At 43.3% G+C, this 132,036-nt stretch overlaps 1 protein-coding gene across 3 annotated transcripts; it reads right to left on the bottom strand.

Annotated features, from left to right (window-relative positions):
• Positions 1-21,074: 21,074 nt before the first annotated feature.
• EFCAB6 (EF-hand calcium binding domain 6) lies at positions 21,075-128,800 on the bottom strand. 3 transcript variants are annotated; one of them, XM_083738715.1, is made up of 31 exons: positions 128,474-128,800; positions 127,196-127,366; positions 125,750-125,970; positions 124,016-124,098; positions 114,331-114,397; positions 107,864-108,000; positions 100,531-100,649; positions 94,326-94,450; positions 91,951-92,099; positions 88,754-88,864; positions 86,229-86,340; positions 79,613-79,783; positions 77,873-77,944; positions 77,592-77,752; positions 73,507-73,674; positions 70,749-70,920; positions 67,956-68,070; positions 66,663-66,778; positions 63,559-63,794; positions 57,868-57,964; positions 56,200-56,318; positions 50,170-50,358; positions 48,150-48,305; positions 43,197-43,395; positions 40,770-40,958; positions 31,801-32,004; positions 29,503-29,715; positions 27,619-27,796; positions 25,532-25,716; positions 24,586-24,735; positions 21,075-21,317 (listed from the first exon to the last, which is right to left on the bottom strand). In XM_083738715.1, the coding sequence occupies exons 1-31, from the start codon at positions 128,757-128,759 to the stop codon at positions 21,195-21,197; spliced, it is 4,794 nt and encodes a 1,597-aa protein (XP_083594841.1). In that variant the 5' UTR covers positions 128,760-128,800; the 3' UTR covers positions 21,075-21,194. The 3 variants fall into 3 exon arrangements, 2 of the variants coding, with proteins under 2 accessions (XP_083594841.1, XP_083594842.1); XR_014564189.1 differs by lacking the exon at positions 27,619-27,796; XM_083738716.1 differs by lacking the exons at positions 25,532-25,716; positions 27,619-27,796.
• Between the last annotated feature and the right edge of the window lie 3,236 nt (positions 128,801-132,036).

Raw genomic sequence — 132,036 nt, 5'->3', positions numbered from 1 at the left:
GGAGCTTTCAGACATTTTTGCTTCACGCCCCGCAGGCAGAGAAAACAAACACTCTTTATATACTGAGCAACTTAACAACTTAACAAGCTTGACTACTTAAAGTCACATGACATTGCTAACTTGCCAGCGTCTTAGGTTTCACACCCTAACACCCCCTCTCGCTGGCAATACAAAAACAAAATTACTTCAGACCCATTTCTTCACAAAAGTTTTCATGCCGCTGAAACCCAAGCGGTTTTGTAAAACCATCAGCTTGATTTTCATGACTGGGACAGTAATTTAATTTAACAATTCCTGCTTTTACCGTTTGACAAACATTTTGAAAGCGGATATCCAAATGTTTTGTACGACCTTTAAACTGCCCATTTTGTGCTAACTTAAGACACGGTTGATTATCACCCCATACAGTGATTGGAGTGATGGCCTTTTCATACATCTCTTGTGCCAAGCATTTGTAAAATTCTAGATCTCTACATAACTCAGATAAGGCACAGAACTCAGCTTCTGTTGACGACAAAGCAATCAGGTTCTGTTTCTTGGATCTCCACCCAATCAGAGAGTTACCAAATTTTATTACACAGCCAGACACTGATTTTCTATCCTTTAAATTTGCCCAATCACTATCTGTTCAACAAGTAATCTGTGCTTGTCCTTCAGAAGATAATTCAAGGCAAAAATCTTTGGTGTATTGTAAATATCTTAACACTCTTTGAATTCCTTTCCATGCATTTACACTAGGTTTTGAAGCTTCTCTGCTGAGTAAGTTAACAGCGTAAGCAATATCTGGTCTACTCCATTGCGAAAGATGAAGTAAGCTTCCCAGAGCTGACTGAAAGATTTCAGCACGCTTGAATTCAGCACTATTCTTGAACTCATTGTCTTTTACAAAACCCATTTCCATTGGTGTTCTAACACCTGCACACTCTGTCATGCCAAACTTTTTCAACATTTGCAATATCTTGCCTTTTTGATTCAGTAGAAAACTGCCATTTTTGGTCCTATCTATCTGAACACCAAGATAGACCTTTACATCACCAAGATTCTTAACTTTGAAGTGTTTATTTAACTCTTTGGCTAGTTTTTTTACTTGTTCTTGTGTCTTTGAAGTATAAATCAGGTCATCTACATAAACAAGCAAAGATTCTTGAGCATCTCCTGAACCTCTGAAATATAAGCAATTGTCAGCCTTGCTCCTGCTAAAACCAATGCCTACCAAAACATCATTCAAACACTCATTCCAATTATGAGCAGATTGCTTGAGTCCATAAATAGATTTATGTAGTTTCCATACCTGATTTGATTTACCAACTTTCAACCCTGGCGGTAGCTCCATATAGAGCTCTTCAGCCAAGTCTGAATGAAGATAAGCTGTAGAGACATCAAATTGATTCACTTTGAACCCTTTCTGAGCAGCAACTGCTAATAGTGCCCGTAGGGTTTCACCCCTTGAAGTGGGCGCATAGACTTCAGAATAATGTAACCCCTTTCTTTGCGTAAAACCTCGAGCTACAAGCCTTGCTTTGTACTCTGGTTTCCCCATCACTGTTGTCTTTATCCTGTACACCCACCTACAACTTACTGCCTTGGTACCTTCTGGCAGTTTGGTGATGGAAAACACACCCAGTTCTTTCATAGAATTCAACTCTTTTTGCATGGCCTCACGCCACCTACTGGCCTCCTCCTGGGGTAATTGCTCAACCTCCTCAAAACTTTCAGGTTCGCAATTTGCCAAACCAGCCCAAACACTAATAGCTTGGTACCTTTCAGGAGGTATACCTTTGTTGGCACGCTTGGAACGCCTTAACAGTTCCTGTGATGTTCCTTCAGTTTCCCCCTCTGACCCAGAATCACTAGTCGTCACCTGTTTGTCACTAGTAGTTGAAAAACTTTCTGATTCTGACTTTACACTCTCTTGCTGTACAGGTGAACTTTTAGAGCTAGAAGATTCTGACTTTACAGGTCTCTCTTGCTGTACAGGTGAACTTTTAGAGCTAGAAGATTCTGACTTTACAGACTTGGGTGAACTAAACGATTTCTCACCCTTGTCCTCAGACTCAAATTCCTCAGCCTGTTCTGGAACTAATACCTGCCCTGGGGCCTGAGTTTCATTGTTACTGTTCACCACGTCAAATAGTATGTCAGGATTTCCATGAATTTTATTCCAACCATCCTGTTCACAAAATTCTGCACTTCTGCTGATTGTGATTTTCGTTTGATTGCCTTCTACATTCACAAATCTCCAACCTTTTGTGTTTGCTTGATAACCACAGAAAAGCATTTCTTTAGATCTAGGATCGCCTTTCCTACGTTGTGCCCTAGGCACCAGCACATAAGCACGACATCCAAAAACTCTTAGATGATCAATTTTTGGTTTTTTCCAAATAGCATGAAGTAAGGAGTGTTGCCTACTGTGCTATTGTACACTCTGTTAAAAGTATAATTCGCATACAGTGCAGCCTCAGCCCAAAACTGCTGTGGAAGTCCAGAATCAAACAGCAAAGCGGCAATGGCTTCCTGTAATGTTCGAAATTTTCTTTCAGCAACTGCATTCTCCTGTGGTGAATAGGGATTGGTAAGTCTATGAACTATACCTTTCCTTTTTAACCACGTCTCCAGCGTGTGGTTCACATATTCCCCACCACGATCTGATTGTATTTTACGCACCCTGGTGTCAAATTTACATTCGACTTCTTCAATCCAATCCATCAGGATGGAAGCTGCTTGCGATTTTTCTTTCAGAAAGAAAACCCAACTAGCCCTTGAAAAATCATCCACCAAAATTTGCATAAATCTCGCACCTCCAAGCGATTTGACTGGCATAGGGCCACACACGTCTGTGTGCACAAGTTCAAAGGGTTTCTTGCTTACTCTATCAGATCTAGGATAGTTACATGTCTTAACCTTAGCATGTTTACAAGCACAATAATCCAGAAAATTTGGACAGGGTTTAATGTTACACTCCTCAGCTAAATCTGGCATCTTGCTTACATACTTAAAGCATATATGAGCTAACCTTCTGTGTAGTAGATGTGCACAACCTGTATGAGGAGCCTTATTTACACACTTAGCTTGCGCTTCACCTGTTGAACATCTACCTGCTGCTAACTGCTCTTCATCCAAAACAAAAAGCCCATCTTCACAGAGAATTTTAACTAGCTCCTTCCCCTGTTTCGAAATGGTGCACACATCATTTTCAAACTCAACCTTAAAACCACTTTTTACCAGGCATGACACACTCAAAAGTCCATTCTTCATTCCTGGAAGAACAAAAACAGGAAGGTTAGTTTGCAAACAATTAACATAAATTGTGCCTTTAAGGCTCATTTCTCGTTTACTATTGTCTGCTATAGTCACAGTTTTTGCAACTGGCAATGTCTTGCAGTTCTTCAAGCTGCCACTAGATGTCGCTGGAACTAAACTGTGACTGGCTCCACTGTCAATTATCCACTTCAAGGTTTGTTGGCTCCTTTTAGGATTCTGTTGTGCTGCCATTGCAGATAGTCCCTTATCAGCACCTGCTCCCCCTCTGGATCGTTGATTCTTGTAGCTCTCACTTCGTCTTCCCCTGTAGCTCCGGAAACTGACCTTGGACTGTTGAAATTCCTGTTGCTTTTCAGGACACTTTGCTATCAAATGAAACCTGCTGCCACATCGAAAACATGACTTGCTGGCCATAGCAGACACTTGTGAGGCTTCCTTACAGCTCTGCCTGCTAGTTCCCCCACGCTCTATGGTGGCTCTATGGTGAATTCGCCTAAGAGCTTCCCAAATTTCAAATGCAGACCTTAAATTTTCCACATGAGGTAATTGGGAATCGTCTATCGATACCATCAACATGCATCTAGCTTTAGTGTCCATTTTATCATGTTCCCTGTTCTGAGCATGTGCAGCAGCCTCTTGCTCTGCTGTGGCATCTGCTGCAACAGCCACAAACGGCTTTCGCCTCTGGACATAGTCAGCCCACACTTCTTTGGCTTCCAACCAGACTTGAGCCCTCTTAGACCACTGCACGTAATTAGCAGAGTTCAACTTTGTAAAGGGAACCTGGAAATTTTCCACTGCCATTCTTGGGGTCTGCTGCTACTCCCTCTGTGTGCCCTTGCTTCTCTTTCCCCTTGGGATTTGTTTTACTCACTTTTCAGACGCCACCAGCCTCCTCTGAAGCCTTTTAAACTTTTTTCCCTCCGTCTCTTCACTAGCAACCTACCACCGTCCTCTGTTTTTATTAACAAAACAAAAACAGAATGGGAGATCAAGCTAGCCTTTTGCAGCTAATGAAGCTGTAAATCTTCACTTACGCAGCTCTCTCAACTTTCTGCAGCCTCTCAGTTCCTTTAAGAGCTGGATTTACGACCAAGCCGGTCTTCTCTCATCCGAAAGCTGCTTTCACTTTCTCTGCACACAATACAGCTGTAGAAACGTAGAAGGAGCCATAACCTAAGAGAGTCTGTGTACTGGTCCAGTAAATGCTTCCGCTGCGCAACCAGCAACAGTTCTCTTTGCAGAGTATTAATTAAGTCCAGTGCAGAGATTCTTGTTGCAGTACAAGCTTCAGAGTCTCAGCAGCAAAGAAATAACAACACAGGGAAGCCTGTCTTTCCAAAGACAGGTTTATTGCAGACAGATAACAGAAACACCTCCGGAGCTTTCAGACATTTTTGCTTCACGCCCCGCAGGCAGAGAAAACAAACACTCTTTATATACTGAGCAACTTAACAACTTAACGAGCTTGACTACTTAAAGTCACATGACATTGCTAACTTGCCAGCGTCTTAGGTTTCACACCCTAACAAGGCATGGGCAACCATGGGGTGCTTTTTGGTTGTTGGCTAGCCTAGGGTTCTAGGCACATGCTGCTGCTACTGCATAGAAGCCAGGCTTTGCTGGGAGAGGGTCTGGGCATGGCAGTGGCAGTAGTAGGAGCCGGTGACTTGTGAGCAAGAAAAACGGTCATGGGTGGCTGGAGTAATGCCAGATGTGTCAGGGAGCACTGATTCACCCTTCGTGCACATACAATCTTCCACCTGTGGCAAAGGTCTCATCTTGCCCAATGGGGCAGCCAGTGGCCTTAGGCTGGGTTGGCTACCACTGGAAAAAAATGCTTCTGTTCAGCTGGTATTAAAGGCTGCAACTATAACATATGCAAGGGCCTAAGCAACTGGGGACCTAAGGAATACCTGCATTGCAGGGATTAGACTAGATGACCCCTGGGGTCCCTTTCAACTCCATGATTCTGTCAATTGCCTTCTCCATACCAACCTGTCCATTCGCTGAAATCTACACGTGCTGCTCGTGCTTTCACCTGCCCATCTTATACATCTCGTAGCAGCCAGTCAGAGGGCCTTCTCTGTTGCAATGCCAAACTGTTGGAATTGTCTGTCCTGTGAAATGTGACAGACATGAGCCTTGAAAGGGGCTTGTGCAGGTGAACTTTCTGCTCGGTTGTGTTATCTTTTCTACAGAGAGCTCAAGGTGGCGTACGTAGTTCTTTCCCTCCCATCCCCATTTTATCCTCAGAACAACCTGCGAGGGCGGTCAGTCTGAGAGGCAGCGACTGGCCCCCAAGGTCACACCCAGTGAGCTTCATAGATGAGGGGAGGATCTGAAGTCCTTAAGTTGCCTCTGCCACTTGGGTGGTTTGATCATCATTTCTTTACTTCAGTTTTTCTAACTCTTCAAAATAAGGCAACCAGAGCTCTTTGCTTGATTGCAAAGCCACAAATTTCTGTAAGACATTTAATTTACTCCAGAACCTATACTGGGTAATATTCATGGCAATGCAAAAGCTGCAAAAGTTGGTCCTCTCCAAGGTCATCTCAGGCCATAAATAAAAGTATCTCTCCCCCCCCCCCCGAATAAAGCATTTATTTACGGCCATTATTTGCATGCTGTTCCACAAAATGATCTTGCAAATAAAACAATTTTGAGCAAAAATAAGGCATAATATTGTAAAATCAAGGCAGGTGTCAACCCTGATGTCATTCTGTGTTTGCCAGTAATTGTGGCCGACTGATGTCTGTTTTGGCTAATCTTTGCCTGCTATTTTTTCCCTTCTGCTTCCAGAATGTCTTGCACCCGGGTCTCACGCTTAAATTTAAAATGCAGCAAGATTGAAGGCGTATTTAGATTGGCAAGCACTAGTAAAAAGTGAAACGGGAATCCCCACTTGTGCACAATCGGCGCACACGCTCCCACTTACATGCGTGCCAAAAATGGGGGGATGGAATTGGGCAGGGGTGGAATGGGGAATGCCCCTTGATGTGCACCCCTGTGACACACGTGATGTCCTGGAATGGAGCCCCCGTGTAAGTGGGGATTCTCCGTGTCCCACAGGGGAGCCACTGAAAGAATGTGGTTGGTCAAGAGAGACATGGACGCAAAAAGGTTGAAAACCACTATCCTAAACCATTTCCATCTTCGCACAAATATATTAACCGCTTGTCACCCCCTCCACAAAAAATGTATTTCATTCACGATAAGAAATCACTGAATCCCAAAGTTATCACAGAAACTTTCTTCTGCTCCCAGAATTTAATTTAAACTAACCTCGTGTCCATTATCACATGAAACAGCTGTTCTTTAATAAAATATTTTTAATAAAACGTTTGCAAACATATTTGAGGTCAAAGGCAATATTAACATATGGTATCTAATTAATTTCAAGTTGTTTTTGTTTAAAAGTCTTAGGTTTGTTTTCCTCCCCCCCCCCAAAAAAAAACACCAACAATGCAAAAGAACAAACTTCCTCAGACATTCCTGGTAATTGTCACTACACTTTCCAAATTACTTCCATATTTTACATGAACTTGAGGACCACTGAGTTGACAATTTATAACAATTAACTCTTAACAGTCAAACATAAGGAGCTCTGTTTAACCCCAGAGCAGTTCTATATATCCATTTGTGAGCTCATTCTTAATAGTATTCTCCTCTTCTAATTTACAGGGGACGCGGGTGGCACTGTGGGTTAAAGCCTCAGCGCCTAGGACTTGCCGATCGAAAGGTCGGCGGTTCGAATCCCCGTGGCAGGGTGCGCTCCTGACGCTCGGTCCCAGCGCCTGCCAACCTAGCAGTTCGAAAGCACCCCCAGGTGCAAGTAGATAAATAGGGACCGCTTACCAGCAGGAAGGTAAACGGCGTACCGTGTGCTGCGCTGGCTCGCCAGATGCAGCTTGTCACGCTGGCCACGTGACCCGGAAGTGTCTGCGGACAGCGCTGGCTCCCGGCCTATAGAGTGAGGTGAGCGCACAACCCTAGAGCGCACAACCCTTTGTTTCCTCTTGCCATTCAGCTGCAGTAATGTTCCATATAATACATCTGTGGCAAAGATCACTCCTAGGGATACAGTGTTCCTCATGCCTTGATTTGCATTTTTAAAAATTAGGAATTTATATGCCACCTTTCAAAAGTTTTCTTAAAGTGGCTTAGAGTTAATATCTTTAAAGCATGCAACCAGTATCTAAAAATGTTTAACATATATTGACTGCTTAAGTGGTTAAACTAATAATAACCACATTACACTATAAAACACACAGCAATTACTATTTTAAAAACCCAGCTCATAATTTAAACAAAGAGTGAATTGAAATTGATCTTTTAAACCTGCATGATGGCAAACAGAAAAAAGAGAGTCAAGCATAACAGATGAGCTGTACCAAAGTCCAGCATCCTATTCTTATAGTCTCACTCGCTGGACCATCACCTTGTCGTGGGGAGTGGGGCTTGCATGTTCCTATGACCTTTGTGAGCGAAGCCGTCGGGAGTCTCATACTCCCAGCAGGGTCACCCAAGGCGGTAAGGAAGGTCAAAGGGAAGGCGCTAGACAAAGAATGATCCAAGAAGTCCTCAGTGGCAGAACACGTGGAAGACAGTGGTTACTGGGTTGTTCTTACTACATAACTATACCCAACAACTTACATTTAAAAGCATGCAGCCTCCAGTGTCTAGCAACCATCAACAGGACTTTTTGCCCAAGTGCATTGCTTTACACACACTTACATTGGATCATAGTTGCCATTTTAGTGCCCGCTTATTATGCAGCTGGAGAGATCCTTCTGGAGAACTTTTTTTGTTTGTTTGTTTGTTATCACCCTGAATAGTTTGGTGTCATCAGCAAGCTTTGCTACCCCGCTACTCACCCCCAGCTCCAGGTAATTTATGAACATGCTAAAGAGCACAGGGCCAATACAGATTACTGGAGGACCCAACTTCTTACATATTTCCAGGGTGGGAATTGTTCATTTATTCATTGTCTCTGCTTCCTGATCTTTAAACAAATTGTGTTCCGTAAGAGGGAACTGTCTTCTTATCCCATGACTGCTAAGCTTGCTCATGTGTCTTTGGTGAGGGATTTTATACAAAATGCCCACTGGATATGTTCATATATTCATATGTTTATTGACCATCCCCCAAAACTCTAAAGTTTTAGACAGGACTTTACCTTTGCTGAAGCAATGGTGGTTCTTCCTGAGCAAGACTTGTTCTTCTATATGTTTGGCAATTTTATCTTTAATAATGCTTTCTGCCAGTTTTCTCAGAAGAGATGTTAAATGAACCAATTTGTAATTTATGGATCTCCCGTGGACCTTTATTTTTAAAATATGTATATTAAAAATGGTGTTGTATTTGCCACTTTCCAGTCCTCAAGTATAGAAGCTAATATTAGGCCAAAGTTACACATTTTTGTTACATCACAATTTTCGTATTTGCTTTAGGAACTCTTGGTTGGATGTCATCTGGATACTGCAATTGATTGATTTAATTTGTCTGTATCTTTTAGCTCTTCATCTTTGATGATATTACAGTGGTACCTCGGGTTACATATGCTTCAGGTTACAGACGCTTCAGGTACAGACTCCACTAACCCAGAAATAGCGCTTCAGGTTAAGAACTTTGCTTCAGGATGAGAACAGAAATCGTGCTCTGGTGGCACGGCAGCAGCAGGAGGCCCCATTAGCTAAAGTGGTCTTCAGGTTAAGAACAGTTTCAGGTTAAGGACGTACCTCCGGAACGAATTAAGTACTTAACCTGAGGTACCACTGTATTGGTTTCAGTTCCTCAGATTCCCTTCCTAAGAAAATTCAGGGATCTTCTACCATCGACACAGACAGAAATAATTCAGCTACTCTGTGATCTCCTTTTCATTATTTAGCTCACCTTTGACTCCTTTGCTGCCCAGGGATCCAGCCACCTCTCGATCTGCTTTCCTGTTTCTAAGGTATTTTTGTTTATTTGTTATTGTTGATCTTTATGTTTTTAGTGATATGCTCCTCAATACCCTTCCATCTTAATTATCTACTTGCATTTCTTTTGCCAAAATGTATCTTCTTTTTCGTTCTTGTTTGGGCAAGACTTCCATTTTCTGAAAGAGCCGCCTTCCCTCCAAAAACTTTCTTGACTCTGCTCTTTAACCACGCTGGCATCCTCTCGGACTTTGGTAGTACCTTTCCTGATCTGTTGGCATGCATTCTAACGGAGTGTCTGTCACTTTGGTTTTGAATACCCAAAGCATTTTGAAGAGATTTGACCCACCTGACTTTCCATTTCAACATCCTTTTTTAATGGTCCCCTCATTTTTTAGAAGTTTCCCTTTTTGAAGTCAAATGTGATTATGCTGGACATGCTTGGCAATTGTCCCCTTACAATTGGCAATTGTCCACCAATGTTAAATTTGATGGCACTATGATCACTGTTCTCAATTTGTTCAGCAACACATTTCTTATTCCAGCTCTTGGGCACCACTTGAAATTAATTCCAGAGCCATTTCCCCTCCGGTCAGATTCATGCCCAACTGTTCTAGGGCACAGCCTTTATAGATCAAACACCTATAAAAATATTAAAGAGAAACTGAGAAGACATCTATATAGAAAAATGCTGTTCATAGAATTGTAGAGTTGGAAGTGAGCACAAGGATCATCTAGCAATGCAGGAATATTTTGCCCAATGTGGGGCTTGAACCTGAGATTAATAGTCTTATGCTCTACTCACTGAACTACTTTCTATACAGCTGTCTTCTAATTTAGGGAGGGGGCAAACTTGGAACTTAAGCACCTTGTGGCTAAAATTACAGACCTAAAGAAGAGATTCGCCCATCAAATTTGTATTACAGTAACAAGATTAAGCTACATTAGGATTCTGTTTTAAAGTAACATTTTGCTTTGGCAGACTTCAGGGTTCATGTCTTCATGCCTTCCCTGAATTCACAGGGGTTTTTTGCTTCTGCCTGTTAATGGCATCTCTCACCTAATATATTTTCCTTTGAAAACTGTGCTGCACAACAGCACAAGAGCTGCTAACGGCTGTTCAATACACTTTGTTGTATAATTCACAATGCATTGAGACCGATAAGCCATGATTAATAGATATCCCCCTTCCTGACCAGAAAGGGAATTCCAATACAACTTTGAAACTGGATGTTTATGCACTTTGGCCTTGATCCAAGTACTTATGCACAACTGCTTATGACCTCCGGTGAAGGTAAATACCCCTGTCTTCAAAAGACACACCCAACAAATTCAGTAGGGTAGACAGAGTGTGAAGAAAGCGCCTCTCTTGCTGAATAGATATGATATAGCTGCATAGAATAAACGACACAGCAACAAAATAGGCCCTCTCTTCTCTGCTGTCCATCTCTCTCAAAGGGTGTGGCACATCACGCAGGAAGATTCAAGGACAATCAAAGAAACATTTAAACATTATAGTATACTATGGTATATAGTATCTATATGCAGAATATGGATAGATATCTTTTCAAAATGAGAGCAAAAGCATCCATTTTAGCCAATACCCGCTTAGGAATGAGACATGCGAATGTCCCATTTTTAAAGCTTTCTAGCAACTGGGGTATGTTATGGACTGCGCCAAACTCCAGCTTTCTGCATAGTGTGGATCTGCTAACTATTTTGTGGTACACTTTGTGTCCTCTTTCGAGAGAGAAAGAGATGCATCATACAGTGGACACGGGTTGCAAACGTGATCCATGCGGGAGGCACGTTCGCAACCCACAGCTTCCGCAACCTGCAGCATGCGTGGGTTGCAATTTGGTGCTTCTGCTGATGCGTGAGCGCCAAAAGCCAGAAGTAACCTGTTCCGGTACTTCCAGGTTTCGGCACGTCTGTAACCGGAAAACGCGCAGTCTGAAGCATCTGTAACCCAAGGTATGACTGTATATCGCTTTCTCTAGTAAAAAGACGAAGGATGTCTTCAGCTATATTGTCAGAGCCGCCCCTAGGTCCCAGCTCACAAAGGACCAACGCCCGGCTGTAGTTATTTACAAAAGTCTTTATTGAAGTTCAGTTTCCATTTCAAAGCCGGAGCGTGCTGCTCTACGTCTTAAAGTCTAGACCAGCGAAGTTCCGTCTGAGTCTCCTCCCCCCTGACACCAGTTTAAGACCCTAGCCTTGCTCCACCTCTTCCTTAGCTCCTTCCTCCTCTGGGCCCTCCTACCCGCTGGGGTTTAATCCTTTCTGGACTCTTCTGACGCTGACCCCCCTGATTCTTGCCCCTCCTTCCGGCGGGCTTTAGGACCTGGTTCCCTATCCGGGCTACCTGCTGTGCCGCTCGCCTGTACATTTGAACTTGGCACGCGCGCGTAGCCGGTAACCTTCCTCTTGACCGTTCCCTCGCTCTCCGATGGAGGCGTGGTCAACCCTGACTCATCTTCTCTCGCTGGTGGTGAATACGCTGGTCCTGATACCTGGGACTCTTCCCCCCCACTACGCTCTGGAGGGGAAGCTGGTCCTGATTTCCAACTGCTGCTCTGGGAGTCCCCACTGGCCCCTTGCTTCTGGGGTGTCACCCTTGGGGCCCCCCTTGCCCTGGCCATCGGCGCCCCCTTCTGTGAATCTTCCGATTCGCTGGAGAGGCTCATGGAATCTCTCGGGCTACTGTCCTCTTCTACGCTCCCCTCGGATTGCTCCCCCTCGCTCTCCATCTCCTCCCCTCCCTGCGCTCCCGCTGCGTCCCTGACATCCATGAATATCCAAATTCAGGTTCCAATGTGGAAATATGGTAACATTTTAGTAATCCCGTGAAAGTGTGAGCTAGCCAGTCACTCAGGGTCTAACTAGGCATAGCCTGGGAGGGCCAATGGCCAGATCTTCCAATACTGTTGATGTAGTTGCCAGGGGTGGGGGTACAGGATGGGACCCTGAAGGAGAGGGTGTTTAACCCTTTCCACTTGTACCATTTTCCTGCTCTAAATCACCCCATTGTCCCAGTGATGTGGAGGAAGGCTGTATGGCCCTATATGCTGCTTGTCTTAGTCTTCTCCTGGGGAATAACAGCATTGCAGGGAATTCCACCCCCCCACACACAATTTTCCCAATTCTTAATGGGCAAAACCACATGTGGGGAGCAGTTACAGCCCCCAGCCCCAAGCTGCTTTTATATTTCAGACAAGACATCTGGAGATGTGATCATGAGTTTTGTGCATCATGTGTAGTTTGACGCTCAGTGGTGCCCATGAATGTGACAGCGTATTATAAGGAGCACATGATAGATACTCTCAGATAATTAAGCCTAACAAGGGCCTGATTGGGCTGGATATTACACTGCATTGATCCTGGTATTTAACCCAGCCGTATATTCTAAACTCACAGCCTGTGAGATAATCAACAAATGCATCTGGATCCTCACACTCCCTGTTAGAAACTGAACAAAACATTGTTTTCAGCCAAATTTCATGCATACAAATCAGTAGTGCAAAATTTGGGGCCGCCATTGTAACAGCGCCCTATTGAAAGGCAGTTAAATATGCATCACACTCGCTAAAAAGAATATTCTGAAACCTTTTTTTTATTTCTATTTAACAAAATGTATCTACTGCTTGGTTGTAGTAAAACCTCTTAGAGGTTTTACCATGATGATATTCATTGTCCAGCCACCTTCATTTAAAATTCATACAAGAAGAATAAACTCTGCTAGGATGCTGTTAAAAATCAGAGATGCTCCAGAAACAGTGATGTGGCTGTTTTTACAGTAATTTTAACAGCGTGTTGTATCTGCTTATTTGAAGATGGTGATATTTTGTATTGTTACAGAGAATTCATGTCAAGCTTATTTTGTGGGGATATACAGTGAAGACATCAAATTAGCATATTTTAAGTATTAACATAATACAAAATTCCTTTTGTGTCTACTTGAGATAATAATAAGCTATCCATGGGATGACAGCCTTTGTGCAGGAAGGGGGAATCACAAATGATGAGAGCTGCACTTTGTGTCTATAGATACATGAATGGCTCCTTCCTCACCGTGCTTTTCAAGTTGTGACCACCTGGTCATCGCTCAGAGAAAAAACACCCAGTACCTGTGTGTACCCCAAATAAACATCTGAAACTGAAATATTGCAGGCAGGCAGGCATGTACAGAGACTGGAGTACAGTGGTGCCTCTGGTTGCAAACAGGATCCGTTCCGGAGCCCTGTTCGCAACATGAACAGAACGCAACCCGCGTCTGCGCATCTGTGCGGGTCGTGATTCACCACTTCTGTTCATGAGTGTGACATCATTTTGAGCGTCTGCGCATGTGCTAGCGGCAAAACCTGGACCTAACCCTTGCTGGTACTTCCGGGTCGCCGCAGGAAGCAACCTGAAAATGCTCAACCTGAAGCAAACATAACATGAGGTATGACTGTACAAATCCCCACTCTGTGTATGTAGCACCCCGCTTGTGGTTAACGCTTAGCTGGAATGAAATATTCAACGCAGCAACAGAGAAATTCAAATAATAATTTATTTGTCAGACAAATAAATGATAGGCACAGTGGTATATGGTTACCAAAGCTCTGCCTATGCTCCAGCCCTGATGGCCAGCACTTATATTTCCTCAGCCCAGCCCCCTTGCGGGTGGGATACAAAGAGTAACTCAGGCAGTCCAAATTGCCTTGTTTCTTCCCAACCTATAGCATTCAAATTAAAGAAACAAAACCACCACCAATCCTTCTGTGTTCAAGTAGCAGGAGATTTCAGAGAGAACTCCGAAAAGGGGCCTGTTCCCTTAATGATGAGAGAGTGTTGGAAAGTCGCTGGAGCTTTTAATGTTTGATTGCTTGTGGGGGTGATTTTTTCTTCTTCCTTTTTTCAAATATTCAGAGAATGCTAATCTGGAAAGCCATTTTACACATTGTATAGAACGAAGTAGTCAAATTCTTAACTGTACTATGGACACTAGGGAGGACATGTTTTGGAATGCTTCCCTATGTAGTAAACTGACATATTAGGAATGAAAATAAAAAATTGTCCAGTAGCACCTTAGAGACCAACTAAGTTTGTTCTGGGTATAAGCTTTCATGTGCATGCGCACTTCTTCAGATACAACACTTCTTCAGATATGACACGTGTATTAATTTACTCCATTGCTGTAGTTTTTATTTATTTATTTATTTTAAGGTAGGGGAGCATTCCAAATGGTTACTATTAAGAATCTTCTGCCGTCTGAATGGGTGAAGTCAAGCATCCCTGCATCTCATTCTCTGAATAGCTCTCTCTTACTTGGAAACTCCATTTTATTTTATTACATCTTCGACTACCATGGTGTTCAAAAGCACACTATGGAGGTCCCAAGCCCTTATCAACTCAACGTTTTTGCTGCAGTTTGGTTGTCCTCCACTTCTGATCCACCGCATATTGTCCCGAACACCATCCCTGACCTGTTACTTCCCACTTAATCCATTATATTCTGAGGTGACTCTGCCTAAACAAATAACAACAAATAACCTACTTCTGTCTAGAGAACCAGTATTTCTTAAATCAGAAGTTGGCAATCCTACAGCCTTCTGAGGGGGCAGAGTATGGGCACAGAACTTGCAATATGGGCAAACTTTGTCAAGGAACCATTTGGAAGATTGGAGTCTTGTCATGTAAGAGACCTGCCGGGCTTCATCTTTTTGCATTTACAGAATTACATTTTGGCAATAGATTGCCTTTCTTTCGTTGTGTTCAATATTCTTACTCTGAACACACCAACAGGGGAAGGAAAACTCCATCTTCTCCTTGCAATGCACAATCCTTATCGATTTATGAAAGTTGAGCCTGTAAACAGTGGGTGTTTTCTGTGTTATCCAGGATATTTCAAAATGCTGTCACTTGAAATAGTGATATTCTTTCTCCCCTCTCTTGCCCCAAGGCTGGATAAAACAGTTTGGCAATTGTTATCCATGACGTGTGTGTGTGTGTGTGTGTGTGTGTGTGAGAGAGAGAGAGAGAGAGAGAGAGAGAGAGAGAGAGAGAGAATGAGAATGAAAGCTGCATGATTTCATTCGTTTTTACAGCAAAAATATTGTTCTTTAATCCCTTTGGAGTTGTTGAGTCAAGTCCTCCTGCCAGTAGCACTAATGAAAAATATGCTGCCATGATGTGCCAAGAAATTGTGCGATACCCGCCTCTCCTCCCCCACAGCGTTGCTTCTTCTTACACCACCCAATATCCTAAAGACAATTGGAAGAATGAAGCGAACATTGCTATTTTGACGACTGTGCATGAATTACAGGAGCTGCAAGACATGGAATAATGAAGCAGGAGCTGGAGGAAGCTTCTGTGGGGGAGGGGTGCTTATCTTCCATCTGATCTAATTCTTGCATTTGAGAGAAAAAATATAACTGCTGTATTTTTCCCTACTAGTTAATGTGAAATTAGAGTTTTCATTCTTTGCACAACAGCTCCAGATACAGGGTAGTAGTGGTTAAAAATGGATCAGCTCTTGATTGCAAAGATTGGTATATTAATTATTTTATCATCATTGTGTAATCCCAAAACACAGAAGAAGCACATTGCACTTAAAGGGCAGAATTTTACTGAGACCAAAGAATATTAGAAATGCTATAAAAAGGAATAACTTGAGAGCTGTTTTCAAATGTGGATTAAACATAAAAGGTTACAAGGATTTTAAAAGCTTTTATTAATATTCAGAATTCTAATTACTCCCTCAATATTACTTACTCAGATCTGTGGATTCTTGCATGCTTCCTTTCCATATTTTTTTTTTAAAAAGAATTAAGCATTTTCCCAGAGCATTAATTCAGACCTGAACTGAATGCTTATAGCAAATTTTTACATTTGGCAGATCTGAACATTCACAGTTCAGATAAAAAGACCCTCCTGATTTTGAGAGACTTGCAAATAAGTTGTCTAAATAATGATAATAATTACTAGTACTGCTATTATTAATTTATTTATGCTCAAGGTGGCTTACAGATAAAAATAACAACAACTAAAACATAGAAGGAAAAATGCAGATCTTAATGTGGTGCTTTTCAATCAGCTCTACTAATTTCTCTGCACATACATGGGCAAATAATTTGGAGCGCCGCAGTATTTTCTTTCCATGCAACTCAGGTTTTGAGCCAATAAACAGAAGCTCAACACAGATAGGACTGAGGCACTATTAGTGGGGGGTTCCCTAGACCAGAGGGGTGGGAGGTGGCCTGTTCTTGATGGGGATAGGTTTCCTCTGAAGGAGCAGGTTTGTAGCTTGGGGGTCCTCCTGGATCCTCTACTGTCGCTCAAGGCTCAGGTGGCCTCAGTGGCTTGGAGTGCCTTCCATCAGCTTTGGCTGGTGGCCCAGCTACGCCCCTATCTGGACAGGGATAGCCTAACTACTGTTGTCTGTGCTCTGGTAACTTCAAGGTTAGATTACTGCAATGCGTTATTACTTGAGCTGCCTCTGAAGACGGTTTGGAAACATCAGCAGGTGCAGAATTAAGCGGCCAGGTTGCTCACCGGTGCAAGACAGTCTTTGAGCATATTACACTGATCCTGGTCCAACTGCACTGGCTACCAATTCGTTTCCGGGCCCAATTAAAATGGTTGGTTTTGACCTACAAAGCTTTAAATGGCTCAGGAATACCTTAACGGCCGCCGAGACCATATAACACCGGTCTTGAAAGACCTACATTGGCTCCCAGTACGTTTCCGAGCACAATTCAAAGTGTTGGTGCTGACCTTTAAAGCCCTAAATGGCCTCGGTCCAGTATATCTGAAGGAGCGTCTCCTCCCCCATCGTTCTGCCCGGACACTGAGGTCCAGCTCCGAGGGCCTTCTGGCGGTTCCCTCACTGCGAGAGGCCAAGTTACAGGGAACCAGGCAGAGGGTCTTCTCGGTGGTGATGCCCGCCCTGTGGAATGCCCTCCCATCAGATGTCAAAGCGATAAACAACTACCTGACATTCAGAAGACATCTGAAGGCAGCCCTGTTCAAGGAAGTTTTTAATATGTGACATTTTAGTATATTTTTATCTTTGTTGGAAGCCGCCCAGAGTGGCTGGGGAAACCTAGCCAGATGGGCGGGGTACAAATAATAAATTATTATTATTATTATTATTATTATTATTATTATTATTAAGGACCACCTCTCGCCATATGAACCACCTCCGCTCCTGCAGTCATCATCTGAGGCCTTTCCTCATGTGTCTCCCCTGTGAGAGGCTAGGAGAGTGGCAACCTGAGCAGGGCCCTTTTCTGCAGTGGCTCCGTTTATGGAATGCCCTCCCTAGTGAGGCTCGCCAGGCGCCTGCATTATATATCTTTAGACACCAGATGAAAACATTTCCCTTAAAATGTGTTTGTGGGAAGAGTTGCTATATATATTTAATAATAATATATTAAAAACAAACCAATAATAATTTATTATTTCTACCCCGCCCATCTGGCTGGGTTTCCCCAGCCAGTCTGGGCAGCTTTCAACAGAGCATTAAAAGCAGAATAAAACTTCAAACATAAAAAACTTCCCTAAATTTTTTGGTTTTTATTATGTAGTTTGTGTTCTCATTTTGTATTTCTATGTTGTGAACCATCCTGTGATTTTTGGATGAAGGGTGATATACAAATATAATTAAATAATAATGAGAATAATGAGAATAATAATATAAGAGGAAAATGCCTGCAGAATCATAGACAAAAGCAAGCACTTCTTGCTCATTTTTAGCATGATACAAACTTAAAACTGGATTATACAGAATGGATCAAGAGGCACAAAATATAAACACAGAAAAATAAACAAATTCTGTACAGTAAATAAAATGTACAGTCTGATATTTATGGTACTATTAGATTCTGATGTATTGCTGAATGCTGCTTTGTTTGATATAAGTTGTTATTTTAAAGTTATTGTGACTTTTATACTGGATCAGATTGTTACTATTAATGTTTGATGTTATATTATGTTTTTATGTGTTGGAAGCCGCCCAGAGTGGCTGGGGGAACCCAGCCAGATGGGCGGGGTATAAATTTATTAATTATTATTATTATTATTATTATTATTATTTTAAAAAACTGCAAATAATCTTTCAATGAACTTATTTTTCTGTTCTCCTTTAATCAACTTTCTACTGGGTTAATTTTTGTTGTGTTCCATATTCTATCATATTCAGCTATCAATGAAGTGATTATTTTCTTCCATTTTGCTGTTATGCACATTTTTACAGCTGTAAGTAAATTTACCAACTTGATTGATGCCACCAGCCAAGTCCTTAAGATAACGTAATAACACTATTCTGGGATTCTGTATTATTGGAACAGCTGGCCACTTCCTTAATCGGATCCAACATATTGGTCCAAAAAGAATGCATTACTGGACAGATGCAACATATCTGCATCTCCAGCAAGAATCATTTGCTTAATTCTAAAACTGATAACTTAGAGGGGGGTAAAGATGTTGTTTTTGTTTCAAACATTGCAAATTGTGGACAAGACGGAGTGTTTCCGGAAGTGGCAGAGAGATATTTCTAAATTTGTCTGGCAGGGCAAAAAGCCCAGAATTAAGTTTAAGATATTAACTGACGCGAAATAAAGAGGGGGCTTTGCCCTGCCAGACTTAAAGCTGTACTATGAAGCCGCAGCTTTCTGCTGGCTAAAAGACTGGCTACTTCTTGAAGACACTGATGTGTTGGATTTGGAAGGTTTTAACAATGCTTTTGGCTGGCATGCATACTTATGGTATGACAAAGTTAAGATCAATAAGGCCTTTAAGAACCATATTGTCAGGAAAGCAGTATTCAATGTCTGGACAAAATACAAAGACTTATTGGAAAACAAAACTCCGAGGTGGCTGTCCCCTCTGGAAGCCAAGGCCCGAAAAAGACCCAATATGGAGGCCAAATGGCCAAAATATTGGGAAATATTAGAAAAAGACGGTGACAATTGGAAATTGCAGAGTTTGGGGAAAATGGAGGGTAAAGTGCGAGACTGGTTACATTACGCCCAGATTAAAGAAGTTTTTAAAAATGACAAAAAACTAGGGTTCCAGGTGGAGAAATCGAAGTTGGAGACAGAATTGTTAGAACCAAAGACTAAGGTACTATCAAGAATGTATAACTTGCTGTTAAAATGGAACACACAAGACGAAATGGTTAAATCTGCTATGATAAAGTGGGCACAGGATATTGGGCATAACATTATGTTTGAGGACTGGGAAAGGTTGTGGCCCACTGGGCTGAACTTCACTGCATGTAATGCTTTGAAGGAAAATGTAATGAAAATGATATACAGATGGTACATGACCCCAGTTAAACTTGCCAAAATATACCATTCGTCTGATAATAAATGCTGGAAATGTAAAGGAAACGAAGGAACATTCTTTCACCTCTGGTGGACTTGCCCTAAAGTGAAGGCCTTCTGGGAAATGATATATAACGAGTTGAAAAAGGTATTTAAGTATACCTTTACTAAGAAACCAGAGGCCTTCCTCCTGGGTATTGTCGGCCAGAAGGTGTTAAAGAAGGACCAAACATTCTTTATGTATGCAACAACGGCAGCAAGGATACTCATTGCCAAGAATTGGAAAACTCAAGATCTACCCACACTGGAAGAGTGGCAGATGCAACTGATAGACTATATGCAACTGGCGGAGATGACTGGCAGAATCCGAGACCTGGGAGAAGAAAGGATTGAAGAGGATTGGAAGAAATTTAAGATTTATTTACAAAAATATTGTAATTTGGTTGAATGTTAAGAAGGATGCTTGATCATAAATATTTGGCCACCACTAAATTAGACTGGAATTTGATGATAAGTGAGATCAAGGAAAATACAAACCCTTTTTGGAGAATTATTAGACTATATTTAAATGAGTGGATATAAGATTGTAAACAAGATGATAATTTGCTTGAAAAAACTTTTCAACAATGTAAGTGGGAGCAGGAGACGTGAGGAAGTCTAAACAAGTTATGAAATTTTGTTATGATATAAGCAATGTTGTTTATTATTTATGTATTTTTCTCACAAAAAACTTAATAAATATTTATATAAAAAAAAGAAAATGAAAAAGTCAAAAAAAAAAAAAAAAAAGAATGCATTACTGGACAGATGCAACATATCTGCATCTCCAGCAAGAATCATTTGCTTAATTCTAAAACTGATAACTTAGAGGGGGGTAAATTCCAACAATATTGTACAAAAAAACCTTCCAAACCAGCTGATTTTACATTAGCTAGCATGGATTCCTTCATGTTGAATCTCATCTGGATCTCGTGTCCCAAGTCTCTTCTTCATAAAATGCCCACCACTTAACTTGCTTCAAATCACCCCTGGCCATTTGGGTGAAAGTCTCAGCTTCAAGGATCTGGGCTGCTGATAAACATGCAGGTTGAGCTTTAATAAGGGCATTTGGGTGTTGCTTCCTATCCATACAGGTCCCAAGTTCTTTAAGGACTTTACAAATTAGGACTGGCACTTGGAATTGTGCCTAAAAATTTTCAGTGAGCGCACCTAACTCTGCTGAGTTTTTGCCACTGAATTCTGAGGCTTCCAATTTCAGAATAATTCAGAAGAAAATTGCATTAGGTATAATCCATTTAGAAAATGGCAGCAAATAAAATTGAGAAGTGTGCCTTTTAAAATATAAATTAAAAGTTCCTTTTCTTAATAATGCCCTTTAATTGAAAAAATAAAGTTATTGCTTTCTGAGATGCCAATTAAGAACCTCAAAACCGTCACTTTAATTGTTTTCAGTTTTCCCTGCTAAATGGATTATGAGAAAATTAATAGCCCCAACTACTGAAGATTTACTTCACCAGACACCATCACCAGTTTGCATTGCGAAGGAATTATAAGATTGCTGATACACTGTTAACCAAGGGGGTGAATTTATATAGTTTTATTAGATTAAAATGAGGACATATATTTCAGTAATCACATCTCTCCTGCCTAATGATTCTTCAAGAATGGAGAGAAGGCTTTCTTTTTCTTTTTCCTTTTCTTTTCAATGCAGGAATGCTTTGAGGAATTCATTGTAGGAGATTTTGGAAGTTAATCCTTTGTCATAATATTCCAGTATGTGAAAGAACTCCTCTTCAGACAAGTCAATGCCATACTTGCGGAGCACCTGCAGAAGACACAGAAAACTGACATTGCTTATCGTTAATTAGCAACAATCCAGGAAAGTTAGCGACAGGCAACCAACACAGAACTGAAACATCCACACAATTCAGTTAAGCAAAACTGCCTCGCATAGAATACCTGGAGTTATTTTCTACCTAATGTTCCCATGGCAACCCCCATCAAGGGTGTGGGGTAATTTGTGAATTAGGCCAAGCGCAATATGATACGTTCGGGTTACACTGCAGACTGGTTCTGGTTTTGCTCCTCCTGGAAGTCACAGTTCTGTGTGATCAGTAAGAGAATTTGCAGCACCTCTCGCCCAGCCACAGTTCCCAACATTCTTTGGGGAAAGCCACGAAAGTTAAACTAATACAAAACTGATGCACATTTTTAGTGCATAGAGCCTGCAAGAGCACACACAGTCCACCCTACTGTTGACCCAACTACGTATTCACAATTGCTATGGGAATCATCAGTGTTACACTGTGTTTGTGGCAAAATTGTAGCATGTGGCTGTGGTGTGTGTTTGTGTCTTCAGACATTGATAGACAAACGTCTGGGAAACCTTGCACAATCAGTTTTCAAATGTGCACATACATGACATGTCTGATTTTACTTCCATGCTTTCCTGTGGGGAACACTGGTGTAACACTACTGAAATCAGAGAAAATACATTCTAGAAGCTAGTATTTTACGAGCTCAGTCTGGAAAGTTGTATACTGCAAAGGTCACTGGTACTCGAGCCCAGAAATCTAGAAAAATCCAGATTTTGCTGGGTTCTTCTTCCATAACTTTCCAGATCATGCCCTGATTAGGACAGTATACTACTTTTCAGAGGACACCCTCTATTTGAAGGGCTGTGACATCTAAGTCTGGTTTAAAGGCCTGGAATTGTCCCATCAACAATTAGGATGTCAACCACAAACTGAGCGGGCACACAGATGACTTGGCTGCAGTCTTCCCCACAGTGGTAAGATGTGTTGTATTTCTGTTTAAAGTATAGTAATTATTTATAATTTTGCTTCCATCCATATTGTCAGGGAACTGCCATCGGAAAGACAGGAGGTGGAGAGGCTCTCAGAAGGCAGGAGAGAGTCAGCAGCGGAGGAAGGCACCAGTAGGGGGGGAACGGGAAATCATAAAGAGAGAGAGACGGAGGCATGGCTCAGGGACTCTTCCAGCAGTAACAGTGGAGGAGTTTCAGATCCTCCCATAGGCACTCCCACTCCTCGCCGGAAACTGTCGCGCCGAGAATCCAGACGACGCGTTTCCGTCAAGGAGCTTTTATGTTGGAGTAAATTCCGTAGACGCCCACTGTCGGATTCTACCAGCAACTGACGGAGCCATGCTTAAGGGGCTCCGTTAGAGACAGAGGTTGGCTGACCAGCCAAACCCTGAGGGACTAAGCTTTATGCACAAGCAGCTCATTATCCCATCACACATATGTTTACACATACCCATTTTATGCAAATCTTTGTTAATGCTTTTGGCAACAAACAAGCAGCCACCAAAGCCTTGATTCCACCTCCAACCTGTCAGATCTCTCCAGATTTTGCCATAGATTGCCAAAGTTTTCTGTTGTTCTACCTGCCTGGGCTCTACACTAAGCCTAACCAAGAAGCCAGCATTTGTGAAATCAGAAGTTGAGGTTAGTAAAACTACTAGGTGGTTAATGACAACATGTCTCACTGGTAGTTGAGCAACTTCAATGTAACACCATTTAAAAGCAAATTTCAAGCGCAGAAGCCTGATCCAGATGGGGACTCAGTTGTGGCGGCAAAGGGTTAAAACCTTCCTACCGCACACATGGAATTTACTTTTAAAACACCATTCATGCAATTGCTAGCTGCATGAATGGCGTCATTTGCATATCTGCAATTTGCATATGTATATGCATATATGTGTGTATGTATATATATATATATGTGTGTGTGTGTGTGTGTGTGTGTATAGCCATCACCAAGTGAAGAACTTTAGATTTGCCCAGGGTTTTAAATATCTGATATGACTGATTTAAGCTACTATTTTATCTGCTTGCCATGTTGCTGCTTTCATTGTCTCTATTGCCTGTTGTAAACCTTCTTGGATTCATACTGGAAGGCAGTATGTAAATCTATAAAATCAAATTAAAAAATATTTTCTTTTAACTACTAATCTTTTATTTTGATGCTGGTTTTTTGAGCTCCCCTAAGGTCCTGTTTGGATTACGAGGTGAAGCAGGCGCTGAAAAATAAAGAGGCAAAGAAACCCCACATATTTAACTCTACTACCTCGTCCTGTCGATATGCAAACGCAAATTGTGCTCAGAGAGCCTGTGAAGGTGTTCTGCAGTGCACTGGCTCCTCAGGGAAACCCACCTCCACAATTATTAAAAATATACAACACAAGATATATAGGGCTCCTCATGGCTTACCCCTTTCCATTTTCCTTGAGGAATCTTTGTTCCACTCTCACGGGGTGAGAAAGTATAATGAAATTCAATATAATTCTTACACCCACCTGCCTTAGCAAAAAACACAAATAATGTCCAAAATAAAGAAAAAACTGAACAGGGCCACAGGGGGCCCTACACGGGGGCCACAGGTGACATCATATGGATAGTTGTGTAGAAAAGGGAATTTAGCAGGTATAGTTTGTCATGCAATGCTGAGAAAAGCACCATTTGCTTCAATTCTCTCTGAGGCACAAGTTGAATGCTTGCAAATTACATGAGCTGATGCCTTCCTTTGCCTTCTGGCTAAAGGGACTCTTCATATGTGTTCCAGGCTAGCAGAGGATGGTTTTAATCCATCAACCTCTGGGTTATGGGCTTCTGCTGTGTGTATGTGTAACCGAAATACAGTAACATTTGAAATGAAGACCATGCATCAAACTAGTAAGCTGATCAGCAAGAATCTAAATGTGAAGCCAGCAATTAGGAATTAGCTACCTCATTTATGGAGTAAAGGTATTTTCATTTGCCTCCTTAAAAAAAGGAGAAGTGGCCATAACTGAAAAGGCCCTGCTTTTTCTAGCCGGCTTCTGGACTTCAGCAGCCCAAAGCAAGGTTCCATCTGATCACCAAAGTGTGTGGATTTGAATCCTCACTCTGGGTGACCTTGGGCCAGACTCTTGCTTGCAGCCTAACCTGCCTCACAGGGTGGATGTGAAGGAGGAACCTCTATGGCCACCACCTTGAGCTTCTTCATGAAAGGTGGGATATCAGCTCCCTTGCCACAAGTTGCTTAAGGCTAGCCAGTGAATGCATTTAACATTGTTCTGTCAACAGTCACCTGTCTGAAATCCTGAACGCTGAGCTGTCCAGTCCCACTTTCGTCATAATACTTGAAGGTTCGCCTCATCGGCCTCCAGCAGTGAAGGATCTGGGGCTGAATCCTCATCATTGCATTGAAAAAGGTCGGTGTTTGTGGCCCACGGGGATTCTGAGAAAGAGGTGGAGAAGATCATTGCTCTTGAAGACCTATTCAGGCATTGTGTGTGTGAAGAAAAGGTCAGTGAGACCAGTGCAGGCCCCACACCTGAGTACTCTGCTCTGTGAACATCTTCTTCTTCTTCTTCTTCTACTACTACTACTACTAATTTTATTATTTATACCCTGCCCATCTGGCTGGGTTTCCCCAGCCGCTCTGTGCAACGCTTCACAAACAGACTTTCCTAGTGTAGACATCTGCACTGACACACGCATGTCGCTGGGCTGAACCCCTGAACAAGAGCCTTAGCGGTTGTCATCTGCATGTACTCTTTGGGAAGCCTTCAACAGAAATCCAGGTATACTCAGGTCAAGCAAATGGGAATATTTCTTTTGACCACCAGCAAGGAGAAGCGGGAAGAGCAGATCAAGAGGCAGCGGCAGAGATAGCTGCTTGGGCAGCCGGAACGGCACACATGCCATCCCCTGGGGGGATTCCCGGTTTTGTTTCAATATGTGTATTTTATTTAATTGTGGGGAAACTTGCATTTTAAACCTCCCCAGCAAAAATACCACATTTCCTCATGTTTATTATGGCCTGAGTACTTTTTTAAAAAACCCCAAAAAACTATTATTTTTCCCTAAACAGTTACAACCATGAAGGTAGGGATAGGAATTAAGTGCAGCAAATGAGAGACAAATGTCCTGTTATTGCGCAACATGAAGGGTTAGAATTGCCCTGGACTTGTCTCCCTCAGTGCCATCTCCTTGGGCATCAGAATCTCCTCAGGTAGCCAGAGAACATTTACCTGTACTCGTGGATTTTGGATTACAATCCTTTGCAGAGGAGTCACATCTTGGAATTTAAACAGCAGCACACAACTTTGAAGGAAGTCACAGTAGGCAAATTTGCCAACACTATTGAAATCATATTTTGTTATGAGTTGTTTACTTTCTTCTTTGGTTAAATTCAAATTAAATTTTTCCAGTATAGCTGAAATAAACATAGGGGTACAGAGTAAACAACATGATAAACAACCATGCTTTACACGTGCACATCAAAGTGACAATTAATTTTGGGTAATGCAGCAAGCCAAATCTGATGAATAACATAGGCTCACATTGTTGAGGTTCAGTACTTCATTAGAGGGACACGGGTGGTGCTGTGGCCTAAACCACAGAGCCTAGGGCTTGCCGATCAGAAGGTCAGCGGTTCGAATCCCTGTGACGGGGTGAGCTCCCGTTGCTCAGTCCCTGCTCCTGTCAACCTAGCAGTTCGAAAGCATGTCAAAGTGCAAGTAGATAAATAGGTACCGCTCTGGTGGGAAGGTAAACGGCGTTTCCATACGCTGCTCTGGTTCACCAGAAGCGGCTTAGTCATGCTGGCCACATGACCTGGAAGCTGTACGCCAGCTCTCTTGGCCAGTAAAGCGAGAGGAGCGCCGCAACCCCAGAGTCGTCCGTGACTGGACTTAATGGTCAGGGGTCCCTTTACCTTTTTTACTTCTAAAATATTTTTTACATTCTAAATATTAGAGCATTCATAAACCTCAGGGCTGTACATGCTTCCTCTGCACTGGAGAAAGGACAGCTGAACATTTCAACAGACTCCACTGAGGCCCCCCCCCCCCAGTCTCCTGCAGCAGTCACGTGATAGAGATACGTGAACCAGGGCTTGAGCTACTGTTTTCGCACCCTGTGATACACAGTAATAGATTTGGCCTCAGAGATGTGCTGCAGAAGGTCAAACCAGAAGGGATGGTGGAAGCCACATTTGTTGAATCGTATGTCTGCCCTGTTCACAAAGCAACCTGGAAACGGCTGCATGGGCAAAGAGACCTCAGCTCCTCTGACTCACCTCCCCATCCTCAATCCCTTCCACTCTTTTCTCCCAACTTTTACAATCCGGGGGCTGCGTTGGGTGGCGAAAGTGGAGAACTTTGGGTTACCAACCATACAATATTGTCGGAATGGCTCCTTCAACTGAACACACTTTTCTAAAGTCAGTCCCCCTGCTTGCTTCTTACGTGAAAGGGATAGGACCGTGATAAAAGAAACATGTTGGCTGCCATCATATCCTTGTCACATCCATCAAAGTGGTATATAACAAAGAAGCTTTATGACCTTTTTATTCCACTAAGTGTTTGCTGACTAAAGTAGGTTGGGAGGGGTGGTGATTTATTTTTCTTTTGCTGCTGTTATCTAAAATATAAATGAATGGTGTATGTATGTAACAACAGCAGCTAGGATTCTCCAAACACAAAAAATGGTAGGGAGAAGTTTCCACCAAAGATGAATGGATAAGTAAGGTGAAGGACTATGCAGAATTGGCAAAGTTAGCAGCCAAAACAAGTGAATCTAACAATGATTCTCTTTGTGGAAGAATGGAAGCCCTTTTAGAACTATATTATATTATAGTTTGAAGAACTCGCAAGCAGGATTTGAAATATGAGAAACATAAGGAATTAGAGAATACAGTATTGATGTGCTGGTATAGGAAACAGAAGGCATTGTGCAGAGGGGGTGGGAAATTAAAACACCATGGAAAATGGGGCGAGAAGTTGGGAAAAGACAAATTTATTATGTAAAATATAAATGAAGCAAATAAACACACATATCAATTTAGATTAGTATGCCCCAGTAAAGCTCCATGTGAGAGTGCTTCTTCTCTTTTACAGACTGTCTTGCCAAATTGCCATTTCTAGAAATCACTGTGCTAAAGGGCTGACATCTAAGAGCAGTGAAGTGAATGGGCCAGCTTCACAATGTGAAATTTCATTCACACAACTTGTATTTGAAGGACATGCCAGAATCTCCTTCTGGTCTGACAGCTGTTTCTGCTTCCACTTCTTTACCTAGGCAAGATCACTAATGAAGATTTAAGAAAACAACCAACCTAAAAAATCTTCTACTGCAACTTCTCCCACGTGGTCCACATCCTTCTCTCTACATTCCTTCAGGATTTGTCTCCAGCAGTGCTGAACACCTTTTCGGATTTTACCTTCAATCGGTTTGCAGTTCAGAATAGGTGGAGTATGAACTGCTGCAGTAGAAGGCCTGCTGCCTGCTGGGGCCTAAAATTAAGAGGAAGATTTTGACCAACTTGCAATTGAAGACAAAAAAGGAGTGCCAATTGAATAGATTTCTAAATCTGTAGACATTTGATGATGGTTTCTTATTTGAATCTTCATTTTGAAAATTGAAATACTGAACACCTTTTAACCAAGGTTCAGAATTCAAAAAGGCCTGATCCACCAGGGAAGCTCTTCTGAGCAACGCTGTCTCCTCATCCTCTTCTCCCTGGCTCCTGGCATTCTGCATGGCTTTTTTTCAGTTCTGGCCCCTCTCAGGTGGGTGCCATTGCTATTCTGAGAGTGTTCGTGGTGAGTTCTGGCACCTCTTTTTCTATAAAATTAGCACTGGCTGCAGGACTTGGGAAATGCAGTTTCTCCAGCACTGCAGTAGAGAGAGATCCCTCCCTTCTTCCCCTCCCACCACTACTGAAGCAGCAAGCAAGTGGAGAAGAAAGGATTGGGGCAAAGGCGTGCGAAAAGGGAGGCAGGATTCCTTTTCTCTGGCTTAGATTGAAGCCCAACCTCCAGCCTCATAGTACTCACTCTCCATGTTATGGCAGATTATGAGCCAATGAGACCTGTATTTCCAAGCCATGAAATATGAAATCAACAGTACCACTTGTTATAAGTGGAAGCTGGAATTTATGAGTTCAGCCCCACACCCCCTACCAGGCCTGAAAATTACCCATTCCTAAGAGATTGTGGAGTGCTACTGCTAGTCAGCACAGTCTTCTTGATGGAGCCAATTGACATATTCACCTGCCAATCATCATAGGCAGAGAAACCTAGTGTAGAAAAATGTCTGTGTGCGCGACAACCCTTGGACAAATTTAATAATGGCTGTTTTTCCTTTGTTTTTAAAGAGGTGGGGAGTCAATGTGGTATCCTTCAGATGTAACTCCCATCAACCCTGACCACTGGCTAGGGATGAGTGTTGGGAGTTCAATTGCACCTAGACAGAATCCTTTGTGTTTCCTTTCCGTGGGTGCTTACTCTTATGATCTCTTACTTACCAAGGCTACTGATCAAAACAAAGAATGCAGTTAAAAAAATTAAGTGAAGCAGGTATTCCATGATTAACTACCATCAGCTAACTTAAGGTGTTTTCCAAGTAATCTACCGTTAGTTGTTTCAACAGTTTTCTGGTTCATACATTTCCATAAATACCTTGACCCTTTTACACCAATGCATCTTGATAGCCATTTTTGGCCCATAAATGCTGTTCTGAGTTGGGAAAATCAGAGGGAGGATAGACGATCTCTCCACCCTGCGGTTGAGTAGGGCAGAGGATGGAGCAGGCCTGCACAACTTGCAACACAGACAGATGTCGTGGTTTGGCAGCCACCACCACACCCCCCACTCTCCCTCTCCCCCCCCCCCCAGTCCTAGACAGACAACAAAAACAGGTTCATCAAACTGCTGCTGGGCTTTATGAGTCACAAGTTGTGCAAACCCAATAAAATGTGTTGGACATGGAATGTGAAGACCTGGGCTTCAATTCCTCTTTAGCCACAAAATTCCCTGGATGGCCTTGGGCTGTCTCTCACTTTAACCTAGCTTGCATGTTGCTGTGAAAACCTAATGGACCTGGTGTGCGCCCCCTGTCCCAACCTTGAAGGATGAGTCAGATAGAAATGGGATAAGTTTTTAAATAAAGAGCCAGGGTTCTACTTCCTGTGTTCTGGCTTTGGCCATGAAGCACTTACTTTCTTTGGAGATGAGGGAGAATATGCTGTTTGAGGCCGTGACGGTAGCTGTGGTCCGGGCTCAGCTGCTGGGGCAGGCTTGCTGGGGTTCTCTGGGTGGTTGGCGGTGGGTGTATCTGGCATTTCCATTTCCAGAATGAACTTTCTCAAGAATCCAGGGTATTTCAATCTTCCATTCACGTCGAGCGGCACTGTGTTCCAGAGGTTTTCAAACTATTGAAGCAGAGAACCATGTTTCAGCAAAATGCAAGGCCAAGCAAGGTATCAGGCAGTGCAGAATGTCAACCCAGGGCTCATGAATCCCTGGAAACGTCACTTTATTCTGCATGCCTGTGTCAGGGCCAGACCAGGACTAAGAGGCACCCAGCACCGCCTGACCACCACCACCTGGTGCCCACAAGCAGGGGGTGCCCTTGCCACACATTTGCCTGGCACCTGTGGGACATGCAGCAATTAGTGTCATTAAGTAAAACCTTTTGAACTTCTTAAAGGTCCTGGTGCTGAAAGAAGCTGTGCTAGGTGTTGGTGCTGGGCCCAGGTTGTACCATTGATCTTGTGTGTAATCTGTGCTGCAAATGGCCATTTCCCTGAGTGCAGGATCGTGTGCAGGTGGAGACCCTTCAACGGCCCTTCAGACCAAGTGTTTGGGTCATCCATAGGTCCCCCATGTTGAGCTGTCTCTGTCCTAATTTAAGGGCCACTGCTTCAAATAAAGGAAGGCTGTGTGCAAGTGAGCGTGCTGCTGTACCGGCAATAGAGACAGGGTTGGTTCCAACAACTGGTGCAAGAGGGCAGGTTACCCCCTTTTTATGTCTCTGGGATTCTGCCACCTGAACATGTTTGATACTGAGTCAATGCAAGTTGCTTGTCATAACAGGAATGCATGCATGGAAATAAAGTGCCAGTATCAATGTGTCTTATTCCTAAGAAATGTAGAATCAGTAGAATGGTAGACCGTTTGTTCTAGATTTCAGATGTACAAACTGTAAAGTTTTGTTTTTCCTTTTTTTTTAAGAAACCCTCTCTGACAAACAGTGATATCAGACCTTGAAGAAAGCTCATCACCTCTAAGCCTTTGATATGCATGTGGCAAGTTGCAGTTAAACTTCAAAGGCCAGACCTACATTTTGAATTTCTTTTCAACTTTCCCCCACTGGCCAAGTTTCTGCCATATTATAAATTATAGAAAACAAAACACACTTCGCACTACATCAGAGGATAGCAACATGTTTTACAAGCATCAATTAAATATTATAAGTGCTTTGTGCACTAAGTTAGCAGAGACTGTTTTAACAGCCGGTTGAAGGCCGTCCGCTTGGGATATGTGTGTAATATCAACAGCTTAGTAGGGAAGGAAACTATCTACGATCCAGCTGAAATGAAGCTACAAGCTGAGCCACACGGAAACTTAACTGCAATTAACATTTCATTGCTTCCTTGATGTCAAATGAGGCCCATATAAAGATTGCTTTTCCAAGGCGGGTCCTAGAGAGGCAGCTATTCAGAAGAGCATAGGAGCTGTTCCCATGCGCTCAGAGACCATGCTGCTCTGGAGACAACTGCATACAGTCGGAGTTTCTGAACTCTGCTCACCATCTGAGAACTACTCATGTGCCATAAGGAGCAAATGATTAAATAAGACCCCTTTCCTGCTCCCCACAGAAGAGGATGCCCATTGCAGCTCTGTATGACCTAGTGCTCTGGCTTTTCCTCCTTCCAATCAGCCCCTGTGCTACATCTCTGCGTCAGGCATTGTGATTTCACTTTCTCCCCATTCCTGAGGCAGAGACACGACATCATGAGCTTTACACAGAGGAGGCACCATCTTGTGCCTCAGCAATAATTCCAATCTGAAGGCAAGGCTGCAGCACTCACTAGCATGGAGACATATCCAGGATACAAGGGCGAAGTTTGCTTCCCATTCAAATTAAAGCTGGGTAGGGGGACATGCTTCTGCTACATCAAAAGTTTGAGGAACAGTCCTTGAATATGTGAGAGGATAACGACACATAGACACATTATCTCCCACTTGTTCCAGCTGTTTAAGCTGCTTTCTGGGGGACAATGTTAAGTCCTATTTATTACTGCAGGTCCAGAAAGAGGGTGAACAGAACGACCAGGGAAAGACCCACAGAAGACACAGCAAATGCACTCTCCTGCTGTCCTGCTTACCTTTATCCTCAAGTCGTAAACTTGCAGCTCTCCTGACACCCCCTCCCCTCTCAAAGATTCCTCCTGTATACAAAAGTGTGCTTTTGCCTTATGAGAAATACTGTCCCTGCCCACCAGTTTTCTTACCTGCTCGTCGGTCAAAAGGAAAAACCACCGGTTGCAGATATCTCTGAAGTCCTCTTTGGAGACGGTGCCTTCTCCTGTGCGATCTGCGTTTTTAAACTCCCCTTCAAGGGTCTGATAGCGAGTGCCTATTACTTCTTGAATACGGGCAAAGACCTCTTGATTGGACAGATCTCGGCAAGCAAATTTCTTATGCTGTCTCTCAGTCTAAGTGGAACATACATGGGGGAGGGGGAATCACAAACAGATCTACTGATAATATACAAAAGACAACATTTAGGAAGTCATGCCAAGAGGTCTGTAGAAAAGGTCACCTTCAGTTTTTTGCACCAATGAAATTGACTTAACAGTATTTAAAAAGTGCTGCAGGAAATGACAAGCAGTTGGGTGAAGAAAAATGTAAAACCCTCTATTAAATAGCTGCAACCTAAAGCCAAGGACCCAGGCCTTTGAAGAAAAATATCACTTGGTTAATACAAGGAGCAAGGTAAACAGCAGAGTGATTAGCTGATAAACCCAAACCTGACTCATCCTGCCCATCTCACACCTGGCATTCACACAGATGGCACAGTATTGTGAGTTTCTGGATCCACTGCTAGAGGTATGTGTGTGTGAATGGGACATAGATTAACTATTCATCCATATGTCATTGTTTTATCACTATAGCACTATGTGTCTAACATTGTGTTTCATAAGCAACATACAGTTTCTTGCCTAGAAGAACATGCAAGCTTGATCTTTAGGCTAGGAGTGGATATAGACAGCAGGAGGAAGGAAGTGAGCGCCAAGGGCAAGGAGGACTTCCTTGGTTGGGGTTCCATGATAAGTGGAGTCTGGGCTTCCAGATCAGTGTTGCCTTTTGCACCATCTTTTAAAAACAGGTCTCTTCCAGAAGGTTCTACACAAATTTCCTTCCAGGAGTTCAGTCTCCTCTGCAACGATGGCCACAAAACCTCTGGTGTGACCTCTCTTAAGCGAACACTGGAGGCCTGCGGTGGGGGGCGCCTAGAGCAGGGGTCGGCAACCTAAGGCCCATGGGCCACAAGCAGCCCACGGGGGTCATTTAACCTGCCCCCGAGCTGCCCCAAACCAAGCCGCCCGCTTGGCAAGTCCCTGAATACTATGCTAAACCGGTGCTTGCTTCCGTGGTGCCGGAAATCACGTCTGCGCAGACGTAGATGCCGGAGATCGTGGGTGCACAGGCGATCCAGCCCACGGAGGGATCTCCACTGGAGTGAACTGGCCCAGGCGAGGTAAACCTTGCTGACCCTGGCCTAGAGAAACTAAGGGCCCAAACTCTGAGAAGGCTAACATCACAGTCCTTCCTTAATTGGGTAGGAGGCAGCAGGCTGTGCCAAACTCCCCATGCAGCACAGCCCACAATCACTTAGGATCGTGTCGCAAGGAGAGCTGGCCTGTTCTTTTAGCTTACACAACCCCTCTTGCCTCTGCCTCTCAGGCCCTCACAGGCAGTTACGGGACCCTTTTAGGCAAAGGTGCCCCGGAGTTCTTCCTTCCAAAATGCTGCAGCTGATTCTGCCGCTTCAAACCCTTTTCCTCCGAACCGGACTGTACCTCTCTAGTGGCACTGAGTTATAGCAACCCAGCAATTGTCCGGTTCAACTGTCCTGGAACCTTGAAGAGTCAACGTTCTGCCAGCTGGTTTTAAACAGCCCACCCCCCAGCAGAGTTCCCTGGAAACCATTCAGTGCAGGTCCTGTTGGCATACAGGGCAAAGCAAGGAAAGAGCCTTTGTGTATGAAAAGCCCTGGAGAGTTGTTGTTTGTTGTTGTTGTTTAAAGGCCTCTTTTCCTGTCTTCTTCCTTTGGACCGAGAAATCCACTGACTTTGGACAGGCAGGCAAAGCTTAGCTACTGAAAACTTTCCCTAAACCTCTTATGCTAGAATCAGGGCACTGTGTATTAGCCCTGTGCAGAAAAATCCTTCTGTATTTCCACACTCCATCAATTAATAAGAAACTGCATTAAAAAATTATCAAAGGGGAGAAAAAATTTCAGTGAAATGATCCTGGGTGGGTTGTGGGTGGGTTTTGCCGTTGCACTCACCTGACTTTCACAGCGGCTGAGGAGTTTTGTGTGAGTTCTTTCAATAGACAAATCATCTCTTCAGTGACCTGCATTTTGCAGCCTTCCTGAGAGCCTGTGCTTTCTGGAAAAAAACCAAAGATCTCCTTGGCTGGACTTTCCTGTTAGGAAAGTGAGGAGGCAAAGAGGCTGCCTAGCAAGTGTCCGGTGCTGTTCTCTGTGGCGGTTTCACAAGTGAAGCCCTTCAGCTTACAAATAAGTGTAGAATTATTGTTTAGTTAAAGGAAGGACTTTCCCTTAAAGAGAATATGCACAGATCTTAAGCACTTGCTAGTCAGCCTCTCTGGCGTGCCACACAACCATTAAAGCCCAGAAAGATGTTATGGGGTAACACCTCCCATGGATCTTTTTCAGATCATGGCAGTCAGAAAGGCTGCAGAAAGCTGAGAAACATAGACAGATACCCTTGGTTATCTCACAGGGATAAGGTATACTTAAACCTACACCTACCAAATTCTAAAGCAATTCACAAGTGAATGAGGCGAAAGATCTGAAGCTGCTTTCACAGTGGAAGAAATCTTTCAAGAAATTGGAGGACAGTTTTTGACACAGGGATACAGAATAGTCTTTTGTAGGCTTTCTCACATTTGCCCCTCACACGTGTGTGCATATTTTTTTCCTGTTGACAGACTCCTTCAGAGGTAATCTGGGCAGGGGACCATAAATGAATGATAGGTAGGCTTCAAGCCAAAAGTAGTCGACCAGTCCACTGTTCTCCTGTGTCCCTCTACTTACAACATTCATGAAATTAGGCCAAGGGCTGCATGAAATTAGGCTGGGCCTTAGGTAGCAGGCTACCCTTCCCTGACTTAATAAGTTGTATCTAGTGTTAGTCCTACTTGAAGTAAACCCACTGGAAACAATGGCACAGACCAACTTGGGTCCATTAATTTTAATGGGTCTACTCTGGTTGGATGCAACCCACTGTGTCCAGGATTTGGAAGAAAATTTGTCACGTTTTTGAGGGAGCCATTCAGACCACGCCAGAAATGCTTGAGACAGTTACAGAAGTAAAACTGACAGTAAAAAGACTCTCTCAAGTCAACTCTACTTGATACTCTCTGCCTTCTGGAAGGCTTTGCAGAGGTAGCATTAGGAAAGGAAGAAAACACACAACATTAATTTGGCTTCCCACTAACTTAACCCGCATTTGAAAACCCTCATTCAAATAGAAATAACTGTCAAGGGAAAAGAAAAAGGAGGAAAAAACCCTAGCTTTATTAAAAATCAACTGTATACACTAGTGCAGTTATGGACCTTGATAAACAGAAACAAAAACTGTGATTCAGCTGACAATTTGCTCATCTCATTTAAATCAGAACTATATAGAATTATTCAGAATGTAAGTCTCATTAGCATACATCAGCATCGTCAAAAGACCCTAGTGATGAATTAAGTGTAAGGGGAGGGGAGTGGGACCTTCTGAAGCGTCCTTAGTTTCAATGCATTTAACTATTTCTAAGCATAAAATGGATTTTGGTTCTGGGGTATGCTAATTATTCACTTTTGCAGTTGAGAATTGCATTTTTATTTATGAGGTGCCATTTATTTCCCATCTCTTCACAGGCTTCAACTTTACTAGTTCAGTAAATTTTCCATACTTTAATGATCAGAGCTGGAGACTTTTGCTACGTGTTTCCACCTATACCTCAGCGATCAGGTTTTGTGTAATGTATAATAATCAGGTTTTTGTAATATGCTCGAATAAGCAGCATACTACATTAATTTATATGTTAAACTTAAAATAGTCAAGTATCTACAAAAGACGAGTCCTGTAACAGTCAGCATTCTGTTGCCAACTCCAAGGATAAATCCTAAGGCCCTAACAGGGGTGAAACAGGCAATGACGAGATGGACATACATGAAATACATTTACCAGGGGCATACAGCATATTTATTCAAATAGAAAGACAAAATTGAAAACGATAGATAAAACAGATTAAAAACAACACCAACCACCATCAAAGTGGGGAATCAAAAAGCCATATATCAGACTAATGGGATCCATCATAAAATACTGTTTCTGCATGTGCCTGGGGGAAGAGGGGTTTGCCCAGCATGAATGGGCAGGCAAATGATCAGGTGCAAGGGAGAGTGGGAAGGACGGAGGACATTGGGAGGGCAAGAGCGAACAAGTAGACTGACAGGTGAGCAGGTGAGGCAGGTCAGTGTATGGCTGGCTTTTCCCATCTGGCAAAGGCAGGGGAGCTGTCGGAATGGGGCCAAGGCTCCCCGCACCAGACCAAGCAGGGGATGTTCCTGCTCACCTTGCAAGATGCTCAGACCTTCGGCAGCAAGGAGAAGGGGGCTGTCTCTGCCTTCCGTCTGAATAGGGAGAGAGGCGGGAATGGGTGAGGATGAAGAGAACTGCTGGGCAGTTGCACAAAGCCTGGCTAAGCTATAAGGAGCAGGGCTCTGGGTGCGGCTAAACCCTCTTTCATCCTTTTCTGAGCGCTAGAACAGAAACAATGTTCTAGAAATGGAACAGCAAGCCAACTGGCCAATACTTTCTTCCACACCCCCATACAAGCCTAGGACAACCATTTCAGAGCAAAGTCAGGCATGCACCAACAGTCCATTTCTTCCAGGTTTTTTTTAAGCTTTATAAAATCCTCCTTTGTTTCTCTCTAGAGTTTTTCATGTTTTTGCGTATGTTGGGGATTCTCAGAGTCTGCTGATTCCCCCTTGTGTGGGGCTGTTGCCATTTTTACTAGGTAAGCATTAGAATTCCCCACCCCCCACCCCAGATTGAAAGTAGAGTGTTTTATAACCCTGTACCTTTAAAAACCTGCTGAAATATCTTGGTGCAGGCTGAAACACGAGCTAGGATGAGGCCAGTCACTCCTGGGGAAGGGTGTCCCACAAAAAGTCCATGCGCCTCATGCGCGGCTGCTGCACCTCAGGCAGTGGAGGGGGACACCAAGCAGGACTTCAGTAGATTATCTCAGGGGTGAGGCAGATTCATGGGAGTGGAGGCAATTCTTAAGAAGCTCTGGTTCTGGGCTGGTTAGGGCTTAAAACTAATGTTTGGAGACTCATTTCCAGCACTTTGGTAACCAGTGCAGATGACACAAAAACAGAGTTCTATGCTCCAGTCTGCTAGATCCACTCAGCATTTTGGGTCAATTTTGTAAACTCTCTTCAAAGGCAAGCCCATGTAGAACATATTTCAGTATGAAAATAAACAGGGCATAAATGAATGTGGCCAGTTTTTGTTTCTCAAGGGAAAGGTACAGTTGCTAAAAAACTAAGAGAACGGTGACTAACCTTTTTTAATCTGAGGAGTTGACCACACCATCAGGGCACTCTTGGTCTCAAAATGAGGCCAGAAGCCAGACTGGAATGGATCTAAATAATGCAAGAATATATTGGAGTTGGCTTATCATGACAACTTTGACAGAGAATGATAGTTACGAAATAAGTTGGGTCAGGCTATGAAGTTTCCTTAAGAGCTGCTAGTACCACACTTTCTTAAGGAGCATTCACTGCCTCTACTGGATAGCTCAGTTGGTTAGAGCATGGTGCTGAAAACACCAAGGTTGCAGGTTCAATCCCCGTAAGGGACAACTACATATTCCTGATTGCAGGGGGTTGGACTAGATGATCCTCAGGGTCCCTTCCAACTCTAGGATTCTATGATTCTACTCAGCAAATCGGCTCTGGTCTACTCAGCAATGGTGGGGATTGGGTCCACAGCACATGCAATAATAGGTCTACCCTCTTTGAGAAGCTTGAATATGTCCTCAGGCTGTGGCACAAACTGAGATCTGGAACTCACAAGAAGGAGCACCAGAAGTTACCATAACAAATTCTGTTGTGCCCTAGACAGAGCAGATAAAAGTGAATCCAGATCTTTGGAAAACCATAAATAGAAGAGGGCATCTTGGTGCTAGTCACGATTGACAAGGGCATCACTAGGCGTATCAGTAGGAAAATACCCACGAGGTATCTATTGCCACAAGGGACTGACCCCTATCCCTGCAGAGGTTTGCTATAGCTTTCCCCCTAGGTTTGGGATCAGGTGCGAGCTTGAGCCTTGAAAACCCCCCACATCTCTGCACATAGAAAACAAGCATGTAAGGAAGAAGTGTTCCAGCTTCACCTTTTCCCTGGATATTGCCCTGAAATTCCTGTATTCTGTTTTACACAATGTCCTATTACCACTTCAGATATTATATTTCACAGATAAAACAACAGTTGATTTCTAAAGGTATGATAGAGGTTTTTATTAGTTTTTCTTTCACCAGTACAGAAAGTGCTCTTGAGACTCCTGATCAAATGTGGTATCCAAGGTGGGAAAACTTAAGACTCCCCTTAGGTGAAGAATTCTGAAGGGATGCCTGAATTTTAGCCTGCATATGGTTAATTGTTCATGTAACTAGGGATGAAATTGTGCTCAAACCTGCAATCAAAAAGCACCGTGTTAAAGGAGATATTTCCCTCCCACAATATGAACTTTGCCTATTGCAGCACTTAACGTGTCTTATTAATTTAGAAGGTGAAAGATGATTTGGCAAACACTCCTCTTCATATACACCTGGAAAGGGGATGGGCAGGTTCACATACAGACATTTTTCACTTGATGACTGCAATATCAAGTGATGGGTTGCATGTATGAATGGGGCATCACAGAAGAGGGGGCTTGCAGGGTTGCTTGGGCTAAACCAAGCCTCCCACCCTCCTCCCACCATTTGGCAGGTGTGTGAAGGGCCTCCGTGCACAGACTCATGCTTATGTGTAGAATACTTCTGTGTAAGGGCATTCCCGGGTCCAATCAGTAAAACAGATCTTCGTGAGTCTATTGGTAGATAACTAGTGCTTCTCCAGAAACTGCCTGGATGCACTTTGTGCATTGGCAGAGGAGGTTTGGCCAGCCTTCACTGCCCCACAACCTCCCTCATTTACCATCAGAACCCCGCTAGTTCCACAGAGAACTTTAATACGGCTTCCTATAATCTCAAATGCAGTGCTTTTCAATGAAGGCAGTACACACAGTCAGCCTCCATCCGTCAAGTGATAAGAAGAGATACAAAACCTCCAGAGGCTACGACCTGAACCAGTGGCTTCAAGTCACAAGAAAGGAGATTCCAATTAAGCATGAGGAAGAAACTTCTGATGGGAAGAGCTGTTTGACGGTGAAAGGGGCTCTCTCTTCTTAGATGGCCATCCAACCTCTGCTTAAAAACCTCCATCTTGGATGCTTTAGTGGAAATTCCTGCATCGCAGGGGGTTGCATCAGATGACTCTTGGGGTCCCTTCCAAAATTGTAATTTTAGGATTCTTTTGAATGGGAGCCCAGATTGGAAACACTTTGGTCCTGACCCAGTAAGGAACATTCGTGGTAAGGACTGTGTTGCCAAATCCAGACTGGAATGCACAGAGAGAACGAAGTTCAGGCATTTAACAAAACACTCATTTATACTATATGCTACAGATGATGTGCTCATTTCGGCACCCGCTATCCATTTGTGTGCGTGCTCTCTCTCTCTCTCTCTCTCTCTCTCTCTCACACACACACACACACACACACACACACACACACATTGTTGCAAGCAACGATTTCTGCATCGGAGACAAAGCAAATGACACTTCTTATACTGTCCTTCTCCTTTGGTAGGATGCCATTAGTCTTTATCAATATGCCTATCATAAAAGCCCATGCTGACGTATTTACATTTTCCTACAGCAACTTTTTGTGAGTCACTTGAAGTTATTCTATGGTACTACGTTTTTTGTCCCTAGTCTAGAAAAAAATTGAACTGATGCTCCAAAGAATAAAACGCTACAAGAATGTGGCTTTCTTTTTTATCTAATTGTTTCTATCTTCCAGCCTGTTTCTACAATCTGAAATCCCAAAAGACAAACTCCTAGCACATTGTAGCTTAAGGATATGATTCCATGAACACTTACTTGTTAACAAGTCCCACTGAACTCATACTTAGGACTCCAGAGAAGGCCAGCTCATTTCCCACCAGGAAATGGCTTTTACGTCAGGAATACCTAATTTATGAAATTATCCACACTGAAGGTGCAATGTCTTGGATTCATGTTCCCATGTTCACTGAGGCACATGCCTGCCTGTGAATGTGCTTCAAGTAGGTTGTTCTGAACCATAGGCTTGATGGCTTATACCAGGTTGAGGTACAAGTTAAGATGAGGGCTGGGGTACTGCAGAGAAAGAATGCTAATTTTGGCTTGCAAACTACACTTTAACTATTTGCTTGTGTCACAAAGGCATTCTGACCTGTGAAATAATAACGACTTGTAATAGCAAAGGGACAGGGAGAGGCAGGGGCTGGCAGTGGGTGGCATGAAGGGCCTAACCTGACTGAGCGGGGGGGGGGGGGCGCTTCTCATCTGGCCCCACATAACCCTGAGCCCAAACTCCAACCCCTCCATTAGGAACATTATCTACTTTCTTCCACCTGCTGCGCAACACAAGGAGAGGACTATTAAGCTCACTCTTCCCCCGTGCAGAGAGGAATTGAGGCTCTTTCTCCTCTTCTACAAGTAAGCAGTCCCCTCTCATTTGCCTGAAAGTCTGCAGCTGAGCTGTGTTGGAAGAAAGAGCCGTTTTCCTATCCTGGAGAGTAAATGAGGTTAAGTGCTGGTCTTGGGACTGGAAAGACCTGTGATCATCTTCCTATTGACCATGAGCCAGCAGCTCATTTCTCAGACTAACCTATTTCAGGGAGGGTGGGGTTGTCAGCACAAAAGGGGACAAGCCCTCTATAATGTGCCCTGAGCACACGGAAGAAAAGGCCACGTATTATTGTTTTCTGGACCAGCTTCTGACCACCCCGGTTTCTGCCCAATCTTTCCCAACCAGCTCATTCTGATGCACAAGGGTCTTGTGCCCATTCTTACCCCAGAGAAATTGTTGAATTTTTGCAGAAAATATTTCCAGTCTATGGAGTGCTCTCCACGAAGCCGCTGCAGTTTGATGAGGTGGTTGAACTGTTTGTCGGAAAGCGTGAAGCAGAAGTGGTGGAGCACCTGCCGGAAATCCAAGGCGGAAATTGCTCCCGTGCGGTCCTTGTCAAAAGCAGAAAAGGCCTGCAAATAGCAGAGAAGCAAAGTAACTCCAAATAGCCGGCATTTGGAAAGAAGTCATTTCTCTCTAGTAGAGCTATTACTGAGCTGTGGAAATAAATGCATAGGCAATGCACATCCCACTCGCCGCCTCAAGTATTCTGCATACAAAACGCCGCTAAGAGCTTCCCAAGGAATCCTTGCTCAACCATTTTTTAAGCTGAGCTGTTTCAATAGCTTATTCTCTTCTGGCAGGACTCATTATCTAGAGTGTCAGATGGGAAGGCTGTTTACAACAGGCCTCCATAGCAACCAGAGGCAACCAGAGAACCTGGGGTGTTTAAAGATAGCAGGAGAGCTTAGCTGGGATGAGAAAAGATATGAGGAGTGTTGGCCTGTCAAGCAGTGGGACCTATCCCTTCCAAATGTAATTGGGTGGTGAAAGCAGGTGAGCAGCTTCATGTCCCACGGAAGAGGAGCTGCAGTCAAGCCTGGCTGCCAGGCCAGGATTTGCAAACACGTGCAAGTCTCTTACACGTCTGAAAAGTACACTGATAAGTGTAACAGCTGAATCAGCTGCAAGTTCAGCCCACTTGAGATGCCCTACTATTTATTTATAGAAGTCAGACCCTATTTAAACAGTAACACAGTGGCTTATAATGTCAAGCAATTCAGACATATTACAATCAAGTAAAAGGAAGATGATAAAGGGCCCCTCAATGCATCATTTTTATTGTTTACCAATAACCAAGTACAAGTCTAGTACATCCATGGCATGATCATGTCTACCAGATAATTGAAGCACGACAGTAGCCCCCACCCACCGACTCAGGGCTCCCCCCAGAGAGTTGTGGAAGGAAGCACCAGCTACCACACTTTGTGAAGTCAGCCCCAGTTAAAACCATGGATTTGGTATCTCCAGTGCTGTGCTATCTCCTCATGCAAGACCTTGTGTAGGCAAACTAAGGCCTGGGGGCCGGATCCGGCCCAATCGCATTCCAAGTCCAGGAATCAGCATGTTTTTACATGAGTAAAATGTGCCCTTTTACTTAAAATGCATCTCTGGGTTATTTGTGGGGCATAGGAATTTGTTCATTCCCCCCAAATATAGTCTGGCCCCCCACAAGGTCTGTGGGACAGTGGACCGGCCCCCTGCTGAAAAAGTTTGCTGACCCTTGTGCAAGGCCAATTAGGAGAAATACGAAATCCTTGCAAGGCAAGATGTTTTGGTCATTGGGGAAGATAAGACAGCAATGCAAGCGATGGATTGCAGATTACGTGACCGAGAAACAATCTTCAGTATTTCCCTAAAATCCTAAAAATGGAAGCATTCACACCACATATGAAAAAAGTGTCAGTCGTTTTGTACCCGCTCTAGCATAGTGGTGACATGTTGATGTAGCACAACTGACAAGCAGGACCATCAAAACACCACAGTGGTACCTCGGGTTACAGACGCTTCAGGTTACAGACTCCGCTAACCCAGAAATAGTACCTTGGGTTAAGAACTTTGCTTCAGGATGAGAACAAAAATCATGCTCTGGTGGCACGGCAGCAGCAGGAGGCCCCATTAGCTAAAGTGGTGCTTCAGGTTAAGAACAGTTTCAGGTTAAGAATGGACCTCCAGAACGAATTAAGTTCTTAACCCGAGGTACCACTGTATTTGAAGCACTGTCTCTTGGGCCATGACTGATAAGGTTGTGTACCTACTATGGCTTGCAGGCCAGTCTTAGTCTGCCAGAGGGTCCAAGCTGGCCCATAACATCATCTGATAACACCTGTGAGGGCTGCAGCCACTTGTTCCCAGCAGAGAACAGGGGTGCACAGCCAAAGCAGCAATGTTTAATTCTCTCTCTCTCCCCCCCCCCACCCCAATCTGCTGGTTAATTCCTGCTCAGCTGAGCAAGATTCCATGAAAACCACGTCCTGGTTTGGGAAGTGGCTTGCATGAAACCCCTGCTAAAATGAAGTACATATTTTGCTTCTCCATTTTTGAAAGACTTTCTACACTGCAAAGGGTTTCCACAGGGAGCCATTTTCAGAGCCCAAAAAGCAGGGGCAGAGCGATTTCCACAGGCAAAGCAGGTGCTGGCAGCACTGTGGGAATTTTTGGGACCCCCTGTCTGCATGACTCCTGCTCCCAGTCTTCCACATCCTCTTTGTCCTCGAGTTCAAAGACGGGGACCACAACATTCCCTTCCCTCTCCTTGTCATAGCGATGGGCGTTTTGCTACTAAATAATGACGACTGCATGGCACCTACCTTGTACAACAAATCAGAGGAAGAGGTAACTATCTGTTTTATTTTTGCCATGGCTTCATCTATGCTGAGCTGCACAAAACTGATGGGCGGCACAGGTGGAACTGTAGGCCTTTTCCGTCGTTTGAAAGCTGCGCGGTCATCAATTACTCTTATAAAATCAAAATACGAGAGCTTGTTGTCCTGTATGCTAATCCCTAAACTAAGGGAAAAAAGAAACAGAAGATTGAATATTTGTTTCACATTTCTCAAGCATTGCTACTAGAGCTGCTGCAACTAATCACTCCATTATAGGGCTTTATAACATTCTAGAATTGCTACGTGGTTAGTATTAAATTGGCCAGTGAGGGTTTGGATTTTCACTATTTTGAAGCTCAGCTACACAATGCAATAACAATTCTCAATCCACATATATTTAAACTGATTACCGTATTTTTTGCTCTATAAGACTCACTTTTTTCCTCCTAAAAAGTAAGGGGAAATGTTTGTGCATCATATGGAGCGAATGCAGGCTGCGCAGCTATCCCAGAAGCCAGAACAGCAAGAGGGATTGCTGCTTTCACTCAGCAGTGATCCCTCTTGCTATTCTGGCTTCTGAGATTCAGAATATTTTTTTTCTTGTTTTCCTCCTCCAAAAACTAGGTGCGTCTTGTGGTCTGGTGCGTCTTATAGAGCGAAAAATACGGTATTCAGTTATTTGGATTTTTGTCTTGTGTATCCTGAAATACTCTGTTGCAGGGGGGTATGTGTGTGTTAAAATGTGAGTCGCAAAATTCCAGCAAATTCCTGGCTGCTTAACTTAGGAACATAGGAATCTAATTTACACTATTGGTGCATCTCACTCGGAACTGTCCACAGCGGCCTTTCTCAACCTTGAGTCCCCAGCTAGCAGGACCCGTGGTCAGAGATGATGGCGGAAATTATTCAGGATTTCACACAGGGGTCTCTCCCACTACGCCCCACCTGGGGACTGAACCAGGATCTCCACTGGGCCACTCCCCTACATGAGTCTTTGAAAGCCTGACCAAAGAAGAAAGTCTTTCAGCACTACAATCAGTATCAGTATGAGAGTATCAGCTCTCATCCTTCACAGTAAAAAAAAAGAAGCGAAAAATGATAAAGCATTATCAAGAAGAGATGAGATAAATAAAGTCTGGCAAATGGCACAAAGGACTCAATTAAAAGAGATGGAAGACAACCCAAACAAGATTTGAGATACAGGGGTGTCCTTTCACTCTCAACTGGAAGGTCAGATAGAACATCTCCCTCCAACCCAGCCCCCAAGTGTGAATTTATATCAAAGCTATTTTTTACCTTCTTCAAGTCTGGGATTTGTTTAGCACTGTAATGGAAATATGAATGCTTGGCTGTAATATTTTTTAACCCATTGATGAAACGTTTTGTCATTTTATCATATTAATCTCATAGATTTAAACTGCATTTTTTATATTTAGGATGTAGATGATAACCCTACAAACTTTAAATTAATATTAATGAAAAATTAATTTTAAAATTGCTATTTGTTTATTCATTTAAAACATCGTATAATTAAATTAGCATCTGTTTTTGTCCTGTAGCTCTAAGGATCAATAAACCCATTTGTAGACATTGATCATAAACATACCAAATGATACATCATCAAGCCCTGCATAGCAACTGTTTTTCTCCAAGGGCCGTTTTGAGAAGTGAAGAACAAAGAATCTAGTCTGCAATCCCCAAAGTGACCTAACAGCAAGATCTGTTGCCACAGGCCCAACCCCAAAGAGTACTCACTAATGGTTCATTGTCATCCTGTGGGTACAGTGCAGTATAAAAATTTAATTGATACTAATACTAATAATCCTGGAAAAATGTGACAGGTAGGGTGCTGTAGGCTTCTGTCCGAGGCCCGTTGTTGTTCCATGTCTTTATAAATGACTTGGTTGAAGGAACTGAGGGGACGCTCATCAAATTTGCAGCTGACACCAAACTAGGCCAATGCCACAGAAAACAGAATCAGAATTTCAAAACGACCTTAACAGATTGGAGAGCTGGGCCCAAGCCAACAAAATGAATTTCAACAGGGACAAATGTATGGTTCTGCACTTAAGCAGGAAGAACCAGATGCACAAATTTAAGACAGGAGACACATGGCTTACCAGTAGGACATATGAAAAGGATCTAGGGGTAGACCACAAGGTTAACATGCAGTGTGATGCAGCAGCAAAAAAAAAGACTAATGCCTTTCTAGGCTGCATCAGCAGATGTATAATGTCCTAATCAAGGGAAGTAATAGTCCGCTTTATTCTACCTTCATCAGATCCCACCTGGAGTCCTGTGTCCAGTTCTGGGCACCACAATTTTAGAAGGATACTGGCAAGCTGGAATGTGAGCAGAGGAGGGCAACCAAAATGATCAAGGGTCTGGAAACCAAGCCTGATGAGAAACAGTTGAAGGAGCTGGGTATGTTTAGCCTGGTAGACAGGAGACTGAGAGGAGATATGAGAACCATCCTTAAATGTCTAAAGGACTGACACATGGAAGATGAAGCAAGCTCGTTTTCTGCTGCTCCAGAGAGCAGGACCCAAACTTCAAGTTACGAAAAAGGAGATTCTGAATAAACACCAGGAAGAACATTCTGACAGCAAGAGCTATTTGACAGTGCAGCCGACTCCCTCAGGTGGTGGAGGCCTCTCCTTCCTTGGAGGTTTTTAAGCAGAGGTTGGATGACCATCTGTCATGGATCCTTTAGCTGAGATTCCTGGAGTGAACTGGGGTGGTCTAGGGGTCCCTTCCAACTCTGCAATTCTACAATTCTAAGCATCTCTTTCTCCACAGGCTGGCAGCCAAATTCCACAGTTGTTATGCCTCAAGCTGGGTTGGCTCAGAGGCCTCGGGTTCCAGACCCTCAAGCAGGAACAGCTCCAGGTTTGGGGGAGTCTTTCGGAAAAATCCTCACCATCACCACTTGCCGGACAGAGAAGGCAGCTGAGTGTTAACAGCAGCTGAAAACAGAGAGCAGACTGCTGCTGTTGCACCTAGTCACCACCACTACTTGCTTGCTTGCTTGGGTGGGTGGATACGTACTCAGAGGTGGCCCCCGCTGCTTGTCTTCTGCCTCCGTGGAATGGACCACCGTGGAAGCGCCACCAAGGAGGTCATGCTGCCGTAAAACAGAGGGCAGGCAACCGTGGCTACTGATGCTTCTCAGCAGTGGTGGGGCAGCCACAGGCCCCTCAGCAGTGGCCGGAGGATGTCAAGAAAGACATTTCCCATGTTGACATCTGGCTAATGATGCATTTACCTCAATGCCAGAGGTGGGAAATTCTAATGGGAGTGGGGAAAGGAAATAAACTGACATTTTACGTGCTTTAACAGTGTCCAGAATTGGCTACCTGGAAGCTTTACTTTTGGTATAATAATAATAATAATAATAATAATAATAATAATAATAATAATAGGGTTAGCCCTCATTTCTTCCTCACAAAGAATGAAATTCTTCGGCCAAGGTTGCTAGCAGAGATCTAAAGCAGCAAATCCCATTTCTGGCATCAAACACTGAAGTACCTCTTATGGCCTTCTTGCTCTGTAAATCACTCAGTGACGACTCTTTCCAAAATCAGAATATTCATTGGTAACAATGACTAATTAAATGGCATGAGGGTGAAGCCGCTTTAACAAAGAGGATGCCAGAAAAAGAAATAAAATTTACAGACCCAAATATCTGCTGCTAAAAACTCCCCCCTCCCCTAAAGAGCACATTCAAGAACACTGCTTTTGCATCTTGCAGCTGCGGAGTGCGCCAATCCATGCATTAGCCTGTGTCAAGCTGGCTCCGATGTTGGGGAAAAGGAAATAATCAAGGCACTTCAGCAGAGGAATAAATTGCCAAGTTGGTATTAAAATTTTAGTAATAAAACCAAATGCATATGCTAATCTACTCTATTATTTAAGGCGGGGGTGAAAAGACTCTTTTCGATCTGGAAAGGACCAGTCTGCAGAAAATTACAATGAATGGAAGTGTTTATCATCAAAAAGTCTTTGAGGAAAAGAGCACACTGCAAAAATTCTTATTAGAGGCTTAATTCAAGGGAGCTTAATCACTCGATTTATAGGTGGAGTGAAAAGATTTTGTTTAGGTTTCTCTCCTCCTCCTACCCTCTCTTCTAAAAGAAAGAGAAAATCTTTTTTTGAAAATGTAATTCTACTGAATCCTACATTCGCATATGATCAAGTCCATCTAAAGTTTTCTGGTGCTCAAAAAGATAAAATATATTCTACATTTAACAGGTCCCAAGTGTTCTTTGCTCTGATTAGTTATTGCCTGTTCCTTAGCTTACATGAAAAGCTTGATGTTATTTCGCTACAAAAAAAGTACATATATTTGCACAATAGTTTAAGTACGGTAAGTACAGATTATAATTGCTGCGCAATCGCAGAAAATGAGTAAGAAAAGGAATATTTTTTCATATTGCACCAGCCACAGTTACCAAGAGCATTACCTTTTAAACTGTTGTAAAACAATGGCATTATTCACCTGTTTTTCTCTTTAGCTTTCACATACTTAAAACAAAAACAAAGCAACTTATTTTCTAAAATTGGTCATGGTACTAGGTGGGGAGCTTTCCAATTCCTTGGACTGCTTAATTTGTTTCAGGTGCACCAGATGAACACCAGTTAGGATGTGCAAAAATTGGAGGTATGCTATTTGTAGAACAAAAGGTCACTGGGACTAAAGCTATCTTAAATTAAAATATGTTTGTGAAATCTACTTCCTATCACATATTTTTGCAGAAAGAGAAGTTCAAACCCTACTCAACCAAGGATTGACGCTTACCTGTATCAAAATAAATCAGACATATATTATCATCATTACGATCAAAGTAAGAGTCCACTGATTGAGCAGAAATAGTTAGATAAGCTCAGGAATGTATTGAACTAGGATAGCTCCATTATAGCTGGGGCAATTATAACAACCTGTATAGAAGTTCACTGTACTGTTCGTAGCCGAGGCAGCAGTTAAAGTCTTCCAGCAACTTGCGGAGGTTGCCCACCGATATGCAGCCTTCTCTGTTTTTATCCTGCTGCAAGAAGGCCTTGTGGAAATCGTGGGAGCATTCGTGGTACTTGTCCCTGAAAGAGAACCAATGCTCAGTTTAGCTTTCCCGATAAAGAAAAATCCTAATGGACCAGCTTGTATAATTCAGACGCATGACTCACCAAGCCAAAGGCAGCCTAACTTCCAGCCCTGTAACGTGGCTTCCCAGAGCCTCAATAAGCCACCGGCAGAGTAAGGGACATGTCAATCACTTAAGCCAGGGGTCAGCAAACTTTTTCAGCAGGGGGCCGGTCCACTGTCCCACAGACCTTGTGGGGGGCCGGACTATATTTTGAAAAATATATATGAACAAATTCCTATGCCCCTCAAATAACCCAGAGATGCATTTTAAATAAAAGCACACATTCTACTCATTTAAAAACACCAAGCAGGTCCCACAAATAATCCGGAGATGCATTTTAAATAAAAGGACACATTCTACTCATGTAAAAGCACACTGATTCCCAGACCATCCGTGAGCCGGATTTAGGTGATTGGGCCAGATCCGGCCCCTGGGCCTTAGTTTGCCTACCCTTGACTTAAGCCAAAATACACGGCTGAGTGAGCTGCATGCTGTGTTGCAGGTAACAATTTATGAAGCCCCGATTCAGAAGGCAAGTGGGGCAACGTTCAGTATGAGGAGAAGAACTTTGTCTTCGTGGTATTGAGTTTAATAAAGCCAGGTGACAAAACGGAGCCTGGTGATGCCGGCCAGCTATTGATGTTGCCACGTGGGAAGAATGTCAGCTTCAAGTCCTTTCACACATTTGCTCCCAGGACGCTGGACTTCCCTTCCCCTTCAAGAGCCATAAAGCAGTTGAAAAGAGAGAAGAGGGAGGCATTTGCATACAGAAATAGTAATACCGGCCTGCCCGACATAATGTCAGTGAAGTGCCATGAACACTTGAGATGCAGCATATAAGTTTTAAGTATTATTATCACCAACATTAGTAATTAGGTCCTGATCCCTGACAGCATATTTAGCCTCTTAGTATCATGTAAATGTGGAATACGATTGTGTCAACTGCAACAATCTAGAATCCCTGTCAGATTCGTGTGACGTGCCTAAACAGCTGAAATGATAGCTTTTCATCATTGCTGCTATCTTCCACTTATACCTCACAGATCAAAACAAAAAAGGGCAATCAAAACCTTTCTTTCTATCCTTATTTTTAGAAAATCGAGACATTCAGCCGTTTCTTGGACTGTGAGTAAACGGTTGCCAAGCAGTAATTATTCCAATTGTGGCAGTAAAATTGAGCACCAAGTATATGTTTTAAACTATGGATCCAGCTAGGCTGCCAAAAAATAAAATAAAATAAAATAAAACCAACCACCCAATCTTCTCTTGCAAATGTTTTGTATTTCTCTTGAAGTGCTGAAGAATCACTGTTCAAATGTTTCTAATTTGGGGTATTTGTTCCTCTTGAGTTAAAACAAAAGGAAAAATTATACACCCAGATTCCCCCCCCCCTTCTTGAATATTAAGTTTTTTAGACCCCTTTGTCAGCTGAACTGTCTCTTAACTGTAAGATAATGAACATGCTCTACAAAACATTTAGGATGAAACTGAAAGAGCAGCACATAAAGAGCTTTTAGGCTCTGCTCCATGAGAAACTGGTGTTATTTCAGAAGGGAACAAAGAAGAGGCTATCAGGAATGATAAAGAGATCCCCTCTTCCATTACTGCCACCCCCAATACATTTTGATGAAGGAGCTGGGACATGTAAGCTTTCCACTTTTCCCTGGACACACACACGTTTTCAGCGGGTGGAGGGTGGGGAGATTAATCGCTGCATGGACCTTGTTGAAACTGGGAAAAATGCAGCGTCAAGATAGCTAAGTTAGTGACAGTTTCCCCATTGTGAAGAACAGACCCTTTGAAAGTAATGTACTCACCTGATCTTATTTATAATCTCATTGATGTCAATGTGCTTCTTTTCTTCCCTTTTGTAATGATCCATAAAGCGTACATAGTTGTCTGCCACAAACTGCCTGTTCAGGCCGGTGTCAACAGTTGCATTCTCTATGCCCAATTTTTGCAAGAATTCTTGATGTGTAAGGTAACCCTTTGCATTCGGATCATACCTTTTAAAGTCCAGGGAAAGACATATTTATTTTCATAAGAAATAGGCTTTGCAGGCTCAACGCAGAACATCCCTAGCTCTTGAGCACTGCATGTCTGATTCCTCCTTGGAGGAATATGCAGGGGGCGCACATTAGGAAATAAATGTTGCATTGAAATATTCCAGAACCCATCTAGATTTTGCAGGGATGATCTATCAACAGCGTCAAGTAGAAGCCTAACTCATGCCTGACAAGATTTTTTTCAAATTCTGTGTGGATACGTAGAACCTAAAACCCGCCTGATTTAATCAAGACTCAGCCCCATTAAGACCAGCAGTCATAACTCGTTGTTTAGCCCAGTTCCTGCCCTTCAGGTGCCTGCCAACCTCATGTCACTTCTCTCGGCCACCTTTCTCTTCACCAGCACCCCCAACCACCTGGCACTCATCTGTTTATTTAAAATGTTTGGGGGCTGCATTTTAGCAAAAGCGGATTCAGAGGAGCACAACATGTTCGGTGGCACTGGGTGCAGAGCCTTGGTGGCACCGCAACCATTATGTAAAAGGTAAGAGGGCGGGGGGGGGGAGGGTAATTTTGGCATTGCACCAGGTGCCGCTGAAATTTGAGGCCCCAGGTCTGTCAGTGCTTTTAGAGCTGAGAACTGACAGGGCAGCTTTCAAAATAAAAGAAACGATAGCAACAAGAATCAAGAGCAATAAAATAGTATCTCCTGTCCACAGTAGCGTAGAACCATTCTCGGAATTAGCTCCAGATATTGGAGGGTTGTGACCCTTTAAAAGAAGCAGATTATGATTTTGTTGTAAATAAATATTTAAGCTTGACAGCTGTACTTTATACTATGCAACACTATGCAACCCATCATCCCTCTGCAAAATGCAAGGGTTGTTTGGCAAACAAATCAGTATGGAAAGAGTTCCCTGAGGAAATGTACTTTCCGAGTGGTATATGACACAGTGATTTCCACTGCAATTCTGAATACTTAAAATTCAGACTTGAGACTGCTTAAACATTTGGCCAAAGACTGTATATATAATGCATGCCTTCTGAGATAACAATTTTCTGCGGGCTCCATTCCAATTTTCAAAAATACTGATGCAATTTTGCACTTTAATATTCTATTACTCTATTCTATATATTCTATACAATAGTTTCTATTCTAATTTTCCATACGTATCTAATTTCCATTCATTTTCTACTTCAAACATTTTCCATGTTGATTGCAATAGCTTTATTTAATAACATGGGAAGTTGAATTTTTGTTTTCAAGTTATCTAAAGTAGAGCATATGTAGCAGATGGCTCAATGCTAAAGACACGCGGTCGCAAGACATCCTTAAGGAATAAGAAAAGAAACTGAAAAGCAATGGAGTAGAAAATAATTCAGTGATGAATCATGGCTAGGAAATAAACCATACAGTCAACACACTTTGAATTCAAGGCAATATACATCTGCGTCTTAAACCACATTTAAAAATGTAGTAAGTGGAAAGCAGGGGTGTACAGTGGGAAGTGTGTGTGTGTGTGTGTGTGTGTGTGTGTGAAATCAACCTTACTTGTTGGTTGAACTGGGAATCAAAGGCCATCCTGGGGAAAGTGGCCCACTCCAAATCATGCTGGGTGGGTACATAGCCCCAGAGACCCCAGCCCCCGCCATTTCCTCCCTAGGGGTGGGAGGAGACCAGCACCTCCTATCCACTAAGACGCTGCTGTAGAGGCGGCGGGGGGGGGGGGGCGGTTTACTGAGAAGGCAGCAGGTTAGGCCTCCAAGGAATATGTCAGAGGAGCAGCAGGCAATGCGTTTCTTGGAGACTGGATCTGCTGCCCCCGTGGTTCCTGCTGCCTGAGGCAGTTGCCTCCCCTTGCCTCATGAGTGGGCCGGTCCTGCTTTGCTTACGTGGGCAGCCTGAAAGTACCTTAAGCTCTTTGGAGTACAAATCAGTCTATTCAGATATCCCCTCACCTCCCATGCAGTTACCTTTCTGTGAGGGACTCCTTGGGTTCCGCCCCACCTGTGACGCCCCCACTGCCAGATTCATTGCCCTCCATTTCTCAGGAGGGCAAGCCAGCTGCAGGTAGAGAGGCTACGCTACTCATGAACAAACATGGGAGGGCATGTTCAAGTATATATTCCAAACATGGAAACGTTGAGTGGAAAAGCAGGATTCTAAGTTCCATGAGGAGCCTCCTGGAGGCTCCCTGCTGCAGGCCTTTGCCTCCCCAGCCTGTGGAAAATGAGGAGGCTGGTGCAACAGTGCAGACGGGGTCAGTGCCAATGAGCTCATGCCCGCCCTTCCCCCCATACTGTGCTAATCGGGGGCAGGGAGAGGGAGTAACGGGGCTACCATGCCACCTGTTTCTGGGGAGAAAAATGCAAATGTCTTTTTGATTATTATTGTGTCTCAGGCTATGCAAGGCAAATGTCAGATTCCTAGCAACCGTGGGAGTAGTTTCATCATTTTTGGCATATACATCAAATTCTTTTTCTTTTCTTTTTTCTTTTGCAGGGGATGGGGAAGTGATGCAGAAATGTCCCACTTCCAGATTGTTCAAGTAGTTGAGGCATCTTGGTTTGTGTGTGTATTATGCTGTAGTCCACTAGGAACTCTCTCTTAACAATTCTGATGCATCCATCAGTGACTCTGTGAGGCCTCAGTATCTATCTATCTATCTATCTATCTATCTATCTATCTATCCATCCATCCATCTATCCATCTATCTATCATAACTCTTATGCTCCAGTTTGTGACAGAATGAGTCTTAACAGAGACTAGCAACCCCCCCCCCCAATCCCCCTGTATCTGTTCCCACCTTTCAAAATAAAAAGTGCCTATCTGTTAAAAGCTTGTCAGGTTCTTTCTCATGATGCTCATAAAGTGAGGAACAATCTCACGGTATCTTGTCAGATTCGATACCTACATTATGCATCACTTCTTGGTTGAACACTTTTCAAGTTAATTTTTAATTTAATGTAAATAACCAGAGAGCAGCAGTGTGTTCAGGCTGCCCTACAGCTCCAGAGAAAAGCTCCCTGAAATAGTTTTAAAAAACTTTATTAGGTGGGTTCCTTTTTCCAATAATTGTTCTTCTTATTGGTGTTTTTATGTTTTGTTGCTATTCTTGGCTTGCAGGTCTTCAATAAATAAATAAAATCTCTCTTCAAACAGCAATCAACCCTAACTCCAGTGCTTTGATCTGGAGACATGCTGCCCTCTTTCTTTCTTTCTTTTGAAAAAGGGTGCTGGTACTCACCATGAAATTGTTACAGTAAATGCCATACCTTTAACAGTTCAGGGTGGGGATGGGGGGTGCTGGTACTGCGTACCCTTTGAGAACCCCCAAGAAAAAAGCACTGGGTGTTTCTGTATGTGGGATGTTCTCTGAAAACCTGTGCGCTACTGGTAGGCAGGCGCGTAAGGGAGGTTTGGATAATTCTTACTCTCGCTGCAGCAGACTTGCAAATTACTTACCGTATTTTTCGCCCCATAGGACGCACCGGCCCATAGGACGCACCTAGTTTATTGGGGGGGAAATAAAAATCGCTTCTCAGCCTTTTGGCTAAGATCAAGTGTAGGAAATAAAGGGGAAAAAATATTTTTCCCCCAGGTGCAGGGCTGGGGCGGGGGAAGCCTGAGCTTCCCCCGGACCCCAGCCCCCAGAACAGGCTGCTATCCGCTAGCCGTGGGAGAGCCGCGCGACTTCGCGGGGCTCTCCCACGGCTAGAGGAGCGCTGCGCGAAGCCCGAAGCTTGGGGTGTGCTGAGCTCAGCGCGCCCCAAGCTTCTGGGTGCAGGCAAGCGCTCCGCTAGCCATAGGAGAGCTGCATCTCCCCCGGCTAGCGGATAGCTTCCTGAAGCCTGGAGAGCGAGAGGGGCCGGTGCGCACCGACACCCCTCGCTCTCCAGGCTTCAGCGAAAGCCTGCATTCGCCCCATAGGACACACACACATTTCCCCTTCATTTTTGGAGGGGAAAAAGTGCGTCCTATAGGGCGAAAAATATGGTAAGTTAGCACCCCCTGTATACATGCCAGCATGCCTGCCAGTCGTATGTGGCTTGCAGAAAGGGGGGGGGCATGTGGAAGAGAATCAAAGCTCCATTGCCTAGTCTCCTGCAGCTCTCAGTCACCAAAAACGACCAGCTGACTGGCTCTTTACAGCTGTCTTATATGTATGAGCGCATATGAAACGGAATGTATATGTATATGTTACCTCACAAATATTACAGAGTGTAGACCTTCTGTAGGGTTTGTGCATGCATCTGGGCAACTACATTTACTAATGGAATCAGCATGTTTCTGGAGACATTTGGAGCAAACAACTGCTTGAAACAGAACTGTTTTCTTTTCTTTTTTATTATTATAAAAAACCCTCCAGATCTTTTTATAGGTGCTGTTTTACAGGTCACTATCTGGTGACAATAAAATATTTTCAAAGTGATATTTTATTCATTTATTTCAAACATTTTGGGCTGCCTTGTAAAAAGCTCAGTGTGGCTGCAACTAGAAAACCGAACAGCCACTCAGTTGTTGTTGGGTGGTTTTCTTTTTCTTTTTACTCTTTTCTGTAAATACGAGGACTAGAGACATTGGTTGTTTTTTTTAAAAAAAGAATAACATCTGAGAATTAGAAGATACTATATACTTTGCTGAAGGGAAGATATGGAGGAGTCCCATATGACCAGAGATTATGCCATTGTGTGTTGGGTGAGGTAGAATCCACAGAGCACATTTTACTGAGCTGTCCCTTCTACAACGATTTAAGACAGTATCTTATAACCCCATACTTACCCCAGCTTAGTCCCCGACAAAGAGGAAAGCAGACAGCATATCTGCTAAATAAGTCTTCTAGGAAAACAACCTTGTCAGTGGCTAAATTCCTTTTCCTGGCACTCAAGCGTCAGAAACGTACAATTGAATGCCTTGATGTGGGTTATCTGTGAGAGGTTTAGTGCTGTGGCCCTACCTTATTCATGTACCCCTATGATGTTTTAGTTCATAATTCTGTATTGTGTTTTATTTCTGTGTTTTATTTCTGACTATCGGTCGAATAAAGGAAATTGATTGATTGATTGATTGATATATACTTTGCCACAGTCTACTTCTCCTGCTGTCATCTGCTTACAGATGCCCCATATGCCACTTGCCGTATAATGCTGTTTAATTTTACGTAACAGAATTGATCCTGCACATCTTGTGACCCACCAGGTTGAATGCAGCCCACCCTCCAGGTATTGTGGCTGCTGGGAGCTAAATTAGCTTCCTCTTTATTACTCGCTCCTTGGGACTGGAAAAGCAGGATTGTTGCCAAGTACCTGGAAATTCTGAACCCGGATGGTAGGCTGGATTCTGCTTGATGGGTCATGAGTGGAACAGGGCTGGGTCAGGCTAGTAGTGGCTGAAGACAGTCAAGGCGGAGGGAGTAGCTGGGTAGCCATAGCCATTTCTGACCCAATTCCCTTGTAGAGCCAATAATAATAATAATGTAAAAACCCACCACAAAACACTACGGGAAAATCTCTGGGAAGTAATGAAAACCCAGAATAAGAAATATGGAGACGTGGCCATTTTCATTAGGTTCTTCTATCTGAAATCAGCACTTAGACTTCATCGCAAACAACTCTCTTTTCAGCACCAGTCATCAAAACAGGGCTGGCTAACCTGTGGCTCTCCAGATGTTGATGGACTACAGTGCCCATCATCCCTGACCACTGGCCATGCTGGCTGGGCTGATGAGAGTTGGGATCAAGGAATAACTGGAGGGCCAGATGTTTGCCACTTCTGCACTCAGAGTCCACAGATGAAGCCGGCAAGGGGTAGCGGGGAGGATACGACTAGAACATTCTTACCTTGCCCAAAGTTTGTCAAGTTCTTTTGGGTTTGTGGGGATGTTGTATCTATACAAGATGTCCTTCAGGTCTCTTTTCAGAACTATGCCATTGCCATCGCTATCATATTCATGTAAATGCTAAAACAGGAGATGTCTTTAATAGTAAAGGCTACCGTATTGGAACATACATACGTCCTCTATGAACCCAAGGCATTACAGGAACTGGAAAAACAAAATGGCAGCTCGTCTGCAGAGGCTGTATAGCCTCTGTATACACCAGTTGGTTGCAATCCTGAGCATCAACATAGGAAAGCAAGCCAAGAGGAAGACACTACTGGAAGGCACCAGTGTAGGAAGGAGGCCTGAACCCAACACCATATGTTTATGCATATTAAATTGCTTTGAAAGACCCCAAAAGCAGCAACCTCCAAACTGAGCACTGGCAAACGCGCCACAGGAAAGCCAATAGGATGCCATATGAAACAAACTGATTAAGTAATTAAAGACACCTGAGAACCCACCCATAGGACCCACCCATAATGCCTCACTTGTCTGCCTCTCCTCCTACTGGGGGCAAGTAATCCTATTTTGTCTTCCTATTATGAGGTATAGGGACGCGGGTGGCGCTGTGGGTAAAAGCCTCAGTGCCTAGGACTTGCCGATCAAAAGGTCGGCGGTTCGAATCCCTGCGCGGGGTGCGCTCCCGTTGCTCGGTCCCAGCGCCTACCAACCTAGCAGTTCGAAAGCACCCCCGGGTGCAAGTAGATAAATAGGGACCGCTTGCTGGCGGGAAGGTAAATGGCGTTTCCGTGTGCTGGGCTGGCTCGCCAGATGCAGCTTTGTCACGCTGGCCACGTGACCCGGAAGTGTCTCCGGACAGCGCTGGCCCCCGGCCTCTAGAGTGAGATGGGCGCATAACCCTAGAGTCTGTCAAGACTGGCCCGTACGGGCAGGGGTAAAAAGGTAAAGGTACCCCTGCCCGTACGGGCCAGTCTTGCCAGACTCTGGGGTTGTGCGCCCATCTCACTCAAGAGGCCAGGGGCCAGCGCTGTCCGAAGACGCTTCCGGGTCACGTGGCCAGCGTGACATCGCTGCTCTGGCGAGCGGGCAGGGGTACCTTTACCTTTACTATTATGAGGTAGGACTGAGCTATTCAATCCTAAACACATGCTCAGTCCAGGCAAACGAAGGCTAACTGACACCCAGGGCAGGGCAAACCACTGGCTGCGCACACGTGGCATCACTATGTACAGTGCATGCATGCAAGCATGCTTTGTATGTAGTGGTTTGCCACTGGCGCCGCCTGATCTATGGCAAGCCATCCTGATCTAATGGCGCTGCTGTTTGGAGCCGCTGCCTTGGAGGCTCCAAGCAGGAATTGCAGCCACGTGGCTGCAGGCATCTCACCACCAACATATCTGCATACATATCCAAAGTTATTGGGGTGGGTGGGGGGAAGAGGGGGGGTCTCTTCTATTACAATCTTTCATGGCTGGAAGCCTCAGGAGCTTCAAATGAGTTACTGCAATACATTACTTCAAAACGTATCACATGTTTCTATTGTTAATGAGCTATTTGTTTATTGCAGCTAATTTCTTTAAAAAAGACAATCAAAGATAAACATTGAGTGAAGCTCTAAAATCTCTATTAGACATGCAGATTTGTTTAAAGACTACATAGAGCTTACCATGGCGAGGTCGTTCCATCTGGTTTGTGCTTTGATAGCGAGATAGTAATGAGCTTGTTCACAAGCGAGGTCTGCATCCGCCACTGTCTGTTTGGGTCTCAGAAAGAAAGAATTATTTTGATAACTAACTGTGGTCTTCTTTTAATGCAATCATTAATATCCCACAAGGTTTGTTTGTTTGTTTGCTTCCTTATTATAGTTTGTACAGATAGCTTTAAAGTCTCAGCTCAGACATCTGCATACAAATGAATTCCTTATAAATATTGCCACCCTTCTCCAGCTGCAAGCTAGGAATGATGTCTTTAAAACTTCTGTTAATCCCTGTTATCATTTGCAGATGCAGATTGGTCAAATTGCTTAATTGCAGCTGAGATTTGAGGGAGAAATATTTAAAAATCAAAGCAATAACATAAAAGATCCAAAATAACTCAAGGAAGTTGCTACTTATTTTCACTGGCACATCAGATTGCCTTTTTTTTAAAATAGGGAAACAAAACTGTTCCACTGTGAGTTAAAGGTACCAGGCACAATCTAGTAAAAGTTAGGATGAGCACACAAAGGAACAGGATCCATTTTTCAGAGTTCTCAACTGTGCAGACTGAACTTCTGTAGGCACTAACTGCACACACGTATATCTTTTCTCAAGTTACGGTGCACACACTGGTGTGTGGGGGGGTTAGAATCAGAGCCAGTTACACCCCTTCTCACACATTCATCATAATATAATGAAGGCTTTATTTGAGTCTCTGCATAAAAGGTCAGTTGGGCTAAGGACCAAATGAGGCACAATTCATGAAGAGAGAAGCTCATTTGGAGTGGAAAAATAGCTAGAGAAGAGGCTAAGTAGCTCTTCTCTATCCCTCCCCACTCAGTTCTTTCACTTCTGATTCCAGACTGCTTCACACTTGCATCTCCCGGGGGGGGGGGGGGCAAGACATATGACTTGTCACATCTAGTTTGGGACTTGTTCCCAAGTAACCTACTACAAGATTGCATTAAATGCAATAGTATATAGCACATTTAAGTACCATTGAAATCAACGGAACAAACAGCTGTTCTACACCAGGCACAGACTGAGATGGTAGTTGGCTGAAATGCATTGGTCAAAATCTGGGTTTTACTGCTTTCCAGATGTGGGAGAGTCATATTTTGGTTGTTGTTCCTTTGTGGTTAAAAGAAAAAAGAAAAGCAAACAAGCCTAACTCCATATAATAAATTTGCAACAAAAAATCAGAAGTGATTCCAACTAGGTTGAATGGGATTTCCTTTTCAGTTACCAGGGCTGGTGCAGCCATTATTCTTTCTTCAGCCGGCAAGTAAACACACCCTTGTTGAGACTGAGCCTTAACAATTTTGCTTTTTGAGGGACGACCCTGTCATTAGGTAGAGGGACATGGCTGCCACAGGCACCTGGTGCTTAGAGCAGACAAAGCTGTGTTCAGGTGCCGGGGAAGATGCTGTGCCACTGCCAGTGTTGGAAAAAAAATCAAATAGAAGTCTAGATCATGAGTAGGCAAACTAAGGTCCGGGGGCCAGATCTGGCCCAATCGCCTTCTAAACCCGGCCTGCGTACGGTCCAGGAATCAGCGTGTTTTTACATGAGTAGAATGTGTCCTTTTATTTAAAATGCATATCTGGCTTATTTGTGGGGCATAGGAATTCGTTCTTCTCCCCCCCCCCCACACAAATATATATATATAGTCCGGCCCCCCACAAGGTCTGAGGGACAGTGGACTGGCCCCCTGCTGAAAAAGTTTGCTGATCTAGATGGTAGGTTTCTATATGTAGCACCATTTTGTCCTTTGCCTCGGGCAGAAAAATGTGTAAATGTGACTGAGTTTGCAGTCCTAGTTTAGCCCTCTCTTTGATGTTTCAGATTTACTATAGGGAAGCAAAGTTTATGTGGGATAAAAAAAAAAAAAACAATAACCCTGGCATCTACAGTATAAAGAGGTACAGTGGTACCTCATCCTATGTATTGTGTCAAATGGCTCTTAACATGTTTATTGTATTTATTTAAGATTAACAGTGAATTGACTCACATGACATTGCAATAGTTTTTCCAGACACGTATTTCCACATATTCAGACTCGCTGAACTTTTGCTAGTTTGTGGCCAATAAGTCAATCTCTCACAAACTTCAAAACTCATAATTACAGTTAAAGACCTTAAAAACAGGATGAAGAGCTAACTAGACTATTTCAAGTCAATTTCCAACCTCTCCTCCTACACATGAAACCATGCCAAGTGTATGCATGTTTACTGTAAAATAATTATTTTTAATTAAATAACTCACGTTGCTTTTAATCTAGGAAAGATATTGCAACACTTTTTCAAAACTAAACCTAGCACATTTCAGTGTTGAAATAAAATAGTTATTACTAATGTAAGATACAGTTTAACCTTGATTTTAACCTTGATTTTAAACTTGATCTTTAATTAAAGAAATTAATTTATTTTTACTTTTATTTTATTTATTTATTTATTTTTATTTTTATTTATCCTGTTAATGGTTTTTTAAAAAACACATGCACCCATCAAGCAATTGTGTACAGTCTGGTACTAAATCTATAACTAAATCCACATCTTTATTGCTTGTTCAAAAGCTATCAGTCATAGCAATAGTACAGTAACAGTTTGTCCCCACTTAACTTTTGCCTCACTCTTTCCAAGGCAGAGGTTTATGCTTTGATATCTGGGTCTGAGATATCCCCCCCCCCCCCCGCCCCAAGCTTTCCCTGTGAAAACCTGCTCTTTAAAGCTGAATCGGAGCAAACGGAAATTCAGGGTTGTTGTTTTCTGCGGACTAATGATTGGACTTTAAAGAGTCTGTTTTTGCGGAAAAAGCTCTGGATCCCAAAAAAGAGAAAAAGGATGTTGAGCTTTAAATCATGGACTCTGCCTGGAAACAGGGGAGGAAAGACAAGTGTGGATAACCCTAAGAAGTGGAACTCAGATCCAAGTACGATGGGTAATCTGATTGCATTGATACAATACAACAATGTGGGCTTATATGACAATTTCTTATGCAGCTTTTCAGCCAGGAAAAAGCAGCTGACAAACAAAACAAATAAAAACTACAACATAAAAATTAAAAACTGTAGCCATAAAAACAACTGTAAAAGCTCACCAAGACAAGCCAGCTTTTACTCACATTCTGAAAGCCAAGGGAGATGGGTCCAGGCAGATCTCTTGGGGGGTTCCTGAGCCTGGGTGCTACCATTAAGAAGGTCCTGCCCTACATATTTCCCAGGGGGACACAGAGCAGAGGCCACCCCAATGAACTAGGCAGTCCAAATCATGTGAGAGCAAGTGCTCCTTTAGCTATCCTAGGCTAGGGTTGCCATGGCCCCGATCTGGTGGAACGCTCTGTCACCAGAGACTAGGGCCCTGCGGGACTTGACATCTTTCCGCAGGGCCTGCAAGACGGAGCTGTTATGCCAGGCCTTTGGCCAGGGCACAGTCTGACCCCCTCTCTCCTTCTGTAATCTTCATAGAACTCTAACCTGATAGTTGCCATTAATTTGAGTCTGAATTGATTCTAGAATGTATTTTAATTGACTGCGATTTTATGTACGCGGTGCTATTTTTAACTGTTGTTAGCCACTCTGAGCCTGGCTTTGGCCGGGGAGGGCGGGATACAAATAAAAAATTGTTGTTGTTGTTGTTGTTATCATACATCCGGGCTTTCCTGAACATGTCCGGGATTTGGGCAGCAAAATGGTGTCCGGGCGGACTTTTGCTTAATCAGCAAAATGTCCAGGAAAACAATGTTGTTGTTTTTTTATAAGATATTTATTGAGATTTTACAAATAAAGAAAATTTCAGTATAAGAAAAGAAAAATAAAAATGAAAAGAAAAAAGATACAAAAATACAAAGAAAAGTACAAAATATGTGAAAAATAAAATAACAATTAAAAACAGATCAATCTTTTCGTGTCTTATATTTCAATTACTTGTGTCCTGACCTCCTCACACCTCCCTTTTTTGTATTCCAGTTCACATAGTTAATTCAGCAAATCCTTTCCAGGAAAACAATGTTTTAATAATCCTTTTTTTGGGGGGGTGGAGATGTCCACACACACACCCCGCCAAAAAAAAGCAAAAAAAAGCTCAGCACCCCTGTGTTTCACTTTTGGGAACATGGCAAGCGTATTAGGCCCAAACTACATAGGGCTTTAAATGTGGCAACCAACAATACAAATATACATCTGCTCAAACTGCTCTGCATTTATATCTGCCAATTTGCACAGAATATACAAGAATACAACCATGCCCTATTCGATCTTATTTCTCAGGTATCCAGAGCACTGGGTGGGGGAAGCTGTCTGGAACAGCCCTTTACATTTATTTATACCAAAAGTTCTCCTGCCTACTTTTATTAACCTTTAAATGAGAATAGGGATCAAAGTTGTTCGAGTGCATCCCAAGTTAAGCATTTTTAAACTCAACTGAATTAAATCAGATTAATTTTTGGTGGATTATGCCCTCTGTACAAGTCCACACATATAAATAATATAGTAAAGTTCACGAGCTGTAGGTACTATTTGTTTTCATTAGTATTTCTCACAAATGACAGAGTTGGGGGAAGGGCAAAACTAGCGGGTCCTGACTCTTCATGGGAGATATTTAGAAAGCCTGAATTCAGAATGCTTGGGAAGCACAGAGAACAGTTAAGACAAGTCAATTGCATTTCCCATTACCTTGACTATTGTCATTTCTGAAACAGACTTAAGTCGACCAGCTGTCACACTAAAGACGTCTTACTCTAAAGAAAGTCAGACTCTTTGTTCTGTGCTTGGAATGGTATCTGAAGTAGGTTCATTTCTAGAAATCAATTGCTCTAATATATTGGTGTTGAGTACAAACTTTTTTAAACAGCTTTTAACAGAAAGGGCAGAATAGGATCATAGAGTTGAAGGGACCCTGAGGGTCATCTAGTCCAACCCCCTGCAATGCAGGGATAGCGAAGGGCCAAGGCAGTTTGGGAAGTTGGCACAGTGCAGCTGCTGCCATCTCCCCACCACCTCGCCCTTCTCCCTTCTTGGAAAGCAACTGTGGCCCACCTGCCTAGAAGATTACTGCAGCCAGCTCCATCCCCCGCCCCACCGTGAGCTGATTCTTGTTTTGAATATGTAGGAACATATGGCATTGCATCTTAGCTATTTTGGAATTTGAAGAGCCATATGCACAACTCCCAAGTAGCATTTCCAAGGGAATTGTGTGCCCAAAGAATCTAGGAGCAACAAAGATAATAGAAAGCTTTTAAACTCAGTGCTATTTAGATGGTGAAGACCAACTTGGTCCAAGGCTACCAACGGAGTGGGATCAATAGGCTTGATTTATATGCTGACTTTCCAACAAATGAGTTGCAACATGGCTTACAAAGGTAATTATGGAGAGGGTGGATTTAAAATATAATGAAAGGTATGGGGAAATATAATACGTATAAACAAATAGCAATCCTAAGAAATCAAAACACGTTGCTTCACTGCCAGGTATGCTTAGGATCTTACAAGTACCAAATTGGCTAAGGGCTTAAAAAATTTATTCCAATACTATCAAACAGTAGCTGGCATCTAATCTTAGATCCTTGAATCCTGAAATATGCCACACAACATAGCTTGCATCCTATGTTAGGTAATAATAACATAAATTTAAGTAACTCCATAAGACTCCTGCCCTCCTTACTTGTTAGACGAAGGCAACCAAGGGCGCATGTCTCTAGTTGTATTTGCTTGGAACAACTGAAGAAATTCCGGGTAGTTTAATGTAGAAGTAATGTTCAGTCCCAGGATGCCAAGGAGACGATTGTACTCATCATCTGTCATGCTGATCGTAAAGCTATCCAGGAGGTGTCGAAAATCAAGCATGCTGACTATGCCATCATTGTTCTTATCTATTTTACGGAAGGCAATGTATGGATCCTAATAGGGAATATTCAATTTAGTATCAACACTTGGCCTATTTTTTCCCCTTTTTATACAAATCACTAATATACTACTAGACTAACTTTACATCTTAAAATGTTTTGCAAATGGATCCAGATCTTCACATGAAGAGGTCCCTTTAGGTTTCTTTATGGAACAGGCCATGTAGGGATGATCTAGCGTTTCCTTCTTACAGCCTCCAAACCAAAGCTGAGATGCTTTAGGAACTGGGTGCCCTGCGCCATATTGCATTCAATTGTTCATTTGATTACTTCTAACTTATTTCCACCCACCACAAATGGCATCTCTTTATAAAAACTAGTCAGATTAGTTGAAGCACATATATGTAGCCAACATGACTTTAAAGAGAAACATTTTTGGAGTCTTATATCCTCCAACAAAGCTACTCAGAACACACCCAGTGGATAATTTTCAAGCCTCACCTTTGGGTGGCTACATGTTATGCTATTGCTCATACCTATAGCAATTTCACTCCACTTGTATAGAATACTTTCATAGAATCATAGAATCATAGAGTTGGAAGAGACCACAAGGGCCATCGAGTCCAACTCCCTGCCAAGCAGGAAACACCATCAGAGCACTCCTGATATATGGTTGTCAAGCCTCTGCTTAAAGACCTCCAAAGAAGGAGACTCCACCACACTCCTTGGCAGCAAATTGCACTGTCGAACAGCTCTTACTGTCAGGACGTTCTTCCTAATGTTTATGTGGAATCTTCTTTCTTGTAGTTTGGAACCATTGCTCCGTGTCCGCTTCTCTGGAGCAGCAGGAAACAACCTTTCTCCCTCCTCTATGTGACATCCTTTTATATATTTGAACATGGCTATCATATCACCCCTTATCCTCCTCTTCTCCAGGCTAAACATGCCCAGCTCCCTTAGCCGTTCCTCATAAGGCATCGTTTCCAGGCCTTTGACCATTTTGGTTGCCCTCCTCTGGACACGTTCCAGTTTGTCAGTGTCCTCCTTGAACTGTGGTGCCCAGAACTGGACACAGTACTCCAGGTGAGGTCTGACCAGAGCAGAATACAGTGGCACTATTACTTCCCTTGATCTAGATGCTATACTCCTATTGATGCAGCCCAGAATTGCATTGGCTTTTTTAGCTGCCGCGTCACACTGTTGGCTCATGTCAAGTTTGTGGTCAACCAAGACTCCTAGATCCTTTTCACATGTACTGCTCTCAAGCCAGGTGTCACCCATCTTGTATTTGTGCCTCTCATTTTTTTTGCCCAAGTGCAATACTTTACATTTCTCCCTGTTAAATTTAATCTTGTTTGTTTTGGCCCAGTTCTCTAATCTGTCAAGGTCGTTTTGAAGTGTGATCCTGTCCTCTGGGGTGTTAGCCACCCCTCCCAGTTTGGTGTCATCTGCAAATTGGATCAGGATGCCCTTTGACCCCCTCTTACAAACCACCCCTACAGTTGGGGAAGACTGGAGAAGTTTGAAGTGCTGGCTTGCCCATCAACTTTCCCTGCATGCCCAGCAAGGAAGACGCCTCAGCATATCAATTCCACAGCAGTGATCCTTGCCAGATGGGAAGACTCAGCTCATTACTGCAAGCTAAGCTTTTCCTTCTTGTAAGGTTGCTAATCTTCTTTTGCTCCTCTTCCCTGATGAACACCTGAACGTTTAAGAACCCCCGGCTGCAGCTACAGGACAACCTCTTTCCTCTGCTGTGAATGCGATAAACTCAGGCTCCCTCCTTCCTGGAAGGGCAAGGAAAAGGGACTTTCATCCTACATGGATAGTTTGTGGAAGGAAACTGCCTTTTATACTAGCAGACATAAGCAGCTTACAACACAAGCAGCCTAACAGGCAGACCTGCTCGAAGATTGATCTGAACAGGAATGAAACATGGATTTTTTGAATCTACAGTGGAGGGAAATTGCTTAGAAGGAGCCATTCTCAAGTTCCTCGGTTGATTCACTGACCATTGGAAGAAGCAACAAGGGTATCATCTATCTTGGACCTGCTCCTCACCAACAGGGATGAAATGAGAGTACTGGGAACCTTGGGAGGAGGTTATCATGTCCTCTTGGATTTCATGATATAGAGGCAAGGGAAAACTTGAGTGTAGTTGGGCATGTACTTGGACCTTAAGAAGCCTAATTTCAAAAAGCTTAAGGAACTACCGGGTGAGATCCATGGTCAGAAATACTCAAAGAGAAGGGAGTCCAAGATGATTGGGAGTTTCTTAAAGGTGAAACTTTGAGCAATTGGAGTACTGTGTTCAGTTCTGGGTGCCACCATTTAGGCAGGATATTGAGAAGCTGGAATATGTGTGGAAAAGGGTGACAAGATGATCAAAGGTTTGGAAAACAAGCCTTGGGAGGAATGGTTGAGGGAGCTGGGTATGTTTAGCCTGCAAAAGAGAAAACTGAGAGGAGATAGGATAGCCATCTTCAAATATCTCAAGGGCTGTCACATGGAAGATGGAGCAACCTTGTCTTCTCCTGCTCCAGAGGAGAAATCCAATGGATTCAAGTTACAAGAAGATTCCAACCCAACATCAGGAAGAACTCTCTAATGTTCTGGAACGGGCTCCTTCAGAAGGTGGTAGACTCTCCTTCCATGGAGGTTTTTAAGCAGAGGTTGGATGGCCATCTGTCATGGATGCTTTAGTTGAGATTTCTGCATTGCAGGGGATTGGACTACATGACTTTTGGGGTCTTTTCCAACTCTAGAATTCTACGATTCTATGATTCAAAGGCCCTGAGGGTTCCATCGATACCATTCTTTCCCTTACAATAGCAACACATGAAGAAAATGTGCAAAGAAATGCAAATACAGAACAATAAAACATGACATCAATAAATAACAGGAAAGAGCTGGCTGCACTTACCCCGTATTCCTCCACAAGCTTATCACAATACTGGCCGAGGCATTCCTCAGCGGACACAAAGTGACACTTGCTGGCATTGGCCCGTCGATTTGGAGAGTGTCCACTCATTCTGGAATCTGAAATAGTTACATCAGGCCAAAGTGACCAATGGTCCACAAAATCATGAAATGGATTCAAATCACTGACACTAGAAACCAGTGTGATATACCAGTCAGAATGTTGGACTAGCACCTGGGAGACCCCATCTGAGATCCCCGGTGATGTTGGAGCCATCATTCCCTCTCAAACAAACGTAAATCACAGGGCTGTTGTCAGGATAAAGTGAGGGAAGAACCACAATAATCTCCTTGGAGAATTGGGGGGGGGGGCGGGGACAGACTATAAATATAACCTACTGTATAAAGTTATAAATTAGGTGGTCAACTATTTGCCAAGAAAATACAGCTTTCAAAAAACATTTCGTAACCCCTAGGCCCCAGATATCACAAACCTCTTCAGGTTTGTAAAATTTGGACAATAAAAACATTTACTGCCTGAACTGCTCACCGCAAATATACCTAGCAGGTTGGCAAGCTTTTCTCAGTCTAGGGCCACAATCTCACATATTGCCAGTGTCCCCCCTGCCATTTTTTCTTTTTTCTGGCCCTGTTTCTCTCTCTCCCCCCCCCCCCCATTCTTCCCTACCCAACAGGCTGCCAGGGGAAGCCAAATCACTCTTACCTGAGACCTGAACAGATTTCTTGCAGGGGGCTTTTAAAAACAGGCCAGGGCCTACATAAAATTGGGCCGAGAGACAGGTGCTATTTGGCTTCAGTGCGAGGGAAGAGGGGCAAATCAGTTCTCATGGGCTGGCTAGGCTATTTCAGTTCCTTACAGTTATTTGGCTCTCTGCTGTCTTTGACAGGGCTGCTTGTGTCAGCAAGCCAAGACAGAGAGGCATTGGCTAAGAGACACATGTTGCTGCCAAAAGAACGCTGCATGAATCGCAGAATTATGCCACAATTTATTACTCTTTGGATTTGGTTCTCACTTTTGCCAATAGAATTAAGAAACCAACAAACCTTGAGTCTAGCCGTTTTCCCCCACATGGAGGAGAAGAAAAATCAGCCACCATTGCGCAAGAGGACCCCTTCCTTAACCTGAACAGCTTTGGGGGAAATGGCTGAGCCTTGAAGAGCATTTATTCCCAGAATAAGCAAAGCTCAGAAGGTCCTCCCAGCCAATAAGAAAAAAAAAAAAGGTTTACATTCTTTCAGAATATTTATAGTAAGGTATCAATAAGTATCCAGTTACCTTCAAATATTGCGACAAAATCAAGATAACTCAGCCCTGCAGCAGGGAATCCTAATTTTTCAATGAGTAGATTAAACTGCTCATCATCCATTGGCATCCCAATATCATCCAACAGCTGGCGGAGAAAGAAAAAAAGCAGGAGTGGGGTTGTTTTTTTGTAAAAGACTAGGCACAATCCTGCCCCTTTTAAGGCCCACTGATTTCAACAGGAAATGCTCTGTTCCCTTCCACTGAAATCAAATAGGACTTGTAAGTGCTTAACTCAGGTTGGATCAAGCCCATTTTTTCTGCTTCAAATAAGGGCTCTCCTACTTGAGAACTTGCTGGTTCAGATGGGGCTGCAACATTTCACTAAATTCACTAAATCAATCAATTCACTAAATTCACTAAATCAATCAATAAGCTAGAAAAAGGTTAATGGGGCAGCAGATTTGACATTTTTTGAACTATTTTAGTGCAAATACTTCTAAAAGTTGCATGTGGCAGGAACCATTTTTGAAGAAACATTGCCTTCTCTCACACACAGAAGATAATGCATTTTCTAAGACAGCACCTGTTGTTCCCACCTGTCTGCAGCATGACAAAGAAAGCATTTCCTTGTCAAATCTCTTGGTTACATTGTTACAACTGTAATCCTGTACCAGTTTACCTTGTAGTAAGCCCCTCTATGAGCAGGTATGGAATTCCATTGCCACAGTTTTTAAGTGACCAATGTCCTCATCTTAGGTAGCTCATTAAGCTTTCAACCATCAAGTCATAAGCTGAAGCTCAACAGTCCTTGCCCCCCCCCCCCCGCCCCACAGCATAGTTTTCACCTACAATGTGGAAATGATAGCTGCATTCAGACATTAACCACGCTGTGCATAAACTGCGTGCTGGTGCATGCAGTTCAAACTATTGTTTTTTGCCCCCTTCCTCCCTTGAGCAGGAAAACAAACAGAATGGCTCACTTAGTGTTACGTCCACACCAACGCTCATTGAAGATAAATGAACAAACAGCCATGACCTAAAGCTGACGTCACAGTTTGGGAGAAGCAAATCACAAACACTGGCCTGAATGGAAAACTAAGCCAGCCACTCTTTGGTTTGTTCACCTGCCTGATTGGTTTACTCCTGGTAAAGCTGTGAGAACTAGCAGGCAGTTCATGCTCAGTACAGTTAAACAAGCCACATCTTGTGGCCTAGAACTAAGTCTGACTGTGGAGAGTACCATTAAACTCAGTAGAAAGACCTATAAGCGAGTGGTTCCAAGATTGTGGCCTTGTTTAGTAATACTTCCTGCAGTTTAATCATTGCAAATTATTCCTGTACTTCTAATTTGAGCATATTCTTTCTACTGCATATTTTTGTCCTTTTGTAATTGCTTCAATTGTGATTATTCTTGCTATTCTATTCTACTTTCTTAGCTCTGGAGATTAAAAGAAAAAGGAAGCAGCATCATATGGCTGAATGGCATAAAAATGTAAAAAAAAAGAAGTGAGAATACTCTAATTAGCAAATTATCACTCTTTTCAGTAGATTTTCAAAGCTTTTGAAAAGAGATTAGCTGCTTTGTGCTTTAGTACAGGCTTTTGCTATCAGATCGAATGCTTAATTCTAGAGCCATAGGAGTGTGGCATACAAAAGGTAGCTGCGATTGCATAAATACAATAAGATCTGCCTGGCCCCAGAATTAGAGTTAATGGTTCTGGTGCAAAGCTCCAGGTGCAGAGTGGTGGAACTCCTGTACAGGTGAGCTCCCTCAGTGCCTCTAGAATTGCATGCAGGAGGCTGCTCCTGATGCTGAAATCTAGGAGTTTCATGCATCTAGAAAGCTTCTCAATCAGGCCATCAGTGTGCAATGACAATCCATTGTAAGCAGGGCTGCCCTGCCCATGAGGCAAACGGAAGCAGCCGCCTTGGGTGGTGGAATCCTGCAGGGCAGCACCTCCATGCAGGCCTCACCCATGCCTGCTGCAAAAGCTTGCCCGAAGCCACGCCATCATGTGACCCTGGTGAGTGAGTCTTGGGGGGCAGCAGGGAGGGCCACCCCTAGTTGCAAGTAAGGGTGTGGTCTCCAGATCCAGCAGAACTTAAGTGGGATTTTTATTGAACCAATGCAAAGGCCCAATTTGTGCATCCAAACTGTGACACAGCTTCATTGTCCAACTCAAAATGCAAAGGTAGCTTTAACAATGCAGAGATGCAACTTATGGCTAAGATGCAACTGGTTATACTTTGACTCTTTGTGCAGAAATGTGCCAAGAGACTACAGAGCTATGGGAAGTGAGCATTCAGTGTACAGAGTGTTCATCACCTGATCTGAACAAAATATCAAAATAAAAGATGTTGTACGTAGCAGGTGTTGATAACCAGGCTGTGTCAAGCTGCACTTTAAATTAAAAAACAAAAATATCCGAACCTGGTCTTTTTAATAAGGGTGCAGAACCCCATCGCACTCTTCAGCTTATTTTTTTGCTTTTGAAAGAGCACAGTGGACCAATTTTCAAAGGAGAGGGGGAACCAATTAAAAAAAATTCACTGGTCAGGGATGAGAACCATAAAAAGCAACACGGTCCACCCACCACACATAGTGGACTATCTGAAATGTGATCACCCCTGTGGGTTGTTACAGCCTGCCTTGGGACTGCAGCAACAGTTTGTGTGTCAAACATTTATTTATGAAGAGTTTCACAAGAGTTAATGCCAGCTTTTTTACAGAGAGAGACAGAAACTTAAGTTGAAGAGATAACAGGAAATCTCAATGCAAAACAATCCACATCAGCTTAAATGACCGAATAAATTTACATTTACCTTGCGAAAATCAGTTTTATTCAATTTCCCACTAGCTTGTTTGCTAAGGGCAAGAAAGCCATCTCTAACAGTAGCTTCCTGTTGCAGGATACTTTCCCTCAGCCTTTCAATTACTTCATCAACAGATCTATTCTTAGCGAATTTGTAGGCATAGTCTTCAATCTGTTTCATTCTAAAATTGGAAGATTGGCAACAAAGAGAAGCATCTTAAATATGGTACCATAAAATATTTGATTAAACATTAATGATCTGTATTTCTGCAATAATAGAGAGCAGACGCCCACCAGAAGCTGTGCATAAAGCACCAGTTGTTTATAAAACTATAATTATCAGCTCCTCAGATGTCAATGGCTACTGGGTTCATTTGAAAAGAGAACCAGTGAAGAGTCCATTTTGGCAGTGAATCCCAGAGTTGTGAGAGTCTCTAACTGGTGTGATGTTAGAGAGTGGTTGATGTTTTCCTGAGAACAGCACTTTTATCACTTGACCTAGACCTCCCAGCGTACACTGATGTGCACCCAGAGCTTTGTGCATGTAGACAGCTCCATTCATTGAAGCAAAGGTATCAGTATTACAAAGAAATGCACACCTGGACTTATGACTCTCTAAAAATAAACAAAGTAGACCTTGAAGGTTAGCAGAGTTTTGTTTGCACATCTTGAACATGGACATGTTAGCCAGTTTAGTGGGTTAAGAAGTTGGCATATGCCTTGGAAGGCTTAGAGGGCACGCCTGTCAGGTTTCCTGAATCAACTCAGAGAAAACCCAGTCTAGGGTCACCTACTGACAAAACTAAAAAGGGACGCGGGTGGCGCTGTGGTCTAGACCACTGAGCATAGGGCTTGCCGATCAGAAGGTTGGTGGTTTGAATCCCCGTGACAGGGTGAGCTCCAATTGCTTTGTCCCAGCTCCTGCCAACCTAGCAGATTGAAAGCACGTCCAAGTGCAAGTAGATAAATAGGTACTGCTCCAGCGGGAAGGTAAATGGCGTTTCCGTGTGCTGCTCTGGTTTCACCAGAAGCCGCTTAGTCATGACCCTGAAAAACTGCCTGCGGCCAAACGCTGGCTCCCTTGGCCAGTAAAGTGAGATGAGTGCCGCAACCCCAGAGTTGTTTGTGACTGGACTTAACTGCCAGGGGTCCTTTACCTTTACTGACAAAACTATAGAATGAAATGATCCACACAATATGTGTGTGCATCACACTGAATTATTTTGCCTGCAACAGCTATACCAACATGGAAGAGCTGCGTTTTGGTGGGAGGCTGAAGCTCTCCCATACAGTAGATCTGATGTTCTCCACAATATCTGCTAAGACACTGTACAGAACAGAAATAAGCATAACCATAATACACTCAGCCTAAACCTATCAGCTACCAGCTCAGCGTTCAGGTCTTTATAATATTCATGCTGCACATGGAAGTGAGGGGCAGATGGGGCTCGTCAACCTGGGAAGGTTGCCTATCTAGGAGGAGAACTCTGATCCTAAACCTCTGCTGCCTTGCAGGATAGCGTCAGGAGAAGAAAGGGATAAGGAGTAAACCCTACATGAATTTGGAGTGCAGTCCTTAAGATGGTTGGGTGATGCTTTGTACACCTTATTCCTGCAACACTTGCAGCCAAGCTGGTGCCCAACATCTTGCTCTGCTTTCCTTTGGACCCCATCAGTCATCTGGGCAGCAGGACTTCCAAACACACTGCCCAAGCTTGAGCCCTGGGGAGGTCACTTTGGTGCTTCACTTCGGTGAAGTTTGACTTCACCCCCGTGGGCACACGCCATTCTCTCTTGAGACAGACAGATGCTAACAATAATATTCATCTCTTTTGGTTTTCCTAAAGGATTCTCTTACGCTATTCCATCAGGAAGAAGCATAGATCCACAGCAAGGACATCATGCATGGATTTAATCACTGTGTAGTGCCAAGTGGTTTTGAGGCTTTTTGTACATGAACAACATACGTACATACAAACGTACAACATTCTGGCACACCAAGAAATAGAAGCCTGGATGAGTGCTATGCAGATAGCAGCAGGCTTAATTCTCAGTTACTGAGCAGCCCTCATTATGTCCCTAAGTTCAGCTCTTTACTTTGTCCCACATAGGTGAGCAGGTGTGTCTCACTTCTATGGAGAAAAGGAAAGCACTGAACTGTGTTGCACTGCGAACAGAACCTAACCCTTGTCCCTGATATTTCTATCACATGACCATGCCAAGAGCATCTATGAGGATCCTTGTAAATTCCTTTCACATGCAAGCCACCCATCATTATTAGAATTGGGGGGCATGTCATGAAACTGACTGGCAGGAGACTCAGGACAAAGTAATTGTGTGCACAACACAGAATTCGCTGAGGGACTTGATTGCCACAAGATGTGGTGGTGACCAATGCTTGGATGCCTTAAAAGAGGAAGCAGATATACAAGGGAGAAGCTGGATGTTTTTTTTCAGACAAAACCAGTGGCGTAGCGTGGGTTGTCAGCACCCGGGGCAAGGCAAGTAATTTGCGCCCCCTAACCCGTGGATTTGCGCCCCCTAACCCTACCCCCAGATGCTGTGCCTGGTGCGGCCGGCCCCCCTGCACCCCCCACGCTATGCCACTGGACAAAACATAAGAAGAAGGTCAAGAGAAGCCTTAAAAGTTTTGATAAGGCAAAAAAACCAAAACAAACAACAACAACCCACCCATGGTGAGTTTCACATACTTTGTTTCTCTGTATTTGGCAGTGAACGGTCTCCATTCGCAATCATGTACACAGTACCTTTCTGAAAAGTCTGACTGCTTTTTTTCTTCTCTTTGACTTCCCCGGGATGAAGGGATGCTAGCGAGAACAGTTAATTCTTTTGGCAAATCGGCAACTCCTAAACTATGTAAGAGCATCCTGTACAGGACCCCTTCTGAAGTGTCATCTTGATATTTCTGGTATAATCTGGGGAAAACATATTTAAAATAGTTAGGCCATAACATTTTCTCTCAGTGTTTGTCTGCGTCGCTCCCTAGGGTTCTTTTGGTCAGGTTCCAGGAAGGGTTAATCTGCCTTGGCCTGTAACAGAAGAGATAGGTAAACACTAGCAGTTAAGACTGAGATGACTATCATTCCTTAAGATAATGGGAGGTCAGAAGATGCTCAGATGATTGCCAGTGCTAGCAACCCATAGCCCAGGGGTCAGCAACCTTTTTCAGCTGTGGGCCGGTCCACTGTCCCTCAGACCATGTGGTGGGCTGGGCTATATTTGGGGGGAGGGAATGAACAAATTCCTATGCCCCACAAATAACCCAGAGATGCATTTTAAATAAAAGCACACATTCTACTCATGTAAGAACACGCTGATTCCCAGACCATCCGTGGGCTGGATTGAGAAACTGATCTGGCCCCTGGGCCTTAGTTTGCCTACCCATGCGATAGCCCCTACTCTTTTCTTCTGCTTTGAGAGGCAATTCTCACCTTAGTAAACTGAGGGATAACTTCTTGGGTTGCACTTTTTATATCTGGGATGGTCTCCTGAGTCTGAATTAATTGCCTTATAATTTGGATAAATGCTTGTTTTTAACCTTAAAATCTAGTTGACAGAGAAACATTGTGAATATTTTAAACAATGATCCAGACTACTGCCTGGATCAAAGCAGGTAACAGCATTTTGCTCAACACAAAATTGGCAATTATTTAACCATCCTATAAACACCACATGGTTTGTATTTTGTTTATATTATTACAGCTCTGAAAATTATGTCAGAAAATAACTTTAGATTTTGTTTTTATGTAAGAAAAAAATATCCTTGGTTATTACATTTAAAAGCAAAAATTAAAGTTGAGAGGTGAGCAGAATTACAACTGAAGATAGCTTCACAATGAAGCATTGTAAAAACAAGGTACATTGGAGTCCAATTAAAACAGAAGTCCCCCTTGCAAAAGTGCCGTCTACAAGTCAGTAAGAATGTTGAGTCTAGACATATGAAAAGTCAGAAAGATATTTGTTCTTTTTTCTCATTGCCAAAAATCTTCTTTTGAAACAGGATTCAACGAACGTTCAGTCCCTCTGTCTGGTTATGAAACCTCCTGCACATGCTTTGCAGGGGGTTGGACTAGATGACCCTCGGGGCCCCTTCAAACTCTACAATTCTACAATTCTATGACAATCAATTCCAGTGTATTTAGTGGAGTCACGTCAATTTGACTTATGTGAAAATGTTGCTGCGTGGATCTGGAATCCCTTGTCAGTTCAGTGTTTGCAAATGAATACTGCCATCCACTGTTCCATGGAGTAATCTGATTAATATTGACAAAGGCCACACAAATTAAAATCCAGACGGACAGAAATACAGCCTTTCTTGAATGTGCTGGTCAGTCACTTCTCTCTGAATCCTGATAGTTTAACTTAGTTGCTGCCAAACAACATTAAAGACTGGCTATGAAGTTAAAAGACAACCTAGGCACATCCAGTAATCATAATCGTCAATATATTTTATTGATGTGTGTGTGCATGTTTGTCCTTATATACATACGGAGCTTTAGCTAACTTCCTGAATAAACAGAATATCATATTTTTGTGCCTAAAGTGCCCAGCACCTGGCACCAGACCTATATATGATGTGCAGCAGGGCCATTGTAAGCTACGAAGGAGAAAGAATCACAAATTCAAGTAATGCAGCTGGATAGCTCAGTTGGTTAGAGCACGGTGCTGAGAACTCCAAGGTTGCAGGTTTGATCCCCAGTAACAGACAATTGCCTATTCCTGCATTGCAGGGGGTTAGATTAGATGTTCCTCAGGGTCCCTTCCAACTCTATGATTCTACAGTTCCATAACCAATGATGGATAAGCACCAACTACATTCCTGTTAGGCTAATTGTCAAATTGCTTAACCTAGAACACAGCAGAAAGTCTGGAACCGGGTCCAGAGTTTAAAGCTAAAACACCCAACCAGCAGAACTTGTCATGCTGTCCAATCCTGCAATGGATACACCATATGTATCCTGCTGACAATGACCTGGTTTGCATGTCACACTATGACCTAGCACAAATACGAAAGCTCCCATGAAAGAGCCTTTTTTGCTGCTGCACCGCACTGAACTAAGCCAAGGTATGGCTGGGTGTCTTGTCTGAATCCAGGCTCCTGATTAAGCTCTCTCTAGACTAACCGTGAGCTGTAACCAAAATTTGACACCTCGTGGATAGTCTGGAGGCAGATTAGCTTTCGACTTAGTGCAGTATGTGAACTGTGCTTTACCTCTCCGCTTCCCAAGGAGGTCAGCCTTAATTTTTCAAAAGCAGTCTGCTACCACCACATGATTATGGAGAAATGTATGGGGGAGAACTCAAGAATGAGAGAGGGATTGTTTCTGTGTTTGGGTTGGTCCTTTGTTCTTGTCTAAAGCCTTTCTACTCTCACCTCTCCTTCTTTTCTCTGCCCAAAATATTCGCAATTCAGCAAAAACCTAACTATTGCCCTTATAGAGGCATACCACAATTTGTAGAACACAAGTACCAGGCAGGCCATTGAAGTTCACAGGTTCACAAATCTTGGGGACTCTTGAAAGCCTAATTCAGTGAAGATTTCCAAGCTCCACATTAGTCAGCCTGCCAGCCCCTCAGTTCCCAAGGCACATTCCTTCCCAAGACCCCCCCCCCATCTTCCAAGTATCCTTCTCACCTTCCTCCTGTTTTATATGTCATATTGCAAATCACTTTGGGATGCTTTATGGGAAGTGATTGATAAATGAAATAAATAGTAACAATAATCTAGTTTGACCCTAACTAAAGAGTGTAAAGCTTAGTTTCCTGGCTATATGTCAGAGAGAGAGAGAGTTGAGCCCTGGATAGATGTGAATCTTTATGTTCAACTTGTAGCCACTCAAGTCAATAGAAAATGACTCAGTGAGGTAAATCGTGGCTCCAGTGTCATTAAAGGTAACATTTTTATGACTCTCACACCCCCTCCTTTGTCGTATTTGTGCCAAAGACTGAGATAAACAGATGGAGCAGGTAGGCCGGCTCTGGATGAGATTAAAGCTATCAACATACAGCTCAAAACAGCCGCAGACAGGTGAGGAATTAACAAAAAACAAACAAGCCCAAAAACTGGAGATAGAACAGCAAAAAGAGCAAAACACACATCAGAGCCTTTTTTTTTTTCATAAAGTGCCCACACACAAATTAATCCTATTTTGGTAGCAATGCTGAAAGCAATGGATTGTGATGGGATGCTGAGACTCGTTTGGGCAACTGGGAACAGGGTTCCCATGGGAACTCAGAAATAAATGGATGGATGGATGGATGGCTGGCTACAAATGTTCCACTGGAGCCCAACAGCAAGAACCAAAAAGATCCAGGGCCAATGTGAGGATGCATCAATATCATAAGCGTTTCTACTACATGCAGCACTTGCAGCAATCTAAGCTAATGCATCAGCCAAATTGCCAAGAAGGTCAGAAGGCAAACTCAAGCAAGGTGGTGGGGACAGTGTGGTATGGCTATCTGCAGAAAAAGTGTCACCTTGAAGTCTCCTTCAATGGCTTGGATAGGGGACGGCCTTTCCTCAGACTGACATTAAGCTTCCCCTGGACAGAGGCTCATCTTGTCTTGTTTTCTGCAATTGACTACATTGGGAAAATCAACGAACACCTAATTTTAGTCTTGGATGAGATTTGTCCCTTCCAAACAGGGCTTTACTGAGTCCTGTGGGAAAGCTTTGTGCATGAGTGCTGCACCTATCTATGCTCAGGCTAGATAAAGCTCTGTTTTTTTCAAGTGTGCGTATGACATCGAGAAGCCAAGAAATTCAACTGCCTAAGAAGGAGTTTCAGAGCTAAGATTAAAATGGAAAATGAAAAGCAAACCAACAACTTACGCGATAAAATGGTCGTCAGTTAACGAGGGACAGTAGAGGAGAAGGACTTTTCGGAAATTATTTCTGCTGATAATGCCGTTATTTCGAGGATCAAACGCCTGCAAAGCTTTGCTGAATTCATTCCAGTACCCTTTGATCTGCTCAGTTAGGACATCTTCTGCCTAATATGCAACCATTTTGATGAGGAAATTCAAATATTTACAAACGGTTGAATAGATAATTATGCATTTAAGTACTTGGAAAATCTTGATTTACTGTTCAAAAAACTTTGTGTTACTTACAATGTGCCACGCTTCAAGGACCGAAGTTGGCTTTTTTGCCTTCTTTGACCCATTAATCATTTTTGAATCTGTCTAATTGGGTAAAAAAGCACTTGAATTACAACCTTTCCACCATACTATTTCCTAAACGCAGCACAAGAGCAAAGGCAACAGATTTTTGTGTTTGAAAATTAAGTAGAAAGTAATACATTTTGTAATACACTAGGAAAAAGAAAAGACCACAGGGATACAAAAATGAATGAAATAATGCCATGATTCTACGATTGGCCTCTGGTGCCCCCTCCCACCTGCTGTGCTCACACAGAAAATGTGGATAATGGGAGCCTGAGTTTCCATGAAGCACTCAGGAATATGTGCCAGGTTGTAACTCCCTATGCAGCTGCACAGCCACTTGCTATTTTGGGATGCACACACAGAACTGTGTGGCAGATGACTGGCCCAGAAAGTGTGCAGAGGCTCTCAGCCAAACCAGCATTCAGCTCAAGAACTGAAGAAAGGCTCCCAGGCAAATGCATCGAATCAGGAGTTCCAACTTGGCCCCATGACCGTGAATGCCATGCAGCATGCATTGCCCTGGCACTGAAATTTGTGGGTGCCCGGCCCCTTCATGGGGAATTTTGAGGGTGCTTGGGCGCCCAGGGAGCTGTCACCTATGAACCAGATTGCATCCTTTAAAAACAGTTACTGAAACAAAGGGAAGGAATTCAACACCATACTACTATGATTTTTCAGTCAGTGCAAGCCTTTCTTCTTGGCAGATGGAGCTATCCTCCTTTTCCTGATCTTGTACGCTGTCCCAACCCTTTAGAAGAAATTTTGGGGAGGTGGGTGGGGAGGAGAGGGGTTTTTCCTTCTGCTGGGCTTAGAATGGCTCAGTCAGCAACAGCCCCACTCCTGGAGTCAGGATCTGGAATACCACTTTATGCTGGCTTCATTTACACCAGCTTCTTGGGTATAGGATTGCTCCATCTAAAGGACAATACTTAGAGCTTTATAAGATGTGCTTCAGGGCATTAGAAGTGAAAACTACTGCGCTGATTTGAGTCTGAAAGCACTGGGGAGCCAGTGCAGAACCCGGACCAAAGGTACCTCATGTTGTTGGAAGCCTTGTTCAGGAGATGGGCTCCATGCCACACTTCCATTCTCCAGGAGCAGCTATTTTAAGGGGGGGAGCACCGCAGCTGCCTCCTTGGTTTAGGAAGTGTTGGAGCAAAGCATTTGCAAGGTGGGGTATGCAAACTGAGAATTGTCTCACGCTGCATCTGATCTTCTTAAATGTTCTTGCAAAAGAAATGGTGGTGCTTTGGTGCACTGATTCCTCTGCCAGACTTAGGCAAATGACTGTCTCTGCTGTTCCCTTGCTCCTTGGCCACCACCAAGGGGCAAGGTGAAAATCTGCCATGTGCTACAGCCTTTGTTTATCCAGCTCAGGTTTCATGTGACTCAGTCTTAGAAGTGTTAAACAGTAGGAATATGTTAACTGCTTTAGAAGCAAATAACAATTCAGGAACAAGCATTTGAAACAACTTTAACTTCCATTGAAACTAGATTTCTTTTCAATAATTTAGCTATAATCAAAGCACAAGATTCTACTGAAACTTGTTTGAATCTCTCTCTCTCTTATTCTCATACACAGGTTCTAGTGATAATAAATGCTCAATCTGTAATTGCATTTGTAATGGCTTTTAATCAAACACAATAAATAAATAAATAAATGATTGACTGATAAGAATTGCTTACTAGAGATTCCTTTTCTTCAAACAGATTTAAAAATTTATTGTAGCTGAGCTGCCCAGTGTGTTCTGGGTCAATGATCTTGGTTAGTTCTTGAAAATCATCATCACTTATTCGGAACATGATGCAATCCAAAATGCGACGGAGCTCATTTCTTGTAATTTTTCCATCCTGATTCTGGAAAGGTGCAGAATGTATAAAAGAGCATTTAGTCCTATTTTACTGGGCAGTGACATTAACCTCTTTAATTCTCCTGTACCGTATTTAGGAATCTTTATTCTGGTTTAATTTTTGTTTTACTGTTGCTTTAAATGGATAGTTTTATGCTTCTGTCCACATTTAGAACTGATTGAAAAGTCACTAATCTCTAAATAAATGACTATTCTACCTTTTGCTGGCAAATACCACTTGAAATATATATGCCTGAATGCCAGTGTTTCCAGGCTGAATCACACTATTTCTTGCTCTTAATATTCTTATCATTGCATTTTTCTCAAAGTGTGTACATGGGATCTTGCTAGGGCAATGCAGAAGGCATTCTAGGGTATCATCTAACAGTATGACCCTAGACAAGTTACTCAAAAGCAAGTCCCAATGGGCCAATGAAAATATTTTTGATGAGCAAATCATGCAGTCATAGGCCAGTCAAATAAGAAGACATAGAACAAGTACACTAAATGGATGCCATGCACGCTACACTACAGCTTACTATTGATAAAACTACAACACACTATATAAACAAATGTGAAAATATGCTGAGAAATGAATGTTCAGCAACTGATAACATTGCTTGTCAAAACTGACCAACAGACAGGACTGAATTTGTGCCAGGGCTCAATAGGGTGAGTCCCAGCATCTGTTTTCAATCCAAGGGCTGAATCCAGCATCTTTCTTCCTAAAAATTAAGCACCACCGACAGTTTAGAGGTGTTAATTTCATAAAACTCTCTTGATGGAAATAAGGGTATAGAACAATGCACAGGAAATCATGTACAAGGGTGGCGTGGGAACCATAAAATGCCTGTGCATTCATTTAGATACAATTCCCCTAATCACAACTTCCTCCTGTTTTTTCCTCATCAGTGCTCAGCTTGGAAGACAAGCTGGCTGGCTGCAATAGGAAGATGGCAGGGCAGGGTTGGTGATATGGTAGCCAGCCAGGCATGGGCAGACTTCCTCCTTTATTTCATCTGAAAGCACAGGCAGGCTGCTGTTGCCAGGTCACCGGCACCCTGTGCTTAGCACGGTATCCTATTCTGCTGGGGCTTGGAGCCTGCAAGGGATGTGCAAAGGACCATCAGGGGCCAAGCAGATCAGGACCATGGCCAGCTCCCACTGGGTCCTGGCAGCTGAATGAGAGAAGATGCTTTCTCAACCAGGGACCAGAGTCATCAGAGGGCTTAATAATCCTGGCACGGTCTTTGCTTCCTATAGCTCTGACCTACTGTAAGAGCCGTGGCAACATTTAGCTTATTCTGCAGTTGCATTTTCCTGTGCGGTTGCGAATGCAGGGAAGTCCTCTTCTGATTCTGAGACAGGCGGGAGAGTCACATCCTCAGGCTGGGACTGTGTAGGAGATGCTAAGGGTTCCCCCTCAAGTGGAGCATTTGTGTTTACACATCCTCTAGATCCAAGGCCTTCGAGTGCAAACGGGGGACCCTGAGGCAGGGGGCCTACCATGGCGCATGTGTGGCTGTGAGGGAAATGCTGTGATGCAACCAAGGGTGGAGAGAGCTGGAGACAAATGCTTTCAAGTCCTTTCGTGCTGCTTCTGGGAAAGGAGGAAAATCGAATTCCCACCCACCTACCCTCTCTACAATTCTGCTTTGTAGGAATCAGGGAGGAAACTGATCTCATTGTCTCTGCTCAGTTGTGGCTCCAACACTACTCTCCCAGTGGCTATTTTCCCTCCCCTGCTCCATTGAGATGATTGGAACAATGCTAGTACTTGATAAACCACTTCACGTTTGGTTTTTCTTTCCTACAGAGAGCCAAAGTGACTGTAATAATACAGCAAACAAATTTATTCATAGTTGAGTTTTAATATATTTATTTTCTAACCAGTGGTTCTAAACCATTCCTGTGCTTTAAAACCATTTCCCACAGAGGCTGGTGTTACTGCATTAGTTCTGGAGATGAAGCCTATGCAGGACGAAAATAGTTACGCTGTTAGAGAAGTGATGTGTGGAAATATCCACCATCTCATGAGCAGGTGAGGAATGGAAGGGCTATTTCACTCAGTCCATCAAACCACGTTCCTCAGCCTCGTTCCAGACTCTAAGCTATAAAAGAGACCATCCACCTCTACCTGTGGCAGCCTTGGGGGAAATGCTGCGCTTCCTTGTGAAAGCCAGCTGCCAATGTTTTAGTCCAAAAGGGGCCAAGTGTCCCAGTTTACGCTTTGGGAGTAGCAACAAAAAAGGAGGAGGGATGTAGCTTTGCATGCAAAAGGTCCTATTTGCAAACCCTTCTGTCTCCAGGGAGGGTTGGGTAAGGACTCCCTTTCTGAAACTTTGGAGAGCCATTGCCAGTTAGGGTAGACAGTACTCAGCTGGGTGGACAATAGCTGCACTCAACAGGAACCAGCTTTTAGGTAAGAACTGAGCCATTTGTTTGGACAACTCAGCTTTGCTTGGCAGGGCACACCAAACCAGTATTGTTTCCAAAATCTCAAACTGCACTTTTCTGGTACTGTGTTCAAAGTCCCAATTAATACAAAGTCACAGACTCTGAATGTTTGAAGAAAGTGTCTGGGCTTTGCCAAAATCTGACTATTAGGATGCTCATCAGCAAGCATTTATGCTAGAGTGAATCTAGAACAGGCATAGGCAAACGTGGCCCTCCAGATGTTTTGGGACTACAACTCCCATCATCCCTAGCTAACAGGACCAATGGTCAGGGATGATGGGAGTTGTAGTCTCAAAACATCTGGAGGGCCGAGTTTGCCTATGCCTGATTTGACAGGTATGAGGTTGATCTCTGACACTAATGCGGCTGCAGCAGCCAATCGCTTCCTCTGAACTTCTACACTTGCCTAGAAATCAAAAAGATGTACTGGCTAGATCACTTCCTGAGAAATATAATATAGCCTTACAGACTTCACCTTTGAACTATAACACCTGAACCGGAAAGTGGTTCACACTAGCCAGAGACAGCTTCCCCACTGAGACACACATATGCACAGGACTGCCTTAAGAGGGGGTCACTAGGTTTGTGGACAGAAAGTGTTCATGCTGTCAACATTTACGTGAACTGACGCCTCCACCTTGGGGCTGTTTGCATCTCTGCTGCAATCTGCAGTGCAGACTATCTCTGTGTGAAGGACCACCAGTTAGCATGAGCAAACCCTAAATTTCCTGCAGCCAACATTTTCTTTTATCTCAAATATCTCTTGTCTCCAAATAATTTTCTTCATTAAAGCCTTTAGCTCTCTGCAATTTCAGTGGGATTTTAATCTCTTGCTTGAATGAGGGGCTTAATCTACTATGCGCTCCCATTATCCACTGTGGTATGTGAAACTGCGAGTTCTACTTTGTAAATTGTTAGGAGAATTCTCTCTTTTGTGAGGGATTTAGTGCACAATTGATGTCGCCAGAGCTGGTGCAAAAAGAGACAGAAATTGCTATGTAAGTCAAGAATTGCAATCTAGCGTTTATATACAAATCTGTAATAAACATGCCACTAGGAATTTTGAAGATATGCCTACCGCTCATTTAGTTGCTGCCATCCAGACTATGAAAGCTTTAATTTGCTCTCTAGTTTATTATTTGCTTGGCAAATCCAAAGATATCACTCACACAATTTTTAAGATACAAAGTTGTATCTAGCAGCCTCTGTTTTTGTGCTACCTCCACATGCATTTCCCCTCAAATTGCACTGGCCAGACTTGGCATGGCATGCATTATGAAATGCCGTACCAATCACTGGATGTGTGGTTTAAACTGTAACCTTGCAATCCTGCTTCTAGTTACACCTTACACAAAAGCCCCTTGAACTCTATTTGTGTGCCTATCCTAATTCAGAGTAAGGACACAGTTTCCTAGAGAGTTAGCGTATTTTTCGCTCTATAGGACGCACTTTTTCCCCTTCAAAAATGAAGAGGAAATGTGTGTGCGTCCTATGGAGCGAAGACACCATAGCCCCGCGGCCCTCTCCCGGCTGGAGAGGTGACGCGCGGCTATGGAGGCTCCTGCCATAGCCCCGCGGCCATCTCCCGGCTGGAGAGGTGACGCGGAGCTAAAGCAGCCCCCCGCGACCCTCTCCCGGTTGGAGAGGTGACGCGCAGCTATGGCAGGAGCCTCCATAGCCGCGCGTCACCTCTCCAGCCGGGAGAGCGCATGTGGGGCTAAAGAAGCCATAGCCTCACGATCCTCTCCCGCCTGGAGAAGTGACACGTGACTATGGCAGCAGCCTCTCCGCTGCGCCTTTCCGCTGCTCCCTGACCTGCTCTTTGGGGCTGGTGGTGGGCTTCCCCCCGCCAGCCCCAAAGAGCAGGTCAAAAGGAACCTGAAGCCTGGAGAGCGAGAGGGGTCGGTGCACACTGACCCCTCTCGCTCTCCAGGCTTCCAAGGTAGCCGCCTGAACGCACCTTAAACGGCACCTTGTTTTAGAGCGGGAAAACAAGAGGGGGAAAATTCTCCCACTCTCTGCGCAGCGCTTCCTGCCGCTTCGCTGAAGGGGCGCTGGGCAGAGAGCGGAAGAATTTCCCCCCCTTGTTCTCCCCCCTCTAAAACAAGGTGCGTCCTATTGTCCGGTGCGTCCTATGGTGCGAAAAATACGGTATCTCTGGGTTATCCTCGTCAATCGGGAATCACATGGTGAATGTGTTAATGGGGAAATGCTGTCAGGCGTGTCTGTGTGTGGACAGTGTGGTCTCCAAGCTTTCAGCTCAGTTCTCCTTTCTCTAACACAAACTTTCAAATGCTTCAGATTTCAAACACACTAATCTACCTAAGTCAGATCAAAACAAATCTGTGGGATAAACTATGTTTACTCAACGAACAGGAAATTGGGGAAATGATAGAGGATAATGGAGAGCAAGTCGAATCTTGTATTGGAACTGTCCCTGGATATTTCAAACAGGACTGGGTAAAATTCACACAGAAACCCCTTTGTGAGACCATTCCTCTCCCATGAATGGAGGTGGGGGGGACAGCAACCCCGACTTTTGTGGAGAGCTGCAACACTTCAAAGGTAGCAGGTGGCCCTAATATTTTGACAAGGTGTCCAAGGATTTACCCCCCCCCCCTTAACACTCTCTTTAACAAAAGCAGAATCACTTTGAATACCGAATACAGGATGGGCTATACTCTGCATCCTGGGTAGGGCGCCCTTTTAAAATGTGGACCAGTATGGCCCTGGGAAGGAAGTGGCAGCCATCCCCCCCCCCGAATGTATCTGGGAATAGTACGTCAAGTTTTTAAAAAACAAAGCACAAATCCTCAGTCAGCTTGTTGAAATATAAGTAACCACAACCCACCGACACACTTTCATATCCCTACCTGAAAGTTTTTCACCTGATCCCAAAGATTTAGGTTTTCAACCTATCCAAAAAGCACTGAAAAGTGCCCCCTGTGAATTTCCAGCTTGACTTTTAAAAAAGTAAGTCTGAAGTCTTTTTATTCACAGACATGTAAAGAAAATTACACCAGCTCTTCAAAAATCTGTTTCTAACTTCCAGTGATCTGGCTGATGGCTACATTCTAGAATGGACTCTCCGTCTGGGGAGGGGGAGGACTCTCCTTCCTTGGAGCCACCGGCCATGTATGATCTAGTTGAGATTCCCGCATTGCAGAGGGTTGGGCTAGATGACCCTTGGGTCCCTTCCAACTCCACAATTCTATGACTCTGTGAGTCTATGATGAAGTTCTATGTAATGAAAATTATTTAACAAAAATCAGACAACTTTAAATGTAGCATATGAGACCGCCTGTGCTTTGGTTCTTGCTGTTTCACACTGAAGTCTGAGGACCCCTCTCAGTCTAGGCTTATTATTAGTATAAATTTATTTATACCCCACCTTACTTCCTGACAGGGACTCAAAGTGGCTTACAGGTGAAATAAGAACAGCGAAATTCACAGGGCAGGGGGAATTATTAAAAAACAATTAAACATTAATATACAGATATAGCTATAGCTGGAGATATGAATGGTATATTACAATTATACAGATAATTACAATGAAAACAGCACATCCAGCCCTTTCATTACAAGCCCTCAGTTCCCCAAAGCCTGTTGGAACAAGAGGGTCTTCACCAGCTGGCATAGGACAAGGAGGGAGTCAGTCTGGCTTCTCCAGGGAGGGCCTTAAAGAGTCTGGGTCCCCGCCATGTGTGCCTGTGAGGGAGGCCGGGCCAAGAAAAGGGCCTCTCCTGAAGGTCTCAGGACCTGGATTGGTTCATATGAGGGGAAATGGTCTTTCAGATAGCTTGGGTCTAGGCCTAGGGTCTCCCAGAATTTCTATGGGCCTACTGCTGCATGGGTTATTATTACACATAATAATGCATCGCTGTGAGGCAAACCTGGTGCAGCTAAAATCTTGAGATGAAAATTAAAGATATATGAAGGGCCTGCCGGGGGAAGCAAAGAAAAGATAGGTAGCATTCATAAGCAACCGCTCTCACTCTGTCCAGCATAAGGAAGGCCTTCTTCAGAGATAAATAAGCATCTTGAATATGTCCATGCAGCTTCAAGAGAATACGGTCACTCGATACATCTTGGTCCAATTTTCTTATTCTGTAAGAAGAAGACAGCGACTTGAATTCACTCCTCAAAATGAGAACAAAGGAGGCATGTTAGGTGTTGAGACGATGTCTTAGGTAGCCATGTATCTTAAAGCTCTGCTTTGAACTTCTAACTTGGGACTACAATTCCCATCATCCCTGACCACTGGTCCTGTTAGCTAGGGATTATGGGAATTGTAATCCAGAAACAGCTGGAGGGCCAAGTTTGGCCATCACTGTAACCAGTATCTTGATCTATATCTAGACAGTGCAATGGAATAATGCTTTCGGGTACAATTGAGCCAGGAGTCCAAGTGCTGTGTCTGAGAGTGGGAGCCAGGACAGGGCTGTGTGAGGACGTTCTTTTTTTAAAATATTGTTAAAATAGTTCATCATTAATACACGTATATTACAGATATACAAGCATACAAACATACATTTCATATAATCCTTAAAAGTGTTCAAACATACTTACACTCAATCCCACAAATAATTCCTTTTCCCATCACCATCCACCACCCCTCACCCCACCATTGTGTTAGACTTCCAATCTACTCAATTGCAATTTCTTTCCACTTCTATTACTTTCTTTCACACACCTTTAGCCTAATTTCATACTTCTTTTTCTATTATACATTGTTATCCATCTTATTCAGTATTTCAGTGTTTGAAACGGAACTTGTTTATTCTAATAGGAGTTCTGATTTTTCAATATGATTTTGCAAGACGTGTGAAGACGTTCTTGTCTGTCCTGAATTGTCCAACACTCAGCTTTGTTGGGAGTCCACAAATTCTAATGTCATGAAAGAGGAAAAAACTTTTCTCTATTGATTCTCTCCATACAGATCAGAATTTTATACACTTTTATCATGTTGTTTTTATCTGCCTTTTTCCTACACTAAAACCCCCAAATGCTGCAACCTCCCCCCACGGGGCAGTTTCTCTATCCCCTTCATCATTTGGGTTGCCCTTTTCTGAAGCTTTGCCAGCCCTACTACATCCTTTTGGGGTGACAGTATTCCCAAATGTGGTCAAATGATAGGTTTGTCTAATCATGAAAAAGTTTTATTTTTATTTTTTTATTGGCTTGTTACTTTTGATTTTGTTCTCTACTTCTTATGCATTAAGTCTAGATCATTATATAATAATACTGAATTTATCCTAAGTATAGTGAATTGTTTTTGTTCCCTTGTTCAAATGTATTTCTGTATGTACTGGTATGTTCTGTATGTATGTATGGTTTATATAACAAGCTGTTTTTTTTCAAATGTTACGTATTTTTATCATAAGCTTATAGCTTGCTGTGGACTACTTTGGTCACAGCTGTGAGAAAAATGTCATATAAATAACTAAATATATTTAATGTCTACAGTAAGCTTATGCAATTGCATGAAAGCTAAGAACAGGGTCTCCAAAACACAGCCTCCGGGTGACAACCATATACTACAAAGTGGTGGTTTTCAAACTGTGTGAGGTTCTTGAGAAGCTTACTAGGGGTTCCTCAATGAAAGATCAGTAGTGGTGGGCACATTCCCCTTTAACATGGCTATGATGGCTAGGGATGAAAAGTTAGTGTCCAAAACATCTTGGGGGTGGGCACAACATTGGAGAAGATTCCTGTAGGACAACTTGATTAGGATCAACCTTTGCTGATATTTCCCTGCAATAGGCAGATGCAGGAGAGTGTTGAGTGTTTTCCAGATCACACTACCAGTTCACACAAAGTAAGAGAGGACCCACAATCCTAAACAGGCACAGGGATTCCATAAAAACATGGGGGTAAGCAAGCCAGTGATAGTAGAAAGTCTTAAAACCACTGCAGCAAATTATTTGAGGAACAAGGTTTCAAATTATTTCTTGGACTTCTTGAGACATGGGTAAACACCTCCTATGAAGTTTTAAGTGTTATGTATGTCTAAAATAGGAACGTGGGTGGCGCTGTGGGTTAAATCACGGAGCCTAGGACTTGCCGATCAGAAGGTTGGCGGTTCGAATCCCCGCAACGGGGTGAGCTCCCGTTGCTCGGTCCCTGCTCCTGCCAACCTAGCAGTTTGAAAGCACGTCAAAGTGCAAATAGATAAATAGGTACCGCTCTGGTGGGAAGGTAAACGGCGTTTCCGTGCACTGCTCCGGTTCACCAGAAGTGGTTTAGTCATGCTGTACGCCGGCTCCCTCGGCCAATAAAGCAAGATGAGCGCCGCAACCCCAGAGTCGGCCATGACTGGACCTAATGGTCAGGGGTCTCTTTACCTTTACCTTATATGTCTAAAATATTTAATAGAATGAACACAAGTATCACAGTTATGCTTGTGATGGAGCCAGGATTTGCTGTGGCCTGTTTTCAAGTGTATCATCCGCGGCAAACACAAGGTTGGTACTCCAGCAGAACCGTGGGCTACGAGCAACAAATGGAACGCCTCTCTTACCTGTGGTGTTTGCTCGTAGGAGCTGCCAGGCTTGTATCAAATGTCATGGGGTCTTGAAACCTGTCTAGAAATTTCTCCCATGCCATATTTTTGGAAATTTTTATTCCAAACCTGGTAAATTTAAAAAAAATGCACATGTTTAAAAATTGTTTTATATCAATAAGATTACATGAAAATTATCAAAACTGAGTTATGAATCTGGACAGAATCTGTCATCTGAGTCTACATTGTCCTATGTGATGGTGGGGCCCTGAGGCAGCAAAATAGGTTTTACTACTTCACTGTGAAAAGAACAGCTACTCTTAGTTGGCATATTGCATGCTGCCTTAGCTGAAAAGCACTGTGTTCAAGGCATTGGTCAGCAATATGAAAAGTTCAGTTTTGTTTGATCTGTGGTGGCAACTGCACTGACAATGCAGTTACTATCAACAAACATATGAATGCGAACTTTTGATAGCTGAACAATGTTATCTTGTTTTAGCAAGGGCTACACTTGCTATACCAGTCTATGCTGACGAATAGCTCTTCTTTGCATGAATGGCACCTTGGCATCCAAAATATAAGCTGGATCTAACAGCAACTCAAGCTATGAAACTGTTCTTTAAGGAGGAAAGAGCAACACAGTCCAGAATCAGTGATATCTCCAAAACTATCAACTAACAGTAGCTTCAGCTACCTGGAATAAGTTTCCATTTATTAGCCTGGGCTCCGGTTCATCACCTCTAATCTTCTGATTCTGATGTAAAACATCACAGACAACTTCACCCAGTAGTTTCATGTAAGCACTGAATAGTACAGAAGACAAGATAGTACCCTTTGGAATACCATGGTACCAAACTCAAGCATCCCAGGACCACCTTCCTACAAGGGAGCAACAGAAGCACAAATAGGGCAAATAGGATGCCTCCTTATTTTCATCCCTAGGGGATGCAGGTGGCACTGTGGGTTAAACCACTGCACCCTTGGGCTTGCCAATTGAAAGGTCAGTGGTTCGAATCCCCGTGATGGGTTGAGCTCCCATTGTTCAGTCCCAGCTCCTGCCCACCTAGCAGTTCGAAAGCACGTCAAAGTGCAAGTAGATAAATAGGTTTTGCTAGAAGCGGCTTAGTCATGCTGGCCACATGACCCAGAAAAACTGTCTGCGGAAGTGGACAAGCGCCAGCTCCCTCGGCCTGTAAAGCGATATGAGCGCCACAACCCCAGAGTCATTCGCAACTGGACTTAATTGTCAGGGGTCCCTTTATCTTTACCTTTATTTTCATCCCAGGCAGGCAATCTACCCCATCACTCACCCTTCTCACGTCCAACAAGGCAACCAAGCAGTAGGTTGAAATGGGGTTAGAGAATTTGTTCCATCACCTGGGGTCAGAAATTGTGCAGCCACTCAAGCACCCTGCCCCCCAAAGTCCTCAATCGCTCAAGAGTTGTTATAGTTATTTGGTCCAAAACATATTTTAAAGTGTGGATTCGTAACTATGGTGGCTGAGACCACTCGCTCTAATAGAGAGGACCAATAAGCTCAGGATACTCTGAGACTACCTCTACCAGCTCAAGTTTAAAGACATTTGGGCAGCTTTGGTGGATAGTACACCAACAGACTCCCTGTATTTTATGGACACCTGCCACCAGGGATGAAGCACTCTAGGCCTGAGAGCTGTGAGGGTCTGGTGACAAACATGGACTTACATTAATATACTTTTATTTGCTGTAGTGTTTGCTCTCTTTTCCGTGGTTATTTCATTTCAGAAATCAAGGGTAAGTAGACTTCAGTGGCAAAATTAAGGAGAGGCAATGGGCAAGGGAGACCTTTACATGGTAATCAAAACCATTCTAAGAAATATTCTCCAGCAGAACATGAGCTGATCATATACAATTCAAGATTTTATACCATTAAAATGTCTAAAAAAGAGACATCCATAAAACGTTCATGCATAAATATTACATTCATGTAATAAATATTACAAATGTTTCCCTACCACCTTATGTAAAACAGGAGAAATATTTAAAAGCAGGGTCCCAATATGTTGAGCACCCTCAGAGCAGAGGGCAAAATTCATTATAAATCTTTTCAACAGGATTAACTTTTATTCTTGAAAAAACCAGAGGATGGTCTTCGTCACTGAATTCACAGCTTTGGAATTGCATTATCTGAGCAATATCACCTGGAATATCAGTTGCAGACTAGGACACCTCTGTTTATAGCATCATTAAAATGACACGGTGTTTTCCCATGCTTAGAAGGAGAAAAGGTTCCCGCTGGAAAACTTTAAGCAGAGATTGTCACAATTATGTGAATGCATTTAAGGGCAAAAAAATTGAAGTGACAGAACAGTAGCAGCAATATCTTCAGCAAAGAAGTAATTGATCCTCACTACAGTTGGTAGTGAATTACTCCAAGTCATTTATGATTTATTTGCTGAATGTGCAATGTAATAAGGTCATGGCAGATTCAGACTCTCCCTCAGCACACACTAGTATGAAATGTTTATTAGCAGTGAGGCATTTAAACTTCAAAGGAGCACATAATGAATTGTGAACTGATTTTCACAGCTCATTCTTTTCTTCTACTTCACAGAATTCAATTTCACTAGAATTCCATCCAAATGGACACATTCTGTCTTACTATTTTATTTCATTTGTTTCATGTTTGTATTTCCAAATAGCAGTGATATATTATTTTTACACACACACACACAAATGTATATGTAAAGACTTATAGCCTCAGTGAAGCCCTCAAAATGGCTTATAAGATAAACCCCTCCTAGTGGTGCAGCAGTAAAACTGCTAGCACATTTGCAAAGCTAAGAAGGGCTTCAAATTGGATTGGGGACGGCTTGTTGAGATTCCTGCATTGCAGGGGGTTGGACTAGATGACCCTCGGGGTCCCTTCCAACTCTTCAATTCTGGGATGCTATGAAAATCCCATTCTGGTTCATCAAGCTCCTTTCTTCAGTAATGTCAAAATGCCACAAATAACTGCATGGAGTTAACTAATTAGGAGCATTTACTGTTCTCCTGATGTGGCAGGGATAGCCAACCATGGAAGGTCCTGCAAATTGGACCTCAGGTTCTACACAGCAAAATCTATGAAATACATCACCAGATCAAAGAAGCAGCATTATGAAAACAACATGTCAAAAGGATGAAATAGGGTGGTGGTGGTAGAATATATAAAGGAAAAACAGCGTAACACTTACCTGTTCATTAGCTCTTGAAAAACATCACTTTGTATTGGAAATATAAAGGTACTAAGGACTGATTTTAAATATTCCAGAGTAACAAATCCACTCCGTCCAACATCAAATGCTCTGAAGGCTTTTACAATGTCCTCATAGACCACACGCAGCTGTAAAGAATACAATTTATAGTGTTTTCCTCCTAAGGTTTTTTTTGTTTTTTTAGGCAGTAGTAGTTTACAAGACTCACAACCTCCCCTCTCCTGGAAATGATCACAAAGCTTGTCCTGCAGGCTCTGATCATCAAATGTGTAACTGAGAACCTCACTGACCGCAGTCTTCTTCCGCACATAGGTTCAAGTGGCAAGGCAGCTGAGCTCCAGAAGTGGAAGAATCATCTAAGAATTTATTCAGTGTTCACATAGACAACCAGCCAGCTGGAGCTATCAGCGCCACAATTGGGATTATTAAAACACGCCATTGGAATTAGAAAATGATTGGAAAGTGTTGGCGTACGCAGTGATCAGGACAGCATACTGTACAAATACTTAAGACCATTATGGGTGAATGAGCACACAGAAATTATAAGAAATGGCAGAGGCTGTCTGAACACATATTTGCTCCCTTCTAAGGCTTTTGCTGTCAGGGAAGAGCCAGTGTTCAGACACTTCAACCTATACCTGAAGCCCTATTCCCACTCGGATGAAAAAGCCCTCCCGACTGTATTCATGCCACACCTCAGATGGTGGCACAAACTTGTTGAAGGAGCAGTGGTGTTGATCCGAGTGCACGGGGAGAAACGTATGGAAGAAGCTGGACCTCAGGACCCCCAGGTATCTGTATCAACAACTTGTATGGGCTAGGGGGGTGGTTCAAAAAGTATCTACATGGTGCTTAGGGAATAACTTGCACCTAAATATTAGTAAGACAAAGGAGATGGTGTTGGACTTCTGGAGGAAGAGAGGGGAACTTGCCCCATTGTATATCCCGGGGGGGGGGGGGGGCTGTGTGGAGAGAGTCTCCTTTAAATTCCTGGGAGTTTACCTTAGTGAGGACCTCACTTGGAAAATCAACATAACTCAGGTGGTCAGAAAGGCCCAACAGAGACTCCATTTCCTCAGGGTCTTGCGAAATAATAATGTTAAACAAGAACTGATGACCTCCTACTGGTCCACAACAGAAAGTGTCCTTTCATATTGTATCACAGTGTGGTATGCTGGCCTGACAGCAACAGACAGAAAGTCTCTACAGAGGGTGGTGCGTACAGCACATAATATCATGGGCTGTCCCCTGAACCCGCTAGATGATATCGCAAGGGATCGTTGCCTTAGGAGAGCGAAAAAAATTCTCAGGGATGACTCACACCCCGGCCATCACCTCTTTAATCTTCTACCCTCAGGCAGGAGATATAGAAGTATAATCAGTCGTACCAACAAGCTAAAAAATAGCTTCTATCCATGGGCTGTTAGGCTGCTGAACGATAAATAACATAGCAAAATTGACTTGCGAGGTGGTGTGTTGTTCGATAAGAGATTGAGTGTTTGGGGGGGGCTCATTTAATTTCATTGTACCCAGGTTGTACAATGACAATAAAGTTGTTGTTATTATTATTATTATTATTAATAATAATACTATTATTAGATAGGCCAGTACTAGATTAAGAAAAACACCTCCTTATTCAAGGATAACGAGCTAAAGTTGAAGTGTTGCAAATGATTAGGAAGGCTTGGGGTGAAGATGCAGTGTGTCCACGTGGCTATAACCCTGCATACAAGAGTGTTGCATCCCAACATGGGTTGTGCTTGTTTCAAATATTACCATGACCTGACACCCTGATCAGTTGGGAAAACCTCCTCCCCGCATGCATAGGACTTGAGAGCTACATTTCCTTGAAGGCCCTTTCTCCCCAGAAAATGCTCTGCTCATTTCCTTTCCTTCCTCCCATTTTGCCTAATGCTGGTACTCAAGGCAAAACTTTGCAACACTGAGAATCTATTGCCCTTTAATGGTATCAAAATCTCCTATTCCTGCCTGACGATAGGGCTGGATCTAGCACTAACTAAATGAGCCCTATATAAGACTGCAGTGGCCCTGTGTGTCCTGTCCCCACAACACTTCTGAACCTTCCCTTGCTGCTTGCCTTCTTATCTTCCCTGCTTCCCCTGTTTCCAAGTATTTTGATGATTTCCTAGATATTTAGGAGGGGTGGCCTGATTGCTAGCATGGGAAAGGGGCTTGTTAAAAGAAAAAAGGAGTGAAAATCCATGTATCACTGACCAAAGCTGCAATGGTACTGAACTGATGGAGGATTTCCAACACCAACATGCCAGTAATTTGCTTTCACCTGCTGACCTGTGTAAAAACAAACACTTCCTTGCATTTTTCACCAGACTCACCTTTTCCCTAAACCTCTTCGCAGTGTCATCTAGATGGATTTTTGTCAAATTATATCCAGCCGTATTTGCCAAGGGTAGTTTTGGTGTGCTTTCCTTTTTTTCAGGTGGCTCATTCTGGTTCTGCACTGTTAAGGAAAACTATAGTTTAGCAAAACTGCTACTAGCATTCTTTTAACATTATGCCACTTAGCATTTATATACTGATTTTGACTGTTCAAAGCATTTGACATACATTGTCCCAGGAGTAATGCTGGAGAGCATAACTATCTCATATTGCAAATGTGAGGCATGGAATCATTTCACTTCATGATGCAATGATGTACAAACCAGTGTTAGCTGCTGTGTCCACATTTCTGTATGAGAGCCAGAGGCTGAGAGCGATCGGCCACTATTTTGAAAGGCCAAAAGCTCAGCACAAATGTTGTGGGGGAGTTGTATATCATTGACCAAAGAGGCTCAAAGCTGCCTCCCTTGTTTTGCATTGTAGACAGTTGAGGGGTGACTTTGCAGGGCGGAGAATGAAACGCAATGAAATTCTTCAGAATAAATTTGTCCAGGAAAATTTGTTCTAGGAGTTTGCCCAGTTGAACAAAGATAGGCAAGGATCTCAGGGTCAATTAAGAACTGATACACCTACAAGCAAGCTAATATGGGGTGGATTCAGATTGGGCCTGAATTTCCTAATGTTAAGCTTAGGCCTATTCCAAACTTCAGGTCTGCCACAGATGATTCCCACTGGCAGCAGAATGACAAATTAGTAATGTCTGTTTCATCATTCATTCAGCATAAAGTGAGCTGGTTTCAATCCGCTGCTGTTCTATTTCCACCCAAAACATTGCTCTCCACCCCACTGTTTGCTATGGAAGTGATATATGTATTTGGGGGTCTTTGCTTTGCTGTGTTCTGTGCCCCCATGCTGCACTATGTTTACAAATGAAGTGTCTTTCCCACATGCCCCTTTTCAAAGTTCAGTTAATTTCCAGGGGGGTAAAACCAACAAAGAACTTGGTGTCATCTTAAATGCAAAGTTATGAAGTACAATCTTCAAATCATATCATTGTAGAGTTGGAAGGTAACATGAGGGTCATCTAGTCCAACCCCCTGCAGTGTGAGAATCTTTTGTCCAACATGAGACTCGAACCCACAACCCCGAGATTAAGAGCCTCATGCTCTCCCAACTGAGTTATCCCAGGTAGCTAATGGCCTGTCACAAATCCATCCATGGCTGCATACCTAACCACGTCTACTCAAAGTAAGTCACATTGCATGGTGTGAGGTGGTGGTGGAGGAGGGAGTTAGGATTACAGCCATTTTCACTACCTATATTTTTGCAATTCAGCACGAATTTGTCACCCCATCAAATTCCACTCAATCAGGCAACAGGAAAAGAGTCACAGCAGCTACTATGCAGAAATTATCTTAATGCTCTAGATCGAAGTATACCCTGTGGATGTCAGCTTAGTCTATAACATAAAAGATTTTCCAAGTCTGATTTGATGCTGTGTGTGTACAAAACCAGTTATAGATAGGTAGCCGTGTTGGTCTGCCATAGTCAAAATAAAATAAAAAAATTCCTTCCAGTAGCACCTTAAAGACCAACTAAGTTAGTTCTAGGTATGAGCTTGGTATCTGAAGAAGTGTGCATGCACACGAAAGCTCATACCTAGAACTAACTTAGTTGGTCTTTAAGGTGCTACTGGAAGGATCTGAAGAAGTGTGCATGCACACGAAAGCTCATACCAAGAACTAACTTAGTTGGTCTTTAAGGTGCTACTGGAAGGATCTGAAGAAGTGTGCATGCACACGAAAGCTCATACCAAGAACTAACTTAGTTGGTCTTTAAGGTGCTACTGGAAGGATCTGAAGAAGTGTGCATGCACACGAAAGCTCATACCTAGAACTAACTTAGTTGGTCTTTAAGGTGCTACTGGAAGGATCTGAAGAAGTGTGCATGCACACGAAAGCTCATACCTAGAACTAACTTAGTTGGTCTTTAAGGTGCTACTGGAAGGATCTGAAGAAGTGTGCATGCACACGAAAGCTCATACCTAGAACTAACTTAGTTGGTCTTTAAGGTGCTACTGGAAGGATCTGAAGAAGTGTGCATGCACACGAAAGCTCATACCTAGAACTAACTTAGTTGGTCTTTAAGGTGCTACTGGAGGGATCTGAAGAAGTGTGCATGCACACGAAAGCTCATACCTAGAACTGACTTAGTTGGTCTTTAAGGTGCTACTGGAAGGAATTTTTTTATTTTGTGTACAAAACGTAACATCTGCACATGTATGTGCCCTGGAAGACAACACTTTCTGCTTGCTAATTGTTTTTAAAACTTCCAGTAAAGTTTGTAATAAAAAGAAGAATGAATTTTTACTTTTAAAATGCATATTTAGAGTGGTTGGAATCGAGCAGTCTAATCTAGATGGTTCACCCCCATTTGACAAAACAGTCTGGGACTTCTGTGGAGGAACACAGATAATTTCCACAGGTAGCAATAAAAATTACTTTTCCCCATGTGAAAATAATGAGTGATGCATTCCACTGGCATATAGGCTGCCTCTGACAACAAACAATGCTTCAGAAATAGGAAAAGCAACAATTACTTTCTCACACCTTTGCAGTCCCCCAATCAACCAAAAACAAACACCTTCTGTTTTTCACAGTTATTCACTTTCCTGTTTGTTCACTTCCAATGTAAATGAAGCAGCTAACAGCCCATCAATTAGCCATCACCCCACAGGGTTCTAAATATCTATTGAGTCACATGATAACATCAACCCAACTGTGACATGTCAAAAAGTACATCATTAATTACATGTCATCTACTGGTTTGAAAACCCCACTGTGAACAAATGCACTTCAGGGACTTCCTTTTCTGAACACTGAGCAAACACACGGACAGAGGGAATCTCTGTATCTGCATTTACTTTGAGCAGAATTCTATGACATCCCTGCTCTGGAGGCTCCACTTCAATCCGCCCCAGGAAACACAAAAAGAACCAGAGATCTATTGTCAGAGTCCAAGGAGGTCAGACCTCCTAGCAGTTATACTTCAAGTCCCAAAGAGGTGCTGCTTGTCCAGGGTTTAGGGGTGAAGCGTGCAGCCCGGGGCAGACACTCCTCAAGTCCCACAGGCAAAGTTCTGATCTCTAACTAGCACCCATGACGTGGATCAAAACAGAGGAACACTTTCTATTTCCATGCTATTTGCACAAAATTCCCTCCCTTAACGAACATGCCAGTTGTATTATGAAAATCAAACCTTAGAAAAAGAAAGGAGTTTAGCCGTAGCAAAGACTATAAATGTTTTTCTTACTTTTCTATGAAAATCCAAAATACTGTGCGAGTGAAGAGAACAGAAGTAGCTAGAAGGCTCCCAGCAATTTATGCAAAGTAGTTTCACCTAATCTTCATACAAAATCTAGGCATACCCTGCAAGCAAACAGTACTATAAGGGGCAGGAGGGGAGGAGGGGCAGAGAGACCTGCTGCTGATTTCTTCCCATGGACAAAACCAAGAGAAGGATTAAACTTCCATACTATATTTTAAAATTCAGTTAAACTACATCATGAGAAGCTCTCTTTATTCAACCTTCTCTACACTGACCTTGATTTGTATTAGTAAAGACTACGGTTTAATTGCATAACCTTGCATGATGCCAAAAAAGATCAATGTTGCATTTCTCTCATAATATATTTGTGTATATTACAGCACTAGCATGGGAAAATGCTATTGCTGTCATCCATGTTCAAAACGTCAGTGGAACTAATAAAATATTTAATACTGTTCTGAAGTTTAAGTAGCAGTTTGGAGGAGATCTTGGCTTCTAAAAACGGAAATGTTTTTCTTCCACAATTTTAGAGAATTGCGTGGAAGTTCCCCAAAGATAATTTTTAAAGGAAAAGAAAAATAAGAGAACTCCCCCCCCCCCCCGTTACATTTCAGTGTCATGATTATCCATTAGTTTGGGGGCTGGCAAGACTGGAATACAGCATTAAATGCTACAGCCTCTAGAGAGTCTCTCACAAGGTATTCTGAGTGCTCAGCCACTTCAGTGGGAGTGAAATGAAAGTGCTCATTTCCTTGAGGATCTGGCCCATTTCTGCAAGCTACCTTAAAGCATCAATCTCATTCCCCTTAGCACCCGCTATTTCCTTCCAACTTGGTTCCATCTGCATCTGCTTCCCTTTCTCCCCAGTAGAATATGTTTTGTAACAATCATTTTACAACTGTAGTTTTGAAAACTGGGGCTGCACGGTGCTTAATTCCTAAAAATGAGACATGGCAGAGTTCAAAGAAGCTAGAAGCACGGGCTGGCAGCTCTCTGCCTGAAATATCACCTCAAAAAATGATGAGAAGAGGAAACCACACAGGTGCACACAATTTTGTCAGCTTATGGCCAACACGTTTTGAGTCAAACATCCCTTTCAGAAGGGCAATCAGTATGGGTTTTTTGTTATCAAGAGGAAATAGTGCCACAGTCACTGAGGTGGCTTTTAAACTACAGTGTATTATCAGCCCCCGTCCCTCTCACGTGCTGTAATAGGAGCCAGCTTGTAGGGGCCATGGGGGCTTTGGCCCCCACAATGAAATATTTGAGGGGGTGGGCCCCCACAAAGTTGATGGGCATTCCCATTCAAATGGTGTGTGTGCACACTGTGTCATGTGATAAATTATGTAGGGCTGGGCTTGCTTGGGCCCCACAATATTATATTCAGGTTGGCACTCCAGTATGCTGTATAATAATAAAAACTGGCCAGCACTGCAGGGTAGTTGTAAAATTGTTGATTGTATGTGAAATGGCCGATATAGTTTTATTGCTGCTGCTACTATTATTGCTACTAATGAAAGCCCCCGATCTTCAATGAACCCAGTCAGGATGCAAGGTTGGTTCATGGTCACTCAGCAGTGCATATGGCCAGAAACATTCTATCCTCACAGGCCCAAGTACTAAACACTGGTTCTCAAAACAGGTTTCCTCTTGCAAGCACAAACTAAGCCCTGAGGCTACTGAAACACATGCTCATGAAAATACATAAATTTGTTGTGCCCCTGCTTACAGTGGAAGAAGCTGCTTTTTGGTTGCAGGTATTTTGACTAATTCTGTGCTCATAAGGAGCTGTATTGTATATATACCAATGACCGCAATATTCTGCATAATAAAATGAAACACATTAATGATTTGTTTTTCAGAAATGGTTTTCACAAAGTGCATGTGAAGCAGGGGGCCGGAGTTCCCACTGAGGTGGGAAACCTGGGAAGGGACTGTAGCATTTCAGACTGTTTTAGTAGGTTTTCATGACTAAATGCTGCTTTATAGAAAAAAGTCCATTCCACATGGAGAACCAGGTGTCAGAGATACACTGAGCTGAGCATTCTTCCTAACTGTTGGTTTTCTATGTGTAATACATTTTCTTCTGTAGGTAGAAGAAATATGAGATCCCAGCCTGTAGTCTGAATTGGTGACAGCTAGATACAGGTTTGCAACCTTAGTGATGAGGGGCAGTGGCATAGCGTGGGGGGTGCAGGGGGGCCCGGCCGCACAGGGCGCAACATCTGGGGGGGCGCGCTCGCACCCGCAGCTCTCTGCCCCTACCTGGCTCACTCACTCTCTCTCTGTGCAGTGCTGGCTGTGCGAATCCGAGCCGAGCCACCGGGTTGCCACCCACTGTGGAGGGGGTGGGTGCCAGGCGTGCGGTGCGGAGAGAGAGCGAGGGACTATCTGGAGGAGGGACAGTGCAGCGGCCGCCCAGCGCAGAGCGCGGGAGAGAACCACACCAGACCAGACCAGGCAGCAGCAAGAAGAAGCTGGAAGTGGCGGCAGCTTAGGGGTTAGGGGGCGCAAATTACTTGCCTTGCCTCGGGTGCTGAGAACCCACGCTACGCCGCTGATAAGGGGACCTCAGTTTGGGGATGGAAAGTGGTAGATCCCACTGGGATGGCCATAATTCTTGGAAAACTCAGAAGGGACTCAGGGTCACAGACCATGGAATGCACACCAATGTGTACATGTGCTGAAAACATTAATTCCACTGGTTTGAAGGACTGTTCTTCTTGTCAGAGCTTTATCCAAATGTATAGAGCATGTTGTACAGCTTCATTATTCCAAATACCATAGCTGCTTATATTTCAGATATTAATCTCATCTTCCTGAAAGCATGAATGGGGGAGAAGGTTGTGCCCCTATTCACCTAAAAATGCCTACCTGAATCTTCGCTTTCTGTCGCTTTTTTCTTTTTTTTGTCCAAGTTTATGCCAAGAAACTGCAAAAACTCTTTGTAACTCAGCGTATTTGTTCGAGACACACAGTAGCGATTCCACAACCTAAAGACAAAGACAAGACAAAAAATTCTAAATGTGAACCATCCAGAGTAATATACGGGAGAACAAACATGAAATATTTACACTTATTTAAATATATGTCTAAAAATAAGAATTGAATAAAATTTTATCTTTAAATTGTACATTCAGTTTTCTCTCAGAAACTATTTGTTTAGCTGCAATGGCCCTCCGCTGTGCTGTCACTCAACCCTTTCCCTTGGTGGCTCATTTTGTAGCAGTACCTAGACTGCACTTTTGACAAATGGGGTCCCACAAAAACAGCTGCCCAGGGGGGTGGGGCAGCTTCTGGTCAAGGTCCTGACCATTCCATTCTCTCCCTCTACCCCATCACAGTTTCCCTTTTCTCTCGCTCCCCAACAGTCAGCCAGCATTTCATGCTCAGTCCCATGGGACTGCTTTGGGGGTTTCCTCCACTGGGAGATTTTTCCGCATTTGTGGCTTTGTGGCAGTGGGGTGTGCACACACGTGTAACCTATCTCCATTGGTTTCAATGGGCAATTCTCAATAGGCGAGGTGACAGTGAGGTTGGAGCAGTGCAAATGCATTGGCGGAGCTAATCCAGTACTCCTGCCGGGGTATCTGCACAGCACCAATCTCTCCCACCCAGTCAGTAACAGGACCGTTCACATGTCAGGCGAGCACTGCCATTCCACCACTTCTAAGTGCAGTGATGTGAACTTCAGCAAGGGGATACAGGGCATATTTTGTTCCTCTTCATTTTACAGACATATAAAATACAGTGCGTTGTACAGTGAGAATTTTTTAACCCTTGGGGACTACAGCCCTCCCAGTCCTGGACATTTACTATACATTGTCAGGGGCTTGAGTAGGTCCATTGCCTCACCCCCCCCCCCAACCTTCCATTGTTTTTAACTAACGTACAAACATTCAGTGTTTCAATTGCTCTTAGTCATATACTTAATCCTTAGACTCATGCAGCATAAGGGCTGGGGGAAGCTGCACAGTCCCTTCACAGTAATCATATGAAGATGAGAAGGGGAATTACGCCCTTCCTGACTTCTGATTTCTTTAGACCTGCCCCCACCTCTCATTTTCCTTCAATGGTGGTTGTTGTAAATTAAAAGGAAAAACAGAACTTTGTAAAGAACAATTATATGTAATTCTGGGTACCCAGGGAGTTTATTTCTCAACTGAAAGGAACTAAACCCAAGTTTGCTGCTAGAAGGAATGATCATCCTACACTACCACCCATCTTCTCCCTACTGTAAAGCCTCTGAGCCGGAGCCATCGAAAAAGGCCTGGATTCAAAAGTAATATAGAATAAAGGGGTTGCCCTGAGCCCCTTTAATCAAAAGGGTGACTTCAGGAGAGAAAGCTGAGAAGGTTCTGCTGAAAAGCTTCCTCCTCTGCCCCTTGCAGGTTCCATGCGCATAATTCCAAACGAACTCCCATCCGCCAAAGATGAATCGTTTGTTGTTTCATACATAAATGTTACACATCTCCAGAGAATAAATTTCATCATTTTTATTCAGCTTTAAATGCTCTAAATAAAAATTTGTGATCTTTTTTATGATGGTACTCACTACTGTTGATGTAGTGACATTCAAACAAATTTATCACATCCCAGCATGCAATGCCAAGCACAAGATTTATTGTCAAATAAAGCCACGTTTTGTTGTTTTCCACTGGCCTGCTTTAGAAAAGTGTTGCTTCTGTTCTGTAATTTCACGTACCAAATTATAAAACTGGGCTATTTTGTTCTGATCAAATTCTGGAGAACATCCCAAGCATAGACAAAAAGAGGCACATCAAACAAGCAAAATCAGCTAGTAAAGATGGACTAAAATTGGTTTTGAGGTTGGTGGTAATGAGAGATATAAAATATTTAGAGCAAAGGAAAACAAATAAATTGTCCATCTAATTTCTTTCATTTTTCCTGTAGGCTTGTATCCAACTCAGTGTTTCTGCAACTGCAGCTTATTAAATCTCCGTGGACCTCCCAAATGAAAGTCATTCCGAACTCCAGGAGAATAGATCCGGCTCAAATAACTACTTACTCGAAAGCACAACCAGCATATAAATTAAACTTTCATTCTACAAACGTAGAGACATTTTTGGACTCCTCCTAGAAATCTACCCTCACTCATTCCATACCTGAGCCTGGATTTACACCTGTGGAAGCATGAAGTGGGAATGAGGCAGTAGAATGGGCTGTGCCAATTCAGACAGACAGAATATGCCACTTCCAAGTGCTCTGCCCTTGTGTAAACAAAACATCCTTCATGGCAAACAGAACACTAGTACAGTGGTAGCTTGGTTTACGAACTTAATCCGTTCCGGAAGTCTGTTCTTAAACCAAAGCGTTCTTAAACCAAGGCGTGCTTTCCCATAGGAGCAGGGGACTCAATTTACAAATGGAACACACTCAACAGGTAGCGAAACATGTTCTTATTCTAAGGCAAAGTTCACAGACCAAGGCATCTACTTTTGCAGCGTTCTTAATCCAAGTTGTTCATAAACTAAGCTGTTCTTAAACCAAGGTTCCACTGTACACAGGAGGTGGGAGTTCTACACTCCACTCTAATATAATAATAAGAATATATTATTTATTCTACAACCACAGGACCACTTTATCAGCCTTGTTCACCATAGCCCATAATACTGCCTAAAGTTTTTATACTATACACATATCCCTCAGGACCCAAACCTGATCCTGTCTCTTCTTCAATGTAAAACTCCCCTCCTTCACAATCATGTGCAGGCCGCACCTCCAGTAACACCATCAGACCATTTGAAACTCCCCACTTTCCCCCGGCTGTCTCTCTGAGTGATTGTGACAACAACAGCAAGCCAACACCACATGCAAACAATCTAACCATCCAAACCCTCCAGCATCTTCTTAGGCAAGACTGTGTGCATAGCTGAAGTTCCTCAGGATTGCAGGGCCAGGAAAGCATCAAATGCGGTACTGGGAGAAGAACAGAGCTTTCATTAAAAACAAAACGGAAAAGGAGCAGCAAGAGACTAGCCCTAAGTAGGTGGCCAATGCCTGCAGGGTGCCTGAAGAAGATTCCTGGTGCTTGGGTCTTCACCTGACATCATCATCATAATAACAACAACAACAGCAACGACAACAGCAAACAGCAGCAGCAGCAGCAACAGCAAAAACAACCCTGCAGAATAAATTAAGCAAAACAGAACCATGCAGCTCTACCCATTTTGCAAAATGTACTGTTTGCAGAATTCAGTTTTGCTTATTCTTGTACTTTGAAAATGGCAGCCACTGATTTCCCTCTCCCCTTCTGCAACGCTATATATTTAAAGTACTACAAACACACATTTAAAGTACACGAGTTCTCCCAAAGAGTCCTAGGAATTATACTTTCATCCTCACATAATTGCACCTGTCAGAATTCTTAACAAACTAGTTTCCAATATTCTTTGGGGAGGGGAGAGGGGATCAGGGCCAACGCAGTTGTGTTAGGCCAACTAGGCAGTCACTTAGGGCCCAGTACTGATCTTGGAGGGCCACAGTTTTAAACAGATTATTTGTGTTATATTTTCTAAGTTTCTGATAATGTTTTACTTTTGCTTTATGTTTTGAAGAATGTTATCATTTTTGAAGTAATCCATACATTAGAATTGTTTTTATGTATATATGTAATAGATAGACCATCAAGTTGACTGATGTTGTATTACACACATGTACAAAGTGAAAATACACTTAATTTTTTATCTTTCAGTCACATCTTAATTTTAGCTAAAAAATCTATTCATTTTTCTAGTGAGACATGGCTGGAGCTCAGTACTGCAAATGATAGGCAGAAAAAGCGAAGGAGCAAGCAAAGCAAGAGAGGTTCTTCTTGAAATACCTTTGTGCACAGAAAGCAATTGAAGAACAAAAATATGACTATATACTTGTTGAAACCAGCACTGAGGGAGTTGAATGTGTGCTCCTACTGAGAACGATATAAACTCTAAGATAGAAGTTTGACAAATTGGAGATATTTCTGGAAAACACACCGAGGAAAAAGAGGATGTCAAGAAAAGTGAAAGTACTGCAACATCTGCAAAAGAAGATGGTATTGTGCCTGACCTGAATTACAGAGACCCTGCTAACTGGCCTAACTATTGCAGAGATAATTTGTGACATTTTATAATGCAACATGGACCACAGCAGGTTGTATCACATGAGTTTCCCAAAGACCGGAATATTTTCTCTTATACGCTACAAGAGGAGACTAGCAAATGGTGAAGAAGTGTGCCATCAGTGGTTGATACAGTCAACCTCAAAAGATGTGGCTTCTGGTTTTTGCTGTAGGTCTTTGGCAAAAAATTTTTAAAAAATGGTGCACCAACACTACAAAAAGCAGGTTCAAAAGACTGGAAGAACATTGGAGCAATTCTGTCTTCCCATGAGAGGAATACTGATCATTTAGAAACTTAAATCAGGTCTATCAAAGTAGGTTTCCAACAAGCTGACTTACGTAGACATGGCCATACAATCTGTTGAAGAGGAATTCCAAAAGCTACCACAATATAATTCCTTCTTTGTCTTCCTCTATGGCATATACAGTGACAACAAAAAATCTACTGAAGATTTACTTAAGACATATGAATATTTGGAAAAATAATTGCTGAACAATAGAAACAAATATATTGATGCTGAAGATCTGTGATGTGAACTTATAGCAATAGCTCAAAGACTTCCAAAGTCTATGCAGCTATAAGGAAGGCTTCTTTTCATACTACAACAAAAACTCTTGCATAATGTGCTGAATGTTTCTGATGCTCTAAGGATCCTTCTCACACTTCTTCCCAAGCCAGTGGCAAGCGGTGAACACAGTTTCTCAAAGCGCAAACTTGTAAAAGCTTACATACACTCAACAACGTTGCAAAAGAGACTAGTTGGCTTGGGAAGTATTATCAGCTGAACGTGCCCAAACATCAGGGCTTGACCTGAAGAAATTGTTGGGAACATTTTGTAAAGGAAAAGGCAATTTAAAATAAATTTAGCAGTTTCAAGTTTTGTGTTTCTCTTTTTTTCCTACAAGACACGTGTTTTGCTTGGGTCGCAAGTAGATAGCCTTGCCTAAGGCCCAAAACAGCCTGGCTCCACCCAGGGAAGCAGAAGTTACAACAACAAGGGCCTGAATGTTGCATTCCCAGTCTGCCATGGTGACTCAAGGAGAGTTTACTAACAATCAATGGGGGTGTGGGATGGGTTTTAATGGGTAGGAGAAAATAGATCAGTTGCAATTTCTCCCTCCAGGAGCTCATGCGTGGGGATTGAAGAGAGTTTCAAAATCCCATCCTTGGCAGCAGAATCAAAAGCATAGGAATTAGGTTGCAAAACCTTGTTTTGAGCAAGTCCAACTAATGAAGGAAGCTGGCTTCCCTCTTCTTATGCCGATTATAACTTTGAATCTTGCATTAATTCACAGCAGTGGCAGCAGTAAAAAATATGCAGTCAAAATACTTATATTTACAGCATAAATATAGCTTCTGGCATGGACCTAAAGCTGGAGCAAGTGGAGGCATGTCTACATCCAACATTGGTCAAAGGAAGAGAGAGAGGAACAGGAAGTACTATATGCTCCTTCCTCTCCAGGGGAAATGACATCACACAGAGCCCTCTCTACCAACTGTGTCCAGTTCTGTGTCCAGTTCTGGGCACCACAGTTCAAGAAGGACACTGACAAACTGGAACGTGTCCAGAGGAGGGCAACCAAAATGGTCAAAGGCCTGGAAATGATGCCTTATGAGGAACGGCTAAGGGAGCTGGGCATGTTTAGCCTGGAGAAGAGGAGGTTAAGAGGTGATATGATAGCCATGTTCAAATATATAAAAGGATGTCACATAGAGGAGGGAGAAAGGTTGTTTTCTGCTGCTCCAGAGAAGCGGACACGGAGCAATGGTTCCAAACTACAAGAAAGAAGATTCCACCTAAACATTAGGAAGAACCTCCTGACAGTGAGAGCTGTTCGACAGTGGAATTTGCTGCCAAGGAGTGTGGTGGAGTCTCCTTCTTTGGAGGTCTTTAAGCAGAGGCTTGACAACCATATGTCAGGAGTGCTCTGATGGTGTTTCCTGCTTGGCAGGGGGTTGGACTCGATGGCCCTTGTAGTCTCTTCTAACTCTATGATTCTATGATTCTAACTGTATTTCTATGGTCTGAATATATGTTTATCAGCAATACTGTCTGTGGTATTAGCCCTTTCTCAAGCTAACTAGCCAGCATATGTGATTATTAGGTTTGGTTGCTAATCTCCCAAGGAGGGCAGTGGAGCCTCTCTCGTTCCATTCTGGTTTCCACTCTTGCTACCATGCACAAGCTTCATAACAAGTCAGTGTAACCCTCTCCCTCCCTCAGTGAAGCCCAATGGGCTGAGCTGCTCTGCCATGGTCACGGCTGCTTGCTCTTGAGACATCTCTTAGACTCGTTCACTGCCAGGCACTCATGGCATTAAGCCACAGGGGTCACAGCATTTCGTGATCTTTGTAGAGCGTTCCACCTGAAATGCTGTCACTGACTGGCTGAAGGGATTCTGAGCAATATTCACACAACCCCTGCCTTGGAGAGTCTATTACACAGAGGAGAACAAAGTGGGGTTTTGTTTAATATGTGCAGTATGCAGACCCCAGAAGGAGAGAGGCCAAAGATCATGGGTAGGCAAGCTAAGGCCCAGAGGCCGGATCCAGCCCAATCACCTTCTCAATCCGGTCTGCGGACGGTCCGGGAATCAGCGTGTTTTTACATGAGTAGAATGTGTCCTTTTATTTAAAATACATCTCTGGGTTATTTGTGGGGCATAGGAATTTATTCTTCTCCCACCCCCAAAAAAATATATAGTTCGGCCCTCCACAAGGTCTGAGGGACAGTGGACCGGCCCCCTGCTGAAAAAGTTTGCTGACTCCTGCCCAAGATGCCCGTGAAGCAGCCAGCAGGAGGCAGAAATGGATTAAAAGGGACTTTAAGCAGCACAATGCAAGGGACTTCACCAAGTGACTTGTGCCTTGCATTGAGGGTCTGGCGAATGGGAGAGTGTGAAGGGGGGGGGACACTGCCCCATTAAGGCCTCATGATGAGCTTCCATGGTCTAGTCCCTAATTATCACTAATAGCGTAGAAAGGAAAATGTGATCAACCCGCTGCAAGTTTAGTTCTGTACTGCAGCCTTAAAATAGTTTCCCCGCAATGGCTTCCCAGGAATCCTTAACTTGTTCTTTACTTACTTATCATACTCACAATCCGTCATCTTGAAGCAGTTGACCTCGATAATTCTTCTCAGCTCGTGACGCTGTATCTGCCCATTTTGATTGTAGTCAAAAAGTCTACATGTCTTTATAAAGCGTTTCAGCTTTTTGGAAATCTATTCAGCGTTTTCAAAGAATTCGTGTTAAAATAAGAAGCAAATGGTTAGCGACAGAAGCTGTGGTTCAGGTGATGGAGAAGTGTGCTATCATTTTTTTTCTCTTTCAGAAAATGCACCTCCACACACACACACACACACCTCAAACTGCATACCACGGTTTTTCAAATTTCACTCTCAAATATGAGAAAAGACACTTTGCCTTTATCAGATGTTATGAAGGTAATGTTCTCTCTAAATGATATTTGGGAAAGTCAAAAATCACTTTCAAAAGTATAGATTCATTTCAAACCATATTCATTGCTGTTGAGCAGTACATAAACGATACTTTTGTTCAGCTATTGAAACCTAGATATATGCTGAAAATGAAACGTGTTAAGATGGTCAGGGGAGGGGGGCTCAGCATATTTTAAAGATGTGGTTAGTTGTACTAAATATTGGCAATTTATTAGTATTCAGCATTGGGCAGAATGAACATACTTTCTACGAAAGAGGGAAAGGGGGTGTCATGGTTTTTTTTAATAATAATAAAAACAGCAACAAAACAAAACTGTACTAAAGATGAAATCTTTGAAATTTGCATTCCTTTTTTCTTTTTCTACCTGAACAAAGCTGGGTCTGGGAATTTTAGCAATATACTGAGAAGAGCCTATCCAAAACATAAGATGTGGTTATACTTATCTTTACATACAATTTCTATTTCAATCTCACTCTGTTTGCAAGTAAAATCCTTGCTTAAATATGCCATGCCATCCAACATTTCACAGGTACATTCAGGGGCTGGTTGTTTGAAAGAACGATCTGCAACCTGAAGTCACATCTATGTCTTAAAGACATGAGCAAATTGAGCTCGTATTTTGCACAATTTGTATACGGTGTCTGTTTGATAATGTGCGGTTTGCTATGCCTAATAAAGGATACTGGACATGAGCAAATGAACGTGCCTGTTACTTAAAGAAAAACCTTTCTGGAAGAAGAGTTAAAAACCCATGTCTTCACACATCAGGGAAGGCGGGGGGAAAGAATTCTTGTGCATGCAGATGCCTACAACTTCTGTGGCTTAAAGTCACCCATGATTATTCCACAGGAGCCCCTATGGATCCCTGGCTAGTTCACAGATTCCATACATCAACTATTATTCCATTGACATTCGACACCTTGATTATAATATTTTAGATGCCTACTAAAAACTTTATAACAGCAAACCTATCCAGACACATAATTCAGTTATGTACACTTGCTTTTAAATTATGCTGATTTTATCTATATATTAGGATTAGGGATAGGAAGTGCTTTTTTGAAGTTCATAAAGTTCCATAAAAGAATGAATGAATGTTTGCAATTAAATAGAACTAGACTCAGGGCATCCAGGGGCCATTCATTGGCAAAGCAGAGTCTGGTGCTATGAGGCACAAATAGAGAAATCCATTTGTGCCAGGCCTGCCCAATGCTTTTCTATTGGGTAGAGAATGCTCTGTGAGTCCAGTGAAGCTCTTCCTCACTGAAACAGCAAATAACAGATCACTTCTTGCTACATGCCAGGACTTTGTCAAGTCAATATTAACCAAGAATGCTGTCAATCCAATGCAAAAAGTGGGTTTCCTCAAGTCATGCATAGAGAAGACACATGGAACCCTCTCTCCCTACACCAAGACAGCCCCATTTTTTCTGTAGATCTAGGAACACCCTGCGCTTCTAGTGTGATTCCCCACTATGCACAAGCAGCATTCACACAAGAGGACTGCTCTTACAAGGCGAGTGATCGGCAGCAAGCATACTTTAATCTGAAGGGCTTTCAACCCCATGCAAAGGACCGAGGTTGATGTTTTTCTATTGTTAAGTACGTGAAAAAGAAAAAGAAATGATGTTTCTGAGCAATAAATACATCTATGCCTCATTATCCCTTATATTCTACGTCTAGGCCACTTTGTACAAAATCTTTAATTAAAAGTTTTTTCCCTTGGAATTGTCCCCATCAACAGTGAAATAAAGATTCCCCCCCAAATGTGTGCATGCACACACACACACACACACACACACACACACACCATGGAAGGGCACAGCTGTGCACACATGAAGTGCTATTCAGCACCAAATGAATTGGAACAAAATAAGTACTGAGACTGTTATGCTCTTAGTTTTGGCTCCATATTCTCAGTAGCACAGTCTAACTTGTCACTTTATATTGATTCCATCTGTTTACACTCTGCAGAGGATTGGCTTCCGACAGCGAACGTTTCCTATTTACCAGCTGGTAAAGATAGGCCAAACCAGATAGGAAAGAATTAAATTATTTTCAAATCCTCATAAACATAAAATGAAAAGAAAAAAAATAATTAACGGGGGAGTAGGATGGGGGTGGAGACTGAGTGATGGTGATGCGAAAGCCAAGCCCTGTCTACTTTATGTTGTTCTGGAAATTCAAAAGGGCCTTGTGTTGATTGTAAGATATTTACTTATTCACATGCTGCTGTTTATTACATCTGTGAATGCCCTGCTATAAAGGTAAAGAACCCCTGACAGTTAAGTCCAGTCGCAGATGACTCTGAGGTTGTGGTGCTCATCTTGCTCTACAGGCCGAGGGAGCCGGCGTTTGTCCGCAGACAGTTTTTCCGGGTCATGTGGCCAGCATTCTGGTGTAATGGAACACCGAAACCAGAGCAGCGCATGGAAACACCGTGGACCTTCCCCAGCGGAGCAGTACCTATTTATCTACTTGCACTTTTAGGCGTGCTTTCAAACTGCTAGGTTGGCAGGAGCTGGAACTGAGCAACGGGAGCTCACCCCATCGCAGGGATTCGAACCGCCAACCTTCCGATCAGCAAGCCCAAGAGGCTCAGTGGTTTAGACCACAGTGCCACCCGTGTCCCGAGTGCCCTGCTAGTGTAATGCTAATGAGATCCCTGGTGCTAATCATGTTAAAGGCTAAAAATAAGACAGGCGAATAGAACCCACTAACTGCATCTGACTACACTGGTGAGGGCTCATCCTCGAGTCTACCTAGTGGCAGTGAAGGCACGGCAAGAAGGCATACTTTGCTGCCTCCATTACATCTTCCCTGGGTCATCCAGCAGAGGTTTTTCTGGATAGTGCAGAGCCTTTTACTCTCTGGCTCGAAGGAGGTGACAGAAATGATGGCAGCTCACTGTGACTTGTTTGCAAAGCATTTTGAGCATGAAATTGCTTGCATCCACCGGAATCCTGACTCTGCTTTTACAGCAGATGAATCTCAGGCACTGTCTAGTCTGGTTGTGTTGGGTGAGTTTCACTTAATAAGGCCGGAGGATGTGGAGCAGCGCTTGGGCTGGACAGAGTGACCACTTGTGCTCTGGACCCTTGCCCCTCTTGGCTGATAAAAAGTAGCAGGCAGGGGACAGCTGGCTGGGCCAGGGAGGGGATTAATGTCTCCTTGCAAGAGGGGGTGGTTCCTGCCTGCTTGAAGGAGACAGTGGTAAAACCTCTCAAGGACCACCTCTCTGTTAGGATATTTCTGTTCCACCTTAAAAGGGAGCAGGATGTTTGTGTCACAGCCTGCGTATTTCCTGTTCACAGGATGTTTCTGTTTTGATAGAGCTGTTGTCTCTCTCTCTGTGCCTGAACAAGCAAGCAGGCAGTCATGTATTTTCTTTGTTCTGACCAACCCTGAATAAACTTCTAAATAATGCTCTCCTGCTGTGCATCTTTCGCTGTGTGAATTCTGCTGATAGAGCGTGCATCAGCTCTGGAATGTGGCAAGCTATTTTCTGGAGCTCGTGTCGCTAATTGCTGATACTGTATCTACGGGAGATCGATGGATCGTCCGGAGGCGACGTGGGGGCCATGATGGGCTTTATCTCCCTGGCAGTATCCCAACACTCTCCACATATGACCATGCAATCATCACCTGAGGCCCTTCTTCATGCCCATCCTTTGTGAGAAGTCCAGAGGATGCCAACATGAGAATGAGCCTTTTCTGCAGTTTGCTCCCCATTTGGGGCGTGCTCCATCACATATTTGGGGGCGCCATCATCACATATCTTTAGGCGCCAGGCAAAAACATTCTTCTTCTCCCAGGCCTTTGGCTAATTAAACAATTTATTATGTTTTTATGCTGTGATCCTTAGAAGGGCAGCATAGAAGTCTAATAAATAAATATTACTAAATGTATTGGGTTTTAAGTGTGTCTAACATGGCAAAAAGAGAGGGAGGGATATCAAACGCCTTGTTGGTAGACAAGACCTTGTTGGGTGAGGGATGGGTAGAGGTTCTGACATGGCAAACCATGAAGGAAATTCCTAAAAAAATAAGGGACACAATCTAGATGAAGTTAAATAGTAGTTGATATTTTACTGTTGGTGGCTGCACTCTCTGCGCGGTGGGTGAGCAGGAGAGCATCAAATGGATGAAAAAGTAGAGGACTTTCAACCATTCTGTCTTTATGGAACTTTTCCCACCTTATGGAACTTTTTCACCATCCCACCCACAGGGCCAGTCCCTCTTTTCTGTACTTGCTGTAGAAAAAAAAATAACCATTCCTGTTTGGAGTGGTATCTGCAATGCCTTAATAGAAAGCGTAAGTTGGCACCTACATGCAGAGGACGTTTTTAGGGTTGAGGGTACAGCATTGTGAAGGAATAGAGGCCCAATTCAGATGAACTGTGAAATGTTTCATGGTACAGTAACCAGTCTCTTCATGCCTGTCCCCTCAAGAGGTTTCTGAGGGATCTGAGGGATCAAGAGGTTTCTGAGGGATCCCCCACACGAGGGATCTGTCCCAAGCTGCTTATAAAGGAAACTCTAATAGATGGACTGCTGTTCTAGTCTTGAAGCTGGGATTTGAAAGGGGTTTAAGAGCATCCATTCATTCAGTCCCCCAGCTGGAGAATTCCTGGAGACAAGTTTAGCACAGAAGATGCAACTTCTGCATCCCTTCATTGTGCTGTTCTACCTGCAGTCTAAAAGAGTGACATACATATCTATCTGATGGGCTGGTGAGCATCTGTACATTGACAAGGCAAATACTCCCCCCGCCAGAGATATTCAAGGTGATATTTGCAACTGCAGGATCGTCCAAATCTGTGCATCATCTCCTTGACTTTGTGGATTAATCCTTTTTTTCAATTTAAGGATGCTAAAACTGCAAAAGATCCTGTATTAAACTACAGATAGATGATAGATATAGATAGATAGATAGATAGATAGATAGATAGATAGATAGATGATAGATAGATAGATATAAGCTTAATCTTAGATCGTCCTTAATCAAATAAATAAATAAATAAATAAACACAAGCTCTTATACATTAAATTTTCTGGAAGCTTAATTGGGGCCATGGGGGATATTTTCTGTTCATAAATGTTGCAACAGAAAGATAGCTTGGCTGTTTCATTTGTCATGGGGAAATGGAAATGTTACTCTCCTGTTAGCTGCATGAATATATGATGATGATGATGATGATGAAGAAGAAGAAGAAGAAGAAGAAAAGCAATGGCAGCCATAGGAACTATATTTGAGCGATGACTGATAGGGTTTACTGTAGTGAGGAATGAATGACAGTCTTGGATGCAATCTGTCCCGACAGCTCTGTGATATGCTAATGTCTCACACCGTCTAGGATGACAGATACAGACACCCTTCATGAGAGAAAGATGCTGGCACCTGGATCTGATATAGATACATGTGGGTGAGATGGCGCACACAGCTCTTGTGCCAGAGAGGCTGCGTCTTGGCAAAGAAGGCTGCTCCATCTTGCTATGCCGCAGCTGTACTTGCAAATCTGCAAGTACTCTGCAAAAACCTCCTGCCTAATTATTAAGCCTGGAGAGTTATGCCAGTGTGATTTGCCTTTGGTGGACAAAATGTGTTTCATAGGTGAGTAAAGCCCAGTGTTGGGGTACACAAATGTACCCACAAATGTTGGGGCAGCCATAAATCTTTTCCTGGAGACTGCTTGTTCCTGGATGTCCGGCACAACACTGAGAAGACCTCTTTCCTCAAGCGCTCAATGCATTTCATGGGGGGCAAAGAGTGGAAACAGACACAGACTGCCTTCCTGGCCCCACGTTCTCTGGCATTAAATCCAAACCCAGGAAGGAGCAAGGGTCCAAGTGTCTTCCAAGCTGGCACAAGGATGCAAAGGGGCAGAGTTGGCTCCTCACTGGGGGAAATCAGAAGCAACGAGACAGTCTCCCTGTTTCCGAAACTCAGCACAAAACGAGAGGTGGGTGACTCTCCTTTTCTCCTGAGTTTTCTGTACACATGAGAGATCTGGAGAGCTCAGCGGTGACCACAGGTAATGGCTGGCTATCAAGGGCAGGGGAAATGACTGAGTGCTACTTGCTGTGCAATACCTTCTCCCGTAAGAGGCATTCTAGCTGACTCAACGTCCTCGACCGCGAATCTTCAGCACTACTCCACCTAAAAAAGTAAAGGTAAATGAAATTACCATGAACAATGTTGCAGATCAGCAATGCCCACCATACTCCCCCAAAGAGCAAGATATTCAGGGCCTTTCTGCACCCCAAAAAGGCTCCGTTTTATGCACTATTTGTGCACTGCAGCCCCCACTAGTGGCTGTTAACTGATCTCACACCCGGCAGTAACCCGACCACACTGCCATCTTGTTTGTTTCTTGGGTCCAGTGTCATGTTGCATGTTTGGAAAAAGCTGCCCACAGACCCCCTTGTCACCAACCAACAATCTCAAGGACTCTCTCCCTTTTATAACTATTCGTGGCAGAAATAAGGAAGACATGTGTGCTCTGCTGTCTTCTATATCTCTCCCACCCCAAGTATTTCAGAGCATCCTTAGATTGTTGCAAAACGGTGATATATGCAAAAGAGAGCCTGTCACCTAAACTTCTATTTAAAGATGAACATGGAAGAATTTTAGCAATTGAGATACAACATCAAGGAGAGAAGATCTTGATATTAGGAATTTATGCACCAAACAAGGGGAAATCAGAATTTTATAAGAAGTTGCATGAGACTATGCTGGATCATCTGGACTACGATAACATCATCACGATGGGAGATATGAATGGGGTCGTATCAACTAACATGGGTAAGTCACAAAACCAAAATGTTACAAAAGATGGCAGACTACCAAAGACCTTTTTCGAAATGACTGACAATATGGACTTGATTGACATTTGGAGAACGAAGAACCCCTTGGGAAGAGAGGGAACATTCTTCTCTGAAGCCCAGCTGACTTGGACAAGAATCGACCAAATATGGATATCTAGAGGTCTGGCACCTAAGGTCAGAAAGGTGGAAATCTGCCCAAAGACCTGCTCCGACCATAATGCAGTAAAGATGGACATGACACTACTACCAACCGGCTCCTTTAGATGGAAGATGAATGACAATTTGTTCAGAGATCAGGAGATCACTAAGAAGGCCCAAAAAGTTTTGAAAGACTATTTTGAGATAAATTTGAACACTACGGTGGAAAAAAGAATCATCTGGGACGCAAGCAAGGCTGTGATGAGGGGGTTCTTGATTCAACAGAATGCTGTAAAGAAAAGGACACAAAATGAGAGGAAAGACAAAATCTTGGAGAAAATTAAAGAATTAGAGAAGAAGTTAAGATCAAATCCGAAGTCACAGCCGATTCTGAAAGAAATTAAACTTCATCAAGCACAGTATTCTAAATTGATAAATCAGGAAATAGAGTGGAAGATTAAATTAATGAAACAAAAAACTTTTGAATCGGCGAATAAATGTGGAAAACTGCTAGCTTGGCAGTTGAAGAGGAGACAAAAACTAAATACAGTTACAAATTTAGAGATTGAAGGAAGAAACATTCAGAACCCTGTGGATATTAGAAAGTGCTTCCAGAGATACTTCAAAAAATTATATACTCAAGGACCGCAAGATGAGGTTGAGATTAAACAATTTCTGGAAAAAAATGGGCTACCAAAACTGTCACAAGAAAATAGATCAATCCTGAACTGCAAAATAACACGACAAGAGATTGAACAAGCCATTCAGAACATGCAATTGGGCAAATCTCCAGGGCCAGATGGGCTGACCTCCAAGTATTATAAGACATTAAAAGACTATTTGATACAACCACTGATGGAGGTCAGCAATGAAATTATGGAGGGGAAGAGGGCGCCGGAATCGTGGAAGGAAGCCTTTATCACATTGATACCAAAATCGGAAGCTGAAAAGACACAACTTAAGAACTATCGTCCCATCTCTCTTTTAAATGTGGATTACAAAATATTTACAGACATTTTGGCAAGTAGACTTTAAAAAGTTTTAAATGAAGTAATTCACAAGGACCAGGCAGGCTTTCTCCCAGGTAGACATTTGTTTGCTAATACAAGGAACATTATTGACATCTTGGAACTTTTGCAAACAGATATAAACACAAAAGCAGTGTTAATTTTTAAGATGCGGAGAAGGCCTTCGACAATATCTCCTGGAAATTTATGAAGGGAAATTTAAAAGAAATGGGAGTGGGACGGGGCTTTGAGAATGGGATTGATGCAATATATTCAGAACAAAAGGCTAAATTGATAGTCAACAATGTGGTTACAGAAGAGTTTAAAATCGAAAAAGGAACACGACAAGGCTGCCCTATTTCCCCTTTGTTATTTCTTTCGGTTCTGGAGGTGCTCCTGAATATGATTAGAGGGGATCGGTTGGTGGAAGGAATTCAGGTCGGAGCGAAACAATATAAACTTAAAGCTTTTGCAGATGACCTAGTTTTGACCCTGCAGGAGCCAGAATCTAGTACGAAAAGAGTATTACAATTGATTCAAGATTTTGGTCGGGTGGCGGGATTTAAATTAAACAAACAGAAAACTAAGGTATTGGAAAAAAAATTGACAAATACAGAGTCAGAACGGTTTCAGAGAGAGACAGAATTAAATGTGGTTAAAAAAGTAAAGTACCTAGGGGTAAATATAACAGCAAAAAATCTGAGTCTATTTAAGGATAATTATGAAAAATGTTGGTCAGAAATTAAGAGAGACTTAGATAGTTGGACAAAATTGAAACTTTCTTTGCTAGGCCGAATTGCTGCTATCAAGATGAATGTATTGCCAAAAATGTTGTTTTTGTTCCAAACACTACAGATTGTGGACAAGACGGAGTGCTTCCGGAAGTGGCAGAGAGACATCTCTAAGTTTGTCTGGCAGGGCAAAAAGCCCAGAATTAAGTTTAAGATATTAACTGATGCGAAAGAAAGAGGGGGCTTTGCCCTGCCAGACCTAAAGCTGTACTATGAGGCCGCAGCTTTCTGCTGGCTAAAAGACTGGCTACTTCTTGAGGACACTGACGTTCTGGATCTGGAAGGTTTTAACAATGCTTTTGGTTGGCATGCATACTTGTGGTATGACAAGGTTAAGATCAATAAGGCCTTTAAGAACCATATTGTCAGAAAAGCAGTGTTTAATGTCTGGACAAAATATAAAGACTTATTGGAAAATAAAACTCCAAGGTGGCTTTCACCGCTGGAAGCTAAGGCCCGAAAAAGACCCAATATGGAGGCCAAATGGCCAAAATATTGGGAAATATTAGAAAAAGATGGAGACAATTGGAAATTGCAGAGTTTGGAGAAAATGAAGGACAAAGTGCGAGACTGGTTACATTACGCTCAGATTAAAGAAGTTTTTAAAAATGACAAAAAGTTAGGGTTCCAGGTGGAAAAATCGAAATTGGAAACAGAACTGTTAGAACCTAAGACTAAGGTACTTTCAAGAATGTATAACTTGCTGTTAAAATGGAATACACAAGATGAAATGGTTAAATCGGCTATGATAAAGTGGGCACAGGACATTGGGCATAATATCATGTTTGAGGACTGGGAAAGGTTGTGGACCAACGGGCTGAACTTCACTGCATGTAATGCTTTGAAGGAAAATGTAATGAAAATGATATATAGATGGTACATGACCCCAGTTAAACTTGCCAAAATATACCATTTGTCTGATAACAAATGTTGGAAATGTAAAGAAAATGATGGAACATTCTTTCACCTCTGGTGGACCTGCCCTAGAGTGAAGGCCTTCTGGGAAATGATATATAATGAGCTGAAAAAGGTATTTAGGTATACCTTTACTAAGAAACCAGAGGCCTTCCTTTTGGGTATTGTCGGCCAGAAGGTGTTAAAGAAGGACCGAACATTTTTTATGTATGCAACAACGGCAGCAAGGATACTCATCGCTAAGCACTGGAAAACTCAAGATCTACCCACACTGGAATAGTGGCAGATGCAACTGATAGACTATATGGAATTAGCTGAGATGACCGGCAGAATCCGAGACCTGGGAGAAGAGAAGGTTGAAGAAGATTGGAAGAAATTTAAGATTTATTTAAGAAAGCATTGTAATTTGGTTGAATGTTAAGATGGAGGCTAGATCATAAATAATTGACTACCACTAAATTAGATGCAACTAGGATGCTAAGTGAGATTGAGGAAAAATCATAAACCTTTGGGAGAAATATTAGATTATATTTTAAATGAATGGGACATAAGAATGTAAACAAGATGGTAAATTGCGGGCAAGAACTGACAATGATGCAAGTGGGAGCGGGAGACGTGAGGAAGTCTAAAGAAGTGAAGAAAATATGTTATGATATATGTTATATTGTTCATTATATTTGCATTTATGTTTAAAAATCTTAATAAAAATATTTTTTTAAAAAATAGATTCTTGCAAAACGGAGAGCAGCGTTGGCTTCTGCTCTTTCTGCCTCTCAGCCTTTGCAGGGCTCTCCCGTTCCCTCACCGCCTTTTCCCTCCCTGCTAACAAACCGCTAAGTGGGGGAGAGAATATGCATTAAGGGGAGGGGTGTAGTGAGGGTGGAGAAACATGCTCTGGTACATGTCACCCTTTCCTTTAAAATGGACACCTGCAATCTTAACCCCACCTCCCGCCACCATGCATGAGGGGCAGAAAGTCTATGACGCCACAAGGAGGACTTCTCTTCACACTACAACAAAAACTCCTGGATAATGTGATGAATGTTTCTGCTGCTCTAAGGAGACTAGTTGGCTTGGCAACTATTATCAGTTGAACATGCCCAAGCATCAGGGCTTGACCTGAAGGAATTGGGGACAACGTTTGCAAAGGAAAAGGAAGGCAAAGTGAGATTTTGATGTGCCTGAAATTGAAACTTTCAAGAGACTGAAATTTTAGCATCAGAATTCACAAGATTATCCAAAATGAGCTGTGTGCTAAAACATTTTCTTTTGTATTTCAGAAAGATAATCAAGGTTTGTTGTATTACGTAGGCTGGCCATTTAAAATAAATGCAGTAGTTCCAAGGTTTTTTGCCTTTCATTTTCCCTACAACACATCTCTTTTTGAAAACTTAAGTTAGCAATTGGGGGTCCAAGTAGTTAGCCTTGCCCAGGGCTCAAAATAGCCTGGCACCAGCACTGCCGCCAGTGTTGACATGTTGGGGCAATGAGCAAGCAGCGAAGGATCTTTGAAGGATCAGCCGCAGAAAGAAAATGAGGCAGAGAGGGGAGAAGGCCACATGATGTGGTCCACGGAGATGTGGCGTGAAAGCCAAGAAACCCGATATAACCCCAAAACTATAGCATCCTTTTTGCGTTACCACCAATTAGAAGAAAAGTGGGTTTTGGCTCAGGGACATCTAAGATGCAGTCATATCAGAGGGAACGGCATGTGGTCCCACTCCCCAAATGCAGCAACATCCAAAGTTTGGAGTGAGATTTTGGGTGCTTATAAGAGGAAGATGAAGGAGGAAGTGGCAGCCGTAGTGATCAATGGAGCTGATGAAGAGCAGAATTGAAGCTCTGACCAGCATTCAATTAGCTGAGAGCCAAGCTAGACAAGCACCAGGAAATTAACTTGCAGCCTTCCTTCTATGCCTTCCCCACAACTGATGCTTGTGGCAAAGGGGAACAGAGATGTGGTATCCCGTCACCCAAAAGCCAAGAGAACAAGCGATGGGGTTTTTAACCTTTTCCACCCATCACATTTTCCTGATCAACTAACACAGTGGTACCTCTGGTTATGTACTTAATTCGTTCTGGAGGTCTGTTCTTAACCTGAAACTGTTCTTAACCTGAGGTACCACTTTAGCTAATGGGGCCTCCCACTGCTGCCGTGCCGCCAGAGCACGATTTCTGTTCCCATCCTGAAGCAAAGTTCTTAACCCGAGGAACTATTTCTGGGTTAGCAGAGTCTGTAACCTGAAGTATCTGTAACCCGAGGTAGCACTGTAACCTAAATTCCTGATTTCCTAATAACTGCTTCTTTAAGTGGGTCCAGGAAGACTCTCTCACAGAGGGAAGTACCGTATTCACCAACCCACAAAAACCTATTGCCCAGCCCTGCCTGGCTCACATTTATAAGCCAGGATAGGCAAGGATCAAGGAAACAGGTGGTCTCTTTGACTCGTCCAGGCACCCTGTTCACATCCTTGGAGGGAGCAGGTTGAAAATGATTGCAGACAACCTGAATGGATAAAGTTCTGTCACTCTTCCATCTCATGGTGGAGTCTTCCTCCCTTTGAATCTGAGTGATTTTATCTGCCAAAAACTTATTTATATGGTGCTATCTAAGCACATAATGCTCTGCAGCCCAAGATAATTTGGTTTTCAAAAAGGCCATAGGCTGTAACTCAAGTCAGAAAGTAGTCCTAAACTCACTTTCTAAAATCTTGTCTCAGAAAAAACAGCAGCTGTATCACCCTCCAGTGGTAGATCAGGGTATAACTATGGCTACTCCTTTGAATCTGAAAGGCTTATGTCATCATAAAAAGGCTAGTATTTTATAGTGATACAGAAATCTTTGTTGTTCTTGGTACCACAAACTAACATGTACGCATGGAATATTTTTTGGGGGGGTGGGAGAGAATGGAATTTATATCACACATTTTAAATACTCATACTTTGGTAAAAAAATTTAATGCAAAAATATACATTATTTTAGAAAGCTAACATGCCTATCCTTCTGGAAACTTAAAATAAAAAACAGATCACAAAAGTTTTCAGGTGTCTCTGTCCGTATGACAGCTTCTGCATACAAAGAACTGCAGAGTTCTCCTTACAGACTGATCTAGATCTCCACTCAAACTAGAGAATTTTGAGAATGTCAAGGCGCCTAGGAGTGTAATTTCCTGGGCCAGTCTCCCTGAATTTCTCTGTATTACAGAGATCTGTGTGCTGGTGCACAACCCTCAATCTATTGGGCTGCTACTGTAAGTTCGGGTCCTCACATACTGCCATCATTCAGTTTCCAGAGCACTTAAAAATATATGTGCGCTTGTCAAGCCAAACGGTGGGCCAAACTCCTGCATCAGCTCTGTGGCTTAAGAAATGTAAGGTGTGCTCGCCACATCCAGGCTGCTAAGACCTTCCTTCCGGCCTTGAGTGGCCTTACATTGCAGCTTTGTGACAACTCTGTGGCTAGTATTTTTTTAAAGTCCTTTGTGAGTCGGTTCTACCTTGCCCAGCCCAGATGTTCTGTGCGCAATGCAATCATCAGGCAGACGGATAAAGAGGTGCAATGTTTTCCTTAGGAGTAGCATCAGCGAGCTCTGAAGCCATCTGGGATCAAGTCTAGGAAAAGGGAATGAATAGATTTCCCTGCCCCCTGCTCTTCCATGTCTAAGGGAGAACATGCTATAACACAGATACCACTGCAGTGCTCTAAAGGGACCAATCCCATAAAACTTAAGAGATGCCTCTTGTTGAAGATAATCTCTCCTCTGCAGCACTCTCCTTAAGGCCAGTTGTTTGTTCTGGCTATGCTGACAAAATAACTGCGGTATAGGCGGAAGTGGCCAGCTGCATCCCATAACCAAGACCATTTTGCAGGAAAGATGGGATGGCCAAGGTGCATTGCCATGGCACACTGTCCCTGGAGTGGCTATAATTAAAGTGCAATCACTATTACCCATCCGTGTTGGCCAGTAGCTTGCAAGCAGCAGAATTAGGTGTTAGAGGACTGTACCACTTCAGAGCGTAAGGGGAAGGTCCCATGTTTAAATTCTCAACCCCCAGATGTGCAGGCCTGCGCATTTTTTTTTAAATCCTCTTTAACTATTTTAATCCAAAAGAGCACAACAGGGAGCAGGGGGGAGTTAGTTTCTACTCACAGGGTATATTTATTTAGAGCATTTGCACCCCTTTATTCTTCCAAAAAGGCTCCCAGGCCAGCTTATATAGTATCAGTTAAAACCTAGACAGTCCTTGACCACCAAGAAGACACAGCACAAAAAGAAAAGAGGACAGAGAAGGAAGAGGAAAAAAGCAAGCTCAGGCACCAAATAGTAATTATCATAAAGACTAGCTGCAGTGAAGGCAGTTCAGGGCCGGGACACATGTGATGGAGCTGCCCTCTCAGCAGAGCTGGTGGAATGAGCCCCACACATGCTGTCGACCACAGAGACAGCCTGCTGCCACATTACAGTTGAGTGAGAGGAAACTCCATTGAGTTTTCATAGAGTTGATGGAATAAGGAAAACTTTCATTAGTATCTTAAAAATCTGATTCCCCACCTGCAGTCTAATAGTACAGTCTATTCCACCAGTGCACAACTTGACAATCTTCTGCTGCTGAATGTGTAAACCATGTCACACATGGCTTTAAAGCTGGGTAAGTCAAACCTATCAAAAGGTAGGTCTAATGCTGGCTATTAGCTAGGGTAGCTTAAAGGAAGCATCAGTGCTCAGAGGAAACAGGCCTCTTTGATATCATCTGCTAGGAGCAAACAAGGAAGGAGCCTCATTCTTGTGCAGGGCCATATTTACCCAAGGGTGCAAGGGGTGCAGGGCACCCGGGCACCGAATTTTGGGGGGCGCCAGGCGCCCGTCGCTGAAGTTGCCTAAGCTCTTAACTATCTACCTGTTATGAAATAATAAATAATTTTGATCAAGCTAGAAGAACAAAATACATATATACCTAGGTATTACCAAAATGTATGCCTACTTTCGACTTTGTGTGCTCATTTAGCAAAGACGCGCCACGCCAGCGGCAGCGCTTGTCATTCACAACAGTGGCACTTGACTCAACGATGGCACCTGTCATTCTCAATGGCGCCGTGCTTGCAAAATTAACTCTTACATCAAAATATTATGTTACATACAGTGGAACCTGGGGTTACGTACTGTCCTCCTTACGAACGCTTCAGGTAACCAGCTCCGCTAACCTGGAAGTAGATGCTCCTGGTTGCAAACTTTGTCCCGGGATGCGAGCGGAAGTCATGCGCTGGCAGCATGGCAGACCCCATTAGCGAAAGCGCACCTCATGTTAAGAACGGTTTTGGGTTAAGAACAGACCTCCGGAACGAATTAAGTTTGTAACTGGAGGTACCACTGTATTGTATTAAGCTGTGCTGCTATGCAGCAGAAGGGTCAAAGGCATCTTTGACACGACTGATGTTTCTCCTAAGCAGGTGCCTAAACAATACTTATAAGTAAGTGTGCTGGTGTTGTATACTTAAGTATAAGTGTATTGTAAATAAATGAGCAAATAAATTTCTTTTTCCTCCCTTCTTTCATAAACAAGAGATAAAGGCATACATAACCGTGGTGTTTGACATAAGCATAATACAGTATAAATTAATTTGGGGGCTAAACTAAATTTGGGGGCGCTTGGCGGATCTTTGCACCATGGCGGCGCATATGCTAAAGACTGCGCTGTTCTTGTGCCCTGCTTGTGAGACAGTATCTGGCTAACCAGAATTCTGGACTAGGTGGACTTTGGGTCCTATGCAGCAAGGCTGTTTTTATGTATGCCTCTGAAGAGAGCAACGTTACACCACCATTCTGCTTGCAGGCTCCCTGTATGCCCCCTGGTCAGTACTGTAAGTACTGTGAATACTGATGCAGAGTATTCTCAGTCCAGAAATTTCCCAGACATTGCCGGGAAAGTTGAACTATAAGATATTGAGAGGGAGAAGGGAGTTGGAGAAGGGTCTGCCTTTTTCGCTGACAACACCATGTTCTTGGTGACGTGTAGGCCTGCCTGAAGTTTGGCTTTACTACTTCTACCAATCTCAGAACTTCACAGTTCAATTTAGTTCAAATCAACAAAAGTTCTTACGTCCTTTGGAGGTGGTTAACCGGTCTGGCAAACTTCGACAAGAACTCAAGATAAGGTACAGCAACTTTGGTACAGCCCGGAATCTGTTTCAATACAAAGAAACTTAACGTGAATGGTATTCTGTGGCGGTTGTTTTTCATCATGTTGCCTTCTCCCTTATTGTTCCATTAAGGTAACATTTAATTAAATAGTTAATCTTCTTTGTTTAGATCTGTTTGCATTCTTTCATTTCCCAACAAATGTGTTATGAGCTTTCAAACAGCCCACAGCTCTCTCAAAAAAATATTTGTTATTCTAATTGCTCACCGGTAATATTATTTATTATAATTTATATTCCACCTTTCTGTAAAACCACACACTCAAGAAAGCTTTTCAGTGGACTGCTTCTTGCCATGCTTCTTACTGACATATTGCTTCCGTTTAATATTGGGAAGTATCATAACAGCTAGAATGTTTTACAAGAAAACTTGTAATTCCATTGGGCCTGTGACTCACAGCAAATTTATACACACAACAGAATCCAAGTGGGAATGCTTTTCCTGGACTACACTATTTCCTGCTGAAGGTAGAGAGTTATATGTCTGGAGTCTCTTTTTCAATAACAACAATTTTAAAACCTCAGTGTGCAGAGAGAGAAAACAGCATGTAGAGAGAGTTTGTTATTGGCTTGTCCCTGAGTTCAGATGACATGCCTAGCTAGATCATGGCTTGTTTGCCAACAGGAGAAAAGCTAAGTACCTGCCTGTGTGATTGACACCATAGGGAGAGATTTATTTCCCCCAAAAAATGTTATTAGTTTTCACAATAGTATAAACAAACAAACACACAAAATAAACAAACAAAAATCATAACCTTATTGAAAATTACAGTTATTAACTTTGTTAAGTGACTTCCCCGCTTCCCCTTGAATTGCATTGCATGTCCTTTTAACGGTTTTCCAAATCCCAATTTTTATGAAATTTAACTTAAACATTAACAACCTTAGATGTTATGGAATTAAACATATTAATTCATCACTTAACATAAATAAAATCCTAAGCCCATTAAGTATCTGCAAGCTGTTTTCAGTTAGTTTAACTTAGCAAATTTAACTAAATCATCATTAAATTTATTCCACTCTTCCTGATACTCCTCCTGTTTCTGGTCGCGGACTCTTCCAGTTAGGTCAGCTAGTTCCGAAAAATCCATCATCTTCATCTGCCATTCTTAAAGGGAGAGATTTGTGACATTCCTTGAGCTTGTTTGGAGGTTCTAGCAGGGGAGCGCAGCCATCGCACACCCCCGACCGAAGAACGGCACACTCCCTCCACCCGGGATGGTCGTCCTCCTCCACCGAGCGCGCAGCTTCGGGAGGGACGCACATGGAGCGGTGAGGGAGGAAGGGGACACCCGCCTAGCCAGCCAGATCAGCCGAATCAACCCTGGCGATCAATGGGGTGACAGATGTCGCAGCCAGATCGCCCTCACATCCGAAGGGAGAGATTTAAGCCCTCTTTCCCAGCTGAGACTCTGAGAAACTCACACTGGCACCAATAGGTTTATTACTAATTCTAACTGATGTAAAAGTGGGAGATTTTTACAATCACAATTGCTCCTAACTCACATATGGCAATTAATTTAAAAAAAAACAATGCTGTGGTTGCTAATTATGCCTAATGATACAGTTAATGCAACATGCAGTTAGGCCCTTTGATAACTGAGAAAAAGCTTATATACACCCGCAAGACTACACACCTTGTCCAGCAAAGCATCAAACTGTTCTTGCGTCAGGGGTAAAATGAATGTTTCAATCACTCTTCTAAATTCACCCTTAGTGACTTTCAGGGTTTGATCAACGTCAACTGTCTGAAATGCATTTTTGAGTTCATCTTCTTTTGCAAGAGCCTTCTGAAGCAAAATCTGCTCAATATCCACCGAAGACAACGTGGGGTCAGGGAGAGAACTGACTGATGCAGCTAGAAAATATATTATAAAGTTATAGTGCCTGTGGTACATAGTTCCTTCAGCAAACCAAGCACAAAGTCATGTAAAGATCTACATTATCAACCTAAGTTTGACTTTTCTGCAGTAGGAACCTTTCAGGACTCCAAACAGGCAGGGGGAGATTGGGGCATGTCCACTGTTCTGTTGTCGGCAGAGGGAAACAGCAGATGCCTCTAGAAAGTTTTAAGGAGAACATGAAGGCCGTTGCTCTCATCTACTGCTGGTCCCTAGCACCTAGTATCCAAAAGTAGACTGCCTCTAAACAAGAAGGCTCCATTTAGCTAAGAGACCCATCCTCCTTGAGCAATACAGTGCTCCACGTTCCTCCCCCAACTCTTGAGCTTGAAGCGCAGAGGATAAGTTTCCAAACTCCCTTTGGAAGTCCCTTTCACCAGGCATCTGGGAAGTATCTTTATTTTATTTATTTATATTGGATATTTATATCCTGCCTTTCTATGATAAAAGCCAGTTTAAGGCCTGAAGGTCTTATTTCCTCTTTACTTTTCCTCTTGGTGTGAAAAGAGTCCCAATTAACACCCTCTTACCTTGAAATCTCCCTAAACTGGAGGTCAGCAGTAGCCTGACCTATCTCCCAATTTCCTTGAATTATATTGCACTACAGGTTTTACCCTGCCAAATCTCAGTCAAAGCTGTTTAGGGATTCTCCAGAGTGATCTTGCTTTGTGTTTCTTCTGTGTAACAATGGGACTTCAAAAATCCTTTTGGAGAAGGCCTTTCAGAGTTATCTGTCCCTGTCCCCCCATCCACCCTGATGCAGCTTTTACAATGCTCTCTCTCAGAGCAGGCCAAAAAGCTTAATTATGAAGAAAAGAAACTCAAGTGAAGGGACACTTTGAAATGGATGGGGGGGGGGAGGCAGGAAGTGCAAGTGACTAGCAGGAAGCGCAGCTCAACTGCATTTCCTGTTCACTCCATCTTGTACAAAATCAATCTTGTGCATCTTTCCCAACAAGGAAACAAATAAGCTTCCAGTGTGAAGACTTGCTTGCACATCTCCCTGCCTTAAAGAAATGCATTAAATCGTTTTAAGAAGAGCCAGAAAAATGCAGAGAACACGAAGCACAAACCTACTGCTCTTTCTGTTGCCCTCGATAATTTCCACATCTCTAGCAGCCTGCCTTACAGTGCTTGGCTGCTGTCAGAGTCTGCAACATAAACTTTAGTAAACATGCTTACTTGAAAGTGATTTGAAAGATGTTTGTGTGCTGCTGCTGCCACTGCTGCTGTTGCTACGAGTTGATGATCTGGTTGAAGGTGTCGACAGGCCTCTTGAATTAAACACAATTCCATGGGATTGAGGATATAAATTACTGTAATCAGCTGCACTAACCACTCTGGACATGATTCCTGCGGAAAGTAAAAGGCATGACTATGAGGGCATGGAATTGAATCAGAACTGATCTCAGTCCACAAGCAGTTTGAGCAATTCCAGGGGGCTGAAACTTACGGCTCGTCCACATTTGCACTTGACCCATGCCTAGAAGGCAGATTCTGGAGAACACTTTAGATAGGAAGATTGCACTGCACATCACATCTGCTTCAACCCTTATTTCCAACTGAACATGCTTAAATAATGGACTGTATCTATTTAGGATATGAATGAAACCTTTGGAGTAGGGGCCACCAAACATAGTAGGGTATTTCTAAGTCATTATGAATAAGGTGAGGCTGTTAATAAACTGCATGCAGAGCCAATGTGGCATTGTAGTTATAATTAATGCTGAACTTGGGCTGTGGAGACCCAAAAAAATCTCCATTTGACCATGAAGGTGGCTGGAGGGCCTACCATGATCTCTCAGAAAAGCCTACCTTTCCATGGATGTCCTGAATACAAAACAGGAAGACTCTATGCACCTTAGACAGAAAGAGCAAATAAACTGCAGCACAGGGAGAAAACAGATTTGGCTGCTAAGGATTTCTTTTACACAGCAGCTGCTCCTATTGCTACAAAAAAAAACCCACCCTGTTCTCTGAACTTGTTTCATCTGCAGTCAGCCCGCAACTTCTGCACATTTAACTTGTGTTCTTTCAACTTTACGCACTTGGCAAATAAAAACAAAACTGAAAAGGGGGAAGGCGTCCTAGGAAAAAGGACTTTGGCAATCCCACCAGCCACTGCAGTCGGTGTGCTTTGATGATACGCTATATTGGCTTTAAGGGTGGACTTTGGCAATACGTGCCCCGAGCGAGGACAAAAATTGGTGTCCCCTCCCCCAAAGTATTTATTTTTGCAATGGTTCCTTTTGGCACAGTTGCTTTTTTAAGGATCCTCTCAGTAGATAACAATAAACCTATATTTATATGGGTGTTACTATTATGATGTTGCGCCCTCTCGCCTTGGGCCCCTGTGCGGGGGACACCGCCCTAAATCCAGCGCTGCCCCGAAACATGACCCCTGTGTAAGTCACAGGCTTGCTGCACTCGTTGAAAACAAAACAAATCACAATTTTGTACCTGCAGACTCTTCTCCAACTACGGGAAAGGATTCCCTGCCTGATGACGCCGAAGGAAGCCCCCTCCCGGGATGGTGAGTGCCTGGCTTTCCCCGAGCGGGGGCGGCGGGGCGGCGAGACCCCGCGTCCCGACCAGCTTCTGGGAAGTTCCGCCGCCCGAGATTCCGCACGCGCGCCGGCCAAGGCGCGTTTCTAAGACGCTGTTGCCCCGGCAACGCAGAGCCGCTCCCGATTGGCAGGGATGCCTGGCGGCTGCCTAGCAACCGCGAGGAGGGCGACAATCGCATCCCCCCCCCCCGCTCACCTCCGGCTCAGCGTGTTGGGTTTCCCCTCCGCAAACGAGCGCGCGCTCGGATCGGGGGCCTCTCCTGCCTGGCTGAGCTGAGGCCGCCCTCCTCGCGCGCTTTTACCTCGGAGTAAGTCCCAATGGGACCCAACGGAGGGGCTCTGCTCCCTTCCCAACTCACCCGGCTGCGCAGGCGGAGAGGGTGGGGCAACGGGGGTCGCAGATCGGAGTATCCAAGTTGAGGAGACACGATCCTGTGCGCGCTTTCTGGGGAGTTGAGTCCCGCTGTACTCGAGGGGGCTTTGCTTCAGAGGAAGCCGGCGCAGGAGAGACGGCAATGACTGTGTAGATAAGTTCACTGGCGCAGAGCCTAACCAGTGGCGTAGCGTGGGTTGTCAGTGTCGTGTATTGAGTCAAAGGATTTTATATCTGCATTATTATTGTCTGTATTTGCATTAGGGTAAAGTAACTGCCTTTTGGTTCCAGAGGGTACAGCTACTATTGGTTCATTTAAGCTGCTGTATTTGGATCTTATTGGTTTCCTCCAAAAGGCAGGACTGTGATTGCCTGATATTGTTCTCTCCAAAATGTATCCTTTCTAGTTTGTTCCCTGTCCCTATAAATGTAGCTCTCCCCTCCTCCGTCTTCAGTCTTGTTGCTTTAATAAAGAAGTGTTACTAGAGAACTGTCTCCAGCATATTATGTCAAGAGAGCTGAAATCACAAACCCCACGTCACAACAGTCAGCACCCGGGGCAAGGCAAGTCATTTGCACCCCAGTAATTTGCACCCCACGGCCCAGTGGCGTAGCGTGGGGGGTGCAGGGGGGCCGGCCGCACCGGGCGCAACATCTGGGGGTTAGGGTTAGGGGGTGCAAATCCACGGGTTAGGGGGCGCAAATTACTTGCCTTGCCCCGGGTGCTGACAACCCGCACTACGCCACTGGGCCGGCCCCCCCTGCACCCCCCACGCTACGCCACTGAGCCTAACCATCATTTCTCTCTGTGGCCTGGCCTCAAATGACGTTTGCGGACCAACAGTTGTTTGCTGGACTACAACTCCATCATGCCTGTCAGTTGGCCATATTGAACTGGGCTGATAGGAGTAGGAGGGTCAGCAGGTGTTGGTGCACGCGGCAAAGTATCACTCGCTTCCCTGCCAGGAAATGCTCGCACACCCGATGAATTCCTGCATGACAAGCAACGGGCAGGAAAACAAAATGTGCAGCTTCCAGTGACGCAAAAACAAACCAAAATGAGTTGTAAAGTAGGAAGATGGCAATTTGCCTTAGACTGTTTTCACAGTCATGACCTCATTGGCCTGAGTGTGTGTTTGATTATTAAGAGTCTGTCTTTGGCTTTTGTTTTAAGAATATTCAAGAGCACCAAGAGTCCAAGTAAGTGTGATTGCAGCAGCCCAAGATGTTTGTATAGTTCGATCCTAAATGTGTTTAGTCAGAAGTAAGAATCATTGAACTCAAAGGTAAATAAGAAGGTGTCAAAACACCATAGAGAGAAACAAATGTAGTAAGAAAATATTTTTCCTGCTTGTAATATTGAAAGCACTCCTGTCTGGGGGGACACGCAGCGTAAATTAATAATGCAGAGTTTTTAAGTGAAAGCATAAGAGCTTTATTGAGTTAAAATAAACTTCTTCATAAACAACATGGTTCCAAACAGTTTGACTGAGATTACATACTGACTCTGCTCACAACTGAGCCAGACTGACTCTGACTGAAATCTTACAGAGAGCATAGGGAGAAAATGGCTGCTAGTTATAAGGAGAATGAGTTACATGTCAGAGTGACTCCACAGTTAGCAGTTAGGCCTGAATAACTTGAGTCGGCCCAAATGATTGTGCAGTCCCAGCACTTCCCAGCCTGCTTTGCTGCTTCTGCTCTCGTGTCTTTGTCACATGACATGGGGTTGGTGGCATCTGTCCGTTGTGTGCCTCTGGGGGTGAAGTCAACCTTTTGGAGAATCACAGCTGCAAAGGCCAGGAACTCGTAACTGCTGCCTCCCACATTGTTTTTGCTGTGTTAGAACCACAAAAGTGACCTCTCCGGGGTGCAGGCCTGGGCGGTGTGCATGGAGGTCCAGGGCTGTGCAGACGACAAGACGCCGCTCTTGGCCTCGCTGATGAGGTCCAAAGGAAAGCAGAGCAAGACATTCGGCACCAGCTGAGCTGCAGGAGTTGCTGGAAGGAGGCATACAAGGTGCCACCCAACCATCTTAGGGACTCCACTCCAGATTTGTGTAGAGTTTACTCCTGAGCCTTTTCTTCTCACAAGGCAGCGAATAAGGTGGAACATAATGCCAGGGGTTGGGTGGAACCTAATTGGGGCAGGTGGTGAAATCCCATTAAGAGAGATGAGGGGAGTTTCTCATATACAGTCATACCTCGGGATGAATACACTTCGGGTTAGGCATTTTCGGGTTGCGCTCCTTGGTGACCCAGAAGTAACAGAGCACGTTACTTCTGGGTTTCGCCGCACGTGCATGTGCAGACCGTCAAAATGGCGTCACGCGCATGCACAGAAGCATCGAAACGTGACACGCAGATGCGCGGACACGGGTTACATTCGCTTCAGGATGCAAACGGGGCTCTGGAACGCATCCCATTCGCATCCCGAGGTGCCACTATGTAGCCAAAGATTTGCAGCACCTTATTAGGTAATTGTTTATTTAAAATATTTGTATATTGCCCTTCAGAAATTATTCTGGGTGGTTTACAACCATACCGCAACTACAACTGCAATCCTATGACTTACCTGGGAGTATATTTGGAATTGTACTAACTTATCTGGGGGTGAAGGGACGCGGGAGGCGCTGTGGTCTAAACTCTAAACCACTGAGCCTAGGGCTTGTAGATCGGAAGGTCAGTGGTTCGATTCCCCGTGATGGGGTGAGCCCCCATTGCTCGGTCGGCTCCTGTCAACCTAGCAGTTCGAAAGCACGTCAAAGTGCAAGTAGATAAATAGGTACCGATCCGGCAGGAAGTTAAATGGCATTTCCGTGCAATGCTCTGGTTCGCCAGAAGCAGCTTAGTCATGCTGGGCACATGACCCAGAAGCTGTCTGCAGACAAACGTCAGTTCCCTCGGCCAGTAAAGCGAGATGAGCACTGCAACCCCAGAGTCATTTGCAACTGGACTTAACTGTCAGGGGTCCTTTACCTTTATCTTTTTTATCTGGGGGTGAATCCCAAGACATAATGTGGCAGTTACATCACCCCTCAATAATGAAACCTGAGATAGTTGCTGTAGCCAGAGAAAAATGAG

This window comes from Podarcis gaigeae (assembly GCF_964106915.1).
Source record: "Podarcis gaigeae genome assembly, chromosome: 5".
NCBI lineage: Eukaryota > Metazoa > Chordata > Lepidosauria > Squamata > Lacertidae > Podarcis > Podarcis gaigeae.
The sequence above is the reverse complement of the archived record's forward strand: the minus strand, read 5'-3'. Positions and strand labels throughout refer to the sequence as shown.

Coding starts and splice junctions, on each gene's coding strand:
- EFCAB6 (XM_083738715.1), bottom strand. CDS start 128,759: ATGCGATTGTCGCCCTCCTCGCGGTTGCTAGGCAGCCGCCAGGCATCC. Junction 88,865..91,950: donor TTTCAAGAGCTAATGAACAG/GTAAGTGTTACG, acceptor TAAATTTACCAG/GTTTGGAATAAAAATTTCCA. Junction 43,396..48,149: donor TACAGTGAACTTCTATACAG/GTTGTTATAATT, acceptor TTTTTCCCTTAG/TTTAGGGATTAGCATACAGG.